The 144179-nt window shown below is 41.1% G+C and overlaps 4 protein-coding genes across 21 annotated transcripts in view; 1 reads left to right on the top strand and 3 right to left on the bottom strand.

Moving 5' to 3' along the window:
• The window catches only part of LOC131446656 (uncharacterized), a 37780-nt gene extending 21183 nt beyond the window's left edge, over positions 1-16597 (bottom strand). The window contains exons 1-8 of the mRNA XM_058618041.1: positions 16113-16597; positions 14008-14099; positions 11556-13397; positions 10601-10706; positions 9340-9431; positions 8573-8703; positions 8172-8200; positions 4402-4474 (exon numbers count right to left, since the gene is read on the bottom strand). Coding sequence (XP_058474024.1) covers positions 4402-4474; positions 8172-8200; positions 8573-8703; positions 9340-9431; positions 10601-10706; positions 11556-11972 — 848 coding nt within the window. The 5' untranslated portion in view covers positions 11973-13397; positions 14008-14099; positions 16113-16597. The remainder of the gene's footprint in view (positions 1-4401; positions 4475-8171; positions 8201-8572; positions 8704-9339; positions 9432-10600; positions 10707-11555; positions 13398-14007; positions 14100-16112) is intronic.
• Positions 16598-40215: 23618 nt separating this feature from the next.
• LOC131445807 (formin-binding protein 1) lies at positions 40216-96756 on the bottom strand. 17 transcript variants are annotated; one of them, XM_058616476.1, is made up of 19 exons: positions 78560-78693; positions 77317-77432; positions 72892-72948; positions 71881-72028; positions 65448-65510; positions 64251-64355; positions 60273-60401; positions 59019-59165; positions 56587-56778; positions 54847-55035; positions 49448-49462; positions 49088-49123; positions 46996-47105; positions 46763-46895; positions 46264-46385; positions 45998-46158; positions 44983-45141; positions 44102-44148; positions 40216-42847 (listed from the first exon to the last, which is right to left on the bottom strand). In XM_058616476.1, the coding sequence occupies exons 1-18, from the start codon at positions 78614-78616 to the stop codon at positions 44138-44140; spliced, it is 1950 nt and encodes a 649-aa protein (XP_058472459.1). In that variant the 5' UTR covers positions 78617-78693; the 3' UTR covers positions 40216-42847; positions 44102-44137. The 17 variants fall into 17 exon arrangements, with proteins under 17 accessions (XP_058472459.1, XP_058472460.1, XP_058472463.1 ...); XM_058616477.1 differs by lacking the exon at positions 44102-44148; XM_058616480.1 differs by lacking the exons at positions 40216-42847; positions 44102-44148; positions 78560-78693 and adding an exon at positions 96470-96756 and having other exon boundaries at positions 44155-45141.
• A 4176-nt stretch (positions 96757-100932) lies between these two features.
• Positions 100933-115189, top strand: agpat2 (1-acylglycerol-3-phosphate O-acyltransferase 2 (lysophosphatidic acid acyltransferase, beta)). The gene is made up of 6 exons (XM_058616455.1): positions 100933-101360; positions 106686-106819; positions 110082-110257; positions 110398-110493; positions 112836-112908; positions 113963-115189. Exons 1-6 carry the CDS (start codon positions 101185-101187, stop codon positions 114118-114120), a joined length of 813 nt encoding a protein of 270 aa, XP_058472438.1. The 5' UTR covers positions 100933-101184; the 3' UTR covers positions 114121-115189.
• A 2848-nt stretch (positions 115190-118037) lies between these two features.
• egfl7 (EGF-like-domain, multiple 7) lies at positions 118038-132802 on the bottom strand. Of its 2 annotated transcripts, none has more exons than XM_058617975.1 (9): positions 132611-132802; positions 127470-127694; positions 126551-126673; positions 125697-125809; positions 124594-124689; positions 123213-123440; positions 121255-121331; positions 119856-120018; positions 118038-118575 (listed from the first exon to the last, which is right to left on the bottom strand). In XM_058617975.1, exons 2-9 carry the CDS (start codon positions 127550-127552, stop codon positions 118556-118558), a joined length of 903 nt encoding a protein of 300 aa, XP_058473958.1. In that variant the 5' UTR covers positions 127553-127694; positions 132611-132802; the 3' UTR covers positions 118038-118555. The 2 variants fall into 2 exon arrangements, with proteins under 2 accessions (XP_058473958.1, XP_058473959.1); XM_058617976.1 differs by lacking the exon at positions 132611-132802 and adding an exon at positions 130919-131053.
• Positions 132803-144179: the final 11377 nt, after the last annotated feature.

The raw sequence follows: 144179 nt of genomic DNA, 5'->3' as shown, positions 1-144179 counted from the left end.
GGGCGCACACCCTGGACAGCTCGCCAGTCCATCACAGGGCCACATGTATGGAGACAAACAACCATCCACTTTCACACACGGGGAGAACATGCAACCTCCATGCAGAAACGCCCTTGTTCTGACCGGGTCTTCTTGCTGCAAAGGCAAAAGTGATAACCACTACACCAACCGTGTGACCCAGATCCAATCCAACTTTATCTGTAAAGCACTTTAAAGACAATGCAGTTGGCCAAAGTGCTGTACACAGACATGACAAACAATAAAAGACAGTAAAACAATGAAAATAGTAAAAGCCAACATCTCAAACTGAGATAAAAGCCAAAGAGGAAAGAATGTGTTTTAAGAGAGGACTTAAAAACAGGAAGTGAGTCAGCCTGCCTGATGTGCAAAGGCAACTCATTCCACAGTTTCGGAGCAGCAACTGGAAATGCGTGGTCACGTATTAGCTTCTTCTTTATCTTTGGGGTGACCAACAATGACTGATCGGCCAACCTGAGAGAACGTGAGGGAGCCTATGGCTGAAGCAAGTCAGAGAGATACTGTGGAGCGAGACCATGAAGACATTTTAAATAATTTAATATTTAATAAAATCAATCCGGAAACGAACGAGGAGCCAGTGAAGTGCTGATAAAACTGTCGCCGAGCAGTGACGTTTTGAACCAACTGTAGTCGAGCAAGTGACGCCCAACATAGAGTGCACTGCAGTAGTCGGGATAAAAGCATGGATTAAAATCTCAAAGTGATGCTGAGAAAGAAATGATGAAGGTGACTCTTCGAAAACAACACAATGGAGCTCAGTGACAATGTTACAGTCAGTACTATTTTGTATATTTTACTGCAGTCGCATTGTAAATCAATGGTTAAATTGATCCAATTGATGAAATAAAAGATATTGAGCACTGTTTGTAGTGGTTATAGAAGTAATAGTGGTGTGGCGCAAATGATGCTAGAATTTGCACCACTGCCACAAATGGAGCAGAAAAGGAATTAGCCTGTTCACTCAGACTTTCCATTCTCACTTATGCTGATTGGAGCCAAACTTGATAAACACCAGAACGCAGATTACACTCCACAGGTCAAAAGCACACTAAAACTCGGGATTAAATGTTATTTTGACCAGTGGGAATGGGGAATATGTGGAAGATGACCACATACTCCCCGTTTTATTAGAGTCATACATCACATTATGAAATAGCCTGCATTTTCTAGACATTACAAATGATTCCAGAGAGTTCACTTTGAAATGTCCACTTTTTGGATAAGGACACTGCTGCATTGTGTGGAATACAGAGGAAACGCTCATTGATTGTTGGAAATATGAGGAACTTTGGCAGCCCTAAGCGGTCATTATCTGAAGTTCAGGAGAAGTTTGTCATAAAAGAAACATCTCAAGTAAAGTCAACACGCTTGATAGTAATAAAAGTGGGGATGAAATAAGTGTTCAAAGACGAGATGGATTATAAGAATGGGACAGTTGTGAAAGACGGTCCCACAGGAGGATCGTTGGACTGAAAAGCCTTGTTTATAGAATCCATAGTCTGTTAAAGACATTAGAGCCATTTCCCCTCAGCTACCAGGACAACTACTCACAAACAAGGAAAATACACATTGGACAAATTATCTTTCACAAATATGACAGCATACGCAAACATACTATCACTGTAATTACAATAACTAAAATTACTGGATATGGATTGGAATGAATGAATCTTGCAGATTAGGAAAATCAGTGCAGACTGTAATTATAAAACCCTTGTGGGAGAGTGCTGACGTGGATCATGTTTTGCCTGAAAAGAGATGCTTTGCAGCTGAGTCATCCCAGGCAGAGGCAGCCATATCCTGGGCAGACGAGGCCCCACTGACCCCTCCTTGGTTCTCTCCTCCCCCCCTCCACTCCCAAGCGTCCTCCTCTGATTCACACTGTCCAAAGAGAGCTGATCTGCTGGATGCCACGCCTCCCTGAGAGGTCATCCCAAATCATGATGGCGAGTTAGCCCCCCCAGTAGGAAGTTGGCTCCATGTGGAACTTGAGAGAGTCTCCTCATGCGGAGAAGGAGGCCGACCAATGGCCCCTGCAGGAAACGGCAAGCAAGCAAGCAAGCAAGCAAACAGGTGTGGAGTCTGGTCCTCATAAACTGTCTCTGACAGGACCCGGGACCCCCAGTGGAGGCCTGACACCCGCACATGTGTGTGTAACTGAAGAGACACACACACACACACTCACACTCACAGACACCTAGGGCCGGCTGGGTGGGCCTGGTGTTTACTGAAACAACAGGATGCATCATGGCTGTCGACATTTCAGCATTCTGAATGTTTGTTACTTTTTGTTTGTGTGTTTTTTTGCTTCACTCTCTGTCTTTCTCTTTTCTCCATTTTGCCTTCAGAGTGCTGAAGCTAGACTCAGTTCCAGGAGATGGAAGACACCATTTCTGGAAACGCACACATTTTTTAATCATAGCTTTTCAATGATTTGAGCAGGACAAACTTTTCAATTTCCACTGACCTCCGTGCTACTTAAAAAACCTGGCAGGCAAAGATTTGTTCATCTCTAAGAGGAGGGCTTCCTCCAACCTGCACAATTTTTCATTTGGATGTTGCAATAAATCTACATTATTTCCTCCGCCAAGGAGGTTGTGTTTTTCAGTCATGTTTGTCTGTTTGTCTGCAAGCAGAGCAGCTCAAAAAGAAAAGGACGGATTTGGATTAAAATCTGGGGTGATGTAGGTTATGGTCTAAGGAAACAAGGATTAGATTTTGGTGATGATCCAGAGCTGGATTTATTTCTGTAAGAAAAACAATGTTGATCTTGCCAGATAGAAAGTGAACTACCGCTGTGGGAAACTACGCAGCCTTGGCAGAGTTTTGTGTGTTCTGAATGCTTTCTGACGTTGTTGTACATCATTTAGTCCTGAATACAATACAATTCAATCTAAATTATTGGTGTTTATGGATTTTTTACGGACAATCCTGAATTTTATTTTTCCTAATATGCCAGACATGAACTGGATTACATTATTTCCAACAGCACAGATGTCATGTAGTCAGCATGTGGGATACTGTGCAAATCACTGTAAAATGAATTTAAATCAAAAGAAACTAATGACAAAGTGATGTGTTTTAAAGAGATTTTAACTCTTAGAACAGAGCATTTAGACTGCTTTTTTTCCATTACTATGTTAACATATAAGAATGTGCGGTATAGAGTGTCTTATATACTTTTTCAGCACAACCTATAGGCAATCTTAGTCTGATCAGATTTTTTTCATTATCACCAACTATATAAACACACCTGAGCAAAATGTACAACATTTTAAAAATCGGATTAAAACTGTGAAGTTCACTTGGCTTGTTTTTTGGAACAAAAATTAAAGTATAAAATATTTTGTGACTTCTGCACAGTTATCACTACTCCTAGTTTTTAAAAACAAGCAATATAAAAGTAATCATAGCTTTGACTTAACAACACATAAGACGAAAAAATGCATTTTGTAAAGCCTGAAGAAGTGACCTATAAACACACACCCCCGGGATGTCCATATAAGGAGTTGTGTATCATTCCCACTGCGATTTACCAAGGGTGCACCTGCTGTGCACGACGTGTGTCATATCCAGCCAGTTTCTGAGCTGCAACTATGGAAATTCTGGTAACGCTGGTTATGATGGTGGTTGTTGAACTGATTAGACTGAAGAATGAAAAAGAACGGATCATGAGACTGTGAAAACTTGGTGGCAATAGGGAGATGGGGGTGGGGGGGTGCACATTACAGTAGAGCAGGAGAACTATGTTAGAAAGTTACAACATATTTTAAAAAGACGGCAACAACGTAATCGATTTTACGAGGCTGCCGTGTTGCAGTAACAGGACAGATAAGACCAGCTGATCACGGCACCGATGCCCAGGAAATGTCAGATAAGGATTGTAGTGTAGAGTGCATGCATGGTATAAAGGCATTTCGTAAACATGATCTGGTACAAAAACAGATTTCACTCTGTATGAGGGGCATATATCTCATACAGTTGATACAATCATGACCTCCTGGTTTGGTGCTATCATGTGTTTGATCCATGTAAACGTTATGTATTTCCATTTTCTTACTGCTGTTTCGATTCCAAAAAAGAATAATGACCAGATGCAGAAGAGGAGGAAAATTAGATGGATAGCAGACAGCGAGAGGATGAGCAGACATGTGCTGCTTAGTGGAATTGAAGCTTCTTCTTCTGCTTCTACTTCCAGAGACTTAGAGAAATCTGCAATTTCTGACTGAACACTGAACACTTGATGCACATGTAACTAGGGGTGGGTCAAAATATCGATTTGGTGATATATCGTCGTCTTTCCTCGTGCAATAAGATAATTGATACTTTAATTAAGAAATGAAGGCACACAGTTTTACTCACCGGTCGCCGTAACTTGACGTCTCCTCGCGGTGGCGCTGCTCAAATGAATGAGGGAAACTTGGGCGGAAGTAACCTGGATGAAGAAGAGGGAGTTTACAGCGGGACAATGGTGGAGAACTACTTTAAGAGACCCCCATCCACGTTCAATACATAAACTTTATGCATTATGTTGTGAATAAACAGAGAAAATGCACTCCTTTCCTTCAGTTAGACAGGTATCGTGATTGTCTTGCAAAATAATGATTATCACAGAATTGTGTTATCGTTATATTATTGGTATCATGGACCATGTATCGTATCGTGAGGTACCCTGTGATTCCCACCCCTAATGTGTACGCACATCAGAATCGGATCTTTCAATTTTGCATCCGTATAAATGATGGAATTTTATCTTTTCAGAATGAAGATATTTTACACATGTAAACATAGCTACTGTCAAGTCTTCATGACCTATCCTGTCTGCTAAAACTTCCTTACTTTTTTTATCGAATTTTTTTAAAGAATAAAGTTTGGTGGTAAAAGGCTAAATGATTATTCCTGTCAAACACCGTGAAAAATCCAGTCCAACACAAACCAAATTGAACCAGTATCTGGTTTTAATGTAGCAGAACCGTGTTAGTTTTACACCATTTGCAATAGTTTATTTTTCAGCTACGGTTAATTTTCTTTCCCAGACATTAAAACCATTTATGGTAACTAATGGCATGAAAAAAAAATGTTTTCATTCAATTTAACTAACTATTATGACCTAATTCCTTGAACTGATTCTTCCCTCAGACAGAAGCCTCTCCTGTATTAATTGATATTTTAATCCTCATCTTTTAAACTTTTCACTTTCTGCACACCAACCCTCTTCCTTCTCTCTCGGTCCATTTGTCATGTAATACAGTCTCCATTTCTCTACAGTTTGCATTTTCATTCCCCTCCTCCCGCATCCCCTTTACTCCTCCTCCTTTCTTCCTTCTCTCCATGCGCCGATGTCTAGTGAGAGGGGTTTAGGACGGTGGGAAAGCTACATGTAGGAAGCCCCCCCCCCCTCACACACACACACACACACCCTCTCTATGTTAATGTGTTCACCAGCTGGACAGCACATTCTTTCCACCTCCGTCGGCCTCACGGGTCAACCAGAACCATACCTCCTCTCCTCTCCTCTTCTGTCCCTTACCCTCCCTCTCTTTCTCCTTCTCTCTCCCCTGGTTAATGCACTGATCAGACTCTGCTAAGCTGCAGGAGTGGGTGCCTCAGATGTCGTGTGGTGGGGGTTTGGTGAAGGGGTGGACCGACATTTTCATTTGAATCACACTTTCCAGCAGTTTCCCCCCCCCTCCTATGTTTTTCAGGTGCTTTTAGCAAGAGATTTTTTTGCGTTTTTTTAAAAGGGGAAAAGACTTTAAACATAAACAGATGTGGCACAGCAGTAATGTGAGTGTTTCCATTCCAGACACCTGATTTATGTCTACTAGCTAAAACACAAGAGGCAGGATAGAGACGAGTGGGTGGACGAGATAGATACGGTCGTGGTAATGGAAAGATTGAGGATGCATTAGAAGGCGGTGATCGCTCATTACGATAAGGGACAGGTCTCCATCTATCCCCTCTTTCTTTTACTGTCACTTACAAAATGCACAAATAGTAAATCATGTAAAAACACATGCCAGTTACAGCTGAGCAACTGTTAAAACACAAGCTGGAGAGTGCGCTGACCATCCCTGCTCTCAGCATCTTTGAACATGTGCAGTGTCTGCTCAGCCTGTTTACTTTGTTTAGAAGTAGGATATCTCCATATCTGTCACGTCAGCACACATACACACACAAGTGGACAAATGTCAGAAGTAGAGCCATTATGAGACAGTGAGTCATCGTGTCCTTATGGAGACATTTCCCTCATCATGGGTTTAAACACTCCATCAACCTCCGACGTAATCACCAGTATGAACAGACACTGACTAATCCTCACAAAAGGCGATACAACAGCTGCTGCGTAGAAGAAAGCAGCAGAAACCTGAACCCGATGTGCTCTGGAAGAGCGGTGGTGGTGGAAAAAATAAAAAAGGCCTCTTGTTCTGCTGTCCATTCTGCCTTTTCCTGAAATGGTTCAAATTAAACTTTTGGACAAGACGAGCAGGTCGTGAATCTGTGATGTGGCAACACAGCTGTGACACAACATTTCAGGAATTGATACATCAACCTGGAGGAGTTTATCATCTCCAGAGCCATCTGTGCGGAACAAAACCTCACACGCACACACCAGTGAAGAACAAGACAATGTGAGTTGATCACTTTGAAAAGAGGAGAGGAAGATACCCCAGGAGGTGTCAAGGATGCTTCATTTTTGAGGGTCAAAGAGTTTGTTGATTTCAGTGTGCTTCACATTGCCTGAATGATATTTGATGAAACTCGAAACTTTCTTTACACAACACGAGAGAAGCAGTAAAGTGGGAAAAAAAAAAAAGAAAAAGAAAGAGGAGGTGAGCTCATTTGTTTTCCTTGAGGTCCTACATGGCAAAAGGTCAGGGGTTTGTTCTGTCAAGTGAAAGGAGATCACTGAGGGTAGAGGAGGGACAGGCTGAATAACATGCATTTACCAATCAGCGGGTAATGAGAAAGTACAGAGAGTCTTGCACTGGGCCTTTTATCTCAGTCACAAGACCGTGAGCCCGTCATTATTTCTCCATTCTCACCTCCTTTTATATCTGTTTAATCTGCACTCAGACATAAACCTGCACAAACAGACGCACGTTTCACCATTTGCTGTAATAACATACGAGTGTTGAAAACATGCATCTAACTACCAACCAGAGCTGTTTAAAGTTACACAAGCGACCTGTGATTGGAGAATGGTGGAAAAAAAAAAGTATAACAGTAGTTCGCCTTGAAGAGTAGTTAGAGTGTGCTTTTGTTTATTTTCAAAAGAAATCAAATCCGACAGAAAGGGCTCAACAAACGTGATCCTTGAAAGACCCAAAACATTGGCTCAGATGTCCCCAAGTTGAGAGGCACCACAGATTTGCAGAAAAGTATATAGAAAAGAAAACAAAAGTCATGGGAAACATAGGATGAGGGTTATTTTAAAAGACTGTGGCTGAGGTGCACTCTTACACAGTGGCACCAAGTCTGTTGGCATGAAACACAAAACTTCTTTTCAACAGCAAGTGTCTGAATAAAGCACAATATTTCTGCTGCTGTCACACCTACAGCGTAATGTATTCAACTTTTCGTTTGTTTAGAGCGCTTCCCTCTACACTGATCTGCTAAAATCAGTATCAAGCAAGAGCTCATGGTCAAAGCTGATATTAATGTTTTTGGTTTAAAACTGCAGGAGACAGGATTGATAGAAAAAGTCAATTGTGTTTCTGTCCTGAATCTTCTCATCACACGATCACAGACTGAGGCACTCGTTTTATGAACAACAGATAACTAAAAGCTAGAATTTATAACCTTTGCTGATTTGTGATTATTCTGCCTCTTTGGTTTAGTATCAACACAAGTGAAGTATATTTTTGTACGCTGAATGCTTCATCTGAAAATGGACTCTTATATGAGGTTGTCCCACTTTTTCTTCACTTAACACAAATTATTCATGCAGTTTAAAATTAAATGTGCAGATAAATGGAACTTATACTTTCTTGAAGTTGTAGTCAATAAATTATTTAAATTGCACCATATAAAAGTCAGACATTAAATAGATCAATATGCAAATGTCTTTATAACACTTTATTTGGTCCACATACCCATAACAAATACACATGTGAAATGTGTTCACTTACCAAGACACAAAACGCTTAAAGTGCAACATCTGCAAGAGAGAGACAGAAACAGACAAACAGATGTAAATTATTGATCCAAAAAACTGGGAAAAATAAGTGTTAAGCAGCACTTTACAACTCTTACATATAAGAATTAAATGTGAGATAAAAGCAAACTATACATGTGTGAAATAAAATATAAATAGGTTAGAGAAACAGACAGTGATACAAGAAAGTTAATATAAAAATGTTATAATATAATGTCAAGTGTAACAGGAAAACCAAACCAACAAGTATACAATTTGAGCAGAGTATAGATAGAATAATTGTTACGTGACAGACGCTGCAGGGTTTCTCTCTGTCAGAGAAAGCAGATGTGTTGAACAGTTTTATTGCGCGTGGCAAAAATTGATTTTCTGTACCGATCCTTGTGACTGTGGAGCTGTCGGAGTCTTTTTGAGAAGGTGCTCCTCTGTCTGTCCAGTGTGTGGTGGAGAGGTTGATCCAGGTTATCCATGATTAACAGCTTGTTCACTGGAAATGATCTTTCCCACTAATGACAGGACAGTTAGAAGAACACACAATGTAGCACAGTCTGCCAAGATCTAATTGTTCTATACACAATGTTCATATCCCGATTGTTTTATGTTTAGATTATGTTCCAAGCTCTTATAGGCTATAAACCAAGAGGGTAACACCTGTTTCACACTGGATGTTTGGGCTGTTGTGTGTAACAACAGCAGCTCTGATTTGCTGCTTCTCACACAGTTCTGTACGCAATGTGTATTATGTCAAGTAATGTTTTCTTCCAAAAATAGTTTCTGTTACAGTGTTTTACAAGTCAGGGGGATGTAATGAAATATTAATACTTCAACCTAAGATGTTTTGTCAGTGGGAGTCACATTATCCATAGGGTTTGAATTGCTGCTCTAAACAAACATACTGAGCGATGTTACATCGTTAAATAATGTGCAGGATCAGTTTTCAGATGGTGTATGCAACACCTGTACGTGTCATCAACTATAGACCTTGTATATCACCCTTTTGATCAACAAAAACTGTTCTGTGAGAATCAAATGTATGGAGGACGAGCCCATATCTGGTTTTCTGGGATGAGATACTCAATCATATCCAGTTACACAAAACAAAACTATTTAGCCATAGGTCTCATTCAATCATCCATAAATACCTCAATGCTGATCAAGATGCTGGTGGTATTCTCTTGAACAACCGCTCTCTTCCTCCTGGTGGTGTCCAACAGCTTTGGAGAGTGCTTGTCCACTGCAGAGAAAAATGTGATTTACAATCAAGCCTAATAAGTGACATACTATATTATTTACAATCACAAAAAACTGTATGATGCCATATCTATCATGTGAATTTTTAATAACCAAGCGACCAACAAACAGTAATATACATGTCACAGGAAGGCTCCATTATTAACAGAGGTTTACTACATTATGTGCCTGGCACAGTACCAAGGTGAACAATTTCACAGTATCACATAAAATGCAATGAACAACATAAACATAGGGGGTGGAGTGGTTAGTGGTTAAGACCAGTACCCTGTGTGCGAAAGACATCATGGTCGCAAGTTCAATTCCACCCCTGGCTTATTGTGCTCATACCCATTGTAAGTCGCTTTGGATAAAAGCGTCTACTAAATGACATGTAATGTAATGTAATGTAATAAACACAAATACACCTTGTGTAAGGTTACTTGTGGTAGTAAAGCTACCCAAGAAAAGTTACGGCCTGGGGGGGTATACCCCAAATGTATTTTGTTTTTATTTATATCTCATTTACCACACTGTAAGGCATTTGAACATTTTGAGATAAACAAAATATATATATAAACACTAAAACAGACACATACGTAATATGGAAACATGTACCATGCCTGTTTTGCACCATGGGTCTGAGAGGACTGCAATTTCATCTGTGCTGTATGTCGTTCATATAGTACATTTGACAAATAAAACTACTTGACATGTACAACAATATACAAAAAATTTATATAAACGTATATAAAAAAGGAAAGGAGAACCAAAATATACTTTAAGTGCTGTTTGTTAAGTCTTTGGCACAATTTGATTTAAATGTATTTTTTAAGGTTACTTATGGTAATCAAGCTACCCATGAAAATGTGCACTGTGGCCTGGGAGTGTGTACTCCACACACAAGGCAAACAAAATGTTTGACACCATTAACTGCCACCTAAACATGTTCTTATTTGGTCACTAGTTGGTCAACATATGTAACAATGACTTTTAATGACTACTTTTAATGTTGACGCAACGCTCTCGTTTGAATAAAACATGCTAACGTTAGCCTGTGTTCGCCGTTAGCATGCTCGCTAAAGCTAGCAAGCTAACGTCTGTTGCTAAAGTGTCGGACAATTTAAACTTATCCATGAAAGTTGTTTTTTAACTTTGTAACTGCCTCCTTACCGGAAACATTCACCTGCTGGCCGGTGACCAGACTTTCAACGTTGACGTCAACAAACATGCAGCTACGGTCAACGGTGACGTCAACATCCTGCGTGATCCTGTGTGACTGTGGGATTGCACACAGAGCAACTGCGGTTTGTCGATGAGGAGCTGAACAGCCAGCTTCAAGGCACATTACTGATACATTTAAGTTACAGTGTAAACTACAACGATCATCTCTAATGCAAATACATTATTTACAGAAATTGAATTGATCAAATTAACAATTCCAGTTGTATGTTGTTACTTTGTATTGTATTCAAATGAAATAATAGTATGCAGAGTAGCTGAAGTCAGTCAAGGTCAGCCCACTCTCTCTAAACCGTCCTGATTGTTCAAACTCCTCTTACTGCCCTGTGATTGTTTAAAACTCCAGTTACCATGTAACCTGCTGTGTATTAAAGGATCAAAGGACAGATTGGATCAACCCAATGTGAGGGGGAGTACAACCTTCCACAATTTGTAAAATATGCTTTATTTTGCACATTTAATTAAGAAATGAAATTGTGTAGACTTATATTCTTGTAGATGGATAAAGTAATGTTTGCAATGATATGGAGGAGGAAAACGCTCTTTTTTATCCATCACCACTGCAAAATCCCCCCGTGCTGCTGAACAACAATGGTATATAAGTGCACAGTCTTTGCCCGCCTTGGTCAGTTCTGCCTGGAGGTTCAGCTGTGTTGTCCACTGCTCTTTATTCTCAAGCTGTTTCCAAATGGAGTTTATTGGAGGAAGCTTTGGCACCTACAGACCCATCAGGGTGCTGTTTGAAACGCCCATTTATGAACGGGCTCTACAGACCTGCTGGCATTTGCCTGCATACAAGATCAAGGTCGGTCTGGTCGCTGAACTTTTAAAGCTTCAGCAAGAAAAGAGGATCCCGTCTGAGGTGACAGTTGAAGATATGACGCACCTGCTGATGGAGAAAAGCAAGGGAACGCTCCGAGTGCAGCTCTGGGAGTTTGAATTGGAGGGCTACGATGCTGAAGTCACAGCTCTTCTCAACCTGGTGTGGGAGGTGAACAACAGCATGCTGAACAGAGACGTTGTGTTTGAAGCCAGAAAACTGCTCAAGTCTCCTGATGAGTTCCCCGCTTCCTACAAAAATCACAAGTTTGTGAGCATGGCTCGTGAATATGGCGAGATCCTGACAGAGAAGCTGCAGGTGACCCCGGGCTCCAAACTGCTCGGGCCTCACGATGTGGTGATGGAGATCGTTCCCAAAGTCGTACAGGGACTCTGGTTGGCTCCTCCCACTGCCTTTCTCAACACGCCCTCCCAGCACCTCTGTAAAATGGCTGTTGGGGTCACAAAGGCTGTTTTGGATCATGTCACCACTGCTTTACCCAGTGTGATCCACCAGGTAACATTCTCCACCTCCATCAGAGATGATATCGTCCTGTCAATCCAGGAGACAGTCAAACGGATGAACCCTCACGCCCTCCTGAGGAGAAGAAAGCTGAACTGCTTTGATGCACAACTGCTGGACAAAATCACCAATGTTGCCACAACTGAGATCTGTGCGCTGTTTCAGTCGAACACTGTAATCCAGGACGATTCACCACAGAGTCAGGATTGTGTGACTGAATGACTTCCTCTGATCAGCTTGAACATGCTGTAGAAAGTGCAGCACAGGACAATCTGACAGACAGACAGACAGACAGAGGAGAAGACTCTTCTATTCATGTGCAGCTTTTGGACTTTAGATGCAAACTACTCATTTCTTTATTTCTTGTGCTCTTTGTCCAAACATGCTCACTAAATGTATTTCTTGTTGACATCATTGACATTTATACTGTATTTATTGTATATAATATATTATTTGTTGCATTGTAGTTCATTCTCAGTTTCCTTTCTTCCTGGTACCTGCACATACATGTAATCATATATCAATAATATTTACTGTTGCTTTTAAAATAGTTTTAATTTATGAATTTACAAAAACAAACAGATCACATTTATTGAGTTACTTCTCAAGTTCAATTAATCCTCTACTAAAATTAAGTTCAAAAACTAATACAAGACAGATATTAATGGAATATAAGAAAACAAATGATGGGTGATATTAAATTCATTATTTACATATAGAAAATATAAAAAAAATACAAACCACTTTAACTTAATGTAAAATTCTTCAAAATAAGTAATTTAGAATCTCAAAAAGAACCGTTTTGGTATTTAACACATGTTTATGATGTAACCAAGTATTATAAACTTGGATTAACCTGACTGTCACTAATGAGCTGTGGATCAACCACTGAAAGAAAACTTTCAAAATTGTTTAATGATAATGAAGAGGAACACAATTTGGTAACTCTATACATATAACATTACAGTACAGCAACAACATGGTATTATTAGTCATTTTTAACAGGGTTTAACCGTAAATTCTGGCTTAGGTTTAATGCAATATTTTGTGTGGTAGTAAAATATATTAATACAGTAAAACCATAATACAGTTATCAGCAATTGGTGGCCCATGGGCCAAAACTGGCCCGCCAGCATCAGTATCTGGCAGATAAATTATTTGCCTATCTTCACAAAAAATAAAATAATTCATATCAAGTTCAGAGCTTTTATTCAGGAAAAAAATATGAACTTATTCAAATAGATTTTGTAACCTAAACTAAATGTTTGGTTTGAATAATACAAATAAAAAGACTGCTGTGCTCCTCTGTCTGTCCAGTGTGTGGTGGAGAGGTTGATCCAGGTTATCCATGATTAACAGCTTGTTCACTGGAAATGATCTTTCCCACTAATGACAGGACAGTTAGAAGAACACACAATGTAGCACAGATGTCTGCCAAGAAGATGTTTAGATTATGTTCCAAGCTCTTATAGGCTATAAACCAAGAGGGTAACACCTGTTTCACACTGGATGTTTGTGCTGTTGTGTGTAACAGCAGCTCTGATTCGCTGCTTCTCACACATCCGTACGCAATGTGTATTATGTCAAGTAATGTTTTCTTCCAAAAATAGTTTCTGTTACAGTTAAGTGTTTTACAAGTCAGGGTGATGTAATGAAATATTAATACTTCAACCAAAGATGTTGCTCTGTGTACAGAGCATATTTTGTCAGTGGGAGTCACATTATCCATAGGGTTTGAATTGCTGCTCTAAACAAACCAAACATACTGAACGATGTTACATCGTTAAATAATGTGCAGGATCAGTTTTGAGATGGTGTATGCAACACCTGTACGTGTCATCAACTATAGACCTTGTATATCACCCTTTTGGTCAACAAAAACTTTTCTGTGAGAATCAAATGTATGGAGGATGAGCCCATATCTGGTTTTCTGGTTACACAGTTACACAAAACAAAACTATTTAGCCATAGGTCTCATTTATTCATCCATAAATACCTCAATGCTGCTCAAGATGCTGGTGGTATTCTCTTGAACAACCCCTCTCTTCCTCCTGGTGGTGTCCAACGGTTTTGGAGAGTGCCTGTCCACTGCAGAGAAAAATGTGATTTACAATCAAGCCTAATAAGTGACATATACTATATTATTTACAATCACAAAGAACTGTATGACGCCATATCTATCATGTGACTTTTTAATAACCAAGCAACCAACAAACAGTAATATACATGTCACAGGAAGGCTCCATTATTAACAGAGGTTTACTACGTTATGTGCCTGGCACAGTACCAAGGTGAAGAATATCATAGTATCACATAAAATGCAATCAACAGCATAAACATGGGGGGTTGGAGTGGTTAGTGGTTAAGACTAGTACCCTGTGTGCGAAAGACATCATGGTCGCAAGTTCAATTCCACCCCTGGCTCATTGTGCTCATACCAAAAGTGTATGCTAAACGACATGTAATGTAATGTAATGTAATAAACACAAATACACCTTGTGTAAGGTTACTTGTGGTAGTCAAGCTACCCAAGAAAAGGTACGCCCTGGGGGGGGGGGGGGGTATATTTTGTGTATTGTTTTTATTTATATTTCTCATTTACCACACTGTAAGGAATTTGAAAATTTTGAGATAAAGAATATAAACACTTAAACAGACACATACGTAGAACAAATATGGAAACATGTACAACAACATACAAAAAATGTATAAAAAAGGAAAAGGACATGCACATACATGTAATCATACTGTATATCAATAATATTTACTGTTGCTTTTAAAATAGATTTAATTTATGAATTTACAAAAACAAACAGATTACATTTATTGAGTTACTTCTCAAGTTCAATTAATCCTCTACTCTACTTTTACTAAATTAAGTTCAAAAACTAATACAAGACAGATATTAATGGAATAATAACAACATGGTATTATTAGTCATTTTTAACAGGGTTTAACCGTAAATTCTGGCTTAGGTTTCATGCAATATTTTGTGTGGTAGTAAAATATATTAATACAGTAAAACCATAATACAGTGATCAGCAATTGGTGGCCCATGGGCCAAAACTGGCCCGCCAGCATCAGTATCTGGCAGATAAATTATTTGCCTATCTTCATGTGACTTTTAAATAACCAAGCAACCAACAAACAGTAATATACATGTCACAGGAAGGCTCCATTATTAACAGAGGTTTACTACGTTATGTGCCTGGCACAGTACCAAGGTGAAGAATATCATAGTATCACATAAAATGCAATCAACAGCATAAACATGGGGGGTTGGAGTGGTTAGTGGTTAAGACTAGTACCCTGTGTGCGAAAGACATCATGGTCGCAAGTTCAATTCCACCCCTGGCTCATTGTGCTCATACCCATTGTAAGTCGCTTTGGATAAAAGTGTATGCTAAACGACATGTAATGTAATGTAATGTAATAAACACAAATACACCTTGTGTAAGGTTACTTGTGGTAGTCAAGCTACCCAAGAAAAGGTACGCCCTGGGGGGGGGGGGGGGTATATTTTGTGTATTGTTTTTATTTATATTTCTCATTTACCACACTGTAAGGAATTTGAAAATTTTGAGATAAAGAATATAAACACTTAAATAGACACATACGTAGAACAAATATGGAAACATGTACAACAACATACAAAAAATGGATATAAACTTATATAAAAAAGGAAAAGGAGAACCAAAAAATACTTTAAATGCTGTTTGTGAGGTCTTTGGCACAATTTGATTTAAATGTATTGTTTAAGGTTACTTATGGTAGTCAAGCTACCCATGAAAATGTGCACTGTGGCTTGGGAGTGTATACTCCACACACAACAAGGCTAAACAAAATGTTTGACACCATTAACTGCCACCTAAACATGTTCTAATTTGGTCACTAGTTGGTCAACATATGTAACAATGACTTTTAATGACTACTTTTAATGTTGAAGCAACGCTCTCGTTTTAATAAAACATGCTAACGTTAGCCTGTGTTCGCCGTTAGCATGTTCGCTAAAGCTAGCAAGCTAACGTCTGTTGCTAAAGTGTCGGACAATTTAAACTTATCCATGAAAGTTGTTTTTTAACTTTGTAACTGCCTCCTTACCGGAAACATTCACCTGCTGGCCGGTGACCAGACTCTCAACGTTGACGTCAACAAACATGCAGCTACGGTCAACGGTGACGTCAACATCCTGCGTGATCCTGTGTGACTGTGGGATTGCACACAGAGCAACTGCGGTTTGTCGATGAGGAGCTGAACAGCCAGCTTCAAGGCACATTACTGATACATTTGAGTTGCAGTGTAAACTACAACGATCATCTCTAATGCAAATACATTATTTACAGAAATTGAATTGATCAAATTAACAATTCCAGTTGTATGTTGTTACTTTGTATTGTATTCAAATGAAATAATAGTATGCAGAGTAGCTGAAGTCAGTCAAGGTCAGCCCACTCTCTCTAAACCGTCCTGATTGTTCAAACTCCTCTTACTGCCCTGTGATTGTTTAAAACTCCAGTTACCATGTAACCTGCTGTGTATTAAAGGATCAAAGGACAGATTGGATCAACCCAATGTGAGGGGGAGTACAATCTTTCACAATTTGTAAAATATGCTTTATTTTGCACATTTAATTAAAAAATGCAATTATGTAGACTTATGTCCTTGTAGATGGATATAGTAATGTTTGCAATGATATGGAGGAAGAAAATGTTCTTTTTTATCCATCACCACTGCAAAATCCCCCCCGTGCTGCTGAACAACAATGGTATATAAGTGCACAGTCTTTGCCCTCCTTGGTCAGTTCTGCCTGGAGGTTCAGCTGTGTTGTCCACTGCTCTTTACTCTCAAGCTGTTTCCAAATGGAGTTTATTGGAGGAAGCTTTGGCACCTACAGACCCATCAGGGTGCTGTTTGAAACGCCCATTTATGAACGGGCTCTACAGACCTGCTGGCATTTGCCTGCATACAAGATCAAGGTCGGTCTGATAGCTGAACTTTTAAAGCTTCAGCAAGAAAAGAGGATCCCGTCTGAGGTGACGGTTGAAGATATGACGCACCTGCTGATGGAGAAAAGCAAGGGAACGCTCCGAGTGCAGCTCTGGGAGTTTGAATTGGAGGGCTACGATGCTGAAGTCACAGCTCTTCTCAACCTGGTGTGGGAGGTGAACAACAGCATGCTGAACAGAGACGTTGTGTTTGAAGCCAGAAAACTGCTCAAGTCTCCTGATGAGTTCCCCGCTTCCTACAAAAATCACAAGTTTGTGAGCATGGCTCGTGAATATGGCGAGATCCTGACAGAGAAGCTGCAGGTGACCCCGGGCTCCAAACTGCTCGGGCCTCACGATGTGGTGATGGAGATCGTTCCCAAAGTCTTGCAGGGACTCTGGTTGCCTCCTCCCACTGCCTTTCTCAACACGCCCTCCCAGCACCTCAGTAAAATGGCTGTTGGGGTCACAAAGGCTGTTTTGGATCATGTCACCACTGCTTTACCCGGTGTGATCCACCAGGTAACATTCTCCACCTCCATCAGAGATGATATCGTCCTGTCAATCCAGGAGAAGGTCAAACGGATGAACCCTCACGCCCTCCTGAGGAGAAGAAAGCTGAACTGCTTTGATGCACAGCTGCTGGACAAAATCACCAATGTTGCCACAAGTGAGATCTGTGCGCTGTTTCAGTCGAACACTGCAATCCAGGACGATTCACCACAGAGTCAGGACTGTGTGACTGAATGACTTCCTCTGATCAGCTTGAACATGCTGTAGAAAGTGCAGCACAGGACAATCTGACTGACAGACAGACAGACAAGAAGACTCTTCTATTCATGTGCAGCTTTTGGACTTTAGATGCAAACTACTCATTTCTTTATTTCTTGTGCTCTTTGTCCAAACATGCTCACTAAATGTATTTCTTGTTGACATCATTGACATTTATACTGTATTTATTGTATATAATATATTATTTGTTGAATTGTAGTTCATTCTCAGTTTCCTTTCTTCCTGGTACCTGCACATACATTTAATCATATATCAATAATATTTACTGTTGCTTTTAAAATAGTTTTAATTTATGAATTAACAAAAACAAACAGATTATATTTATTTAGTTACTTCTCAAGTTCAATTAATCCTCTACTCTTACAAAATTAAGTTCAAAAACTAATACAAGACAGATATTAATGGAATATAAGAAAACAAATGATGGGTGATATTAAATTCATTATTTACATATAGAAAATATAAAAAAAATACAAACCACTTTAACTTAATGTAAAATTCTTCAAAATAAGTAATTTAGAATCTCAAAAAGAACCGTTTTGGTATTTAACACATGTTTATGATGTAACCAAGTATTATAAACTTGGATTAACCTGACTGTCACTAATGAGCTGTGGATCAACCACTGAAAGAAAACTTTCAAAATTGTTTAATGATAATGAAGAGGAACACAATTTGGTAACTCTATACATATAACATTACAGTACAGCAACAACATGGTATTATTAGTCATTTTTAACAGGGTTTAACCGTAAATTCTGGCTTAGGTTTAATGCAATATTTTGTGTGGTAGTAAAATATATTAATACAGTAAAACCATAATACAGTTATCAGCAATTGGTGGCCCATGGGCCAAAACTGGCCCGCCAGCATCAGTATCTGGCAGATAAATTATTTGCCTATCTTCACAAAAAAGAAAATAATTCATATCAAGTTCAGAGCTTTTATTCAGGAAAAAAATATGAACTTATTCAAATAGATTTTGTAACCTAAACTAAATGTTTGGTTTGAATAATACAAATAAAAAGACTGCTGTGCTCCTCTGTCTGTCCAGTGTGTGGTGGAGAGGTTGATCCAGGTTATCCATGATTAACAGCTTGTTCACTGGAAATGATCTTTCCCACTAATGACAGGACAGTTAGAACACACAATGTAGCACAGATGTCTGCCAAGAAGATGTTTAGATTATGTTCCAAGCTCTTATAGGCTATAAACCAAGAGGGTAACACCTGTTTCACACTGGATGTTTGTGCTGTTGTGTGTAACAGCAGCTCTGATTCGCTGCTTCTCACACATCCGTACGCAATGTGTATTATGTCAAGTAATGTTTTCTTCCAAAAATAGTTTCTGTTACAGTTAAGTGTTTTACAAGTCAGGGTGATGTAATGAAATATTAATACTTCAACCAAAGATGTTGCTCTGTGTACAGAGCATATTTTGTCAGTGGGAGTCACATTATCCATAGGGTTTGAATTGCTGCTCTAAACAAACCAAACATACTGAACGATGTTACATCGTTAAATAATGTGCAGGATCAGTTTTGAGATGGTGTATGCAACACCTGTACGTGTCATCAACTATAGACCTTGTATATCACCCTTTAAGAATTAAATGTATGGAGGATGAGCCCATATCTGGTTTTCTGGGATGCGATGCTCAATCATATCCAGTTACACAAAACAAAACAATTTAGCCATAGGTCTCATTTATTCATCCATAAATACCTCAATGCTGATCAAGATGCTGGTGGTATTCTCTTGAACAACCGCTCTCTTCCTCCTGCTGGTGTCCAACAGTTTTGGAGAGTGCCTGTCCACTGCAGAGAAAAATGTGATTTACAATCAAGCCTAATAAGTGACATATACTATATTATTTACAATCACAAAGAACTGTATGACGCCATATCTATCATGTGAATTTTTATTAACTAAGCAACCAACAAACAGTAATATACGTGTCACAGGAAGGCTCCATTATTAACAGAGGTTTACTACATTATGTGCCTGGCACAGTAACAAGGTGAACAATTTCACAGTATCACATAAAATGCAATGAACAGCATAGGGGGTGGAGTGGCTCAGTGGTTTAGACTAGTACCCTGTGTGCGAAAGACACATGGTCACAATGGTTGCAAGTTTGATTCCACCCCCTGGCTGATTGTGCTCATACCCATTGTAAGTCGCTTTGGATAAAAGTGTCTGCTAGATGACATGTAATGTAATGTAATGTAATGTAATGTAATGTAATAAACACCTTGTGTAAGGTTACTTGTGGTAGTCAAGCTACCCAAGAAAAGGTACGGCCTGGGGGGGGTATATTTTGTGTATTGTTTTTATTTATATTTCTCATTTACCACACTGTAAGGAATTTGAAAATTTTGAGATAAAGAATATAAACACTTAAACAGACACATACGTAGAACAAATATGGAAACATGTACAACAACATACAAAAAATGGATATAAACTTATATAAAAAAGGAAAAGGAGAACCAAAAAATACTTTAAGTGCTGTTTGTGAGGTCTTTGGCACAATTTGATTTAAATGTATTGTTTAAGGTTACTTAAGCTACCCATGAAAATGTGCACTGTGGCCTGAGAGTGTGTACTCCACACACAACAACAAGGCAAAACAAAATGTTTGACACTATTAACTGCCACCTAAACATGTTCTTATTTGGACACCAGTTGGTCAACATATGTAACAATGACTTTTAATGACTACTTTTAATGTTGACGCAACGCTCTCGTTTGAATAAAACATGCTAACGTTAGCCTGTGTTCGCCGTTAGCATGCTCGCTAAAGCTAGCAAGCTAACGTCTGTTGCTAAAGTGTCGGACAATTTAAACTTATCCATGAAAGTTGTTTTTTAACTTTGTAACTGCCTCCTTACCGGAAACATTCACCTGCTGGCCGGTGACCAGACTCTCAACGTTGACGTCAACAAACATGCAGCTACGGTCAACGGTGACGTCAACATCCTGCGTGATCCTGTGTGACTATGGGATTGCACACAGAGCAACTGCGGTTTGTCGATGAGGAGCTGAACAGCCAGCTTCAAGGCACATTACTGATACATTTAAGTTGCAGCGTAAACTACAACGATCATCTCTAATGCAAATACATTATTATTCACAGAAAATACAGAAATTGAATTGATCAAATTAACAATTCCAGTTGTATGTTGTTACTTTGTATTGTATTCAAATGAAATAATAGTATGCAGAGTAGCTGAAGTCAGTCAAGGTCAGCCCACTCTCTCTAAACCGTCCTGATTGTTCAAACTCCTCTTACTGCCCTGTGATTGTTTAAAACCCCAGTTACCATGTAACCTGCTGTGTATTAAAGGATCAAAGGACATTTTACTTCATTTTCAGTTTCTTTTTCTAGTCTTGTTTTCACATGTACCTGCACAGACATCTTATTTTAAATCAGTAATATTCACATATTTACATTTAAGCATTTAGCAGATGCTTTCATCCAAAGCGACTATTTCACACACACATTTGTCTTCATAAAAAGCAGCAGATTAAAGACAACGTCCACATTATTGTTAGCTGAAGGCAGCAGATGTGGGCTTTTTGTTTGTGACTGAAGACGTGTGAAGACACGATGTTTTGGCCCAAATATTATAGTAATATTCAAAATAAATTGGCCCACATTTGCTTGCAGATCCCTGCCATACTATATTGTTGCCGTGTTGTATTGTTAAAGTTCGTTAAGATAAGGTTGCTTTTGCTTCTTCTCTCTTGACAGAAATGTAACTCACCATTGCAATCTGATCTTGAAACTGTTAAAACAATGACACAGTCGCCTTGTAAAATGTCTTTGGTGTAATTCAAATATAATAGCCCACAGCATAAAGAAAGAAATCCACATTCATGATTTAGGGGGTTCTGTTATTGGCCCAAATAGCAGTAAATTATACCTTCACATGTGAGGGTCCCCTCTGCCAAACCAGGTTACATCATCTCTTGAGTCTCAGCAGACCCCTGCTCCCCGCTTGTCACTGTACTTGACCTTGAATGCGATGCAGCCTCTGCACACTTTCTCGCTCCATGAACAACAACATGCACTTTTTATAAGTCACATGTGAACACAGAAGTGTAAAAAGCAGATTGTGTTGTGTGATTAAGAACAGCTCCCTGGTCTTCATTACTGCTGACCAAGGACCGCAGCTGAGAATTAGTTTTTGTTTCCCAAGTCTTTGCTGATATTCTCACATGATTTATAAACCCGTGCACAGCTGTGTGTATAACTCGCTCGCCATTGGACATGTTTCATTTTGCGAAGGACAGAGGGTGAAAAGAAAAGAAGACAATTTCATGAATATTGCAAGGTGTTGCTATGGATGCCAGGCAGTTTCCATCAACAGCCGACGTTCCAGCCATATAACATGAAGAATCTTGCCCGGGTCTAGCACGATAAAGCAGTGTAATACCTCTCGGCAGGAGCCAAACTCTGATGCAAGTCTTTAATAACACGGACAGAAACAATAATGCAGCTGGAATGACATGGAAAATATGACACACACTCAAACAGGTAATAAAGCCCTAAGTGCCAGCGCCAAATCAAACAATATTCTTCTAAAACTAATTGGAATATTGCTCTGAATGCCCTGAGCAAAGATCGTATCGGTAGACTTGTTTGATTTGCGATAGGGAACAAAAGTTGAACATTGATGGTTGGCTGAGTGATGAATGAGGCTGTTTGACATAGATACAATGTCAAACAGAGCAGTTTTTTTTCATGTGATAATAATGCATTTTATTTATAAGCGCCTTTACAACGCTCAAGGACAGGTTTTGAGTCCGGATTTGAAGAGGGGAAGAGAGTCAGAGTTGTGGATGTCCGGTGGGAGGGAATTCCAGAGATGGAGTGGGTGCTGAGGCGAGTGGAGGGCACAGTGAGGTGGATGGAGGATGAGGATCTGAGGGAGCGGGAGGAGGTGGCGGCGATGTGGAAGCATACAGAAAGGATTTTGAATTGAATTCTGAGATTAACCCGGGAGCCAGTGGAGTTGTTGTAGGATGGGGGTGATGTGGTTTCTGGTGATGCTGCGGGGCAGCTGAATTCTGGACCAGTTGAATTTTATGGAAGGATTTGTGAGAGAGACCAGAGAGGAGAGAGATGCAGGATTGAAGTTGCATGACGGGGTAAGGGAACGGCAGAGTTGATTAATATTGCGTAGATGGAAATATGTAGACTGGGTAATATTATTGATGTGGGATTTGAATGATGACACCCAGACTCTTAACCTGAGGGGAGGGGGAACATGCATTTAAGAAAAAGTCATGAGAGGCTGTGAATTATTACAAGTTTTATAAATATTTATATTTGATCACTGCCTGAAGTAAGCTGTTGCCGTTATAAAATAAGATATAGATACAGAAATAAGCACTGCCGATTACACAGCAGCCACAGTTCATTCAGCAGTCACCCGACTCCACCCCACTCTACCTGCCAAGACACGCCTCCCCATCAAGCCAACACTACTCACCTGTGATCACAGCTGCTCCTCATCTCCTGCAATCAGCCCTCCCTATATACTCCAGCTCCTCTCACGCCAGATTGTTCTTAGCCCTCATGAGAGACTCTCCAGCGTTTATGTCCAGACTGACCTTTGAAACCTGGATGTTACCTCAGCCTTCTATCCCTGACCACGTTTCTTTTTGTTTGGTGCAACTCTCCGCATCTTACCTACCTGCCCTCCCCCAAAGGGAGACAAAGTACTTTTACAGAACACAAAAAAGCAAATATGGAAATGAAACAAGGAAAACAGGATAAAGCAATTAAATACGAGTCAAATGAGATGAAAGTCAAACATGTCAGAGTAAAAGCATTAACACTGGGATTTTACTGGATGACCTCGCACAATGGTCCAGTTACTTTTTAGACGAAACTGCGGAATGACAAGCAAGGTTTCAGGTTACAAGCAGGCACTTACATTGTCAGAACATATAAGATGTTGGCTTTGGTTGCAGCAGTCCAGGACATGTTTCAATGTCTTAAAACCAACTCTCATCCATCTGAAGCCAGTCAGATCATGACATTCTTGCAACTAGTAGTAAGGGTTTCCTTGGGGAATCCTTCAACATAGGAAAGGAATTTATCACCTTGTGAGTCAGAGCCTTTTCCACTCTTCCAGACTGGAAGGAGGAAGGAGAACCCTGCGGGGGTAGAGGCCTTGTTCTGACTGTTGGATGTGGGGGGGGAGTGAAGATTCATGTAACCAAGTGTGGTCGATGATGGCCATGGAAAGAAAGACTGTACGCCTCGGCCGCGGGAACATTGTAGACAAGTTTGTCATCATGGTCAGTGAATGCAGCGTGTACCCCGAACAAGACAGGAGGGGAAGGAAGGAGGAGATGAGGAAGAGGAGGGAGGAGGAGGAGGAGGAGGAGGAGGAGTGACGGACTTGATGGAAACGGTCATGTGGCAGTGCAGTGTCTGTGGCTCTGGTGGTAACACGTCCTAACTCAGCAGAGTTCAGGATCATGGTTGTGAATAACCTTGTGGTCCACTGTGCTCCACAGGCCCTGCTGGAGACAACTACTGAGCAGGAGCCTGCGGCTGGATTAGTAGGTCACACTGCACTCCTATCTGTTTCTTCTTTTCAGAGACACACAGAGAGAGAGAGAGAGTGAACCATATAGTGAAGTTACAGTACACATGGGCTGAAAATACTTTATATCCAACATGCCACCCCTTCCTCCCCCCTTTCTGCCTCTCATCTCTGACCTTCGATTTCATGTTTTCTTGTGTAATACACTTGGACGCGCTCATACAACTCCACGCTGCTCTCCCTCTTTTTTCACATCAACTGAACTTTCTCTCTTTCTTCTCTACTACTGATTATTTTGCCTTCGTCCTTGTCAGTCACTAAAGCCAGACAAGAGCAATGCAGGGTTATGACAAATAATGCATGGGGCAAAGATTCATTTATGAAATTTGGGATTTGACCCTCTTTTTCTTTTCTTTTTTTTTTAAAAAAAAAAGGGGTTTAAAGTTTATCAATAAATACTGAATGAGACCTTTGGGCTCAAATGCAGTTTTCCAGAACATGCTGCAGTGCTCCAACAAAACATCTGGCACACAGCATTCCCTTCTTCCGCTCCCCCCCCCCAACTACTAACTTCTCCATCTTCTTTCCCTCCCCCCCACACCAAGATTTCACATCTCTGCAGTTCTGTACGACTGAAGCGGAAGTTATTTGCACACGGGCTGTGTTGAGGGGCGTGATCCTACAAATGTACATATTCACGTACAGCATGACGACAACATGAACCGGGATGTGGCGTTAACGTTATCTTCCTTTCATCCTCCAACAGCCATAAAAGAGGCTCCACTTTCTCATGATATGACAGGACACCTCATTTGCACATCAGACTGGAATACACACAGCCAGGGGGAAATCCAGTGCTCGCCATCTAGTGGTGAGAATGAGTAACAAAATGCATGACAGCTCCAAACCCTATTTTCTCAGCCTGTCACACGCTTTGCAGAAGCAAAACATGTGACAGATAACAGCCAGATCTCCACCCCTCAACAAAACAACGCTAACTAAAAACAGGTCCATGAGTGTGTTGGTGTCACTCTTTAGTGACTTGATAGTCGAGTCGGTGTAAATCTTAAAAAAAAGAATTAGAACGCAGGAGATTGAAAATCCATTTGAGGACCGCAGTAAGTATTCACTGAGATACAGACGCCGTGCTTTCTCCTGCACGTTTCCTGATTTATCATTAGAGCTGTGGGAGAAAATGTGTTTACACGATTTGGTTATACACTTCAAACTTTGTCTATGTTCCCGATAACAAACAGTCCTTCTCTATTTCCTTTTTCTTTTGCTCTTCCCACTTTTTCGCTCTCCATACTGCTGATGTGTCACCAGCCCCCCATTCTTTTTGCCATTTCCCCCTCTCCCCCTCTCTTTCACACACACACACACACACATACAGAGAGACACACACACACACACACAAACCAGCTCTAGCATTTCCAGATGTGAGCAGGGATGATGTCATGGCAGACTGGAGGCACTGGACTCTGATCTCTTTCTTTTTTTTCCTCCAGAAAACACTCAGCACAGACTAGAAAGCAAAAGCTGAAGTGCTGATAAGTTCCCAGACAACACTGTGTGTGTGTGTGTGTGTGTGTGTGCGACGCTTAAAGCACTGCCATCCTCTGATTAGTCAAAGGGGTTTTCTGAGTCGCAGCCAGTTTTTCATTGAACGCCCACCGTGCTTGTTCACCCTCTGACCCAACACCACACATGGAAGTTCTCTCCCTCTCTCTCTCCCTCCCTCCCTCTTGCTACATTGCATTGTCTGTTTCTCATGAACGTCCCAAAACATGTGAACATGTGTGGGCAGCAGATGTGGCTTTTGTGTAAAAGGGTAAACTACCGATGACAGAGCGAGTAGAAGACGAGGAGGAGGAGGAGGAGGAGACGGTTATGAGGCTGGGGTGTTGTGGTGGTTGCTAGACAACTGCACTGTAAATAAGTAGCAGGAGAAAAAAAGACTGGCCGTGTAAACTCCGGTCCACAGCATGAGGCCTGTGTGCACTGTGTGGAGAGACTGGTGAAGGATTAAACATGGGCTGACCTCTACTTAGTCGCACAACCCAGCTGGTCAAAAGAGAGGCCAATAAATCACCTTCATCAGCTATGAGAGATCAGGGCAAATATTGTTTACCGAATCAAGTCGTGCTATGCTTTATTAACTTATATTTGATCCAATCTGGAAGTAACTAGCATGTGTGAAAATTTCACTTACGGTGCCAACATGCGTTCATTGTAACAGAGCATCATAAAAATATCAACACAACACAACAAACAGACAAAGGAGTTCAGGACATATAAACATTACGAGCATATGTGCCCATATAACGCCTGTAATTACTGAAACACAGCTAAACTGAAGCGTTATGCAAATCGTGCTGGGAAACTCCGTCCCCAAAATAAAAAAACAAACGCACAATAGTTTGTAATGTTGTTGCTTCAACTTTGCCAAAAAGGTCCAGTGTGTAGCATTTAGGGGGTTTACTGTTTGCAGAAATTGAACCCAGTGGACCATTAAATACCATCTATATATTGATTTTCAAAAAAATCAGTTCACCACTGCTTCTTTTGTATTATTCATTATTGATATGAAACTTCCAGGGCCACACGGTTGGTGTAGTGGTTAGCATTCTTGCCTTTGCCGCAAGAAGACCTGGGTTCGCAACTCGGTCGCAACAAGGGCCTTTCTGCATGGAGTTTGTGTGTGTGTGTGTGTGTGTGTGTGTGTGACACAATGCAATGCACAAAGGAAATGGACTGCTCACAGCTGCAGAACATTAAATAGTAATTGTGGAGGACGGTGACCCAGCTCCAGGAACACCTCAGAAAACAAATAACCATTATATTTGTGGGAAATAAAGAAATAAAGAGTACATGTTGCTTTTGTTTGACTGATATCTGGTGCACGTGTTATAATTTGCCCTTTTAAATCAAAATCTTAGCGTCCACAACCTCTGTTGGGACATGAGCACAAATAGGCCTTTCAGGGAAGATATTTGGCATCACTAATATTATTGTGGCTGTAATCCATGCACGATGACTCACTAATGGAACAGGGGGATCATTAGTGTCATTATTTCCACCTGGGCTTCTTCTACAAGTCAAACTCGGCCACTTTTACATTGTAACGTATCGCCGTGGCACATGCCTCTCTTCTCGTGTCCCAAAGGGTTTCAAAAACAGCTCTGAGTGGATCAATTTAGCGGCTAATCGCCGACTTTAAATCAGATTACTTCACTGCAGCCATCAAGATTACATGTCGGGCCCACCCACATGTCTTGCGTGCGTGTTGGAAATTGATCTTGTGAGGACACAAGACTGAAAGAGAACGATGAAACCAGCCAAGACAATTGCTTTTGATTCTCTGCTGTGATTAAAAATAATCTAAAATCCCCTTCTTGTTTGGCTCGGGTGGACGGTTTCACTACAAAAAGGCAGTGTGACGGATTTCCCCAGGCGAGTCTAATCTGCCCTGATTTAAGTGGCACCTTTGGATTTCCCCAGGCGAGTCTAATCTGCCCTGATTTAAGTGGCACCTTTGGGTGCCCCGATAATCTCAGCTGTAACTTCCCGATCGAGTGATGTAGTTGATTTTAGATGTAATCTGAATGCGTCTGACACCATGGCTGCTTTATTCTTTAAGATGTTAAATGACAATCTCACATCTGGCTTCACATAAGGGACTGGTGAAATGAAATACTAGTCACAATCCACCCTGAAACCTCACAGAGTTAATCTGAGAAAAATCCCTTACATTAGTGATCATATGGACCATGGGCGAGGGGAAAAAACAACATTGGGAGCATTCACAGCTTTTCTCTTAAGCAAACACAATCCCAACAGGCGTGTACTGTCAGTGACAGATTACGGCCGTTTGAAATCTTTTCATACGAGCTCAAGTAGCCAGGCTCGCTTCACCGAATAACACTTGCGTGTATTTTTAGAAGGAAGAAAAACTATTTGTAAAAAAGTAGGACATCAGCCATTTTGAGTTTCAACACTTAGGGCCAATATCAATAGTTCACATATGAACTTTTTCCAAAAGAGCTGAGACTTGCACTTCTCTATTAACTACAGTTGAATCACAAACATTTGTTTTACCCGCGTTGCACTCTACTCAGTATATTAATATTTCGACTGGAATCACATTCTCCACACACACACACACACACACAGTATAAAAATATAGCAAATATAGTGTTACAGCGTTCTCAGATGTTACACCTACACTGGAAATAATGTTTTACTTTTTTTAAGTGTAAGCGCAAGTAAATTACAGTACATTTTGTGGCAGTTTACAACTAATCTAAGACCCAGACGCAGTGAATGAGATGAAACATAAGCCTGGAAGAGTTGATGAGATTATTCCCCCTGCCTCACCTGTGTATGTGTGTGTGTAGTGTATTTTGTGGAGGTCCAAAAATAGACAAACCCATCTTAGTGAGGACATTTTATCTGGGCTCCACAACTTTAAAGAGCTTTTTTAGAGTTAAGACCTGGTTTTAGGGTTAGGTTTGGGCAAAGAAGAAAAAAAAAAAGGGGGAGTCCCTCCAATCACTAATATCACAAAAGGCCTGTAGTGTTTTCAAGTCTCTGGTCTGCAGTCCCCCAGTTTAGAGGAATTCATTGAGGCCACTAGGGATCCCTGTTTTCAGTTTGATGATCCTGAGCCTCTCGGCTCTTATTCTCTGGGCTGCGGACCAATGTGGCCCACATCCTAAGCCTGCAATAAGCAAATTGTTTGCCCCATGTGTACGGAAATTATCATATAATACAGACACCTCAGTCAATTCTCTGATGTGATACAGATGATGTTGCAGTCAGTACAATCATTTGTTTTGTGTTTGTCGAGCGTAGTCCAGCTGGACACTGTGCCAAACTGGAGCATCCAATCCTGAGAATGAGTCAGACTGACTCTCAGACCTGAGAGGGGTTCTGAGACACTTTGTTGATCCATTGTCCCTCCCCCAAAGCCGCTCTCCACTTCTGATTTTATATACCTCAGAAAAGTGCAACCATAACCTCTCTTCTTGAGAGCAGAAAAAAATGTTGTTGCTACCTTTTGGAACATCTTCATGCCGAGTTTACTGTGAAACCTTATAAGTTGGGATTTGACAATCCCCTTAACGGCGTGTTCTGGATGGAAGCTATTTTTGTGTAATAGGGCATGTGTGTCAGTGGGTTTTGAAAACACACTTGAGGAAATGAAGTTGTACTACATGTAAAATCTCATCAACAACAACAAGTGAGTGCTCTGTCCTAACATTTCACCAAACTCTTGGCTTCATCATAGGAAACGCGTCAGTAAGTGCACGCGTTACACATATTATAGTCAAAAATACCCGCCCCCCAAATCCCTGCCATCCAATCAGAGAAGAGTACACGCCTCCATAGCACCTGATCCTGATCTGCAATCAGTCCTCAGTGGCTGCTCAGGATTGTCAATCGTTTCCATCTGGTATAAAAGTCCTTGCAGTTTGTCTTCAGATGGTTTTGCTTTGTAAAGAAGCAACACACATGGCGCTGGTGGGCTGGGTTTGGGGAAAGAAGATGTTTTAGAAAGGGGGAATCCATTGAATTTTTCCAGTGTGTGGGCACATGTGGGGGGGTTTCTTCACCTTATTAAAGGAATTAGGGTTAGTTGTAAGGGGAATGCTTTATGTCTATGATGGTCCACAATCTTGCCCTTTCCTTCAGACTCACCTGAGCTGAATTCCGTCGTCAGGGAAACAACTTCCAGCTGTGTAAACGCACCAGACCAAAAAATACATTTCAAGACTCTACAAGATCCTCAGTAACATTGTTTGGTATTGGATTGCTCCGCTCACTCTTCGCAGCCAAGCACTGTGTTTTATTTTGCCTGTCTGACCTGCTCATACCTGTCTTGTCACCTGCTCACTCAGCTTCCCCCTCAGGCCTGTCTGGCATCCCCCGTCCTGCATCTGAAACCATTTCAGATTTTCTAAACTGGATCCCCTGTAACCCTCATCTTCACAGAACTTCACAGATTCTGGTTCCGCCTATAAAGAGTGATATGTTCCATCTGGTGTATCTACACTAGTGTTTTTCAGCTATTTTGAAAATAAATAATCTTGTTTTTGCAGATTATATAGTTGCGTGCTAGTACGTATGTGTCGTAACGCCGCAGCAAAATAACTTTCCCATGACTGCTGTATCCTTGATGATCAATGAAATGCATTAAAAACAACAAGAAATCACACAAGGCATTTTAATAAATAACAGTGAGCATAAAAATGACCTGTGGTGATGATAAAAATCTACAGAGCAACATTTATATCATTTCCTCACATTATTAAAAGCAAACAGATGCTTTTTTTTTTGTTTCTTTCAGCTCATTGAATCAGTGAAACACGCAAAAGGTGGAAATAAAGTTATACTCTTGTTAGCTAATTGGCTTTCTTGCTGAATGTACATGGATTAATCCGACGAGCGGTTGTCATCGGAGTTTTGTCCCTGAGAATCCTTGTTTATGATGGGATGTGTCACCCGAGCTGCTGTGAAGCCACCCGACAACAGAGCGAGGCTCGGTGAAGGAGATGACAGCAGGGATCCAGACAAAGGATTCTGTTTCCATGCGCGGTGGAAGATGAAGAGGGTGTTTGTTCTGACATTTTGTTCCCGAATCGTTGCGTAATATCTCAGTGTTATTAAGTTTTGACTCGATTTGACATTTTCTGACACAGAGGAAAGTCGAGCCAGAAACACAGAACTCCATCATCATGATGATGAGGAGGATGATGATGTGTTTCTAGGTCAGTGAAGAAGAAAAGAGCATGTTTTTGGATCTCGTCTTCACACGGCTGTCAGGCGAGAGACGTCGACGGAGGCTGCAAAAGCTCACCTGCATTAAAAGTGACAATATTCTTATTCTCAGTCACTGTTTTGTCCAAAATAAAGCAGCGTCGTCAAGAAAATGAACTTGAATTTACTGTAAATTTCAAGACGTCTCAGGAAGTTTTAAAACGGGGGACGTCTCTGTGGAGACGGCAGGAAGATCCCAGGTGCAACGAATTACATTAACGATGACTCTGCTCCATTTACACGGCCCAGAAAGCAATTACTGATGATTAACTACACCTGTGCTCTTCCTGTTAGGACAAGTTAATGTGTCTGCTGAGACAAATGCCTACTGACAGATGGGGGACACTGCAGTCCAACAACAGGTATCGGTGCTCTACTTTAAAACATAAAGCTGGACTGATTCTGTGTGAACTACATATAGTAATTCTGACACTTGTGGTATTAACCGTTAGAACACAGAGCATTTTAGCTGCTTTTTTCCATCACTATTTTTAAACATACAGTATATACAGAGGGTAGAAGAATGAGCAATATAGTCTTATATCCTTTTTTTTTCAGCACGAAAAAAAACTACATTTTCACCAACTATATAAACACACCTGAGCAAAACGTACTCAAAATGTTTAAAATCGGATTGAATTTGTGAAATTTGGAAATACGTCACAGTTCAAAGTTCACTCGCCTTGTTTTTATGAACAAAAAGAAAAGAAAAACAATTATAGCTAGTTTATCACTACTAAAAATGTGATATCAAATAAGACAAACCCCCCTGCATTTTTTTAAAGCCTGGATATGTGACCTATAAACACACACCCCCAGGATGTCCATATAAGGAGTTGTGTATTATTCCCACGGCAAATTACCATGGGTGTACCTGCGGCACAGATCCGAGCCCTAACTGATAGTTATAAACACCTTTAATGGCAATAAAGGTTTTATTTTTGTTGTGTTTGTATCAGGGACGGTGTACGAAATACATTAATCCCAGCAAGAGAAAAGATGCTTTGTACCACATTTGTAGTCCCCAGGTGAACACACACACACACACACATAAGATGTCAAATTTAAATAAATATACATATTATAGTTATACAAAGTGTGAAATGAATGCTGCTACAACTGATTACTTAAAATCCTTAGTTCTTCTCTTCTTGAGAGAAAGTATTCACAGTAATAGGGAGCTTATGCTGCCTTCACATGCTCTCAGAATTATGGTAAATAAGAGTTCCCGACGTGCAATATGCACATGAACGCCCCCTCACATAGTCATGTCCAGTGGGAAATTGGGAGATAATTGTGATACACGAGGTCCCGCGTGGAGATGACATTTGACATTATCAAGATTCGTCACAAATGCTAAATAATTACTTTATTGTTTTTGTACAATAAAGTTAATTGTTAATTAAGTGAATTAACAATTCAAAAATAGTTTTACACAAGAAACAGGTAAGGTTGAAGCGTGTGTCAGCCATTTTCCATTTGGTCCCAACAACAAAAGCACTTGAACGTAACACACTCGTAGTTCCCAGTATCGTGTTTCCGATGAGCACGTGAAGGCAGCATTGATCCACTCTTTCATGGACAACACTGCAGCCGTTTTTAAAAAGTGTTCTAGCAGGAAAAGCACAGGTGTTACCGATCACCTGAACAATAACTCTGTTCAGTTCATGTGACAGTGAAAGTTGCACGCACCCTGAAAACGGAGAAAGCTAAATGGAACCCGGCCAACATTCATTTGATTAATTACACCTGTGATTTCCCTACTGGGTCCTGTCAAAATGGCTGCTGTGCAGAGGGCCCATTATAGGGTAACGGAATACGCCGCCCTACTTTCCTCCACTATTCCATTGGCATTGATCGCTTCACAGACAGAGTTGAATATGAAACCACAAAAACAGTGTCTCACGATTGAGTTTTATGATAAAAACCATTTAGATGTAGCAGTGAAATCATGTATTTTCAAACAAATACAAATAATTACTTACAAAACATAAGATATTGTGCGTTCATGCATGTCTGCTAATCCACCTGTGGATGTTCCTTCATATGTTATCCTATCAATATAGGCAATAACTGCCATGATTAACGTCAAATGTCTGTTTAGAGCCTAAAGGTATAATTTTAATACAGCTGTTCTGTTTTATGTGTGATATGAATATTTTAAGCTGTGTGCTGTAGGCCGCAATGTGTTGTGTTTTAATGATTCTTCACAGTCAGTGAGCCAAATAATATTAAAAATGACTTTTTACACACTTTGTAAAATAAATTAATCTCAATATGTATTAAAAAGAGACACAATATTACAAAGAAACTAAAGAGCAAGAGCGCTTTTTCTCTACCCTTTTAAAACTGATTTAAATTCCCCCTAAAGTGATCAGATGTGAGTGTTTAAGCTTCATTTGTCAATTATTCCCACAAAACAATTATATTATATAAGTCCCAGTGGTATTGACAGAAAACTTTGATCACCAGAGGGAATGTAATGCACAGCCATGAATTTGCTAAGTAACTGCTCATATGAGACCTTTCAAAAGTTGTATCCCACTGGTCTACGCAGTATTTTAGGCTTTTTAAAGAACATTATCATCTGTATCAAGCTTGTGAACATAGGAGCACATTTAGCAGCCAGAGAGCCTGGTGTTTGCTCTGTAAAGGCCTGTTAAAGGGGCTGTTAAGTGGATGAGATACAACTTAAAATGCATGTGTGTGAGAATGTTGCTGATTTAGTTTCAGTTCAGGCTTGACCATCGTCAGAGGGTAGTGTTTGTGTTTGAGGATGAAGAGCAGCTCGTGGTTGAAGTCGGGCTCTTTGCCTCCAGAGAAGCAGAGCAACAAAAAAGGGCAGTAATCCCTTCACTTAATTGTTTGTACTAACATGGCTTCAGGCAGATTTTTCATTAGCGGAGCTTGGGGAGTCCTTCCCGTGATTGAGTGAGGAAAACACGCCTGCGGTGAAAGTCACCTCATGAATTAACTAGAAGAAATGAGATCTTTGTCCTACAGGCGCCCTGGGACTTCACTGGTTCAAGGTCTCTTCATTAAAGCTGGTTTTGCATTGACATCTCTCAGTAGAAGAAGAAGAAGACGACTCCCTCAGAAGCTGGACTGACATCCACTTTTAATATTTAATATTATAGGGAAGTTTAACTTCAAGCATTTTGCTTCTGTCTGTTAGTGTGTAGTTCAGTCACTAGTGAATGTATGTGACGCTTACTACTACTACTACTACTGTTACTACTACTAACATCGTCTCTGAAAGGAAAAGTTAATACAACTTGTAATTTACAAGGAGTGGACATCGGAACATAAACATTTATTGGACATTGATCCTGTTTGGACTTTTTGTTACTGTGCTTTCTTCACATTTTTAAGTTCCTAGTTTCCTGTTTTATTTTGTACTCGGGTGTGTACCTTGTTAAGTTTGACTTCCTGTTGATTGTCTGCCCCGCCCCAATGTGACTCACCTGTGTCTCCTTGTGTTGTTTTTTGACAAGAAGAGATTCGCCACTTTGAACACCTCCCTCTGAATGCAGCAGAAGTAGACAGTAACACAAGCTTGATAACAACACACTGAGGTGCACCATATTTGAAGAAGGGTTAATTGATTTATCTGAAATCAATGATATGGGAGAAGGAGAGGACAGTGGATAGTTTACAAGCCTCATCCATTCGGGGGTTTTTTTCCAGTCTGTGCATTTATCCATGTCCATGGTTTCAAAGAGTTGGGGAGGATCTGTGCTTTTAATTACCCTGCGCTCACTGCTGGCTCCGTATGAGAGCGGTCAGACCATCTCTGGTTTGCGAGATGGGTTTTCTGTGGTACGGCCGCTCGGAGTCAGAGGTGGTCGGATCGGTCTGGACATTGGCCACGGCTGCACACACCGGGTAGAAAAAGAGCCTCACGAAACTGTCCAAAGATTACAAAGTGCGGCTGGGGCAACAGACGTTCCTTTGTGCTGCGGCGAAGGCATTCCTTACACTCGTATGCTGCGGTATTCACTGGGAATAGGTCTGTTTCCAAATGTCATTTTCCATCATGTGTGTGTGTGTGTGTTGATGATTTACTGTGGGATCTGAAAGAGCATGATGACACTGAAAGCTTCATATGAACCACTGCAATCTGTCTGTGTGGAAAACAAATTACAACCCAAGGTGGAAAGGTCAGAGGAGGAATTCCATTGTCGCCCAGTCTTTTTCTCTTTTTTCTTTAAAAGTAGTGACAGTGAGCTCCATGTTCCTTCTCTCTCACAGGAACTCCCAAGCACACGTTTCCAAAACCGCACAAAGAGACGACTTTTCATCCTCGCAGCTATGAGCTAAGAATGGAAATGTGGAGGCCGTCAGGTTAATGCTTTTCTGAAAGCTACCAAAACCAGAGCGATGACGACATGTTGACACAGTCCCCGTCCTCCTCCTCCTCCTCCTCCTCCTCTTCATCGGCGTGATGTCTTTTGCTTCCAAAGAACACGCTCCTGCTAATTCGGTCCATTTAGAGGTAGATTTAAACTTTCTTATGAGCTTTAATGCAGCACTGCTCAGCTTACCCCGCTCTGGTCAGGAGCTTCTGCTGGCTCAACTTTTCCCCCCTCGCTCACTGGCAGCATATTTTCCACCCACCACTGTTCCCCAAAGAACAAATGGCGCTCCGTCCTCGCTTAGCCTGAGGACGACAAAGAAAAGCGAGTGGGCACGTGGAGCAAGATGGATCTCCTGGTGGACTGTGAGGTGTTTTATGGTCTTTGACCCACAGTGGTGCGTCTTTGTCTGTAATTAGCAGCAGTTAATTAAAGAGCAGAGTGCGGCCTGCAGCAGTCGTGGCTTGCTGTGGGGAAAGTGAGAAGAATCTGCTGACACGCCCCCAGGCCCAGTGTAAACTTATAGCACACATCAACGGCGCTCTAAACTCCCGCTGTTTCAGCTCGGAGAAAGTTACACGGCTGCTGAAATTGGTTACGTGCCCCGAATAGACTCGAGCGCAGTCACACAAAAAAACAACCCGCCGCCTGCCTCGCTGTCTGACCTCAGATTTGTCGTCTTCTCTGTGAAATGGATATTTGATGATCATAGGGGAGTGATCACCAGATGGCGACTCGAGTGTGCCGCGTTTACGTAATGAGCAGAAAACGAGTGAGAAGTGATGTGAAGCCACAGTTGCTGACAACAGCTCGACTCAAAATGGAGGAACCAGCTTCTGTCTGACCTTTTTTTTTTTTGTTACACTGGCAAAATGAAAATGTCTGTGGTTTCTTTTCTGGGGGGGGAATGCTACTGTGACTGCCACTGCGTTTGTCTCCACAATTAAAGTATGACCTATTAATGGCATGTCTGTGACTGAGACATGGGGGGGGGCAAGTGACGGTGTCTTTGGTTTCTGTCCTCTTCTACTTTTTTATTTTATTTTGGGGTTTTGACAAAATTCACTGAAGCTGAGTCAGACGACAGCGCAGCAGAGAGAGAGAGAGAGAGAGCGTGCCGCTGACCGCTGCTCAGCACTGAGAGCTGTTTACTCATTCCGGGCTTGATTTTGACATCGCCATTACAGAGAGCGTGAATAATGTTTGTCATTCCGCGCACCTGCACTGTGTCCATGCTGGGACTTGATTAGAAACACTGGGAGAGCGGTCCACGAGGCCCTCAGGCTCCTCTGGCTAACACTGCTGACAGGGCGGCCGTATTAATCCAAATCAGAAAACCGCTTCATTCAGGAAAAGTATATGTATATGTATATATATATATATATATATATATATATATATATATATATATATATAATGCTATTATACACATCAAAATGGGCTTAACAGTGTAAAAAAAAGCAGTACTTTTCATATTTAGTCTACAACAACAAAGGAAGTTGCATAATGTAGGTAATAAAACACACAGGGCATGAGGTGATGGTGTATATATGTGTTTCACAGACAGACAGCAACCAACCGGTCCTTAATGACGGGACAGACTGGGCCGGGCTCCAGAGGTTTGCTTTTCCCATCATCAGACGCCAGACAGGAACATAGCAGTAATGGAACAGACTGGAACCCACAGGTATAACACACCGCAGTGAGCAGGCGGCCAGAAAACCTATTATATACTCCAAACGCACCAGCTCACTCACTTACTCAATAAATACGCTGAATAAAATGGCAGATTTTAGGACTTTAGGAAGACAATTTGACCAAGTTTGACCCTTTAGCTCACATTTTCTTTTTCTATTATGTTTTAAGCTGTGAAAATGAAATGAAGACCGACATAGAGACTCCTTAAATTTGCCGCCGCGGGCTTCGGAACGTCTCTTAAATCTTTCACATCACACGGCCAGACTTTAAAAGGAAGTTGCCTCAAAGTGACAGTTGTGTCAAAGTGTTGGATTTTTGTGGATTTCTGAAGGAAATCTTCAAACGTGTAACTTAGTAACAGAGAAGTCCCGTTGGCAGCCGAGACAGACACAACGTAAGAATCCAAACCTTTTGTGAGACATGCTGTGTGTGTGTGTGTGTGTGTGTGTGTGTGTGTGTGTGTGTGTGTGTGTGTGTGTGTGTGTGTGTGTGTGCAAACAAGACTTAACCCTGACATTTACTGAAGTAAGTAGAGGATACATCGTCTTAGACGCAGGAATGTTTTTGCATCCAGTCACTGTTTATGAAGTCATACTGTATCATTTCTTTTTAACTGCTGTATCAGTATGTGGAAATATTCCTGTTTTCTGGTGTTGTTTTTTTTGTGTTGTATTTCAGACTCTGAACACTAGAGTTGACATTTAAATCGCTCCTCCGTCTACAACTCCTCTCACCATGCAGACACAGAAAATTAAGTGGTTAAGAGTGTTTTACTTAAAATAGACTCCTTTTGTGGGGGTGGGATTACAACATATATGTTGTCTAGCACCGGGGTTCTCAAACTGTGGTCGGTATGCGAGCTTCCTCTGGTGGTACTTGGAGGAAAATCAGAAATATGTAATGTTCTACTGTACGTAACCGTATCTCTCGCTCCATCTTAATCTAATTTACTAATTTGTGAGAAGTATACGTGAGGAAGAGTGAATTATGTTATTGGGAATAAATCTGCCTCCTGTGAAAACGCCGGTGTTACTTTGAGAGCTTAAAGGCCACTTTGCCCAAAAAAATCTCCATTTTTTTACTAATTTCCAGAGATAAAAATGTGTGTGGGATTGAAAAAAGTAAATAAAATTGACAAAAACAAAACAAATTTAATCCGGCTCTATAATAGAATGTAAATTAGCAAGCATCATAATGATTTTAAGTTTGTTCTTCCCTTTCCAAGTGGATGAGTGGTATAAGAGGTTTGAGAAACACTGGTCTAGTACATCAATTGTTGAATTATATTACAAGAATATTATATGTCACCACCAGATTATTACTAATCCTGCTCAAAACCATCAAGATCCTCACACATTTGTTCTGTGCTGCAGCTGAAAGAAGCGTCTCCTCAGTGCGACAGATGTTAACATTGCCCGAAGCCTTCTCGCTTCAAATTGATGCATTTTTCTATCTGAACTACTATCAGTCAAAGGTGACCAGGAGACGATCAGGCTCCAGTATGGATGAATCATTTCACAGAGGACTGTACTGTATGTAGTTTGCTGTCATGTGCTGCCAGAATCCCAGAATCCTGTTGGCAGAACATTGTTCCTTTGCCTCAAGTCACACTCATCAAACATGAGAATAATTAATACGTCTTGAACATTTCACTTCACGTCTATTTTTACGAAAAAAAAAATAGGAAGGAAGAAGAAAGCAAAGAAAACACCTTGAACAAAGATGTGATGATGATGACGATGCTCCGGCAGTGACTGTCTGGGTCACACATGCATCTGTGGATGTTTTTCTGATTTATTTGGGCCTAAGGACACATGGAAACGTTGTCTGTGGCTGGTTTGTTGGCAGCAGTGGCCTCCCTTCTTTATTTTATTTTTTTTGGAGGTTTGGTGTTGCTTTTGGGGGCCGATTTGCTCGTCTTGAACACAAGGAGCAGAAGTTACCAAACCACTCGGGGGGGGGCTAAAAGGACTAACGAGAGTCAGTTGTGTTATGTGACGCTGTGTAACCTTTGCTATTTTTACTTTCGCCCGCTTAAATTTAGTTTCCACGTCAAGAGTTTGTGTCACCTGATGTGTGCTTGTCTTCAAAAGCCCAAAACAATCTGCACTCTTGCTATTTGTAAATGATTTTCCTGCCACTTTAGAACTTCTGCTTGATGTCTGAAGAGGTAAAACTCACTAAAGCAGCTGTTCCTTTAGTCATTTCAAGCCACGGTAGACTGAACGTGTGTGTGTGTGTGTGTGTGTGTGTCTGTGGAGACGCGATCACAGACGACGTGTCCTCGGGCCACATCGATACATGTCAGTGCTGCAGGGTCTGCTGGTCACACGACAGCCGTGTAAGGAAATCCACTTTAAAGGCGTCATTAAATGAGTTCAAGTCAACTAAACTGCTTGCTGGGTTAAGTGCAAGTGTTTAAAGCGCCTGCATGACTCAACACAACACCTGTGGACGCTTTGTCACGTTCAAAAAATGTGGAGCGCTGTCACTGAAAATGATTTCATTAAAAATAAAAGAGAAAAAAAGGAGGAGGGAGGGAAATGAGAAAGGGAGATTGTTGGATACGCCTTGTGAGCAGCTTTTGGTGGAACACGACTGCCCTCTAGTGGTAAAACAGGGAAACGGGGAAAAAAGCCAGTGTCATCTGATGGATGAAGTCACTGCTGCAACTAATGTGCTTCTCCAGTTGATCCATGTTTATTTTCTTATGTTATTTAAGCTCTCTTGCCTGTTTGGAGAGCGTAGATTCAGACGTTTACATTTCTATGTGAGTATCAATCGAGTTATTAAGAGTAAAGGAGGAGCAATGACATCATGACCCTTTTTTGTGTGGCGCATAATCTCCGTTTAATTAAATTAACTAATTATAAATCCTAAAGCTTCTCCTTCTGATGTGCGTATTAACATCTGTTGTGTGTTTTCATAAATCAGCAATTAAGTGTGGATAATTAAAGTTGCCATCAAAGAAATCACAAGCCCTTTGTTAATTTCTTTCCAGGCATATTTAATTGGCACAGTAAACACAATACAGAGTATTCAGTGCTCCAAAACAACAAGCATGGGCTACCAAATGGACCAAAAACCAAGAAAAAAAAAAGAAACGAAAAGAAAAAAGTGCAAAAAACACACCATTTGGTAAAACCTCACAAAGGAAAGAAGAAGTCTTACTTTTGCAAAGCAGATAAAGTCAGGGTAAGACTCTGAATAGTTAAAATAGATGTTTTTCCTTTTTAAACTTTATATATTCATATATATTCTCTCTCTCTAATTCCACGGTGCCATTTTTCCACTGTACAGGCGGGTTATTCACGTTGTGTGTTGGGTTCATTGCAGAGCACAGGCAGAAACGAGTGGTGTCATGTATCACTCAGAAAACGTTAACACAAACAAAAACAAATGGCTTTGTTAGAAAATGTTGACATTTTGAGACAAACACTGTTGATTCAGCAGGGATTTGATCATTTCTTCCATTATCAAGAGTCCAATCAGTCGTGACGTGCATCACTTATCCACAACGAAAGTGTCTGACACTCTGCTTCAGACGATCTGTTCAGCAATGGCTTCATCCAAAACACAACCACTGTTACTGTTTGCACTGAAGAGATTTTAGTCCCGCTCAGGCTGAGATTAAAAAAAAAAAGAAGCTAATTTCCAGCTTAACATAGAAGCAGAAACTCAAATTAAAAATCAAATATAAAAACAAATCACATTATGTGCCATTAAGCAGGAGGGAGGGGAGGAGCACGTTGACTAAAACCAAAAACCTTTGGAGATCATCACATCTTATTCCTTTTTTTCTCCCAGTGATTGAACACAAACCTGGTGATTCTGTCACAAATTCACAGGAAAATGATGAATCACAGTATGTTTCCATGTACAGTAGACAGCCTTCGTAAATAAAAACATCAGGTTGGAACGGGATAACTTTGTTTTTTGGGAGAACTGCCGCTGCTGCTGCTGCTGCTGCTCGCTGATTCACTGTAAACTAAACAACAACTTGCGTCAAACACTCTGATCAAAACGTACAACACTAACCCCTTTCACACACACACACACACACACACACACACACACTGTAACTGTGAGTGTACAGCGACACAAACGCTCTGTTTCTCACTCGCTGCTGAAAACAAGGGGAAAAACATGCTTTTCTGAACCAACAACAGAAAAGAGATATTTAAAAAAAAAACAGGCACTGAACCTAAACAGTAGCATTCAGGTTAATTTGAACAGTTAATCCAGGCAATGAGGGTTAACTGAAGAGAGAGGCTGGAGGCAGAGAGCAAGGGGGAGGAGGGGGGGGGGGGGGAGGAGAGAGAGAGCGTTAAGCTGCTCGAAAACAAGCCCCCCGCCACCTCATCCGGGCTGCCGGCAGAGGGAGCGAGGAGGAAGACAGGGCAAGCATGCAGCACACCGCACAACGCAGAGCAGAGAGGCCCCGCCCCTGAGCTGTTGCAAAAAAAACCCCAAAAGGGTGGGGGACAAGAGGGGGGGGGGTGAGAGAGAAGGGGAGGGAGGGGACCTCAAAGCAGCCAAGGGAAAGCCTTAATAAAGCTGCTTGAGGATGGAGGCGGGGCCATGGAAGTGATGTGGTCAGAGAGAAGAACAGGCACCAGTGACAGGAGGGTGTGAGAGTGATTCGTGACGACACACGGAAACGTTTTAAAATAAGGATATAAAAACAAACAACAAACATCCACGCTCATCTGTTTTTAAGTGACAGTGGTTATTTTGTTTGACTCCCAGGTCACGTCCACACACGATCCAGCCCAGCGTTTAAGAAAAAAAACGTGAACTGTGAATGAAAAGCTGTGTTGACACCAAATATATTCACGTTTCTTACTTTTACTTTTCTCGTTTAGAAATGTCTCTCCGAAGCTCAACAAACGCACACGAGGGAATCAACTTCCCCGTTTTACGACGGCACGTGAGCGGTCGTGGGCGAGCTACGTCTCTGGGTGCTTTTTAAACCTCGTTGTGGTGGTATGACCCTGACACACACATGATTCACACCTTCACTTTCTAAAAACCTACAAATATGGAGCCGACTTCAGTAGAACGTGAGGTTTTCACAGCTTCATAGATGAACACGGAATCAGAATAGTCAATGAGCGAGTGAGGAATTCATGACACACAAACTGTGGATGACAGAGGCCATGATTTCTTCTTTGCTGGTCACCGTCCTCTCTCTCTGACCACACCCTCTTCAGTGTGTGTGTGTGTGTGTGTGCGTGTGTGTGTAGCAGGGGTAAAGGGAAAAGGAGAAGTGGCAACACGACTGCACGTTAGTTACAGTAGGAAGCGAAGCTTTACTCAACACAAAGAAGGGAAAACCCGCACTGAGGGCTGCTGCATGGGTGTTAAGAATGGGGAAAAGGTTAAAGAAGAACAACACAGCTGATACGTCGTTGTTTTGGTGTTTTTTTGTTGTTTTTTCTTGTTGTATTGTTTTTAAAAAAATTGAGATGCGTTATTAGCGGCCCTTTTAGACTCGTCATCGTTCACTTTCTCTCTCTCTCTCTCTCTCTGACTCTCTGAGCGTGTGAGGAGCGTGGTGGTTTCTCTCCGGTGCTGCTTGCCCTGCCATTCCTCAGCCAGCAGCCTCACACTTTTAGGAATCTGTAATTTAACAAAAAAAAAATACAAACAAACAAAAAAAAAACGACAGAAAGAAACATTAGATAGCTTTTAAGGGGAAATCATGTGAAAGATGTAGCAAGCCTGTGATTCAGACAGGAGGAACAAGGAAGTCAAGACTTGCACATACTGATCGTCTGATTTATCAAGAGACTTCAAGTTCATTTACTCCTTTTTAAAAGTCCAGTGTGTAAGAATTGGTGACATCTAATGGTGAGACTGCAGATTGTAATAAAGATTGTAATCATCTCTCCTTCTGGCTGTTTTATCTGTTAAAGCAAGGCCCTTGCCTAAAAAACATGTATAAAACAATTTTAAAGTGTTTATACATGGGTGCTGCAGCACCCCCTACTGACCAAGGGTGGAACACACAGAGTGTAAATAGTTTGGTTGATTTTTGTTCTTTCTTTTTTTTCATAAACAATCTGAAATTGAAAAATTGTCTCTTTTTTTTATAACCATGAATGATAATTTGCTTTTCCAATAATACATTAAGAAACGTTTACAGTATGTTGTATTATTACTTTCCATTATCTGCTGCGATGACCTCAGCACATTGAAAGAGGTCAAATTGTAAAGGTCAGCGCTGGTCAAAAACGTCAGCAAGGAATTCTGGATTTCTTTATTTCTAAAAGACCAAAAGCATAATATTGTTGAAATGACAACTTATTTTTCTCAAGAAAGTTCAGATTGTTCATAATATGTAATGTAAAACAAAGGGATTATCATATTATTATTTTCCTGGGCCGGCCCACTTGAGATCCAATATGTGGCCCCTGAACTAAAAAGAGTTTGACACCCCCCTGTTGCACCCCTTGGCAAAAATATGTCCCTGTGCTCATGGTCCTTATATTTCTCACCAATAAATCCTCCCAAAAGTTTCACACTGGACCTTGTCTTGGATGCATGTTAACCTGCACCTGACTGGTCACAACATGCTGAACTCACAACATCATGAAGACAACCTTCCACAGATACTGCAACATGCAGCAAACGCGCTCCAAAAATAAAAACCCACACAGCGCTGAAGTAAAACACCAACCTCATGCTGCGCCAATAACAAGTGATCAAAGCCGACTGAGCCACACAGAGATGATCTCTGGTGTAAATGTCACAGTCTGTCTTATTCACAGTCGCCACACACACGTCATGCTGTTACCACTGAGTCAGAGACTCGTGCAATTAAACCCAAACATCTTTAAATCTCCACGGCTCAGTCCAGGCTCCTGCGTATACCTTTTTATACAGTTACATTCTCACTCCTCCATTTCTTTACCACTGGCCTGGAAGAAAGGACCACAACAGCCTGACACTCTCATTATGAAAATGTGGATTCAAAAAGGAATAAAAACATCTTTAAGGGGACAATTAGTTAATAATTAATTCACAATTTTTTTATTTTTTTTATAAAATCACGACCAGAATGAGGAGTATTTGCTTTCCCAGATGTTTCGTGTTGTAACGGCGCTAGGATCGTTATTGGCCTACAAAAATATCTGTTTTCAAAATTTCCAGCAGATTTAAATAACACTTGCAACGACTGCACGTGGAGCGTGCTTTGTCACCTGTCGCGTGACGGTGAGCGTCACTGCAGACGGTACATTCACTCAGCGGAGTTTAAAGTGCGTCGTGGATACGACTAAAAGCATATTAATCTGAGTGGAACATGGTAATCTGATAATCTGATATTTTACAGAGTAACAAAAAGATACAAAAATCAAGAACAGTGTTCTGAAATGCACGTGCGATCGCTGTTAGAGAGTTTACACATCACGTCGTTCTGAGCTTTGACAAATGGTCTTGTATTTCTTTCTGCCACTTGGTGGCACTGCAGTGAATAAGAGAGGTGAGGAACTACAGTACGGAACCGGCTCCTTGTTAATACGTGTTTTGTTCAGGGCTTATTTACATTTATTGTACAGTGACACACACTCGCACCGTCCTCCACAACGGACTAATCTGATTGGTCCTTCCCTCTAGAGACAGGGAACAAATGTGTGTGTATGTGTGAGGTGTGTGTTTGCTTATCTGACCCTGCCACTAACAATCTTTCATCGCCGATTCACAGAAACATTAAAAGAAAAAAGACCCGTCGAGTTAAATGTATGTCATAGCACCTTTGGCATTTGTTTCCAAAAAGACCTCGACATAGGACGTGGGGACGTAGCCTTCCTCCTCCCCGTTCCGGCGCACTCGCGTCCAGCCGTCCCCTTTGTCTTCCTCTATGACGTACAACAGCTCGCCCTCGGCCACCGAGATTGTGCCCTCGTTATGACCTATGAAAATGGACAAATGGAGAGCGAGAGAGGGAGATTAGAGACGAAGGAAGTGATTTCATGATAAAAAAAACCCCACAAAGGTCAACTTTGTAAATGTTGTTACTATTTACAGAAAGATATAAGATAAAACACAGCACATGAGTGGACACTGATGCCACTGACAGCTGGTATTGTCCAGCTGTCTGCAGGTGATGCAAATTTAGCTCAACCTCAACATGGCACCAGACAAAGTGCAAATCTCGAGGTTTCAACACGGGAATTTAGATTCTTAAGAGTGACGTCACTACTGTTGGTCAGGTGCCTCCAAATGGGTCTAAAAATAAACAACACTTTATTCATTTAGCTTCTAAAAGACCCTTAAAATAGCTTAAAATAGGCCATATCTGATGCCTTAACTACTTAAGGATTTTTTATTTTTTTTAACGATAATTAGAGATGGTTGAAACTTTTATACGGGACAAGTAAATGTCCTCTTTGTTAGTGAGTCACTGTGCTGCCTTTTATTTCAATTGGATCATAATAATCTGTACCTGTAGTTTTTATTTGCAAGAAAGCAGGTCAGAGGCCGTTTAAGTGAGAAACTTAAGGGGTTTTGAATTTGGAAAAAGTGTGCTTGTACAGTGTGCTTGACAGTGTCCTTGTATTAAAGTCCTCAGTCTCCCTATAGAATTACAAAAGGTTCTTTTGTCCCAAATTCAGTAAAGTCATTGTGCTTATTCTTGTGGCCTATTATCGTTATTATAAAGCTGGCCACTAGAGGGCAGGTATGTGACATCCATCCAACCAGCAACACTTGAACTGAAGCTTCACTTAAGCAGATGAGTTAGGTTTGTGTGTGTGTGTGTAGAGTTACCTTCAAAGGGATACAAGGCCTTGCAGGTGCCGATGGTGGGCAGCGTCTCCTCGTCGTCAAACTCGTCGTCAAACTCGGGCGTGGAGGACGTGGGGACAGGATGGGTGTTGACTTTGACCTGAGTCTCTGAATTGGGCTCCTCTGTGTAGCTGCCGTCCGGGCTGCTCAAGGGCCAACACACACACACACAGTAAATAGACTGTGAAAACATAGTTTTCTTTTGCAAATATAAAGTTGAGTGTGTTTATTAACAGAGTATACCATACCTCTCTCTGTCCTGCGCACAGTTGTTGCTCACTGTCGTGTTGTTCTGGGTCTCGAAGATCCCGCTCCGCCGCTGCGTGTCACTCTTGGACGGCATTCTCTCCTCCACTTCTGCTAACCAACCCTGAAACACACGCGACAGTCATGTGTTATGTGTCGAAATCTTTACGACGCGTGTGAAAGAATTCCGTTCATCTGATGACTTTTATAGTTCAGCCAGAGTTCAAACACCTCTGGTTTCCCATTTATTTACAGAGATGATGCACAGAGAAGTCTCCTTGTCTAAAAAGGTGGAAAAATGCAGTGAGTCAGCGAGTGCAGCTGCATCACATCTTCTCCTAATATGGACAAGCAGCTGTCTTCCCTGGAACTCCACCAGCGTGGAGACGTGCGCTTAGAAACTCCTCATTATTTACCGTCTCCTGTAATCTAAATAAGACAACTTTGCCAACACTAACATTCACACAGAGACGAGAGCTTGGCCACTGGCACCGGACGAACCTCAAATTTCTGCACTTCTAACTGGAGCTTCTCGATGTTCTGGCCTATCTCTAATAACCGGGGGTCAACGCTGGCGGGGTCTCCCATCTGAGGGTTCTTCACATACACGTCTTTCATCTTCGTTAGAGCGTCCCTATGACGACAAATGACCACAGTCAGTGTTTGTTGCGTATTAAAGAGGTAAACACAAATATTGCTGATGGTGTATAAGGTATATAACTTTCTACTGATACCTCTGGTCCATGTCTTTCTGAATGTCTTTATTTAAGTCGTCGATCTTGCCCTGGAGCTTCTTCCTCCTCTGCTCTGGCGGCAGGTGGCTGAAATCTTCTGGTCCAGAACCCTGAGAGGGAAAATAAAAAACAGGGAGGGAGGGGAATCAAAATTGGAGAAAGGAGTGGAAAGAAACGGTGAGATAAAGAATTTGATGTTGTCGATTTGTTGTGTTGCTGTTTTGATCAGGGAAGGTGCAGCATCTCTGTCTGCTGTGAACCCTGTGAACCAAGACTCGGGGGGATAAGTGGATAACAGCTCCACAAACGGAGCCCTTGTTTTGTTCTTAAGCACATAATTCGACCTGAAGGAGATACTGCAGTCACTCTCTCTAACACACACACACACACACTCTCACTGAGAATTGGGGATAATTGTCTTGTCTATTGACTTTGAGGCCTTGCACCTTTTCAGCCGCCTCACTTTACCGACTGCTGTCTGCAAATGCATGGGGAAATGGAAGACACTGCACACTGGCTGCATCCTACTTGCCCATAACGTTTCAGTGTGAGTTGCCTAATGCATGTGAAGCTGTTGGCTCATATTTCCTGATGAGAAGGCTTCCAGGCTCCAGCAGTGAACTAGTGAGTCATTGCTGCTCGGTAACATATTCTGAGGCAAGAGTTGCAAAATAAATGACCACAAACATGCTTGAAATACCACACAGTATATAAATGAATTATTTTTTTTCAACTTATGCTGTATCTAAAAACTCTCTCTCTCTCTCTGGTGAAGTTCCTCGTCTGTGTTCTCTGGTTCATAAAGATGATCTGTCAAAAACAGCTGAAACACTTGTGACTTAACCATAGTGTCAAACTGATCTGACATACTGTTGGGCAGAGGTTTTTTGTTCAAACATGTTAACGTAACGCATGCATGTTTGTGGTTTAAAACCTGTTGTGTTACGTGTCTCAAATGCTCTCCCACGACTACTTTACTCGTTAAATGATTTGACAACCTGTCAAATCTGTGCCACACAACTTCATGTTCAAAAATCCCTAAACTATCCCTTTAAGTTTTATTTCAAGACACGTTAGTTTATTTCTAATTTTTTTTTTATAAATAATAATATAAAGCTTGCGCCTTCAAAATAAAAGCCTCAATAATGACCTGAACATGAACTCTAGTACTATTTTCAGCCTTGTACTTTTTCATACGTTCAAATTATTGCATTATGCATGCAATTTTGTATTGATTTATGTGAGGCTATGCATTCATTTGAATAATATTGATCCCAATAGGACCCTTGTCGCTATACTGTATATATTTTTTAATTTAATGCAAATAAAGAGGAAAATCTCTGTGTGGACTAAACAGATGAAGGCCTGTGACTGGCTCTCTTTGAGGCCGCTCACAGGTTATAACTGCTGGAGCTTCGGACTTGAGGTCAGGATTGACTGCACACACAGTAGCTAGGTTACCACGGCAACCTTACCCTTTTCTCCCTGTATCAGCACGCAACACTTTACCCGGCAACATCATGCAACATAATAACAAAGACGTGTCAGTCGTCATGCAGTGACATGCGGGTTTTCTCTATTCACAAGGTGACAGTACAGAAGAAGTGATGAAGTTAGTGTTTGTATAGTTTATGTAAAAAGAGGACTAATAATGAGTTCAGCTCTACATGATCAGAGTGACACTATGGACAGAAATCTGCTGTTTACAATGTGTATACTTGATAAATTCTGTATTAAATCAAGCATGGACTTAAAAAGAACATAAACATTAAATACCGTGTACCAGAATATTCAAAAATATTCACTTTCTGCTCACTGAACACTGGATTAATGAGCGTATGTGAAGTGTAGACTCAGATTTACCTTTTTTTCAAAATGTCAGCTCATTAAACACTTTGCATCTTTGTCAGAAAATAAACATCACAGCTTGTTCTACTGGACAAGTGACAACTGGCATGCATGTGTGAGCACATGAGTGAACAACGACGACTCCAATGGGATCAGATTAGTACTTGTTACACAAGAAAAGAGAGTAGGGACTACCAGACAGGCTACGGAGACGGACACGGTAACACAGAGTAAATGTGATCACCTCGAGGAGATTCCGGACGTGGGAATTGAGTGTGATCTGCACCACGGCAATCACAGACACAGTTTTGGGAGGAAACAGGACGACGATTCACAAACACAGAAACAAAATAACACGTAAGATGAGACAGTGACGTGAGTCTGGGGTCCAAACGTTTGAGTCGCAGCAACAATTACATTGTTATCTCAAATTGCAAAACAAAAAAGAAGAAAAAATTAGAAGAGAGAGAGAAAGTGCACACACTCACAGAAAAAAAAACCATAACGGTGTACACAACGTTATTAACAATGTGTTACTGGGAGGACGTGACATGCGTGCTATGGTCATGCCGCTATGGACGTGAGGTTATACGGTCATGCTTACCAGCTTGAGAGAAAGCTTCATGGGAGGAAGAGGAGATAGAAATGGCGGGGAGCAGAAGAGAGAGAGAAAGAAACAACAGACAAAAGTCAACAACAGGGGACTCTCATGAACCATTGCTTTCATTTTCCTTAAAACAGAATTCTAAACATGGATTTTCATGACATTTGCCAAACTTCATCGTTTAGCCGAAAGAGGGCGGTGCTGTGTGGTTCAAACGTTAGGCACAGAGTGCCCCCCCCCCCCCCGCTCTTTTGTTAACGTGATGAAGTTTGACATTTTCAAATACGCTGGATTAATGAGAAATGAGGAGTAAGTTGGCACAGAGGACCAACCTAATGCACAAGCGTGGAGTTACAGAGGATGAAAAGGATGAATGAGAGTAAATGTAGAGGGACGGTGGCGTGTGATGGGGATGGGCGGGCGGGCGGGTGTTCCCTTTACTTCTCGATTACCACTACAATGACACACAGGTGACAGCAGAGGGCGCCATAAGCATGTATCACATAAGCAGATCCATATGTTGACATGGAGGCAGATAATGTGCACAGACAAGCTGGAGAGGCACTTTAAAATCCCAAACTATGTCATTAAGAATAAAACTTAAGATGATACACTTGAGATAAAAGCTGCTGAATGAAAGTAGAAAACAAGAGCGACTTCACTGTCAAATATACTGGGGGGGGGGGGAGAAATTGTGATCATTTGCTGAGTAATTCCTCCTGAGTTTATGTTTTGAATAAAGAGGAACAGAGACGAGTGCAGGTTTGATGGTGGAGCTGGAGCAGATGATTTCTAATCCTGTTAGAGGCTCACAGGCTGGTGCACGGAGGAGCTCCACTCACTTTAGCCCCACTAATCGAATCGTCCACCTGGAAAGGCCTGGTGCGATCCTCACTATGACATGCTGTGAGTCTGCAACGCACCTCCCTTCTAATGCATCTCACATTTCCTGTGAGTGACTTCCTATAACTCATTTATAGGTTAAAAAAAAAAAAACAGTGTCAAACTAACTGCAAACTATAGCGGGTCAAATTTGGACTCTAAATACTGATTTATAAATATAACCTTTGGTGTAAAAACAGGAAAAGTAAAAGTTTTGAAAAAGAATGAACATTAATATGCAATAAATATAAAGAAGAGTGGGTTGGATTTATCATATTTTAACATCTGATATGATGTTTTGACATCTTTACTACAATTCCAGCATTTGTCCACTGTGTAAACAAGAATAAAGCTTGACGTTAACACTTAAATTGTCTCATATATAATTGTATTCGTTTCTGTATCGGACAATCATCCCTATACATATGTATTAAACAACATATTGTTAGATTCTTGCAAACTATCATCTAGGATTTCTACACAAATTGAGAATTAAAATCATATTTGTCATTGCTGAGTGAAAAGTACGTGTTTTTCTTTCAAAATAAGGGACATGAGGTTGTGTCTGATTGGCTATTCCTGCTTTAAATACACTGTATTTGTGATAGATCAGGCAGTCACATGACAGCTGTGCATAAGCATGAGTAAATCCCATGCTATTTTGTAGTCTAAATCAATCTTCTCTCCTTTGTTGTTGCTCTTCGATGGATAAAATCGACCTGAGCTCATTCCCAACCACCCAGACACACACACAGATATACAGGTATATCACAGGAAGTTACTCACAGACGAATAACACTGCTGCCCATGGGAGGAAGACCAGCACAGACAAAAAGCCCTGGAAGGGGTGAATTCTGGGTACTGTAGGCTGAGCCCAGACCCAAAGTGTGACCAACACCTCGGCTAATGTAAAACCACCTGACAGTGAGATTTAATTGGCGTGGCGGGATGACGGCCGAGAGAGGATGAATGACATCATCATCATCATCATCACTCCGCACATCCACAGGTGCTCGTGACACTTTGTGAATTGACCCCTTTGTCGATGCTCAGCGGCCCCGAAACAGCTGCGGGACACAGCGAGCGGCGGGGGCGGGGGGGGGGAAACCCTCAAGCTGATACATGTGATGCGGGGGATGAAGTCGTCGTCTCCTTTCTCCATCATTCGCTCCTGACTCCACACGCGTCACGGCCGTGTGATCAATAAGGAGCCAGGCACAGACACGGGGGACAGGTTTCCCCGTTTTATGGTGACAAACTTATGGTCTTCCTCACAAATACTGGATCACAAAACACACTTTTTAGGCTACTGTCCCGTGTTGTACATGGCTTTTACTAATCACACACACACACCATTCATACTTCCTGCTACACTCGCAGAAACACACACACACACACGAGTACTCACTGGCATCCATCTCACACACACACTTACAACATATTGCCTGGCTTCGAAAGCATATGTGGGCCGGCCCAGTGTCCTCTTCATTAGGTCTTTGTGACAAACGAGCGAGTGCGGGGATTGCTGCTGTGGTGGTCGTCGGAGAGAATACAGCTTTGTCAGTGAGAGTGCACACAAACAGCACTGACGCTCTTATACTCTACAACAGGACCCCACAGATTTGTTTTGTCTTCGCTAAAAAAAAAAAAATACACACGCACGTGCACACAAAGTGACTGCGGATGGATTACACAGCTTATATGACACACGCACACACACGCGCACGCACACAAAGGCTCTCCTGCAGAGGTAGATATAGTTCCACTGTACAGAGACATGATACCTCCAGGGGCAAATCTGCTCTAATCCCTGATGTGAGACTCTGTAACAGGTGGGAAACTGTTGTATTTTCTTAATTTTCCTGCAGCTGTAGCCACAGAATTTGATTGATTGATGATGATGGAAAATCTGTAGCCAAGGTATGAACTTACTTTGCAATAAACATGTTTATATCACCTCTTTACTACTTTCCTTCAATCTTTTGAGTTGTAATACAAGCACATATATGGCATAAACATACATATACTAATAAACATATATTAATATGAAAAATGAAAGTTTATGTTTTACTGGTGTTTATAACGCAAGCCTAATTCATTCTTTACCATCTGTGCTGCTGTGACGCAGCAGATTACACCATAGTGGGACTAATAAAGGATGATCCTTTATCTCTAATTTTTCTTTTTAATACACACAGACATTACTGTCTATGTATAAAGTGAATTTTAATTCAGACATTTACAAAGCGTGTAACACCAGCAGATACCAACACAAGGTACTGTAGTACTACAGGCAAACTGTTTGTGCCAATTAATTAGTAACCTCTACCACATTAGTTCAGAAGTATTAAAGCGTCTAAACTCTGTGTGAGGCAGCACAGCCAGTGCCCTTAAAGAACCTCTTCTCATTATACTGGATTAACCCGATCACCTTCTGTTCATTTACCCCTAATATACAGCATAATAAAGCTATACTGTGACATTTATATACATGGAAAAACAAACAGGAGACTGTGAATCATACAAAGGAGTACAAGTTTAAATGTATTGGTATGAATTATGGGAGTACTAACTGTGACCGCAGCCTTAAAAATGTCACTCAACCTTCCAGTTCTTACTGTGCTATGAAAAGTAACAGTAAACAGTAACAGTTAAGGTCAGACTTCAATCTTTTTCATCTCTGTTTCGGCTGAAAACAATGCATCTGAGGTAACTCTGAACGTTTACTCTTCTCGAGAGTTGTTGCAGCACTTCCGCTTTGAGAAATGGTCACTTCCTGCTTGATTTGTGCGGGACTGGAAGAAAATACACGCTTCCCCTTTTTCTGCTGACCTTCAATCATTTCCTCTACGATACATTGTTCTTAAGCCCCATTTTTTTTTAGACGTTAGCACCAATTCACGCCCGTTGTTTTTACTTTGGGCACCTGCTACCCTTTTAAAAATACCAGGGTAAAACAAAAACTATATTTGAGGGGCCCGGAAGGAACACGTGAGTCAACGCCCAATCCTGAGTTCAGGGAGAGCTGGAGGAGTGAGGCATGTAATGGGAAGACATGCTGTGACCTGCTCCAGTGACTGTTAGAACACGTACACTGGACTCCAGCGCCGGAACAGGTCATGACACCCGCCAGGACCCTGGGCTGGTGCTGACACAGCCACCCTCCAGGAAGCCTTCTAAAATTACTCTCCTGACTGCACACAGAGGAAAATCTGTCGTCCGACTGCCACATCTGAAACCCCTCGCATTAATTCACACTGGGATATTTAATCCTCCTCTTTCATTTGTTTCCCTTATACGCAAAAAAAAAAAGAAAAGAAAAAGAAGCAAAAAGAATCTGCCTCCAGCACGGACTGCAGAGACCTGCACGGGGGGAGCAACTGCCGCCTCCATGCTACTGCCATGACTGTCGGGGGGTTTCGCTCATTTGTGTCAAGAAGAGGGGGCGGGGGGTGGCGGAAGAGGGGAAGGTATGATGGGAGGTTTTTTTTTTTTTAGAGTTAATATGAAGAATGAAGGGACAAGATGGAGATGCCGCTGGTGAGTCAAACGAGCACGATGGATTCACAGTTACGCGTTACAAAAGCATGCTAGAGGAACAAAAAGCCTGAGCACTGTATGAGTGAAGGTCGGGTGGGCAGTTGCTTTAAGATGCTATTATTGTCGCTCTATGCAAGCATTGTATAGAGAAATTGGGGTTTCACACACTATATCAGTTTTTGGTGGTTTTAATTGCATCAAATTTGACGTGAATGGGTCAATGCAGGCGCTATTTTCTGACTGAGGTCATATTTAAAGCTGTAGTGCATAACTTTTAAATATCAACAATTGTCAAATGAGTTCACACGGTGCTGATAAAGCCTATAAGCTCCACACGACTCAGTGTTAGCAGTGTCTAGATCTGGTGTCGCCTGGCGACATTCGCATGCTGCACACAGGAAGTGATTTTTTTTTTTTTTTTTTTCTTTAACGGGAGCCGGCAACATCACTCTAGCAAAGCGAGAGTTTCAGCAGCGGCTGCTCAAGAGAAACGCTCCTTCAGTTAGATATTACTTTCCTGCTTCATGTCAAGCAAAACTACCAGACCTGATGGAGGGAGCAGCTGTGTGTATACACCTGCAGTGCAGCGTTGCATGGGTACAAGAAGGATTTAGCCCATCAGAAGCGCTGACTGAGCAGGTTTTCTGAAACTATTTGTGTGTTTCAGTTATACCACAACCTGTTTGCATCCGTCTCGCTTTACTAGCGCAGTGCTTCTGTTGCGTCTGTCCGTCTCAACGTAAAAGAGCAGCTCAATTGTTTGACTGCAGCGCATATTTGTTTACATTTAAAGGTTGCACACTACATTTTAAAATAGAAACGCTTCAATTTCTGGCTACAGACGTCCAATCACAAGCTGCGACTAGAAGTTGACCTCCTTACTTCACCCATACAGTGTAGCAGGTACACATCTCTGAGCTCATACAGGTGCACAGACACACATGCACAAAGCTTGCTGGACACACAAACACACTTACCCCTCGCCTCAGGCTCCGGAGGCAGTGCATTTTGGGTTTGGAGGCCATGAAGTCGTTGAGGCGGTGGGAGAGGGGCTCCTTGTGCTGATTGGGAGACTGGGGGTCGTTGGGAACAGCAGAGGGTGAGGGCGGGGATGAGGCTGGGGGGGCAGGTGGGGGCTGGTGGGGGGACGTTAACAGGGACATAAGCTACCAGTAAGATAGGGAGCCGTGACGGAGAAGAGGAGGAGGAAAAATGTGGTAAGAGAAGAAAAAAAGGGGGACGAGAAACCAACATAAAAACAGACAAAAGGAGGAAGAGGAGGAGGAAACACAAAACGAAATAAATAAGCCTACAAATATTTAAAAAAATAAACAAACACACAACATAAAACCCAAACAGAATGTAAAAGACAACTGAAGAAAACACCGAACCTAGTGTATCAGTAAAATGTCAAACACATAAAACATAAAAAAAAAGTTAAAAGATAGAAAAACAACCAGAAGTGAGTAGGCAGTGTAAAATGTATTAAAGCAAGCGACTGCAACAGAGCAAACAGCAAAAGAGAGTTTCAGTCAAAGCGCATGCAGCTCTCCTCACGTCAGAAAATCCTTCTCCCTTATTTTTTTTTCCTTTCCTGACTTTGTGACATGCCAGCAACGACAAGAAGAATTCACCACATTGCCAGAGAAAGAAAATCAGCCGCTGAATTTGAGGTCAGCATCATCACAAGAGGAATCAAACAGCTTCTTCTTCTCATAAAACATCAAACTGCATAATTCATGAACCGGTTTGGCAGTTGGGGAGTGAAGCGAGTGACGAGGCGCATGCAAGGCCAAGTGATTTAGAGACAACTGTTTACATCAACACCGCTGGAGGAACACCAATAGACCCTGCATCATTCAGGACAGTAATGGTGCTAAAACACGTAACGCTATATAAGTATAATATTAAGTCTTATTTGATCTGTATATGGCTGCTAATGTGTCACAAACTGTATCTATAAACTTTGCATACTATCCTGTAACTTAACGTATGTGACTTTAAGCTGTATTTTCTGTACATAGACAGTCAGCACACACCTGCTTTCATCCTTCCTCCTCCTCTACACACGCACGCAAACACACTTGCTCATGATTTAACCTAATCCAGTACCAACAGTACCACCAGCCCATGAGGGGGTCAATCAAAGACCGGCTTTGCTGTTCAGAAAGCAGGAAACCGAAGAAGTCGACTCGAGGCCGATCACCAGTCAGTGGGGAAAAAAACAGCAAAAGGCAGACTGTTACTTTAGACCTGGTTAATATCTGCCGGACGAGGCCGTCCACGGGTTGAAGGAAGAAATGCATTAGTGTGTGTTACAGAAGGGTGGCTCCATAATAATAATAATAGGCGAGGGTGATTGCCAGGGAGGAGGAAAAGGGTGGCAAATAATAATAATAATAATAACAACAACAAAAATGGCAATACTAACAAGAGACTTGGCAAAAAAAACTTCTTAAACTTAACAGAAGTCAACGAAAGTCAAAGAATAATAGAAATTTGACACAATGCTGAACACGCACATCTTTCTATAGCCACTGTGTTACAAGACATAACCAACATAAAGTAATGTAACATTAAATCTTCATCCCGTCCCCGTAAAAATGTCCCCCAAAGTGCAATGTACAGAGTGAAATCATCTACAATCGGTGAGGTGTTGCGGAACGTTCGTTGGGGTGCAAACGTAACTCTCTGTTGAGTGTGCATTTACGCGTTACCTTGTTCTTGTTCTTAATAAAAGGCCAGAGTTTGCCCTTGGTCTTGCTAACGGGCTTCTCTTTTCCCTCTTTGGAGTTGGTCAGGCTGGTGTCCGACGCCGTCCTCTTCATGGCCTGGCCGTAGTCCTCGAACTCCACCTCGCCCGGGGGCTCGAACCCAGACTTGTAGGACTCCACCACCTGCTTTGAGTCCTGGAAAAATCAGCAACATTGTTATTTACTATTTTTTTTTTTTCAAAGATAAAACTATAATTTTAGAACTTCTACTTTTAAATGTAAGCAATGTTAGATGTGGTATTTTTGTTAGTTGAGAGGATTGTCCTGCTAATCAGCAGGTTTGGAGATAAGACTCAACACAATGGTGGCCTGGTGGTCCTGTTGTTGAGCAGTTTCTGCCTGATAACAGTTCATGACTGTACCATGAAAGGACTGGGTCTGCCATTATTTAGTTAGTGGTGCCACAGAAGAAAGAGGAAAAGGCCAAAATCTGTCGGGGAGGAGTTATGACCGAACACCAGGGTCAGGGACACGAGCCGGCTCGTCAGACACAGGAAGACGCACATTAATCACGTGCGGCACATGGATGGATATATCTGCACTGATAAAGTCAGGGGGTCTGGTTAGAGTTAGCACCGGAGTTCAAAGTTCAGCTGCTGTACACTGTATACATAAAGAGGCCGAGAAGAAAGGAGCATGTGACATGTTATTCTGCTGCTGCTGTTTACTGCGGCAGACACACAGTCACAGGCTGGTGTCGTCTCCCTGGAGCCGGGCCACACACACACACACAAACACACACACACACACACACACACACACGACGTGATGCCTGGAGCTGATCTTGTTTTATGTCATACAGCACACATCCAACATGTGACATCTCAATATATCACACTGTCCATTTCTTTATTTTCTCATCATAAAGTCTTTTTTTTTTCTCCCTTAGGCAAACAATACAAACAAACCATGTGACAGAACTTAAGTGAAACAACTTCATATTAACTTCAAAGAAGGTTCATAATTGAAAACAGAGATACTCTTGGAGCTCGGATCAATAGGTTGAATCTATTGGCTTCCAGCTGTTAGCAGCCAGTGAAATGAAAACACAGTCAAAGAAATATACGCTTTTTATTGCTGTATCAGCAGATACCAGTCCCATATCTACTACAGTCAACGTTCTATTCTATTGCTTTAACTGCAAATAAAGCCTGAAAACAGCTGAAAAGAACTTGGCTCTGGCAGCGTGTCTCAACTAACACTTCATAACCCCGCGATGAATGACAAACTGTGGTTGTTACATTTGAGGTTTTCACAAATATGGTAGCACAGTGAGCCACTGAAGAAGAAACAGGAGACACACCATTTTCACTATAAAGCAACTGCATACAATTGTGTAGAGTGTCAGGATCCATAATGATCATTCAGCGCAATGTAAATCAATCAATCAAGACTTTTGAACTTCCTCTATTATCTGTAAAACAACCCCGAAGGTCCTGCTGACTGCGGCTTTATTGTTTTTATCCAATTCTCTCAATTGACATGGATTTCCCAAAAATACCAAACTCTGCCCTCAGGTTTAACGGACTGCAGTGAACCACAGCACACCGGCCTGCACGTCCGAGAGCAAAATGTTCTTAGTAAAAAGGGCCAATGCAGCCAATACAGTATGTGATGAACTGTGCAGCTCTCACATCAAGTAGGAAAAGCATCAGCAACTTCAGCATCATCCAAGGGTGAAAATTGCCTGTTGCTGCTATGAGCCTGTTGTCAAGCACCGAAGAGGAATCGGCCGCCGAGGGAGCTGGATATGTGTGAACTAAGTCATCAACTCATATGAGACTGCGTGTTATAATCCACCAGTTATAAATTCCACTTCAACGAGACATCGATTAAAAGACTGTCTTCTCGGGTCTCGCTATAATTTAGATAAAAGCTGTGTCCTTCACATCCCCATAATTCATCTCTTTTCGTGTCTAACCCTGATTACATCATTAATGTTTATTTTTAATGTTTTTCTCGGTCTCTGAGACATCATGCGACTGTTACCACCGGAGTAGTAAACAAGACGAGATAACTGAACTTCCTTTGTAAAAAAAAAAAAAAAAAAAAATTAGGAATTTCCCTTTGAGTGGGGATGACTATGATGTGTCCTGGTGTAGTTCATGGAAGAAATGCAGCATGTACTCGCTGCTCATCGATTTTCTCCCTATAAAGAGATTGTGTTTGACAATTCTCTCACTCCCACTGCACTTTGTTTTTTATTTTTCAAAAACGGCCCCAAGTATAAAGTAAAGACAAAACCCTGCCGCACACTTGCTGCTTAAGTGAAAGCCTAATCGGTCCTGAGTGGGTTGTGACTGACAGCCTTAGCTGAGTGAGTAATATGTCCCATATGGAAGTGTGTGCGTGTAAATCTTAGTGGGTTTACTCACATCCTTGGGCTCAATGCATTCGGCGGCCTTCGTCATGCCGTCTAAACATTTCCCCACGATGGGCAGCACTTGGCGGTCCACGTCTGCGAACGTCTTCATGCACACTCCTATCCTCTCAATTCTTTTCTCCTCCATGTCTTGAAGTTTCTACATTAAAAAAAGAAAACAACAACAACATTCAAACGTCAACCACATGTTTTATCAGCACGCGCTCGAGAATCAGATCAGCGTGGGCGCTGCTCGCTTTGAAACTGATACAGTGGGCTTGGAATAAAACCGCCTGAAACAGAGCTCTATTGATAATGAGAACTAAAGATCTAACATGCCATCTGGTAAAGCCCTTTCTGTCTTTTTTTTAGTTTTTACTTTATTTACTGGTTGATTTCACTTTGAAACGACAGCACGAAAACTCAAGAAAAACCTCCTTTTTGTGTCCTAAATTCACAATCTGTCCGACTGTGATGTGGCCTTACTCGTTATAATAACGGCTTGTTACCCTCGTGTTGAGAATTTATTTTTGGTCGTTGGCCCACAGGGGAGTGGAGGCAGGAGCCAGAAAACAGAACTGAATTCCCACGCTAACTAATGATTGCACATTAACTTTTTAAGCAACATTTGCACAGACTTTTGAAAGACAGAAATGTTAAAAAACAAAATGTGGAGGAGACTCTATTAACGTATGCAGGAGAATGAATTGTTTTCAAAATCGCAGTGTGAAATAAGGCAATTTACAAACTGCAAAATGTAAAATGTAATAATATATTAATGTTGCTGTCGTTGGCAATAGATTTTATGGAGTTGAACTCTGTTAAGGAACTTTCAAAACCAGGATTATAATGTTTAGGATATATTCTATGCAACATATCTGACCCAGGGTTTATACTTTAGTGTTAATGGTTTCAGTAATGTTATATTTTAAGGTTCTCATCCTTGCATTTAAAATAGAGTGGTTAGTATGTTGATGGTATCTTGTGGAAAAAGGAACAAACAAAAATGACTTCAACTGGTAACACAACTGAAGTGAGGTTCAATCAAACTAAAGTAAGTTCATGTCATCATTAATTTCAATGAATTAAATCATTTGTGTTACCTAGTGAAGTAATGTTTTAAGTCTGTTATCCCTATTACACCTTTTACCTCTATTAAACAGTGAATACTGAACTAAAAAGTAACTTCTATCACAAATCAAATCTCAATATCTGCCACAAATTTCACCAGCATGTCTTGTGTTGTGGTGGTTGTTGTTGTATTTACCTGGAATATGTTGGGGATAATTGTGTAGTAATGGTCATTCTGCTCCTGGTTGAACTTCTGAAGGTAGGAGGAGTAATCGCCCTTACTGTCAGAGGCCATCTGGTGTCTCATCTGAGCTTGCTGTCGTGCCTGGAGATAACGGCACACAAACAGAGCACGTCAAACACACATGCTTTCCTCAGTGTTTAACACAGTCATATGGGTTATACACACACACACACACACACACACAGAGAAATAGGGCATAAAAACGTACATTGGTTGACACACTTGTGCATTGGCGTGTTCATGCATGCTCGTGTACACGTATAAACACGGAGCTCATGGACACACACAAACACAGGTGCAAACCCTCGTCGGGCAGCAGTGACGACCATATGTCGGCCCGAAGCCGCACATAAAATGGCAGGTGACCGGCTGCAGAACGGAAGGATTTGGATTTGGATTGCCTGCTCAGTGTCTGCTGCTGATAACGTCGATTATTTTAAGCCAGTTTCGTCTAAGGAAATGAAGGCAGGCGGGCAGAAACGCAGCAGGAGCAGCCTATTACGGATCCACTGCAAGCAGATGGAGATGAGATTATCTCAGCTAGACAGTATGTGTTTGTGCAGGGTTTTGTGTGTGTGTGTGTGTATATGTGCTCATGCTGCTAATTATTCATATCTGGTTCCTCTTCTATTAGATCTGAGGCCTGTTCCCACATATAAAAAAAGTGGTTTCATTGGTTCATCAACAAAAAGTGACTTTAGGAACCTGTGATTGCAATCAGCACTTGGTCTGCTCACTGCAGATGTACAAATAAAGCAGAGCTAAATAACTGTGCAGGGGCAGTAGCGGGAACCAAACTCTGGGAAAACATTTAAAGGACTTCCACACATGTGCGGCAACAGTCTCTCACACTCACATATGGGTAAGTAATAGATGATATAGTAGATGAAAAGGAGGACATGAGGGCCAAGATTGTCTGACACAAAGGTACATTATGTCTGGCACATGAGGACTGACAGACAATACCTCTGTGGAAAATGATAGTCACAGCCTCCGACAATGGAAAAAAAAAAAAAAAGGAATCCAGAGAAAAGCTAAAAAGCACATGTAGAAAAAACCCCAGCTGTTTAAAATCTACGTGTGGTGCAGCCCTGTGAGCATGCACTTATGCACTTCTGTGCTGCACTGGTGTAGGCGCATGCAAAGTGAATGTGAGTCGAGAGCGTCGCTATGGTAACCTGTCGGATGCCGAAAACCACAAACTGTGCTGCTGTGCATCACGTCCTGCTGTCATTTCCTGGAAACTACCTGATTTACTTGGATTTATTCGCGTCTCTGTTTAAACAGTGTGTGCACGCATGCCCGTCTCTGTCTAGTTATTCTTGGGATTTCTGAAGAAAGTTGAGAATGAAGAACAAATAGATTAATAATAAGAATAACACTGCACGTTGACACCTTGTGCAACACCGTCCACGGTTTTTCTTAAACCACACATATAAACCTCACGGTGACACGGCAAGCCACTGGTCACGGGTAAGACAGGACAGGGCGTGTTAACAGTGATCTGGTCGCGGCTGTGTGGAGACAGAGTGCGATCCCACAGACAGGACAGACTCTCTGTCGGCTGGACCTACCTTGAGAGAACTTCGCTTCAAGGCATGGCATAAAATAAATATCAAAACACACGTACACACACACACACACACACAAACAAAAAAAAGTTTGTTAGCAGTTTCCATACAAACAAGAAGTTGCCATAGCAGCATTTCCTGGACCACCACGCATGTAATGTGACAAAAGAGGAAGCTGGTATCTTATGCCGTGTGTTCATTTTTCTTAGGGAAGTCTATCGTCAGATCGTTGTGGATATGTGGGCCGTGAATGCAAACCCCAAATTGAGGGGTATTGTTCGCCAGGCGAAAGGAGGGGAACAGTTAGAGGTTTGCTCCAGCGGTGGAGAAACCCGCAATACCTCAGCTCCACAAACAGCAGCTCCTCTGCATCAAGAGAGGAAGAGATGAGACGTTACAAGCGAAATCAACTGAGCTTGTCAAAGGATGTCAAATATTCACAGCTCCGTTCTTATTGCCAGAGACAAGTAAATTAGTCGAGGAACTTAAACGGTATAATTTCTTCATTAAAAACGCATTCAATTCTAACGTGGCCTTCATGCTGCACAGTACCACACACATCCACGTCCACTAACATGTACAAACCCTTAGTTTCTTTTTTTAAACCTCAAATCACACTTAATTACACCGCAAACTACAAACAACACCTTCGCTTGTCACATTTTATCTCTTTGCAGGAATCTGAGGTGCATAAATAGAAAGGATCTATTGTGTGTACATCCTCGCTATATAGTCTTTATTCTTTAAAGCAAAACTTCTGACAAGGGGCACTTGGAAAAGACGGGCACCAACACTGATAAAAACACAAATAAAACACAGCCACTCTGCACATTCACACAGTCAATGTAGACAAAACGAGGGAAAACACAATACCCATAAACCCCTGTCAGAAGAACACACGTAAGAGAGGAGTTGAAAGTGTTGGACAATAATCCATTGACTGGCATGTCCGCAGAAAATTCTTAATTTCTGAACAATGGAAACGTAAGAAGGCGGAAACAAGAGCTGAGCTCTGTCTAAACACCAACGAGAAAACTCATTTCAAAGACTGTTAACCTTTTTTGGGAAACTTAATTCAGATTTAACTGAACATTGTATGTGGAAAAAGTATCACATTCATGACTAACACTGGATTAAAAAAAAAAAATCTTCATTATGTCAACCATAGACTCAGTAGGAGTCAAAACAATTCAACCAACTCCATTATAGAACTAACATTTTCCAAAGAAACTGAAGTTTTACTGAAACCACTTAAAGTGCAAGTCAAGTCTCACCAACGTCACTACTAAAAAGTTATTGAAATAAATGTAACTATAAGTTGTCAGAGTGGTAACAATGATGGGGATAAGACCTGGGTGCAATGAAGCACAATGCAATTAATGCTCATTTTAGCTGGAACAAACCCAGTCCCGGTTCTATGGTTCTGTAGAGGTTAGTGATGCGTCTCGCATATTAACACGTTGATCAAATGAGAGTAAAGAAAATAATTCTTTGCATAATTCTTAGTAATGTACGAGTCTTTCATGCATCAATAAATGGAAGAACTGTAATCAGAAACAACACCACTCTTGTTTTTTTAGCTGCAGTGCTGAGTCCTTGCAGTTGAGTTCAGTGTTAGCCTAAGCCTGTTGTCGCTCTCTGGCTGTACGTCCAGAAGTGCAGAAAGGCCCTTTATTCCAGTCTGTATTTGCATAATAATCGGGTCTGGACTGTGTCGATTCCTGCGTCTAAGCTCTGCTCCGACAGCTGATGAAGCAGCAGGACCACGCGCTGCTGACCCATCATGCCTTGCGGGCGTGGGAGCTGTGTGGGTTAAGGGCTAAAGATTGTGAGGGCTCCTTTAAATTGGTTATGACAACGGGAAATGACATCAGCTACATCCCCTCGGGGACACGAAGCACTGGATGTTCGACCGCATGTGATGATTTATTGAGGGATGGTGTATCATTTAAAAAAAAAAAACACACACTTTGTATACGTATAATCACTACCCACATAAACACACACAAGCACCACACGCTCTTTTCCTCCTTGTTGCTAAGGCCCATACAGCACAGCAGAGGATAAATCAGGATGCGTAGCTGCCATCGGCTTCTTTTAGACAATGCCGGCTTTCACACACGGGAGCAGGCATCAAGCGCACGCTCACTCAGTCTTTGACTGTCTGTCAAGCTCAGGGGAGTGGGAGGCATGGAAGAGGGCAAATAAACTGGTTAGAGCTAAGTGGACAGCGCTACTTGGGGGGAGTGAGGAAAGGGGCAAATAAAAAGGTGAAGCTGTGTTTAATGCATGGACGGTATGAGGCTTGCTTGTGTGAGTGGCGGGTAGCTGCTGCACAGGGGGGTGAGATGACACATACCTTCTCCACATCAGCCTTGGTCACGTTAATGTCAGCGTCCATCTTCTCAAAGTATTGCTGTGCTCGGTCGGCCTCCTTGCAGTCTCTCTCGAACCGCCTTTTACACTAAATTAAAAAAAGGAGACACATGGCGTCAATAACTGACCTTTTAATCAGCACAGTTAATACACGTCATAACATATACACATGCGTCCCATACACTTCCAGGCCCGGCATTGTGTGTGTGACAGAGGTGGGTTTATGCCACTGACACAGACGCGGTGTCTGTCAGAGTCTGCAGCCTGCAGATTAAACAAATGTTCATAGTGGTCATTTGTGTAGAGAAAAACAAGCATTCATCCAACCCTCTTTCGACCCTTCCAACTGAACAATCAGTGTTTGTTGGGCCAGCGTGCACTCTGAACTCTGCCTATCTGCCTCGACAGCACAATGGAATCATTGAACGTGCAGAGAATTTTGCAGGACAAGGCGGTTATGCATCTCTTTTCACACTCTTTCTCTCCCGCTTGAAGGGGGGGCCGGGCAGAGATAAGAGGCTGGTGTTCTGTGCAATCTCTCACTAAAAAATGTATAAAAATCACGCTCTGCGACCTGCCCTTGCTTAGTTTTTCAACTTTCTCTTCATTCAGTCTCATCTTGGCAACAGATAACCTGCATGACGTCAAAAATATCACTTGAGAACTGTTTGTGGTTTAATACCAAGTCCCCCAGCGCTCTGCACAGTCCTCCACTTACCCGGTTCCTGTTTTTACATTCATTTACACACAGCTGAACCTCAGCTCGTGATGATAACACGCTTTATAGGGACACTGATGTTCCCTAAGCATTTGTAGCATGTGAGTTTGTATTACATGCTGCTGATGTTAAATGAATAATACACTATATTGAATGTCCTGACCACGATTGGGTCTTTAACAAAACGTTTTGTCTGCATCCTTCTTTCGTTATTGCCAAATATCAATGCAGAAAACATTCAGGGTAACATTAGAAAGCCTACAATGTGTCTGCTGCTTGCACTGACTAAGATATATCACATAAACATCAAATTAACATTTTTTTCTCCACGAAAATAGGGATCTATTCCAAAACGTAAACCTGCGATGAGAAATTCATCTTGACGCCGTGTCATCGGAGCTACTGCGACTGGAATAATGTAAAAATCAATACGGACTGCACACCGCAGGAAGACCCACTCACCGCTTCCAGCTGTTTCCACGAACTCTCGATGTGCTGCTGTGCCTTACGCCCATCATGGAAGTGCTGTAAGCAGAGATGGAGAAGAGAAAGAATTGATTATAAATATCATCAAGCGCTTCACAGGTGAACCTGACCTTGGCACAGCCAGAATAATAAATCAAAAGCAGGGGGAGAGAGAGAGTATGAATATTACAGACACTGGGACAGGAGAGCATTAATGTGAAATGAGAAAGTAGGGCATATTTAAATAGATACTACACTATGATGTCTGCACAACCCGCCAGGCTTAACGCCCAGAGATTTGCACCAGCAGATGGATATAAGTCCATTTAGTCTATCAAAGAGCAACCAGATTATATCCCACCAGTTAAACACCAGTGGACGAGCGCTGTGTTTTTAAACGGTGGCAAAACACATCCAAGTGACAATGGTCCAGTAAGAAAAGGGATGGGATTGCATGAAATCAGTTGCCTGACTGACCTCAAGAGTTACAATTATGTATTTAGATTTTAATTCAGTCCAAAAACCTTTATTTTTTTTGGCCATATAAACAAAAAACATTGGTGCGCTTCATTTATTGCTGTGATTAGCAAATGAAAACACTGTAAGACGCTAATCTGAGATGGATCGCATGCTTGAAATCAGCACGCTGATAGTTATGTCGGAGCATGTGACGACAGCTTCCCCATAAACACAGAATGTGTGCTTTGGCCCAGAGGGACAGACAAGACTGACGGTTACGACTGATAACTGAGAGAGTATGGAGAGGTAGAGTAGAAAACTAACGGAGCGGGTGGACATGAAACAAGACTCTTAAAGCAAACATGCCACCAGATAGAACATGGAAGTGTGTGAGGCACCAGATAATGTAATCTAGTGGGCGAAAAGACAGTAGTCTGTGGGTACATGGAAACTGTGGCGCGGTGGTCAAGGCTGGGCGGCAGCTGCTGATCTACAATCACACACACGCCTTTTTTTTTTTTTTTTTTCTTTGAAACAGACTCCTCTTGGTCTATCTCACTCTAAAAGAGAAAGAGGACTTGGCCTGGAGAGAGAGCACATCTCTCTGTGTGGACCACAGCCAGATGCCCAGGATGTTCAAACCACAGACTACTAATTCTAAACCTTTGTTGCTAAAAATCACGCCATGGCTGCTTAAAAATAGAAACAAATCCTCCATTAACTGCTAAAATGTCCAAAAGAAATCAAATGTAAAAAAAAAAGAAAAAAAGAAAATGAAATGGAATAAAGAACGACCTGGATATCAATTGGGTATCCCCTGGTTACACAGTCTGCTGAAGTAACAGTCAGTAGCTGAGCTGAATAACGATGCTGCCATTCAATAACAGACCCAGGACATTGTAAAAGAACAGAAAGCTGTTGCTTGTGCTTCTCTGGGATTGCAGCGCTTGGACAGCACAAGGAAGTGCAGTCAGTATTCTGTGCATTGACTCAAACACAAAGACAGTTGGAGGAGATGTGAAATAAAGACAGAACAATGGACACATGAGAGCAGTTAGTGAGGCTGGTTTACCTCAGGTAGTCGTGCTTCTCATTTCAAGGGAAATAAGGAAGTGATCCAGTGTTTCAGAGGAAGTATTTGAGCTCAAAGAGAAAACAGGACATTGTGGAGTTGATGACGTCCTGTCAAACCAAGGTATAGCATTTCTTTTTCTTTCTTTTTTTTTCCAAATGCTGTTAAGAGCCTGGCCTTCAAATTCCTGGTTGATAGCAGCAATCTTTTCAATGATGAACAACGTCTCACTAAAGTGGTGATAAGATGTAGTGAAGATGCCATAAAGCCTGTTCACCACACACATGCACCAGACGGGATAACATCATTGTTACTGTGAGGCATTCTTTCTACTAAATATTTGTCTCCATAACAACATTTTTTTTTGAAAAATTCTCAATGTCTCAGGCTGTCTGCATCAACAAACTTTCCATCAACGAACTACACACACGTGCTTCTACCCAAACACCTCCATTAGAGTCAGGAGATCCACTGTGACCATCGTTTTAGTTCTGTTTTCTTACTCCGACCAAACCAAACAAAGTCACTATGAGATCATTCAACAGATGAAGGTTCAGCTCGGTTTGATATTGTTTTCCATTACTATAGTACCTCCTCAATGTGGGCGGAGTCAACTGCCTTGACATTGTTTTATACGCGACACACCAACTGGTGACTAGTGACTTGTAAAGCAGTTGTGTTCGGTGTAACTGAATCATTAGACTCTGTTAATTAAAAAGATCTGTTCCTAGAATTGTTCAGTACTTCCTGCATGACGAGGGGGGCAGGCTCCGTCTGACACAGTCACTGAATTGAATTACGGCAGACGGGGTTGTAATTCACGATCGATTCCGGCCGTGCGGTCACTAAATACACCAGACTATTCAGTAAAATACTACAATTCATTATTAAATGAACTATGGCAAAACAAGTTTTCTTATTTCAGCATCTTAAATGTGAATATGCTATGGGTTTTTTTTTCTGCATTTCATGGCCGAAACATAGAATTGATTAATGTAGAAGACCATCAACAGATGAACTGATGATGGAAATTAACAATTAGATGCTTCTATTAATATACATAGTTGTACTACACCTTGGATGGCTCGTGTTAGTTTCACTTATCCCGGTCCATCTTGTCTAGTTTACTTCCTGTTTTACTTTGTAGTGTTTATTCCTTGTGGGTCTGTTGCGTAGTACTTCCTGTATCCTTCAGCGATCTCCCCTGATTACCCACATCTGTTCCTAATTGTTTTCACCTGCATCTCGTTATCTCGCCTCCCATCAGTGTGTGTGCTGTAGTCTGTGTGAAACGCGATCCAATTATTATCCATCTGAACTAATTTGATCGGAGAGACCAGATATTATATTTACTTCATCGTGACAGGCAGGTCTGCATCTTCACAAAACGGAACAGAATTCTTTTAAGTCAGCCTCTGCAGTTATACCACATGTAAAGAACGCATATTATCTGTCGTGGACAGTTGATTTAAGCTATAGTTGTAGCTTGACTTCATCATTTGATTGGATTACTGTCCCTTGTCCCAGTATATATTTTAAAAGTCGGGTTTTTCCTTGGACTGACACAATAAACGTCATGTTAACATACAGACATAAATGCTCTGGTTAGGCTGATAACAGAGGCGCAAACACGTTTACTCTTGTGTGAAAAGGTCTCACACACCAGCTCGGGCTAATCTGCTCATCATTCACTGACATGATTTGCTTCATAGGAATGTGCACCTGAAGTTTTCAACAGCTGTCAACAACACACAAAATCACCAGGTACAAGACATGGCCACAAGTCATAAGGAGGTGCAGAGACTAAAGAGATGACTGACTGAATCTCCCCAGAGCTTCACTGACATGTTTTCTCCTCGCGCTCACAGCATTCGGTGATGGTTCGAGCCGAGTGATATTACAGAAGTTCTTTTTTTGGATTCACATTTGCAAATGTGGGAGGCTCTAACCATCAAATCTCCCACTTGGCTTCTTTTTTTTGTCTTTCCACTCCTCACAAGAAGGCGTGCGAGGTCACTCCGGTGGAGACACATTGTTCTTAAACTGCGCTTCATCTTTCTTCTCAGCCTCTCAGCGATAAACGAGGACAGTAACCTCTGCCAAACCCACCTAAAGTAGTTTTACAGCACATTATGGTTTTCAGCTGAAAAAAATGTTCTTTTTCTTTTGGGCCCTTAGGGGAAGGGAAGCTGACCTGGTTCAAGCTTTGAACATGTTACATCAACAGATCTCATTAGGTTGTATCTGGGTGAAAGCATTAACGTGGACACCCGAAGATACAGTTATACTGTATAAACAGTGGCAAATTGCAAGTTTTGCACTTGCTACAGTGTTAAAGTCCACGTCTACACTACAATGTGTTCAAAATGTGTGTTTCAAGTGTAACAATCTCAACCAGACGACCATTTTCTTTCAATTAAAAACAATTTGAACACATTTATACAAAATTTACAACTAATTCAAATATCTAGTGTAAGTCACATTGGTGACCATCTATGTACACTGGATATGAGCGTGGCAGTGTAAAATACTATGGACATGCACTGATGAAAAGGACAGATATGATGTGTTTTCCAATTAAAACATAGTGTGGATGTGGCCCAATGGTCTTGGTCAGTCCACAATTGCACACCAATAAGACTTAGGCTCTGTGTCCCACATTCACCCTGTCTGCTCTTAATGCTTACCTATTAAACTATTAAGACCAGTCCATTGTAGTATGAAGTATCAAGTCGTCTCAAACCAGCTTCCACTTTTGTAAAAATCCTTTCAGACAACATTCCTGGCTTCACCTCCTGTGCCACCCCGAGCTAAGTTCAAGAAGAGGTTCACTCAGGGAAAGAGCAACTGAGGGAGGGGAGCGTTACAAAGCCCTGCATGAGAAACTAACGAGGTGGTATTGTTATTGTTGTTTTCCTCTTCTCCCTCTTGATTTGTAGTGTGTGGACCCTTACCTGTCCAATAAGCTCTCTATAAGCCCAGGCCCTCCTCTAATCCTACTGTCTGGCTTTGCCTGCATAGCTGTGTCTGACACGGGCACAAATCACACAGCACAGCCGCAACAGAAAAGTAACACTGAGTGGTGCTTAAAAATTCATGTGAATGAGAAGCAGAGAAAATGATGACAGGAAGCTTGGGAAGTCATAAGACCTCACTATCGCTAATTAGATCATCCCTTACTCACACGTTTATACTCTTATAGCACTATGAAGATAATGTAATGCATATCTGGTGTATAACGTTTGTGTAATATTTAGGTCTATTGTCCTATAGGATGCAGATACTTTGGAAATGCACAGGTTTTTTTTAATATGTATATATAATGCCCTTTCTGACTTTTTTGTGAATTCCAGTGAACTCACTTATCACATGACCTCATACGATGGCGAGTCCTTTAAGCTATATTTTTTTGATATTAACCCTGACCTATGTCTGATCGTCTCTCCACATCCACTGCTAATCTCAATATTGTGAATGTCCGATTTATCAGTTTGCTCAGTGCAATCTAATGAAAGACTCCTCTGTTCACACAGCATACTGTACATAATAAAGTTATTGTTATGAACTCCACCCCCTACACTGTCAAACTGAAGAAACTCTGTTGTGGGCTTTTTTTTAGTCAAGACATGTGACAAGCTATTCACATCGTCAGCCGCGACTAAAACGATGCCGCACACTTTGTGAAGGAGACACTATTGGGACATAGTGAGAGGGACAGATATACAGGATAAATGAAAAAGAGAAAAGGGAGGAAAAAGAGGGGGAAACGTGCAGGGAAACGAAGAGGAAGAGGGGTGTCAGAGTGACATCCTGCAGCCTCTGAGCACCAGTGGCCTGTCTGATGACCCTCTGTGACAGGAGCCAAATCTGGACAGTAGACAAAGAGTGCTGCTGCACAACCAAAGCCAAATAAGCAAAACACGCCTTGACAAAGTGGATGAGAACACTTCAGAAGTGTTGGGTGTAAATGCTGGTCAATAATCACCGGGTATGATAATGTCAGCAATGCGAAATGACTGCTGTTATGAGGACATACAGTTGTATGCATGTGCGTGTCTGTCTGTGCTGCCAGAGGAAATGTTAACCTACAGTGACTCTAAACATCCTGTAGCACTCAAAGCTAAACCATGTGACATGGAGGAGAGAGAGATAGAATAACCTGTTTTTTAATAATGTATCTTTTTAATATACTCACAAATAGTCACATTGACTGATCGACTTTCTAATCAAATCGTTGAACATTTATGCCAATCCCTATCTTAAAAAAACTGATCACAAAAATAACGTGACCCAATTAAGCTTTATAAGTAAGGAATACTCTCACCAGCTGTTTACATGAACATATATTCATGTATAGAAGAAAAATGAAAACATGAAACATGTGCCTCTGTGCCCTCTAGTTTTGGTTTTCCGCCCCAGTTCCCTCATCTGGCCCTCTGCTGACACCAGAGTCTATGACAGATTTTTCAGAAAGTGCTTTTTTTCCAGCTGGCTGGCTTTGTACTAATCTGCTCCTTCACTAACTCCTTCACTAAACTTCACGACATCACAAATCAGGTTATAATGACTTCACTGATTTTTTTTTTCAAGGAAGTACGGCTGTAATGATAGAGACGGCTCTATAAAAATGACTCACTCGTCACGCTCTGCACCGCTGGCAACCCTTTGGGTGCATCTATATTTACTCAGCGATGACCTCCATTCAGAGAGAATAGAGGGGAGTATAGGGAATGGGCTACTTAATCTCTCATATGCCAGTGTATCTTATTTCCTTTACGGACAGCTGTCTTCACTAAGCATCACATTTAAAGCGCTTGAAAGAGGACGATGACAAAAACCATGTAGACAAAACTCAAGACACTTTCTGTCGATGCATTGCAAAAAAAATAGACATCTCACCATTTTCCTCTCTGTTTTGATATCCTGCAGGTAGCGCGAAAGCTCAGTGATGATTTGCGACGTGAGGTTCTCGGCGATGACCTCATGCTGACCCGCGTAGTCATTTAACTCATTAAGTGTTGTCAGGAAGGCTCGACAGAAGGAATACCTGGCGAGACACGGGGGAAAAAAGCACGAGAGGTAAAGCAACAGGGGTAATAACAGCAGTAGCACGGTTTGTGCAAAAAGACAAAAAAGAAACTGTTATTATTTTAATAACTAGCTACTCTGGAGTAGAATGATATGGTCGATACAACAAATACACAGTTACCATATCTCCTCCCGGGATATGTGTTTATACCTGGTGTCTTCCCTGAAGTGAGCAAACGTTTCAAAAATGTTGTCATTGTTTTTGCTTTATTGGCTCTGTTTGCATTCACAAATGTCTATCACCTATTTTACATTTGAATTTGCTTTTAAATCACAACTAAAAACACATCTTTTTAAAATGGCCTTTCCTGATATATCATAAGTAATAACCCAGTGGTGTTATTGCTTTTACTGCTGTATTTGTTGTACTTTTTATTTATTTTTTATCTATTATTCTATCATTAGTTTATGTATTACCGGTTCTCGGCTTTGTGTTGAATGCTTATTCTATTAACTGTCCTTCAGTGTCTTGAAATACTGACTCTATCAGGACTAGACTGTCAAAATGCTAAATGCACACTGGCTCAATTTACATATTCTTTACGTCTAAATATTTTAATTGATGCTGTTTCTTTTGAATTTGCCCAAATTCGTTTATGTCAAGTGTTTGACATAAAAAACCCTGAGGCACAAATCCCCTCAGGCACGACCACTGTGATGAAGTAGTGACCTTTTTGTCATCAAACATCCGACAATTATTTCCATACATAGATGGGACATGCATGCCCTGGTTCTGTGTGCAGTGTAGATACAATGGTACTGTTCCTGTACAAACCTTATGATATTATGATAGACAAACAGATATGTGATTGTTTGACTCACTTGCTCTCCTCATCTTCTCGTGAGTTCTTCTTGGGTTGATACTTCTTTGATAAATTCCTGTGAGGACAGAGGACATTAAGCATCATCAGATATTTCTCCCCGTACAGTATCGTCGTTCCTGGGGAGCCCGGTCTGCTAATGGGTCGTGTGCACCATTACACCATTATCTTTCCCTGACACTGCCCCTTATGGACCTGCCAAAGGATCATCCAGTACACCGTTCAATCCAACAGAGTGCTTTCTGCTCATGCTACTACATCCTCTCTCCTCTCTTTTTCAGGTCATAAATCATCACCCTCTGGGATTCTGTATGCAGAAGCAATCACCAGAAACAGGTGTGCTTTATTTATGCTGCAATTGCCCTCGTTATGACACTCACTTCATGTCCGTAGCACAACATGAGTGCAGCACAAGGAGGAGGAGGAGGGAAAAGGACATGTGAGGGGATGTGTCCTGGAACTGAATGACAATAACAAGCCTTATTACGATCACAGCGGGCTGTCACTGCCTTCTCTCAGCTGGGCAACTGTTGTATTTGTGTGTTTGACAGGCTACGGTAACTCTGTCAGCAAACCATAATAATATACACAAAGCTGTGATGGATTTGGGTGCACGGTGTGTACTTAGGATGGTTTGTCTAATTAAAAAGCACCTTTGTCAAGGTAAGAATAAAACGTTGCGTATGAAACACACACTCACAAAAATATTACTCTGAATATATCAAGGCTTAAACCACAACCAAGAATAATATGTCATTTATCAGACGTATTCCATTCAATTCTGTCAAAAGAAAACAGACACTATTATAAAAGTCATAAAACTGTGAACAAATGGAAGTTAATCTTTAAAAAATAAACACGTCACTCCCGTCCCATTTTCATGTCAGCATGTAAATGATGATTGTGAATCAATTTTAATTACTTTAAACAAGCTGGTGGTAACAGTTGCCCTGAATGAAAGATTACAGCACTTTACTCCCAAATGGGACTCACTGTAAATGCCTCAGCATGTTAACAGACATGCTTAATTCCAGCTGAAATAAATAATGCACAGGTTTAAAAAAAAAAAAAAAAAAAACTCTTCATGTAATGTGTGTCTGCACTTCGTCGAGCTCTCTCTGCCCACGTCTCCCCCTCTCTCTCTCACACACACACACACACTTCTTCTCCCTGGTGGTGTTTGCACAGTTGCTAGGCAGATCTGTCTGTCTATCTCACTCCCTGTCCTTCTCAGCCCATCTCTAATTATAGTCCCACTACCCACTACCCACTCACCCTCTCACTCACTCACTCATCCACTCACAATCGGATGTGAAATGTCAGTTTTATCATTGTATTAAATATCATTGTTGCATTTGACTCCGTTTTAAAGGAGCGCTGTCGGTGTGTATTTGTGGAAGATGATCCACAGTCACTGACTTAATGGAAAGGTTAACACAGTTGATAATATATCAAAACACTCCTTTTTCCACCCTCACCCCATTTCTTTTGTTAGCAGTGACGTATTCCTACTGTGTTACAGCTTATGCTGGACTGGAATTTGGGGGAGGAGGTGGAGGAGGAGACATTAATGCATCGCCCTCCAATAACTACACTGAGGAATCCTGCATATTTACAAGAGAAGAGGATTATTGATGGATTAGTGCGGGATGTGAATGTTACGGTGATAGACATGGTAGAATTGTCAAATAAAAATGTCCAGAAAATGTCATAATTGATGCTGCTTTTTTTTGTCCAAAGTTATTTAATTGACTTTCACGTAAGACCATGCAAAGCAGCAAATACTAGTCAATTGCTTATGTAAAAGTGTCACCTAAGCAATTACTTCATTAACCACTTCACAACTCAGATCTACTTTAGGGCAGTAATTGTTTTATCCGCTCACTGAAAACACTTAACACTTAAAAACCTGTTAGAATTCAAAAATATGAATGTCTTCTAAATGAATAGGTTGTCTGGTAACTTTAGTAAAAACAAGATATTTGGAAAAAGTGACAGCTCTCATCTCATCAGGTCCTGGCAACAACAAACCTTGCACTATAGAAAAGTAACCAAACTTTAATAAAAAATCAATTGCACCTGAGTATTTCCACTGACTACAAAAAGACTTTTCTTACGATGAGGGAAGGAAAGAAAAGAGGGAACAATTCAAGATGACTACATCAAAAGACCAATGGCATTAGTCCATTCTGCCCTGCATTTCTGTAGGTTTGAGTGTGTCTTGTTGGATTCATCCTGATTCCATGAGCTAAGTTGATTACGAGGGATAATTAGTCCTGAGGCGCTGCGACGTTGCACAACAACAAAGAAGTGTAGTGTGGTAAAGACACAGGAAAACCTCATGACTCACTTTATCCCATCTGCACCTCCCAATTTCCTCATTTTCGCCTCTTCTGACATGTGTACTAATGTGTGTGTGTGTGTTTGTGTGTGTGAGTCAACCAGACAGTGCAGTGGCTGACCTGTGTGTGCAGAATGACTGAAAACATCCGCACCATCTGTGGGGCCTCAAGTTCAATAAAAGCCAACCTCTCATGACAAGATGATGATGTTCCTCTCCTTTTGTTAAACACAGTGTAAGCAGAATCTGACTAATTCAATCCTGTGTTCAAATACAAGAATCAAAACAACAAATGACGTTACTTTTAAGTAATGTAATCATGGCGGCATTGTCTTGGTGCTCAAACTGTGGTACGTGTACCACCAGTTGTACGCGAGCCTCCTCTGGTGACACTTAGAGGAAAAACTTGGAGAGACTGTTCTATTGTGTATATACCAGGGTATGGATTGGAGTGGAGCTGAGGAATTATGACCTATAATAATAATTAAGAGTCACTACATCTCTTGCTCCATCTTAATCTAATTCCGCTATCCCCGTGTCTGAAGTCTTTGTGAGGAAGAGGAGGATGATGAGACAGCAAATTGTCTTATTTGGGAATAAATCTGCCGCCGTAGCTGACTTTGTATTTTAAAGTTGTGTTACTTTGAGAGCTCAGTATTTGGTACACCACAGGTGGTACTTGGTATAACAAGTTTGAGAACCGCTGGGTATCAGACTTCCTCTGTATCAGCTAATACTGCAAATGTGTTGTCATTTGATATCAAGTTTTGCCACCTAAGAAGTTCATCTGTGTAAAAGAGCCAATCGGCATGCAGCATGGCGAAGAGGAAGCCAACACGTGAGCAAAATATCCCTTTTGAGACACCGCAATATTTTTTTTTTTCAAGCATATATCTTTTTGTTTAACTGATGTTACAAATAAACATTAAACTTTTTTGTGTATTACTATTAAAAAAAGGTAAAAAAATGATATTGTATCGTGGTGTCTCGATGGGCGATTCCCACCCCAATAGAGTAGGGCTACATGTATTTCTGGTTGATATACAGTATGGCTGCTAAATGCTTAAATGAAAAGGTTCGTGGATGCAGAGGTAGACGACTAATGGATGCATGTAAACAAGATGACTAGTCCTATTATCTCAAGCAGACTTAATTCTCAAAAAGAGGAGTGGGGGGCGCTATGAAACGGGGGGTTGGGGTCAATACTTAGAGCATTAGCCATATTGCAGTGGCCTCTTTACAGAAAAGGACTCTGGAATTTGTTGCTATATCCTGCTGTGTTAGGATGCAGAAGGCCTGAGGGAGTGGATCCTCTCTGTGCTCGACTGCTCCTGCTCACATCACTCCTCATAAGAAAAAAAAATAATAATCTGTGACTGCGTCAAAGCAGAGCATGTGCAAAGAGAACTGGAGGGGGTGGAGCCGACACTTGTGGTTGGAGGGAAAAAAGAAATCTGGGTCAGACCTGGGCTTGACAATGCTGATACCTTCTAGTCTCCATGGAAACACAAGCTCCACCCCCACAACCTGACTTCCTCTTGTCTGTGGCCAAATCCAGACAGCACACATGCACGAGAGAGGAAGACAGAAAGAAGGACGGAAGGGTTTCAGTCCTCTTCTTCCTCTTCTGCTTGTTTGTCTTCCTTCATCAAATCTATTTCTAGCGTTCATAATTCTACGGTCCAATTCAAGCACGCTGTTCTGTTACTTATCAATCACTCAGATGATCCCATTGATCCAACATTAATGCTGACGGCTATGCTAGTGGCTCTGAAAAATGTTCTTCACTCTAAAACACCAACAGAGCTCATACGATTTTTTCTTTTATAATACAAATCTCAACATACTACATCCCATGGGGGAATTTCCGCTCTGGTTTCCTCTCCAGAGGGAGGTCAGAGGTCGCAGTCAGCTACATAATGAGCTGGTGAGGATCCTCTCTCTCTTGTTTCAAGGACACTTGAGTAGGTCAAATCCTGCTGTTGAGCGTTTGGTGGGGGTTCTTTATCTACATCCAGATGGATGGGAAACAGACACCCTAATAACAGTAACGCAAACCCAGACATAATCACGGTGAGCACTTACCTAATTTGTTTTGCATAGCTGGTTTCGATCTCCGATCTCTCCTTGACAAATTTGGTGTACTTCTCCACAAATTCGATCCCCCACTGTGTATGCTTCTCCAAGTTGTCAAACTGATCCTGTACAGAAGAGAAAGACATAATGATTGAATCACTCAAGTACGAGGGAAACGGCAATCTATCATTTACATTCTATATCAATAGGTTAAATGCCGCGCCTCATTAGACGTGGAGATAATCAGCAGACGTAATCAGGCACAGAGACATGTATGTCGTTGTGTTTATTCACGGTCACTGATCAAACAAAAGGCTTCTGACCCACTCTCTTGGCGGAACCTCAGACATTAACATTGAACTCCGTCAAAGATGGCGAGCCTGACAACACGAGGTGTTGTCATAATCACAGCCTTGGGGAATTATCTGTCACATTTCTACCGATTTATCTCTCTCGCAAAGTCTTAAAAATGGCTCTGACTTTGATATGCAAGCGTTTGATAAACAAAGATTAAAGACACGGGGGGGGGGCGGGGCATTTAGGTCACATTTCTACCGATATCTCTCGATGAGAAATGCACTGGTGCTCTTTAATAATTCACCTGCCAAGTTTAAAGCCTGTCAGGCGAACTGTTGGACAATTATGTGACTAAAGGACAAACAAACATTACTTTGATTAAAAGAGAGATAGTGTGTTATGTCTCCTCAGTAATACTGGTATTATGATATATATTATCGAATTATTGCCAAGCCAAACATTTCCTTAACATGTTTTAAAGCTGAGAGGATGCCCTATTTCATGACCTACTGCAACATTCAACACATATTATGTTATATACGGTAAGACACAGAAAGAGAAAGTAGTATTATCTGGTATTATGTTAGAAATACGCCCCCATTTGCCCCACACATCAGTACAAGTAGAATCTCAACAGTGAGGAAACAGTGAGGGGCCTACACAGCCTACATCTCTGATAACCAAACACAGCTGTTGAAGCTGAACTCGTTATTTATGATTTCTTCATGACATGTGAGGAAAAAGTGAGCCACTAGTCGGCTGAGGTCATGTTTTGAATTTCATCACTTCAGACAAAAAAACAACTTCACCTGGAATATCGCTTACTCGAAACGCACACACACACACACACACACACACACGTGCTAAGATTTACTGACAATCATGTCGTTACTTCTACACAAACTCACAGCAGGTATCATTTTTTTTTAACATGAACCATAAAGTTAAAAATGACCTTGGTGGCGCTCCAACACTTCCCCATCGTCTCTTCTACCATGTCAGGGTTCTTCATGAGCAAATAGATCCTTTGATAAGACACTTAGCTTGTGAAACAACTGACTGCAAAGTGTCTATGCAAACTTTGCACTGTATGCCTGTCTTTGTCATCAAAGGCAACGTCATATCAAAGTCACAGGAAGTGGTTGAGGCGATGAAAGGTTCACCTACAGCCTAACAGTTTTTTTTTTTTCTGTAAAAATAAGGTCAAGCTAAAATGAAACAAACTATACCTTTGTCTAGTGGACACTCAGAGAGGAAGAGCCCTTGATACTGCGTTTACAAATGAAACAACTCCCGATTGAAGCACTCAAGAAAAACAATAGAGAGTGCCTTGAGTGGGGAGGGGGCTTCCAGTCTGCATTGTTTGTCAGTTTCAATGAGCAATCACTCATCAACAAGCAACTCAACAGAAGAATGACGAGATAATACTTAACACTTCAGACATTTTACTGAAACAACAAGGCGCCTCCTTAGTCTCGTCACATTTATCTGTCTCTGCCGTTTCTTTGTTTTTCCAACAAGCTTCCTCTCAGACCCACGTGGAAATTAAAGTCATCCAACAGAATTTACGTCATAATCAATAGAGTGTGGCCGCTCTGAGAAGAAAACGCACAACAATAGGCACACGGCACTGCGGCCACATCACACACATGAACCCCTCCCCTCTCCTCCACACACACACACATAACTCAGATTACCCTTTTATGCAGGGGCACCATCTTATCCAGTGTGCAACGCCAATAAATGTCCATATAATCCGTGCCGTCCAAGGCCACACACTGGCTGTGGTTAGGTCAAAGCAAGCGTCGTCCACGGGACCATTTCCCAGGTGTCCAAAGTGCAGCAAGTGCAGTTTAGTGAGAGAGGACAATGATCCGCTGATCCCACTCCCACACGCTGACAAAGAAACTGTACAGTTGTAGGAAGCAATTCCCAAATGTCTGGACGAAGTTAGAATTCCAGAGAGCAGGGGAGGAACCGATGCAGCGCTGGTGCACAAACACACCACTCTGAATCTGAGGCCACCGCTGCCCACAGCTTAATGCTCCATCAGGCGTAAGGTGGAATAAGTGGGATGGGTGGATAGTGAGAGAGAGGGGGAGTGGAAAAACAGAGAGAGGGGGGCTTGAAAGGACTAGAAATGAGAGGCGGGATTACATGGGAGGAGGTGGGGGCCTAGCATGTGCTGCAGGGGTTTCCTAAAACTCAGCTTCACTCTACCATATTCTAAATGTGATAAATGTATAGAAAATACAACGTAAGCGTAAAGGCTACGACCAGAAATGTGACGAGTCACTGAGTCTATGAATATTTGCGAATGTCAGACAGGACAGAGGACGCAGCTGCTCGAGTGAAATGGAAAATTCATGGCATTTCCCCAGCAACAAGAAAGAAAGAGCGCAGATTAATAAATTATAAAGCAGAGGGAGGGAGATACCAAAGAAAACAAGACATTATCTCGAAAGTGTGTCAGACACTCCTGTCGTCTGAGCCGATCCAGCCTGTACATGTATATGTAAATGTTTATATTATATACACTGTTTATTATTATTCTTTTAAGTTGTTTTTTTTAAATGACATGTAATGTTATCTTTTATATATTGTAAGATATTTTAAAGCATTTCATTCAAATGCAATGATGCAGTTCTTCAACATTTCTACTAGCAATTGTGCCAACAAAAACAACACATTTCTCATTTTACTGCTTTTTTGTCCGTTGTTCCTCCAGTGGAATCTATAAAGCAGCAGGATGTCAAGGGCAGATGTCATTTTCATCCACTCATCCATGACCGAAACCACTTGTCCTTAAGGGGTCATTGGAGGAGCTGCAACCAATCCCAGCTGACGTTAAACAAGAGGGAGGGTACGCCTGGGACAAGCCACTAGTCCATCCCAGGGTCAACAACATACAGAGACAAAACAACTAGTCTTAAACAGTCATTTTCTATTCTAAAATTAATCTAACACCAATCTGCACATCTTTGATCTGTGACAGGAACGAAGACAAAACAAAGAGCGAACATGCCCAAGTCAAACCAGGACTTGAACCACTAACCTTGCGTTTGAGGTACCAGTTCGAGAGTTTTCAGTGCCATGAGATTGATTTAAAAAAAACTATTACACATGTTATCATGTGTGCCCTGCATGTAAATGATACAGTATCAGTTATCTAGACTGAAAAGTTGCAACATTTTAAGTGAAATCTGCTCATGATTTATCATAAAAACCTCTTCCTCTTGTACAAAAAAAAAAAAGAGTAATAATTCCTGCTCCTGCTCTGACTTCCATTCTGTCATCTGGGGCCTCTGACACTTGACCTTGTTCCTGCAGGAGGGGATGAGTGGAAGATGAACCCGCCCCACTCTGCTTGTTATTTCAGGACACAGCCCCACTCACTGTAACATGTGTACTGCTGTGGAAACACATGTAGAAAAATAAATACGTCCACTCGGCTAAATATTTTTTATTATCCGGGAAACGGGAAACACTGAGACCAAAGGAGATGCCAAACGGTTACTGAGCATGTTCATGTGCAGTACAACAACAAATACACGCTTGTTTGAGGCTCAGCCTCCTGACCTTCGACCCTTCCGAACTGCTGATGGGGATTATGGTACACTTTAATGTGTTCCACTGCCAGTTAATCTGAACAAATGCACATTATTTAGCTACCACTCCAGATTGTACACATACTATACAGCCCAGTAACCTGCATCCTACAGCACAGACAGGTTTTTTTTCTCTAACACAGAGAGACCAATGCCCTGGTCTTACTTTCAGGTTGCAACAGTGAATTATGGCTTTTCCTGAACCTAAACAAACAGATCATCCACTTCTATTTAATTAAGCACATTCCTGATCCTCAAATATTGAAAACTGGCCAAAAGAAAGCTTCACAGAACAACAATTTAACTATAATAAGCACAAGGCAACATGAGATCACAGCTTTAATCCTGTTCATTTTCATTATATCCAATCATACACAAAAAGAAGCTCTTAATTGGCAGAGATGGGGTCTGCCATCCCCAGATGGATTCAGATTTCCTTCCAAAACATGAGAGAATCATAGGAAAAGTGTGCAGCATGTAATCCAGTGTAATCCAAATTTCCCGTTTATCCTATTTTCCAACATAATGAAGCTTCATTACATTCAACTCTTATTGCATGTTTACTTCCTCATATGTGGACAATAATGGGGACAAAAACAACACCCCCTTAAAAATAATTTATGTGTCAACATACAGCATCAACAGTTAAAGCAGGTCAATTGTTTTCTGGCTTGCTGTTCTCCTTTCTACCACAGGGAGCAGTAGAGAGCAACAACACGCCTTCGATCTCAACAGGAGCTGCTGCAGTAAGGAAATGATTACGGAGAATGATCTTTCAGCAAATACCTAAGGATGATGAAATTGATTTAGAGAGGGTGTCTTGAGTAGCTCTATAGTACTTTAGTAAATCAACCTCAGAAAGTGTTGATTTGTGATGAAGGAAGGCAGAGAGCAAAAAATGAAGCACTCATTTAAAGCTATAAAGCAAGATAATAATACTGAAAAAAGTTGTTTTAGACCCTCAAAACAAATATTCCAGGGGATGTTTAATGTTTATTACAGCTTCACTTCCTCTGCTGTGATGGTCCCAGGCAAAAATCAATACGTCATTTAAAACAGATGAGATAGAAGTGAGCTGTTTCTTTGGTTGACCACAGAGGAAACAGCAAAGGAAAGTACTGACTTATGTGTGTTTAAAATGAGATGTAAATGCAGATGTGAGTTAGGCATCACATGGAACCACCTGTATGCACATACACATCGGATTAGAAGTGTATGTATAAAATCTGGGGATTGTTATATAAAGAAGAATAAAGGTATATACTGAAAGCATATCACTTGTATAGATGTATACATAATCTGATTAATGTATCTGTTAATAAACAAGCATTTAAATACAAAAAAATCTGCTTGTCCAAAGTTTTACTGCTTTTCAAACTTTCATATTGCATCAGTGGTGATTGACTATTTGAAATCTTGCTCCTGACAGGAAACCTGCTGAGATAAATAAAAGAGGGTGTCACGCTACAGTTGGGGTTAATCCACAGAGGCGTTGGGGACAGATGTTCTGTAGGAGGGAGGACAATGAGGCAACAGGACTAAAGATGTCCTTGTTTTTTGTCCTCTTCAATATGTTGAGCAAGAGGCAAAGACACTTGGCTCTGTTGGGAGAGGGGTATATGTGCTTTTTCTGAAAACATCTGAAAACATCTAAACCCTGGCAAACAGCTCAGTAGAAGAGCACACTCTGTTTCCATGACTTGGTTTTCAGAGCACAGAAACACCACATGGAGCACGTATCTGATTGTTTGAGATAAGAGAGTGTTGAGATGAGACTAAGACTATTATTTTCGAATGTGGGGTGTAAAGTTGAGCTGCAATGACCTGTTCGGAAATGCATGCTGCAGTCTCAAAGACCATAATAAAGTAGAACCCCTTAGGATCCAGCAGAGGGAAGGTTTCCTACATCATATGATACTGAATGCAAAAGAGGGACCTGTACAAACTGAGTGACTTTGGCAAAGGCAGTCGCAGCAGCGTCAGCATCTTGGAGATGCAAGCATGAGGGAGTCTCCTCTTTGCAGATAGAGAGACATGGAGCAGCATCCACTGACCGCAATTCTCTGTAAGCTGGCTCAGAAAATGTCTGTGTGCCCAGGGATAACTGTGTGCTCTGAGTGCATGTTCTCACCTGCGGGTAATTTTGTAAATAAAGAAATCCTGATCAGGTTGACAGATTGAGTTAAAAGCTGTAGGAGCTTCCTCCTGTTGTCAGTGATTTCCCATTTAGGGAGTGATTATTCCATCCTACTCTACTGAGTGATGTACAGTATGTTATGAATCTCTAATGCTAGCAACACTTTAGATACTACAAAATATCTCGCTCAACATTTGATGTAAACTGTCTAATGTTCAGGAGTTGCCCTCTCAGCACGTTAAGTTATCTGAGGCTTTAAACTCTGTGTTCAGTAAAGCAGAACTACTGTCGTGCTTGAGTTGATCAAGGCACTGCTTCACTGTATCTCGCAACAGTGGGTGTTAGGCAGCAAGAACAAATATTTGGGGGAGATGCCAAGCCCTCTCTCAGACACACCACGGGCTTTGTCCAAGAAGACAGGGGCGGAAAACAAGGGCGCCATAGCCTGGTGTAACCTCTGTGTCAGAGGCGAGTCCCAGGAAAAGAGAAAGTGGACTCACACACATTAAAACACGTGTGCACACACATAAACAAAGACTGATGATGATGATGATGATGATGATGCGCTCATGAGCTGCCCACACATTTTGTAGTTCAGGTTATTCAAGGTCAAGTAGACCAAATCTTATATTGGCTTATCACAGATAAATTGATGTTGAAATTGATGTGAAAAATAAACATAAGTAATTTAAGTGAACTCCAGTCGTGTTATTTATTAGCACACACACACACACACACACACACACACACACACGTGTTTCTAATGAACAGACTCACTAACACACTCTGCAGAATATGAACAGCTGTGTGGGACACTGTGTGACCTTAGGTGTAGGAGCTCTTGTCTGCATGCCATATAGATATTTATAGAAACAAGGCCTCTGCTCTGCCTGTGACATTTAAGATTGTGTGTTGTGTGTTGTGTACGCGTGTATTGCACTCATGTCTTCTTTTAACGTTTCTTCTCCGTGTGTGTTAGCCCCCTGGTCGCTATGCAACCCTTCCTGCTCCGTCCATGGCACTTGAAAGAGTTGTGAGGAGTGACTGTGTTAGTCACCAGTAAAAACCCTCCTCATGGCAGTTAAGCAACCGGAAATTGCCGCCTCTCAGTTGTGAGTCACAATAACTGGAAAAGTGATTGATTTACATCAAACACTCTTTTTTTACTCTAGACTCCGAATGAATGAATTCGGAGTGAGCTGAGTATGTAACGAGTTCATCATTTACACAGCGGGAACTCTCTACATGTCTCATTTGTAGCCTCCACACGGCACATGTTGTGTGCACGCAGCCTTTGTTGTTTCACTAATGATAGTTTATGCAAAACCAAATAACCTTATGAATTACTGTTGTTCTTTGTTCACTTACATCACTGGTCATTTTCATCTGCAGTAGTAGCTGCAGATACTCTTCACAGGGGCTCAGCGGCTTCTCTTTTTGCTCATCCTTTTCTGTTTTCACAGAACAAACGCTGTCCAGGAAAACAAAAAACTCACTTTTTCTGCGCAACATGGTCACGTTATTCAAAGCAGGGGGTGGGAAAAAAAAACCTTAAATGACGTTAATCCATCTCAGAAGGAAATCGTATAGTGGCAGAACAAGTCCTTCATATATCCTGGTTATGCCAAATCCAAGAACACGTTCATCATTTGAAGCACACTGAATCCAGGAAACCACAAGGTGTAATAAAAGAGAACAGAAATATTTTGACCATCACAGGGCCTATTTAAATGACGCTGTTAATAATCTGATTACTAAACCACCCCTGTAGCTGCCTTAGCCACCCAATAGGCTGTTGTGTGGATTAATCCTGCTAGGCCAGCAAACACACATCCGCCATTGTTCCCATTGAGCTGTTTTTGTTCTTTTAGAAGGATAAGGCTTTAATTCTTATGTAACACTTTCCCTTAAATTAAGGAAAACATTTCCCAATGAGAAACACCTACAATTTCTGTACTACAACTATCTACTATCTAATATCTGAATGTCATCAAGGATTCATTCAGTAAACCACTTTACGCAATCCGGATTTACCTGTGATAACTAAGCCAGTTCTGAGCCCCCAAGGTTGATACCTATATACAAAGTAAGTGGGACACTGGTGGAGAAGTGAATCCTAGAGGCTGGCATGGCAAGTGTAATTAAACTTAAAATATCTTTGGTCTCCAGTTTACCAACCCCAACCCATACAAGTGATGAAGTTTCCCTGCCAACCCCCCGAATCAAATTTCCAGAAAATGTCAATTTGAGCCCATGTGATAAGACGGTAATCTCTGTGAAATTCACAGCAAGCGGGTGGGTCAGAGTCTTGCCCCTGGCACACTCAACCCAGGCGCTGCTGTGAAAGCATGTGACCCAGATAATCTCATTCTGCCTATCCAAACATCTAGACATTTCCAGACTTCATGTATGAAAAGTACTGCAAAGCACAAGATTGTCTCTTAATTTGAGTTTTTCCCACCAATGAGACACAGTCATGAGATCAGATTAAACTGAAGAATCAGTTGTCGTAACCTGTTCCCAGTTTCAGTCAGGCAAAAAAAATGTCTTTCAATAAACACTAAAACTTGGCATGATATGTGTTGAGGGGCAAAAGGTGAGTTACCATTGACTAGAGTGTTACTGTAAATGACACCTCTGCTCAGCTGCCTACTATAAAAGTTTCCAGTGACTCTCTTGCAAAGGCACTCCTGCTATGTGCTGCCATATTATGTGTCTCATGTACACATTTCCCACTAAACACCATAGTAAGTACATGTTCCTCTGTAGTTGGTCAAGATGGTACGTTTATAATTACTATACTTCCTTGCCAATAGGTGTCAGTCATCAAACGTAATCATAGCTGACTTGGATCTACTGGAATTCCCAAAAAAATATTCACACAGCACAGTTTATAATTAAGTGCGTTGGCACACATGATGGTTTTAAATGAGAGACTAGATATTTGTGTTTTGCACTAGCACCAAGCTGTATGACTTGCTTACAGTTTCAGTTCATAAATAGATCCGTCTGAGGACCTTTTCGTCACTGTCATGTAAGCCAACTCTTCCTGCAATGGTTCTTTACTCACTACGGGTATAGTGTAATAACTTGGCTTCAAATTACATCAGTCCATCAATCCCTTGAAGATCAAGTAAGACCACTGCAGGGTTCATCTGGCTATGTGCCTACCGTTGCATATTCCATTTCTTTTTTGAGTTTCAGACTACATATTCAGCTTGCTGTAGTCCATGTTTGTCTGCCTGTTGCATTCATACACCCAATTTAGCTCAATTAGTTTGCCCAGATACTGCTGAAACATGTCAAATGACGGTTATGAAAGTCAAGAAAGTACAGGGTTACTGTTTTAACCGTGGGATCGAATTTTGCCTTCTTCTAATTTGGTGTTTTAGAAAAGCTGGCATCTGAAATGTTGTATTGCTGCCTTCTGTGGGAGATGAAATTGTAAATATGTACTTGCTATTGTGTTTGACGGCACAAATGGTGGTCAGAATTGCTTCATGGGCAAATTCATAGTAAAGTAAACCTTCTCTGAATCACACCAACTGCTTACATGTCTACTTTTTGATAACCTTTGTCTAACTTCTTAACGGAAGCAAACGTGTTCATAAGTCACCTCATGAACACGTTTGCTGATGGGGGTTTCATTAACCACCACGCAGCCTAACTGCACCTTCATCGTGTTGAGAAGTATTAGTATGTTTCTTATAGATTTAATGTCAAACCACTGAGAATGAGAGACCCACATCACTGACCAAACACTGACTCATCAGCTGTCCTAATATAGAGTCATGAAACACTCATTTTCACTCTGGTTTTTCCACTAACAGCAGCTCTAACTCTAAACAAAAGATTTTGTATAATAAAAAAAACATGTTTAATTCCTGGGAATAAGGCTCTAGAGATTATGGATATTATGTCAGATCTCTTACGCCACACATAGTTTGCTATTTCAGTTTCTTGGCTGCTTTTTGTTGGGGGTTTTTTACTGGGTGAAACGCTAACATTTTAACAGCTCTCTGAGGACTTGAGACCATGGATCTACTCTCTATATACAAACAACAAATGGTTTTATGATGATGGTAGAATATTTACAATATTTTCTTTTTTTAGGCGAAGTGAGTCGCAGTCAGTGAAGTTTGACTACACAAGTACTGTATACTCACTTCTATTCTACTCATCAAAATTGGCTCAAATCTGGGTGGTCATGCCAGCTTGTGAGTTGTGTCATTTCAAAAATATGAGTAAAGATGGCAGATTTTATCAGTTTGTACCTTTTTTTTGTACAAGAAAAAATAACAAAATATCCCCACACTGTTGACTTTATGGTTTGCATTGCCATTGTAATTGTTATAATCCGTCTGGAGCTAATTCAACTGGCCTAACTTTTACCATGGACCAGTCATATGACACACAAGGTTAGATAAAGGCATAGATGGTCTGATACTTACAAAATCTTACTGTTGAGAGAATAATAATTTCATAAATCAACTCCTTTTATAGTGTTAATTGTGTTACATTAATAAAGTAATGGCAAAACAACAGGCTGCAGAAGTAGCAGCTGGTTGGTTGGTAACATTCCATCATCGTATATCACAATATAAGTCTGTGGGCTTTTGTTTGTTGATTCTATCAGTGGCACTGACTCAGAGAAGACATGAAAACATATTAAATTTGCAGCCAGGCCTCACTAAACGGAGTTGTGGATCATTATTTACTGCCAAGACTATTTTCCCATACTATCACCCTCCACCCTTTCTGTCTAGCATGAATTAACACTTGTTTCACATTTAGCAGCCATTGAGAAACAGCTAATGGCTCTTTTCCACTATACAGCTGTGGCACGGCATGACTCGGCTCGACTCTACTTTACTTGGTTTGGTATCAGGCACGTGGTTTTCCATTACTTCATAGTCCCTCTTCAATGTGGCTGGGGTCGTCATAGCACAGCTGCACGTTTTATACGTGACACAAACGCACAAACTAGTGACAAGCCAAGCAGTTCTTTACGATGAACTGAATCATTAGAATCAGTGTTTGAATTAGAATTTGTTCACTACTTCCTGCATGACCGGAGCACAGACTCCATCTGACATAGTCACTGAAATACAGTACGGTTAAACGGGTAGTGATCCGGCATTCGGCGGTGCTATCGCTAAATACACCAGACTCCTGTTAAATATTGAGAATTTAGAAAATTCCTTGCTAAATGTCGGGGGTTAACACATGTTTTCAGAAGTCTTTGTAACTGATCTACAGCTCAGTATTGTTAGATTTGATTCCTGTGTCGGACGTCACATTTTAGTATCTTGGAACCTCACCAGAGCTGGTACTAAAAAAGTACCAGGTACTAAAAAAGTACCAGGTACTAACCCTAAAAAAAGGAAAAAAAATAAATAAATACTACAACTGTATCATGGGAAAGCACCATAGATGTCCTAACACAGTACTGCCCATGTCTATCTACATCTGGTATATTTTAGGGAGCTAAAGTAACAGACCACTGCTGTCACAAAGACAGCAAACCCACTGAATCCACCCCCTCTCTTTATGATCCCAAAAGATGCCAGATGGGGAAGTGAAATAAAAGAGACAATAACATTTACGCTAGCATCTTTAGCACTTTGACACACACACATAGGGTGTATGTGTTTGCTAACTAGCCACAGTAGACAATTGTGCTGTCCTTCCATCCTTTTACTCTTTGGGGCACAGAGAAAGCAAAACTCTTGTGGAGGATTACATCACTGATACTAATATCACAACCATATATTGAAACCATGTAAACTTGTATTATAACTTTGTATCAGAATGATATTTGTACTTCTAGCCTTTATAACACATTTCTATCTATTAACACCTAGCCACCTAGCCATGACCAGCCATTTTAAAAACACATGGCTAACAAATCCTGTATTTTCATCACGGTATGGTTTGGTTTGGTACAGTACGGTGCAGTTTGTCTCGGGTCAGGCTTGTGTTTTGACTAAGAACAATACCTTTACTTGGTTGGCGAGTGTGAGCTGTGCCTGACGGCCGCGTAGTAATGAACGTCGACATTGAACGTGACACAAAGGACAACAATGGAGGACATCCAGCAGCAAGTTAATGAAGAAAAAATCAATAGCCCACATATACCGATACCGAATATCATTTCAGCTAAGCCCTAAAATACATTTCTAATGCCACTTCCTTGCTTTTAGCTAATACTTGTGCAAAATGTATACATCATGCTGTGCACATGTAGCTACTTACTGACAATCATCGACACAGTTCTGCGCAGAATGAGGAACACAGCAGGAGTAGTTTCAAAAATATCTTCCACTTTGATAAACCAACCGATAAAAGCGGTCATGTCTACTTCCATACTGGTGTTATAGATTAGGGAAACAAACGACAGCAGAGCATATGACACAACAGTATGTAGTTCACTGTTGGAGTAATGAGGTGAGCGTGGAGGGCTGTGAGGTCTTAGGTGACACTATGTCAGAGCTCATGTGACTGAGGCCCATCAGTGATATCATTTCCACTGTCAGCACTGATTAGAGGCTGAATTAACAAATAACAGAAGAAGCGATGGCTATAGCAAAAATTAGGGACTGCAGCAGTTTGTGCTTGGAAGGACTGAGTCAACTTTACACGGATAAAAAATAGTGTGAATAGTGTTAAATTCATACAGCCTTTGACATTGAGGAGGGTTTATTATCAGAAAGTGAAAACACCACCCATCAGTATGTTGGCATACATATAACAGATTTAAAATAAAAATCATTTGGTATGAATCTGCATATCTAACACATGTATATGCAAATTTTTTCTACTTGAATCACTTCACCTCTTTCCCGCTTCCTTCTTTCTTACTCCCCAGGGTGTAGTCGGGGACTATTCATCTCTATTTATCATCACAAGGGGGCCCAAGAAAGAGGTAAAGTGAAAGTGGGCGTTTGGGTGCTTTGAGTCAGCAGGTGGGTGTTGGTGAGTAAAGGAGGGTTCAGTCAGTGTCTTAGCACTCCACTGACCCAGACAAAATGAAACAAAGTGGCTCAGGTTTCAGCCCTGGAAGTGGCCTTAATGTCAAGTGAGCAGCAGAGGATGAGGCCAAACCCTGGGGGAGTCTGAGTCAAGATGAGACACACAACAACAACAACAGAAGAAAAAGGGGGGGAACCCCAGTCAAACACCGGGATCAAACGTAAAATATCACTACCAGGAGATCAGTGCAACCAAACATCCACACAAATACGAGCACAAGATTTTGACTAAACCTTTCTGTCTGAGCCCCCCCTGGCAAAGTCTAGACTGGCACCACATAAACACATGAGACAAAACAAGTGATGTTTATCAAGGCGTCTCCAGACAACATCACTTTCCCTTCTCAATTACATCAGGGTCCATGGGCACCAGAGTGACATGTGTCAACAAGAATGCCTCGAAAAGTTGTCCCCGGTGACCTAACAGATACTTACGCCTCAGCGGACACTGAATAAACAAAGTAACGCGCCGTCAAACAAGCGGACCACCCATGTCATGACCACTCTGCGGTTCATCTCACCTTCAGCAGCTGCATTTTGAGAAGAGTGTCGGCCTTATCCATGCTGCCTCACCGATAACGTGTGGAAGAGAAAACGACAGTTTTACATTGTACTTCATATGAAGAGTTTAGGTGAACTCGTTTGCGTCCACTTCCCAAATCTTTCGCACAAATGAAGTGAAACTTTCAAGGTGTGTCACAGTGCAAAGGTGTGGGAGTCACAGTGTTTAAAGTAACACCAGATGCTGGAATTTAACTGTTCTTTTCAGTTCTATCTGTGATAGATTGGCGAAATTTAATCCATGAGTGTGTCTGTGTTTGAGTCAGAGGCAGCTTAGCTGCTTACATTGCCAGCTATAGCTCTGACATGTGAGGCCTGAAAGGAAATACCTCTGAGATCGTGCAGTCCATCATTCTTCACACTTCAGACTATTCAACATGACTGAGAATGATTATTCTGAATGAAATGCCTCTATGGTTAATGGCACAAACACAAACACTCATTTAAAATTTCATTTTTTTGTTTCTTTCAACCTCTGTTCCGCAGAGGAACAGTCACATGTTTCCCCACAATCGACTTCCTCCCTCCTGGTTGCATCTGTGCAAAATGTCTCTTTCGTTAGTGGTGTGCCAGTTTGTCTTCTGCTTGCATAGAAAAATTAAAACAAATCTCTCTCAGATATTTTGGTGCTCTGCAAACACAATGTTTTCTAAGACTTCTGTTGTTGTTGGTCAAGTCACAAGGATGAGACAGTGATTGTCATCATTTTCATGGTAGCAAACATCCCCGGGGTCTTTCTTTAGGAACACAGTGAGCACTGTAATCAGTGCTATGATGTTGCACCAAAGGCATTCAACATTTTGGAGTCTACTCAACAGAATGTGGCCTTTTTACTCACAATGACTCACAAAGCCTGAACAACAGAGGTCCACCACACTCATTTCTGATTATTTATTTACTCTGTTAGTTTGTCTGAATATGAACTATCTTTTCCATTCATAGCCTTCGCCCTTATTCATCCAATCAAACGAGCCTCAATCAGTACGATTCGGAGCTCAGCTCAAACTCATCAACCTCGTCTTTGCACTGACTCACCACAGCCATTGTGTGTGTGTGTGTGTGTGTGTGGTTGAGAAACACCGGTCAAATGTATCTTGAAGTAACATCATTTACTTTCCTGTTGGCAACAGGAAGAACAACAGGAAGTGCATGATGAATGTGTAGTGTTTGCTGTCTCATTCTTAATCTGTCATGATATACACGATAAAGAGTGATCTTAAACACTGGACAAAGTTAATAAAAAAAAAAGGATCTTACCGCTAAAGGTCACATAAGAGGAATCCAGAACAGTTTTGAATTTTCATCATTTAAAAAGATTTAAACTCGTCAGTGGTACGTGTTTGCTACTTATTTGTGCTTTATAAAACTAACCAGCAAAAACATGCATCTGGAGACATTATTAACTTTGTCTTTGTATTATGAAGGTTTGGGTAGATTAATTATTAATAGGGGTGTGTATCACAATGTAACACATGGTCCATGATACCAATAATATCATGATACAACAATACGGGATAATCAATATATTGCAAGACAATCATATCACATTATCTGTCTAACTGAAGAAAAAACAAAACGTTAAAAGTGCAGATTTCTACTCATTCACAACACAGGGACCACAGTGCAAACAATCTATGTATTCAATATGGATGGAGCATCTCGGCATGTAAACTCCCTCTTCTGCCCATTGATTGATTAGACATCAAGTCGTGACAGCCAGCTAATGAAACTGACAAGGACTGACTGTTGTACTTTAGAACGAATATTGATATTTGCCCTGGCGTTTTGTACGAGGAAGGGCAACAATATATCACCAAATCAATATTTTGAACCCCCCCTAATTATTAATGCAAATTGTTATTTGTTGCGTCCCTAAAAACCTCTTTCCACTGATTTTTATACAATAGACATTCAAACGTGGGTCAATGACTAATGGACTCACATTTTCATCAGCTCCTGGCTCTGATCAGCAGTGATGATAACATGAGGCCCAGGTGAATGCTTTACTTTCTTCTACTGCTACTCAATTTTGGCAGTCTTGACACTGATGCTGCACCTTTTTTTTTGGCACAACGTTATCGAAAGCTGACTTCGAAAGTGGGTACTAAAGAGGAAGATATACTAAATGTGTAACCAACATGACATTGTCACTGGTCTCCATGGTGCTTTCTTCTGTTGTTCTTTGTGTTGTTGCGCTTCATGACGTCAAGTGCGACTAATCAGAAAAAAAACAAAAGAACTGAGAGACTTTGGCGGTACAAGAGGTAAACAGCCGTGCCTAAAAAACATCCTGCTCTTTCTCTGAATTTCAGTGCTACTAACAGTGCTGGTGTTAATGTATGACTCTCTATTTGATCTGGGTTATGGCAGCAAGAAAAAAAGCACTAGCAGTAGCAACAGCCACCTGTAGTGTCGTGCAGCTGAGCAGCTCCGTCTGCCTAGAGAGGGGACTCAGATTAAAGAAACAAGTGCCTGGATTCCATTCAAGGGGGGGGAGAAAGAGAGAAAGCCAGCATCTGGTTGTAATACAAGATTCCCTGCAAAAGCTCAGGATCTGTTTAAAAAACTTGCAAACGTTTTCCAGACCTAAAGTATACATGAAAGCCTGTAAAGTACCTTGAGGCTACGTTCGCTTTGCATGACTACCTGGGCAGCAGTGTTTCCCAGTCGAGCATTGCCGTAGTAAAGTAAAACTACTCTGGCAACACGGGGGAAAATGCAAAGAATGTGGTGTTTTTTTTCTTTTTCTGTGAACTTTGGAGCAGGTAAATTAGTGGAGAATTCAGGGCAGAGCCTCCCCCTCCTGTTCTTTCTCAGAAAGGAAAACACATCACTGATTCAACTATCTCCAGGCCCCTCTTAGAGGAGAAACAAATGTAACTCATAATATTGACTTTGCAGCGGAGCAATATCAGAGAGAGAGAAAGGTGCTCTTGTGATCAGGGGTTTGTGCAGAGTCTGTTTCATACAGATTTGAACCCATGTAAAAAAAAAAATGTATTCCTTGTAGGGCTGGGCGATAAAACACAGTCCATTTTAATTATTTGTGTGCTATCATGTCAGATGGAAGGTTGAATTTTACTCCAGAGGGAAATAAGTTCATTGTTGTTCTAAACAGACAACAAAACAACAAACAAATTTGAGGCAAAACCTCCATAGCAACTGTGTTTGGTGTCTTGTTTGGACAGTGCATAAACATTAAATCGATAAATACTGTAGAGGATTTTAATGTGGTATATATTGTTATTGAATTATTGCCCAGCCCGGGTAGCTTGCTGTATACAAGTGTAATGAAATAGGTGCAACACAAGCTTAAGTAAATAAAACGTGTCTCTTCCTGCAGAGTCAAATGCCAACTCCATGTCATTTAACTCACACACACACTCAAACAAATACTGTATGTTTCTATTGTTATAAATCGTGCGGTGAATCCTGCCTCAACACGAGCGTCTCTGCTGCCCGTGTGTCCATCGTCTGTCTCTCATCACACAGACAGCTGAGTGAAGGTTTTCCCAGTCCATCATTTCCACAGTAAAATGACAACACGAGCCACTGAAACAAAACCCTGACAGCAGGAATTCCACTTACCCCCCCCCCCCCCCCCCCCCCCCCCCGAACTGCTTATTATCAAGCTGTAAAAATAGTTTGACACACTCCCGTGATCTTCATCTTCACCAAACATGTAAGTTTGGATAATTAAATGGGTGAATATGGAGGAAATAACCACTGTTACAGTGGAGTTACTACAAGTTCAGGTTCACTTCAAAGTTACTGTAAGGGGGATTAAAACCAAGTGATATCATGGCACAGGAATTTGCTGCAGTAAGGTCACTGGGCTCCTGCTTTGTGTTGCACACAGAGTAATAACGTCTGGTGAATTCAACATAATGAAACATGCGGTATTTAATATTTTCGGACATTTGTAGAGGACCATATTTAAGATGCAAGTAGATCCATGATTTGCAGGGGTACGACATTCATTTAAAGGAATATATGTACAAGATAACTGTAATAAAACTTTTGTAATAATAGTTTTGCAAATCTATTCATGAAATTGTCAACACAGTTATTTTCAACTACAAAGCCACTTACCCCTCATCTAATTTTAAAGACATCGTTTTCCAACTGTGTCACAAATATTCTTCTCCCATGGAGAAGAAATAATCAGCCCACAACATGACTCAGCTAAAATGCTGCTGCTGATTTTTATTTACCTTTTTGTACAGTCTGTGTACAGTGAAGCATGTGATGTATAGAATTTTTGGACTGTATCGAATTTTTACATTTTTATCTTTCTGATATCCAATCCAGGAAGTTTGGCCAGTACAGGACCGATACCGATACCAGATATATCAGCTCATCCTTAATTTTGAAACTGAAGATGAAAGTTCTTAAAAAATCATATCCCTAATTTCTCTCATTGTGATGTTTAACAGGCCTAGTGTTGATCTGAAGTTAAATTAGTGAGCTGTTTGTTTATTGGTCAAGTGTTTATGTGTTTTTTGTTTGTTTATTTGTTTGTTTGTTTTTACATCAAGAGTCACTTCAGCATTCACTGTGCAACAGAATGAAATATGATGGAGAATTACTACATGACAATATTATCGACTGAACTATATTCTAACAATACAAGAACGTTAAGATTAACTTTATGTGTCATAATATTAATTGGCATAGTCACTAAAAGAACAATTAAGTTGCAGCCACTTCAATCTGTAATGTTGAATGACTGTTCATACGTAATCTTGCATAGTTAAACATAACGTTATTTGAGAGATAATCGTGTTACTTGGTATAAAAAGTTTGAGAACAACTGGATTAATCTTTTACTCATCGATAACTAAATTAATCGTCAACTATATTTATAATGGCTTATTTGGTTCGAGTTTTCTGATGTTTCAGCCTCTTAAAATGTAAATATTCTCTCGTTTCTTTGCTGAATTATGACAAAGCAATTCTGAAAACATCATACTTTCCATGTTAGGGAAACACCGATCAACCTTTTTCAACATTTTTTGGACCAAACAAGTACTTATAATCGACATTAAACAAAAACTACCTGGTAAATGTACCAGATAGTTTATTATCAGGTGTTTACAAAGACAAACGTCAGAGCAACGTGAATGTATAACACTGACTGCACCAACACAGCGGCAGCAGCAGCTACGTTAGAATATACTGAGGGGGTGTGTGTGTGTGTGTGTACTGTATGTATGTTTATGTGCAAAGCGTGGTTTGCAGTGTAAACTAAAATTGCGTAGCTATATTCAGAGACACCCCCAATTTACGCTAAAACACCGTATTACACTGATAATACGGTGGAATTAAGTCAACACACGTAAAGACAGATTCATAATACATTAAACGGTGGCGATAACCGCTGCAAATTAGCCCTCTGTTGGCTAACGTCGACATTAACGTCATATTAGCGGCAAAATAAAAACCCCACTGCGCCGCTTGGCTCGTGCTCTGTGTCCGAACAACAACACCGCCGCGGACAGACGGTTACAAGTGCACGGGGGACTCACCCATAGCTCTGACCCCCAGCTCATGGTTCCAGTACGATGTCCCCGGAATAATCCACAACTCGCACGAGGTGTTTTCAGCGCCCACGGACGTGATTGTTGGTGATCCTGTGGTGTTGTCGCTCGCCTGGTGTCGGCGATGGAAGTGACGAGATAGAAAGCACAAGCACCCCCCGCTTCGGAGCTCGTCGGTTGGTTCTCTTCAGAGTCTCATCCTGCTGCCTGATAACAAGATGGCCAGGAGCTGCTGCAGCGTAATCTTCACTCAGGAGGAGAGAGAGCGCGAGGGAGAGAGAGAGAGAGAGAGAGCGCGAGAGAGAGAGAGAGAGAGAGAGAGAGCTGCGCGCGGGCACCCGCCTCAACTCAGTGACAGCTGCAAATGCGCGTTCACGGGCAGAAAAATCAAAAGAAGGGTCGTTGGTGTTTGAATTCTACTCAACTTTATTCTACTCTAGAATATCTGCTCACTCACGTTGTCAGTGTGGTTTAACTGCTGGATGAACAGAGTGCAGTGGTGGTGGTGAAGGAGGAGGAGGAGGAGGAGGGTGGTGGTTCATAAAGGTCACCACCCATGGCAGATGTTTCATTGAACAGCCCCACAGGCTTTGACTCCAACAACCTCCAATCCTACTTTCTCTTTCAAATCCGTTCAAATAAGCTGGTGAAACAGCAGCAGAGATAAGTATGACAGGATATGGGCTGTGACCACAGGTTGACTGCAACTCTTTATGCAAAAGCTGAGTTCTCAGAAACTTGATCAGTGCTGCACTAAGTGCACCAACCCCACTTTATATTCTCCTATTCTGTTCCATTTTGTTTTTAATAGCAGTTATTACAGCAGCATCGTGGAGCTCAGCTCATGTATACTGTTGTCATGAACTCCATGCAGAGTTCCAAACAAATACACTTTTTTTGGCAAAAAGTGGGTTGGTGTCTAAATATAGCACTAGTGTAAATAATAAAATCAACTTTGCTATACAAGTCGTCATAGTGACACATGGTTCAAACAGCACCTCTGTAGGTGAAGTTCTTGTTAAGTGTTTTAGTGTATTTCACCATAGTTGCCTTGAATCACTGTTACCACCATGTTTTATTGTGATAAAATACACTACAGTCCATGGGCAATGCTGCGGTCAGTACTGGTGAGACAACACTGCCATCTAGTGGTTAAACATTTACACAACAGAGAGGGAGAGAGAGTGAGAGAGAGGGGGAGAGAAATAAAATCAATCTTGAGAGATAAAAGCTCAAATTCAGTGCAAGAAACATTAATATTAGGATGTAGCTGATGTAAAGGTGTCATTCAAAGGGAAAACATTTGTACAGGAGAGTCAGCAATGCTCATTACCAAAATGTTAAAAACATATTTTCCTAATGTATTGTCTTACAAGTATATGTTAATTATATAATACCCAATAATAAGTCACAAATAAAACCAATCATAGTTGACAGTGTTGAAATGACTGCTTGGTTTGTGTCTACAAAGACAAGACGCATCAGATCATTGTAAAATAAGTCTAGATTCACCAACAGAGGGTGCACAAGGTCATGTCATCATCAGCGCCTGGATCAAGATCATAATGTTACACCAGAGGTGTCAAACTCAAATGACCTGGAAAAAGAAAACTGGAAAAAAAAAAACAACTGTGGGCAACATGAGCTCGAAATGATCACACAATATTCCATCATGATATTGCAATAAAGATATTCATGATGATATTTTCACAGAAGTGTTTGTTTGATATGCAACCATCAGAATAATAACACATTTATAATGCAAAATGAGTCTATTAACATCAAAAACAGAGAAATAAATCTAAAATGTACCTCTATTGAGATTTTTACACTCTCCAGATGGAGATTTTTTTACCATACACTCTACTCCCTCAGTTTCACCTGGGGCTTCAGACGTTTTAGTTGAATCAGTGTTGGGATGAAGGGATGTGTCTGTTCTGCTGCCTTAACTCAAGTCGCTTATTTGAAGAAGGCTGATCGATGTGTTATACTTTCTGTATTCAGTGTAACAAAGTACAGATACTTCTCGTATCTGTACTTAACTTCGTTATTTATATTTCTAGGAACTTTTACTTTTACTCCACTACATTTACTCTAACTATCTTTGTTACTCGTTACTACCAAATAAAATCAGGAATAAAAGAGTTGGACAAATCTTGATGAGCTGCTTTACACTTCAGTTAAACTACTCGCCCTACAACTGAGCTTCCATGGCTCAATCATTACTCCTCACTTTTTTAATACTTTTACTTCTAAAACTTAAGTACATTCTATATCAGAAAATTACTTTTGATACTACAGTAAATGTCATATACTTAAGGACTTTACTGAAGTAAGACTATGAAAGGTCACTTTAAGTCATTTTCTGGTAACATACTTTCACCAGCTGAGCTGCACGTTTACACTTTATTAAACAGCACTCAAGGGTGAAGGCTTTATTCGAGCCGCCCTGCAGAAGTGCTGATGTCATAAATATCACAAATGACACAAATGTAACGTTAACAGTTACGTTTGATATCTCTCCTTACTGTCGTCAGGAGGATCACTCTGTGGCTTGTTTTCTTCAAGCAAGCTTTCGATCTTTGTGGGTAGTTTGTTTTTGCTAAATAAGAGGAAGTGAAAATGGTGCCACAGTGGATTCCATTTGTGTTGACACACCCAAGAGATTTTGACATTTTTAGACACTATATTTTCAGCAAAATATCTGTTTTTGTTACATCTGTCCTCACCATCACATCTCATTGGTAACTTTTATTAATGGAAAACGTTTTGTTTGACAATAGCAGTAGTTAAGTAAAGGTGTATTACAATTGCACACTTGAATACACTGGATTTCCAGGTGTGCATGAGTTTGAAATCTTTTACTTTGTGTTTGGAAATGTAACAAGACAAGAACATCACCAAATGTGGCTGAACACTGCAGCCTGTCGGGGTCTACTGAATCACAATACAATAAGATTACACATTTGTGTCACTATCTTCATACATCTTTACATACATCTCTACTGCTTCTGCTCAAATGGAAACACACAGACCCATGAGTGTGTGAGTTTGACTCATTGTAATCACTTAACAGTTTGAGATGAGCCGCTTCGATATTCTGTATTGTATTGGACCAATAATGAATCAAATATGGAAAAAGATGAAAGTAAAATGTGATTTAATCTGTAAATTATAATATCACATATGTTATGTCATATACGATATGCACACATTGTGGGGTGACATATGCTGCGCGAGAGCTGCACATCTGCCACACTGTCGGAGCGTTATGTTTTTGAAATGGCCGTTTATAGCTATAGGTGGTAAATACATGAGCATAAATGTCTAATTAATTAACAGCAGTTGTTTAGAGGAGATAGATCAGGAGATAATTAAGCTTGTGTTATATTGGCATCGGACATAAAAGTGGGAACCCTATTACTACTGAACGTGGACATAAGGTGACATAAATCAAATGCCTACTTCCCATTAATATGCCAACATACACCAACATCAAAATGATTTTGTTTTCTTTCAAGATCAGCCAATGATTAAGGCACCCACAGGATTAATGACCAAACGATCCAAATCTCAAGGAATAATGTCAAGTAGAGCTCATTAACATGGCTGTGACAAAGTCAAGAAGTGTCACATTACAGCCAAGGATTGGATTATCACAGCTAATCCAATTATGTGTGTGTGTGTGGTCGGCTGCAAACCTGGTCAGAATCATCCTTGGGTGAAAGTGAATTCACATTGGCTCATTAATAAAACGCAACAATGGGGATATTTGGCCATGGCAGTATTGACATGAGACTCAGTGGATAGAAATGACTTGTCTTAAAAAGATTTGTCAAATAAAACAAATTAAAATTTTAGTTTTTACAAGTGTTCTGGGTTCAAGTGCCTTTGGTGGGGCAATGTTGCTCAAATGCCCAAAGGTTCCCCCCTAGGTTGTCCTGTGGTTGATATGAAAAGTTTTCCTAATGTTCCCCTAACATTAGTTTTTTTATTTTGTTTCCCAGAATGTTACTTGTTACCACTTTTGTCATAACCCTCGAGAACATTCTCTAAAGTTCCCAGGACGTTCCTGAAACCACTTTGGTCACAACCTTCATACAATAACATGACAACATTCATCATAAGTATAATATTATTTTAAACTGTGCACATTAGTAGAGGAAAAAAACCAAAACAAAACAGTTTTGTGGCAGTAACGTACAATGTGAAGTTGTTGTATTAATGCTATATGATTTAGGAACCTTTCTTAGATCCTAATACAGCACAATAAGTGCTTAAATGTTGGCCCTCCGGTGAATAAAGTTTTGGAACATTTGGCTTTATGTAACAAAATGTCATTCAAACACACATGGGCTGTAAGTTCATAGTACAGTGGTCCATCAACCGGAAATAGAAAAAAATACAACCGATGACGACGAGACTCCTCCTCGTGATGCCATTTAGCAACAGATGAGCTGCATTTCATGAGCACCTCAGGCAGCAGGAGACAAGCGTTCCCCTCGCTAGAGTAGTTTTCTGTAAGGATCACTTATTCACTGTGTGATGTTCGTCGGGGTGCCAACAAACTGACAGCAGTGTTCGTCCCCTTCTCTGTCGCACGGTCGCCAGGCAGCCAGCGTTTTAGCGGCTTCCCCATCCACCCAAAAACCCAGCGTGTGTCACCGCTGTCACGGCTCGGGTCCTGTGGCAGAGCTACAGATATGGATGTGCAATGGATGGTACTGCTGCTGCTGATCCCGCTGCTGTTGTGGACCAGCAGCACGTTTGTTTTTTATTTCAAAAAGTGCTTTTACGTCGCCTGGATGATGTTGCTGGCCGTGGTCGGCATTCCTCTTTGTATCCTGAAAAGCGGAGGCAGAGACGTTGAAAACATGAGGTGAGTTTGTTTTGCATAACAAATGTCGCTCGCGTGCACAGCGCCGTCCACCAGCTAGCAAACATTAGCCTGATAGCCAGCTAGCTGACTGGCTAGCAGCAGCAGCGGTTGATGTTAAACAGTCCCAAAATAAATCTAGACTCGCTGCTCTACCCTTTTCTTTGTTTCTCCTTTTCATAACATATAACATCACCACGTCCACGGGGAACTTCTAGTCTAAATGTTTTTCCTAATATTGGAACATAAGTCACAATGAAACTGACATATTACCTGATGCTTTTTGATATCACACACTTGCTAACATGAGCTCCATTGATTCTTTGGCAGTAGGGACTTGTTAGCAGAACACAAGATAGCCAACATTAACATGTTTATGTTCATAAAAACCTATTTTATTCAAAACACGAGTTCTTAACACTGTTGGCATTGGTTTACGCTACATATGACTTCATATAGTATTTCCACTAAGAATGTCTTCCTGCTACTTTCCTTCCAGTAAAATGTCATGCAGCGTTGGCCGAGTTACGACATGAGGACTTAATCAGCTTTATTAGAACACTGGCCATCACCTCTGACTTGTCAGCTGCTTTTCTGAACGAAGGGGTAGAAATCACATGACACAAATAACTTCGACAACTCTGATAATACAGCAGATAATGAGTAGCTATAGGTGCAGTGCAAGGTACACATCATGCAACACAGTATACCATCCATGCTGTGGATACTGTGTTTGATGTGTGAGTTCAGGAAAAAAAATCTCAGGGTCATTGTGTACTGTTCTTTCCCTGAGGACAGAAGTAATGTCCATGTGTGCTGCTTTCTTTGTGTATGGGTTTGCCATAGCAGATTGTATTTACCATGCCTGAGGCAGAAAACAGAACATGTTAAGTAATGTCACTTTTTTAACATAATGATATGTTGGATGAACCTCTGCAATCTTAATTTTTGGTGCCTTATAAACCCTTGATGTTTGGGCACTTAGTTTGCGTGACCCATAATGGATAAATTCAATTCAAGAAGAATGTGACACAGTAAACACTGCTGTGCACTAACATCATTAAAAACACACACACACACACACACACACACAAATGGCCTTCAGTCCTCTCTTTTTCGTTAAGAACTCACATGTCACATTGTGTTTTTGTCCCATTCTCGTCCTTTTTCAACTTGTGACAATTTTAAGTCAACCAATCAATGTTGCAGTGTTTCTTGCTCCTCCCTGTAGGTGCAAACCACTGTGCTAGGTAACCCAATAGAAGGGCACCAAAAGTGCCTTACCCCTGGCACCACTGACAGATATGTGTAATTTTGGACTTGACACACACTGAATTAGTCAACTGATACCTGTTGGGTTTGAAATGTAGTAGTTTAGATTTAGTGTCCACTTTGTTGCTGGGGAGGTTTTTTGTTGTTGTGGTTAAACCAAGATGGCGAGGATAGATTTCTAAACACAAATGACTGTATTTCAGTAATTACCTTGAGGAAACGGATGCCAGAGAGCCAGTTCCCCTGATTAGAGATGGGTTAATGGATAGTTATGATGATATCCATCCTTAATGCTGCCTCATTTGGGCTTGATTTGCTGACAAAAGCCCTGTCAGCAGAGCAGGCCTTTGCTGCCTCGCTGCTCTTTGAATAACTGTTTCACAGTGACAACATTGTGGTGTCATGTTGCACCACTGTGCCATTCTGACAGCTCAAAGGTTATCAGGACCTGTTGAATGGGGCTAAAGTAACCAAAGTGAGGTCAGACCCTGTACAAGAAGTGAATAGAGTTTTGGTTGTACATGCTTCACACTAGCCAGCTCTGGCATAAAGAGCTTATTTGCTTCATTTTGGACAGGGCAGTTTGTCACAGACATTTGCTGAAAACAGAAAGGCATGCATTCTGGGGTTGGCTACTTGCTTCACAGGGCTTAATTGTGGCCAAGTAACAAGCATTTACATACCCAGTTAACCAAAGGCATGCAACATTTATCAGGTAGGATCTCATGACAACAGATAAAGGACAGAGGCTTAAGTTGTCCCTCATTCAATTGTTTGAGCTCAGATTCCATACTGTGTAATGGCTCCTAACATCAGCAGGAAACTGTCAGGAAACAGTTTATAAAGGGAGTCGTGTTGTCATGTTGGATGTGTGACCTTTAAAACCTAGATTGTAAAAACTACTCATCTCCCACCATTATTCCTTGCTTTCTGAGTGAATTTATCCTCTGCTTTGTCATTCTGATCCTGTGAACTGCCCCCCTTGTCCTGAACAGCTATCTACCATTAATCACTTGATTTAGCACTGGCACTGGTATTTTTATATGTCAGTATAATATTATTGTGCATAATGGGTCCGATCTGCCCTTTTATCTGTGAGCAGTCAGGTTGCTTGGGACCTGTGCAGGTATCAGATGAACCTAAATGTCGCTATGGTCTGAAGGTTTAATAGGGACTTATTTAGAGACTGATAATGAAATGAAGTGGGATGAAAAGCTTAGTGGATTGGCCATAAAACAAATCCTGCCGAGGCCATTTAATTCCCCTTGGACAATCTTAGAATTGCTGCAACACTGAGATCTTGCATAACCAGTGGCTTTTGCACTGGAGTGAGTGTGCTATCACAGCCTGAACCTATGAAGTCAAAGATAACCCAGTGACGATTCTGGTTTAAAGGTTAAGTTATTTTACGCTATTACCAGGCAGTAGTGTGTGTATATACAGTATATGTAAGTATATACAGTAAAATTAGTTTTTATTTGCATACACACCAATTAGTGACAATGAATTTGACCTCTGCATTTTATCCATCCTTTTTACACACCAGTAATGAACACAAATTGTGCATAGGAACAGTAGCTAGCACTCCGGGAGCAATGGGGTGGCTGGATGCCTTGCTTGAGTGCACCCCAGCCCTGGACCTGTCCTGGTTTTGAATCAGTGACCCTTCGGTTACAAACCCAATTCATTTCCACGTGGGCCTGAGCTGCCAGTGACTGAGTCACACGTAACAAACTGGGGACAAGTTAATATGTTTTGCATGACTTTGATAACAGCTTTTTTTACTGGCATCACTTGTTAACTGTTATCTCAACTCAACACAAATTTATTTATAGAGCTTATTTAAAAACAACCAAGGTTGACCAAAGTGGTTTACAGAACGTATAAAAAGTATAGAAATAACTTATAGAAAGTATAAAACATAAAAACGGTACAGAGCATAGTCAAAGCTCAACCTGAGTTAAACATCATAGAGAAAGAGTAGGTTTTTAAAGAAGATTTAAAGGGCTCAACAGTCTGGGCACATCTGATGTGCCAGGGCAGGGCTTTCCAAAGCCGAGGAGCTGCCACTGTGAAGGCTCTGTCACCTCTGGTCTTTAGGTTTGTTTTTGGGATTTCCAAAAGCATCTGGTTAGCCGACATAAAAAAAAGACACAAACAGATTTATTGAGTATCAAAATAGTTGGCAGTGCATTTAATAATCGATTAATAATCAATAAATCATTGCAGCCATACATCCTTTTTTTTAATCCTTGAGTTATTGTGAGAAAAGCCACACAGACCTCCACAACCTTTTGTCTTTCACTTTTGTGTCATTTGGATCAGGATATTGGAAATGTGTGGACATTGTAAAGGGATAGCAGCATGCATTGTAGACTGAACTTGGAAAGAATGTTTCAAGAATGTCCACATCCTGGATCTAAGACAATAAACATCTTTATGTTTATTAGCAAAAATACTGGTGGGAAAGTATTGGGGGGAAAGGGTGCGTTGGTAGAAGGCATGTTTAAAACTAGGGCATGTCAGGACAACAAGAGGAGGAAAAGGTCTGAGAGGGAATATGACTCATGGATGAGGAAGAGACGGTAATTATTTTTATAATAATGATTTTTCTGACAGAGACAGAACATGGGGAGTGACTCTGATGGAAGGTCATTCAAATGGATGGTGTAATAGAAGCCACCTTAGGTGTGTTGCACAGGAAAAGCAGCTGGTTTGTTATACAAAATGTGTGTGGTTCAGTTTTGGATAGGGAACTTTGTTGCTCTGCCAGCTTGACCTAGTAACACAGGTCAGTGTCGTATGGTGATCTTTATTCAGTTGATGATTATCATTATCTTTGTTCAGTGACTGCACAGTTCTTGCGTTTATCAGAACTATTCAGGGCTCCCAGTACCTCACTTGAGAACATCATAATGTCCAGGTTTGAGAAACACTTATCAACATTTTCTGACATTTTAGGGACCAAATGATTAATCGAGACAATAATTCACACATTAGTCGATTATGGAAATAATCATCAATTTAGAATTAATATGTGTGTACCTTAGGAAAGCATCTCTACACATGCAGACTGGGTAATGTCTGTGAAATGTTTCATTTGCTTCGGCCCTATGACATTTAGATATTGATTATGTGCGGTTTGAAAACATAAATTGAATACAAAGTATTGCTCAGACTAAATTTAGTGGTAGCACAGTTTAGAAGAAAGCTAACATTTGTTGCTGCCTTCACAACTGCCTTTGGCTTCGAGAAAGACGAGTGAAACCACAATCAAGTGATGATCAGATAGTGGCCAGAGAGTTAAGTAGCTGATTGATTGCTGTGCGCTGAAAAGCAACGCGTGTGTCTTAGAGCTTGGTGTTCACAATGAAACTTTAATTACCATGAAAGTTTCCCAAGTCTGAGCAAAGGTCACTTTGTATAGTATTTCCTAACAGAACTCTGAGATGTTATCTGTGTCTCTACAAAGGTTGAGTGCTACAAGTCCTGTGAGATTAACCATGGACAGATGTTATAAACAGGAAAAGGTTCTACTGATACAGTGAACGTTTACTTTTCAATCTTTAACAGAGGAACTGTGGAAAAAAACAGCTTTCAGCAGCAGCAGCACTTAGTTGTCATTAAGCTGCTAAAGGCATATTTTTTTATTGCTCTGTGGCTAAGGTTAGTTGGTCAAAGTCACACATTGTGTGATAACACTGGTCTAAAATGTTCTTCATTTTGCTTCATTTATTTCTTATCGTCTGTGGCAGACACTCTTTCTCAAAGCATTGAATTTACTACTTCAACCCATTTATTTGCCCAGCCTATCAACGGAGAAACAAACCAAGCTGAACACAGTTGTGATTATACTTTGTGACTGAGGTCAACTTTATAATATCTGAGCGTTCCCTCGTGATATAATGCAAGGTAAAACATGGTTTTTCTATTGCCCTGTTACCGTTAACCTTTCCATCAAGGGTTTTGGTTAATAAAGTGTGGCCTACTGCACTCAGATGGCTGTTAACAGTAACCTATATTTATTCAGGACTGTAATTATCCTCTCCCCCCCAGGATTATCCGCTCCCTGGTCCGTCATGTGAAATATTTCCTGGGTCTTCGGTTTGAAGTGAGCGGCTGGGAGCATCTGCAGACAGAGGGCCCCTATGTCATCATCTCCAACCATCAGAGCTCCCTGGATGTTCTGGGTGGGTACTGTGTAAAGTAGAGCGAAACAGTCGATAGTAGTTCATGGTCGTTAATGTTTTAATAGTGTTGTGTGGTAATGCTTTACCGTCTGCTTTAAATCAAATCCTAATATCTGTCAGAAAATCTCAGATCACACAGCCTTAGTATGAACCCTTTTTTGGGTACGTTGGGTCCGTGTCTGCAAAGGTGTCAATGTTTGGGTCATGTGAAAGTCCAGACAGCGCTGTGTCTCTTACATCCATGCAGCCCTGTGCAGCTGAAAGTCAACACTGTAGACGTAGACCTGCTAACACCACTTTGTTGAAAACACCACTTGTTATCGTGTCAAGCTGAGGTTGGGAAATGCAGCCTGTCTCATCTATTTTTCAACACTGGCTTGAAATATTTTGTCGTCTGACGACGAGTGATGCAAGCTGGTAGCACAGATGGCAGCTTTTCCTCTGCGGTTGTTTTTATTTATTTATTTTTTATAAAATTGTGTTTATAACTCCTATTCAGGGACTGAAGTGGAAAAAAAGTGAGTTGTAGTTAAACCCCTGCGGCTCAGTAATTTGACACCAGATTTGACAGACTGAGAGTTTGCTGCACATGTAAGAAGATGCTGGAAGATGCATGGAGCAAATGTTCAATAGTTCCGGCAAAGCTCCAAATGTGTGGATTTGTGAATATGCTCCCATGTAGACACGTACTAAATCTCCACTCCATGGTCAATAAAACGGACAAGCTGCTCCTGCTCCTTGTTATTAACCGGGATTATTCACACCTCGCTGCTCCAGGCTTCATGGAAACCTGATTAGGTGAATCTGCACTGGACAGTTTTGACCTGTCAAAGAAGAGGGAAAAACGAAGATCTGTGTGTGGATTTTGCCATGACCGTTCTGTGCCGACATCCTTCCTCACGCCTGTGTGACTTGGACGCAGACAACAATAACCTGCACTCCCTTGTGAGACAGTGCAGACAAAAATAAACAAATGACAAATGTGGCAAAGCCAGAATGACAGGGCTTGGTCCATAAAATGTCAGAAAAATGGAAAACATCAGTTGGTGTTTTGCCAAACGTTAACATCAAATATTTAGTTTTGTCCATGAAACCAAAGATATTCAGTTTATAGCAAAGAGGGGCAAGGGAATATTTTTGCGTTTGAAAGGCTGAAATGAAAGAATGTGTTTGTTTTTATAAAAATCCACTCCATAATCCATAATTAATAAAACAATAATAATCATTGTTTCAGCACAAATTTATCATCTAACTAGATGAGATTGTTAAGGATTTTTTCAATATCTGATGCTGATTTGTTTTGGCCAATGTGTCTGATTTTAATCTGTCCCCATCTGATGCAGTTTAATTATACCAAATGCTGTGTGGAATTTCTGCGTTTTGTGTCTGCACTGTAAAAATAATCTATAAACTATATTTTGAAGACATGAAGCGGGTAAAAACTTTGTCAAAAAACATTTTAGACCAAAAATTGTTTAAAAAAAACAACCCAGCCCAACCTAATCATCAGTCTACAACTACACCAAAAACAGTCAATTTGGGTCTATCAAGACTACTGAAGAGATCACTGCTTTCCTGATTAAGTGAGTGCAGGTCATCACAGAACATTCACACTGGATTTAAGATGAATATCAAAAGTCTTTGAAGTACCAGCTTACTTTGATTTAAATCAGATTGCGTCCATCGATTGCTAAGAGTTTCTAAAAATGCTCCTTCTGCTGATATTTCTGCAGAAATGACTCTCGCAGTCCTATTTAGTATTTTGGAACTGGCACAGAAGCTCATTGTACGCACTTGATTCAATTCATATGCCACTAAAAGATGAATGCATCTCTGGCCTCTCAGGACCCAGTCTAATAAAGGATGCTAATATAGTTACTGGATATCGTTTAACATCAGTCTCGATTGAGTTAAGAGCAGCGCTGAAGCTCGCTTCATCCCGCGCTCGTCTCTGCTTTCTTTCAACATGGCGTCCTCCTTCTCGGTGTTGAATCTCATTGTTGAGGACAATAAGTCAGTGGAGGAGTGTTTTCTCTCCATCAGTGCCTGCTGGGCCCGGGTGAGAGAGAGAGAGAGAGAGAGAGAAAGTGTGTTTTCAGAGGCAGTGAGTGATGAGGCCCGGCTTGAGGCCAAAGTGGTGACAGCGGGGCGAGAGAAAGAGGCATCTAATTAGTGCCGGGGAAACTCGGCATGAGTCGGATTCGGCGTCCAAGTTGCCATGCCAACAGCTACGTTAATAGATGGGATGAGAGTGGAGCTAAAATCCCTCACACCTCGTTTTCGAATGTCCTTGACAGGTTAAACGATTGCTTTAAAATGGTCACAAATCAAATGTGAGAGTGTAGATTATAGTGTTTCCTTTTTTAATTGTTGCACTGGGAGGTGTTTCTCCTATTTTACCCTTATTGATATTAATGAGTGGGATATAATGTAAGCATTAGTGTGTAATAAAACACCAAACACCTCCAGGACGGAGCAACATAATATAATAACAGCCCCACAAACTGCAGCCTCCAAAATAAGCAAACCGTTGAATCAGCATCTCTTTCTGAAATAGGCCCAAGCACGACTAAACTATCAATGTAGTTGAAGTTGTGCATTGCACCACGGCCGGTACGCTGAGCAGCGAGTGGTGAAAGGTTAAAGGACAACCATCTGCAGTTATTATTATTTGTAACGTGAAACGTGTCGTAATTTGTCATGATTAGAAAAAGGAAGATTATTTGAATCCCTTTCTTTGAATGAAAGAATGTGACGAAATCCTAGGACATGAGTTTCACCTGAATGTTATCATTCTTTGCATCACTAATGCGACTAAAACGAAAGTGTGGAGTCATAGGCTGAGGAATAATGATGCCACTGAGGTTTTTCCCTTTAAAATTGCTTTTGAAATTCAATCAAATACCATATTTGTATAATACAATTATGTCTGTACTTGTAGAAAAGATGAACCAGACATATTTAGTCTATAAAATATAATAACCTTTTTAATCCTGTTGAGTTGTAGTACGTCATCGTATACATGTACTGTACGTATCTGTAAATTAAATTTTCTAGTGTATATTTTTGAATGGGGTTCCATTTATTTGTGTTCTTATTTGTGTGCCTTGTTGTCACAAACTGCATTCACTTAAACACGAGTGACTTAATTTCATAATTTTTTTTAACATGTACACAATTGGACATGCATTATATCAGAGCCACTGACGGTAGTGCTTCTCATTTCTGGCACTTAAAAACGTCATTTTCCTTTTCTGCTCAGGCCTGATGGAGATCTTACCCGACCGGTGCACCATGATCGCCAAGAAGGAGCTGGTCTACGCTGGTACAGTCGGCCTCATTTGCTGGCTGGGTGGCATCGTCTTCATCAACCGCAAGAAGACGAGTGACGCCAAACACGTCATGGCTGACGCCGCGCAGACCATGTTGGACGACCAGGTAATCTGCCTCTTGTCAAAAACAAGATTATGATACATTAAAGTCAGACTCGTCAAAAACGCTTACTTTCCTCTAGAGATGATGTATACTGAATAAACCTATGTTTTTTTTTGTTTTGTTTTTTTTTTACCCTGTCACAGATTCGTCTGTGGGTGTTCCCAGAAGGCACACGGAACCAGAAAGGTGACCTGTTGCCCTTTAAAAAAGGTGCTTTCCACCTGGCAGTGCAGGCACAAGTGAGTGTTGTTGTGAGTTATTTATGTAGAGTGACTGAAAATGGATGCGTTGTGTGTAATCTGTCCCGTCTAAATCCCAAGGCGCACGTGTATTAAGTGTACACATCCATTTTACGTGACCCTACTGGGTGAATGTCTGTGAGGAGATCATCTGTAATCCAGCATCTGTCATTTTTTTTCTCCTTAAGGAGTTGGAAGTTGCAATGCCAGCAATGTGCAGCTGTTAGACACATGGGGGTGCTAGTAACCTCCTATAACAGAAGGCAATAGCAACAGTGAGATTTCACCATAGTTGTCATAATAGTTTTGTTTAAGAATTGTTTCTCTGTAATCCTTAAGTAATCGTCAACTATTTTAATCAATTGATTGGTTTGTTTTCAATAAATAAAAACCATTCCTTTGAGTTTTCACCTTCTTAAATGAGAATATTTTTCCGGTTTGTTTGCTCCATATGACAAACAAATCATTAAAAGGGAATAATTTGGGTTTTTGGACAAAACAAGACATCATTATTTCAACATTTTATTGACCAAACTATTACTTGATTAATCTAATCTATTATGTTTTTTGGTTGCCACACTATTTCTGTTCATAAACAATTTAAAAAGCACAATTAACTGGTTTCCTCAATGTTTGCTTAAGAGCAAAAAAAAAACATAATTATCTGACCTTTATCATTATAATTATAAAGATGGCTGATTTGCAACTTATCGTGGTAATGTTTTCGGCCATTATGTCCCAGACTTATTTAGACGTAGAGCAGATGAAGCTCCTTTCACAGAGAAACTAAGACACTAAGGATGGGTAATATATCTATATTATATCTGTATCATAATTAGACAGGATATCGTCTTAGATTTTGCATATTGTCATACTGTGATATGTTTTAAACTCTGTTGCATTGACAATTTTCATATTAATTATATTGAGAACAGTTGTCTAATACACTAAATATTGATGGTTATATTTAAAAAAAAAAAAAAGTCATGTGACATTTCTTTAATTTTGTTACAGCAAAATTCGACCCTATTTATTAGCAATTTCTTTGTATTTAACACACTTAAATATCCTTCATTTAACTTTAAAAAGCCAAATAAATAAACAAAACAAAATCAAAGGTAATAACTGTATTTTAAGCTTGTCATGCTGATCATAAACAGCCACTATTTTATTTTTCTCTCCTTTGAGAAGCACAAACATCTCATGAGCCCAGAGAAACATCTTGTGCGCTGATTCACATCCAGATGTAGTCTGAAAATGTTGCCATATCAAATGATATGTCGAATCATATAAAAAAAGTATATTGTGATAGGAGTTTTTTTCTCGTATCACTCAGCCCTATGAGAAACTCCAGATTAGAGCATAAACAACAACTTGTTAAAGTGTGTTTATTTGAACACATGTGGCCATTAATTTGGAATTTGCTGCTAAAGATAAACATCATTCTGGTTCAGACGTGCACAGACTACAAAAATAAATCTCTGCTGCTCCTCGTTAGTAAACTCTTGATGGCTTGTTCGGACCTGGCGTTAAAATCCATCTTTGATTATCTAATCGCACGTCAGCAGCAGCAGCAGCTTTGAAAGCACCCATGATGCACAGAGTTGTCTCTGTGACACAGGTGACCACATTCTTTTTAGCTGTGTGACTTCTTAGTAAGCTGGAAATATCTTTGCACTTTCCAGTATTTCCCATACAAGAGTTCCTTTTAGTTATTCAAAGCAGTTCAATCTAATTTGGGTGAAGAGCTGATAGACTGATTTGCCAAGCCCCCCCCCCCCCCCCCGTTCCCCTCCTCTCTCTCCATCTCTCAACGTTATTTTAGATCTGGAGAAATTGATCTCTGTTTTTTTCCTCTCCCCCCCTTTGACTTTGTTTTACATTCAAGACTCTTTCTATGTCAACATCGACTATTTTAATGTCGGTGTTTGCTTTTGCTGAGTTATTGTGGATCCTTTGCCATTTGTATTTGTATGTCAGCCTGATTGAGTGGAAGCAGGACAAGCCCCTGGGGGGGGGGAAGCCACGTTTGGCTCAGCCAGTCCCAGTGAAGGGCCACTCTGGGTCCCCAGAGAGCAACTCGGCCTCTCTTAGTAGCTTTGGACGAGATGGAGATGTCGTGCTGATCTGTGTGTGTGTGTGTGTGAGAGATGTTGGCTCAGTGACTCCTCTCTGTCTGTTTCTCATCTTGTTGAGTTGCTACAGTGGTCAAATGTTAAGTACAGGACTGTGATTCATTTAATTCTTTTTTTTTTTTCTATTTTTAACTCGGACAAATGGAGGTGATGCTGCATATTTTGGGACAGTGTGTTCAAGCCAACTCTTTTGTTCTTGTTTTCCAGGTGCCCATCATACCCATTGTTTTCTCCTCCTACAGCAACTTCTACCTGAGAAAAGAAAAGCAGTTCAAATCAGGTAACAACACTTGCTTGTCCTCGAGTTAACCCTCCCCACACAATATTTTGGCTCCAATCGAATATTTTACAACCTATGGGTTTCAGTGGACCCTGGCTCCGATGGCCGCCAATATCTCTGTCACATGGAGACCCAGATCACTGCTCTGCTTTGAGGCTCCACAGCCGTGGTTGCTACTAGCTATTTGCTGGACTAGCACAAATGATGGGTCTTTTTTAATTTTGTTTTTATCTACTTTATTAATCCCCTTAGAGAAAATTCTTTCCCTTTATTTAAACCATCTTCTACTTAGAAACCTTCTTAACCCTTTAACACCTAAGCCTCAAAATGTCTGTCTTATTTTAACCATATAAGGGCCAGAAAATGGCATTTAAACGAGAGATGTTTAAAGATGACACAGACACATGAGTGTCAGTGTGAGGAATGGGTATGCTGCGCTTTGAAATGCATTAAACGAACCTCGTAAATGTTATTACTTACTGCAAACACACAGGCAGTGTATTCACCAAATGCTCATTTCTGATGTGATCAGGGAACCCTGTGTATTCCGTCACATCTGCAGTTGCTGCTGCCACCTTGTGGTAATAGATGCCCAGATAAATAAGTGAAGATGAACTATGCATAAATGGTTCTCAGAAATACTGTTCTACTGTATATACCGAGGTATCTGATCAGAGTGGAGCTGCAGAATGTGTAGAATGTGAAATCACCACATCTCGAGCTCCATTATCTTAATCTAATTTCACTATACCAGTGTGTGAAGTGTATGTGAGGAAGAGGAGGATGATGAGAGTGCAAATTGTCTTATTGGGAATAAATCTGCCTCCTGTGAAAAGATTGAAAAAGCGATAATGGTGTTACTTCGAGTGCTCAATACTTTCTCAGGTGTGTACTTGGTATAAAATATTTAAGAACAACTACTTTAACCAATATATAATTTGGTAAACATTGAATTTTCTTGAAATATCGTGACATTGATTGTGATGTTTTTCCTTGGTGAATGGGGAACCAGCTGTTGACTACTGGCTAACAGCAGAGCTCTGTGCCTCCACAGGGACCATCAGATTGAACATCCTTCCAAAGATCGAGACGAGGGGGATGACGACCGACGACGTGGCCGACCTCACCGACAAGTCCTTCAACGTGATGCGCTCTGCCTTCCTGGGCATCTCACACTCCGTAACCCAGAGCAACGGGCCCGTGAGGCACTGAACACGTATCATACTCCAGCCTCTTGTTCTCCTGTGCTCCTGTATGAGACCCACTCCTTCCACCAGACCTTCCAGCCCACCGACCCCTCTCCCCCGCCCCCCCCCCCCAGGTTGTTCCATTACCTGGCCAGGAAACAACATGACACAGGTCTCTTGTCATGAAATATTTCCTTGTCTAGTTGACACCTGGTCCAGTCCATATCTGGCCTGAGCATACAGCACAGTCAGTCCTGACCCTCACTGTGTCTGCAGCAGCACCAGCAGCAGTGCTGCTCTGCACGTCTGTGAGCGGAGTGACGGACAGCAAAGCCGGACAGTATAGATGTGCGTCGATCTTCATGCATGCCTTTTTTTGGATGGCTCTGTCCACCTCCTACGTTGCTTTTGTTTCTCTGGCTTCGGAAGCCAGTTTTTTTTTGTTGTTTTTTTCTTTACTTTACTGCCTTACCTTTTTTTTTGCTTTTTTTTCCGCAGAGCAGAAAAACCTTTTGAGTTTCTGTCGTTTCTTTATTCATGTGGGTGGGTAAATTTTGAAGTTTCTCTCATCGCCATCTTTGGACACGCACACATTGAACGTATTCCATTTCCTTCCTTCCCTCCTTTCTGTTAAGTGTGTGCCCTCCCCCCCCTTTGTTGCATTCCACTTTCTTGCCTAAAGACAAAAGGAGCGGGGTCTCCACGAGCGGCGGAGTGCGCAGAGGTGAGAGGGTCGACGCCAGTTGACCGTGGACATCTTTAGTTCTGTCGCTATAAATTAAACTCCTTATCCATGTTGGCTCTTCAGCTCGCACCGCCAATAGCTCCATGACAAACCTAATGATGTCAGAAAGCAAGGAATTCAAGGTTAAAAGACACAGTGTAACAATAGCACCCATCTGTGCTGGATTAACGGACCGATCGGCTTTCAGTGTTGTGCGTTGTCAATGTACCATCGTGCTTTCTTTCAGTCCATCTCTGCTGCAGATAAGAAATAGCCCGCGCGCCGTGTCCGAGCGTCTTCTCGCCGACTCCTGTAGTTTTGTTTCTCTATTTATTTCCACGATGAATAAAGTGGGGAACTCATGAGTGAACCTGTAAGATGTGTCAAAAAAAAAAAAAGGTGATTTCAAAAAGTGCAATGTCCAACATGCCTGTTTCCAAAGTGCAAGCCACCTGCTGTGCCATGATGACAAAGTAATTTGTGGGAGGTTTCCAGTGTTAGCCCGTTGATTGATTAACTGATGATAACCTCATTTACCGGTTATATTTACTTTTACAATGATATATACATATTATTATTATTATATATATATTATATATATATATATATAATATAATATAATATAATATATATATATATATATATATATATATATATATATATATATATATATATATATACACACACACGGTGGTTCTTGCTGTGAGTAAGAAATAAATAATATGTCCTTATTTTTGATCCACAATCATTTCTCTTAGTCTACGTTTGTTGTGATTAACTTGAAGATTAACGAAATTAACATCCTGGATTTACTTCTACATCTCGGAAGAGTGTAAACGTGGAAATGTGAACGTTTTTTTGTTTTTTTTTAATTAATATTCTCCTTAATAGAAAGATAAATAACATGGTATTAGTTGTGAGCTTCTGAATCAGTTGTTACTTAACCTCATAGAGAATATTTAGATTATTTTTGTGAAAAATTTTGGCCTTAATTTTGTTTTGTTTTGTTGCACTTTGGATTGTTCATTTGCTTATAATCTGTTTTTGTTTGTGATCCGTTATTAACAAGGAGAGTCGATGGACACAGGACACGACTCACTGCCTTTACTTTCCCTCGTTTTGCTGCGTTTGGTCCATCAAACACCGCGTGAGAATGTATCTCAGCGTTCTGGATGTTTTATGTGCTTACACCATCTGCCACCTTTTTTATTTTAAATGTTTTTATTTGAAAGAGGGATTCTGTCCTTCACACAGTTGACGACGAGTCCGGGAAATGTATTTATTTGGGCGTTAGAATGGTAAATTCTGACTGATCTTGTGAATGGGTTTGGTTCAAAGCCTGTACACTGCTGTTCATTTAGATGACGCTTCAATTACATGTACCCCCCCCCCCCCCCACTAATTAATGATAAATCAAATTAGTTATTTTTTCTTGTTTTGAATATATTTATTGACTGTTTAAAAAGTACCAAATTTCTTCCAAAAAAGGATCTATACATTTATGCTAATGCAGTGTTTTATCCATTAATTTTATTTTATTGTTAATTTCTTGTTTATTTTGTGTAAAAAAACAAACAAATATGAGCTTTCTATTGTGGGCGTGAACCAAACTGGTGGCTAACAGGCTGTGCAAAAACCCGGCTGCCACCCCCCCATTTACACACAAATATGTAAACTATAGAGGGGGGGAAACAATTCAAAGCATTCTGAACTTTAATAAAGCACTTTTCATCCTGAGTTTGGGTTGAAATATACAAAAAAACAGTCAACAAGTCTCCTAATTTTCTCAAACTTTCACCAAAGCTATTAAAGTGTAATTGGTGGTAGCTTTAGATGGATTCAGGAAACAGAGCTGACATCCTGCAGAGCCTTGATTGTGTGTGTGGTCCCCTACTGTACATGTGCATTAACACACACACACACACAAGCATGGTATAGACGCCCATTATAGTATCGGGTTAATTTTTGTGTTCTTGATTTCAGCTCTTGTGGGTCGACGTGAATGCCTTTTCTCATGGTTTGATGATTTATACTGGAATCCAGAGAAAAACCGTGAACTTAAAGGTCCAGTATGTAACATTTGAGGAGGGTTACGGGGCAAAACATGAAATATACTACTCATAAGTATGTTTGTATAAATGTATAATCTCTTAAAAATAAAAAGTATTTCTTTTTTAAAGCCTTTAGAATAAGCCTTTTATATGTGTGTGTATATATACATTTGCCTACAGCTGCCCAGAATGGACAAAGCAGTCTTTCTCATTTTAGGGATTAAGGATTGTTTTCGTAATCGATTAATCTGTCGATTGTTTTCACGATTGATCGAGTAATCGTTTGGTCCATAACCTGGAAATGGTCGTTTGTCAAACCTGGAAATGATGATGTTCTCGAATGTCTTGTTTTGTCCACAAACCAAAATGATTCACTTTTAATGATTTCTTTGTTTATATGGAGCTAAGAAATTAAGCATATGTTCACATTGAAGAAGCTGAAACAATCAGAAATCCTGTTTTAATCATTGTTTCAGCAAATTTATGTGATTGCCTGTTTGTAAAGAAGTATTTTTGCACAAAATAACTTGCTAACAATGCACGCCTTGATATTACTAAACCATTTTTCTTAACATTAATTCTTTCAAATTTGCTTTTTGTTTCACCAGGAGCTAGAAAAAAAAATGTACATATATATGTATATAAATATATGTATGTGTATATATATACATGTGTATATATATATATATATATATATATATATATATAGTAATGTGCTTTGAATGCAAGACTCATACTGTACATGTACTGAAGTCATTTCATGCTGCAGTGTTGACTTCTTTACTGAAGAGTCCAGTGTTTAACAATTAGTGACATCTGGTGGTGAGAAGGCAGATGGCAACAAATAAACATGCTTATTGCCAAACATGTCAGAGAGCTACGGTGGCCTGAGCAAACCAGAAAGGATATCTTTCTTCATTGCTTTAAAACCCGAAAAACACATGCTCTGCTGCTGGTTTACAATACATATTCTAAGGCTGCGAACATTAATAAGTGTTATTTTAAAGTAATTATACTCTGAGAATGTTAAATTTGACCAATAACCCCTTGTAAATGTTACCCTTTTGACCTTTAAGTGAAGAATTTGCAGGCTCTAGCCGCCACTGTGGGAGTGGATGAAGTGTAGGAGTGGAGTGTAACCTCATATCAGTGTTGCGGACACACATGTTTCAATTAAAGCTTTTTATTACAAAACGTTACAAAACTAGGTATAAAAAAACAAGAAAGTGTGTAATGGAGCACTGAGAAATAACAGAAAGTTATCATAATTTAAATAGATAAATACCGATACAGTCCACATCTTCCCCAGCACAGTGTGGGGCTCAGACTGAGGGGCACAGCTGCACTGATAAGAAAAAAGAAAAAACAAACAAACACAGAAACAAAGTGGCCAGTTTAACCTTTGACCCCTGTGCCGTTTGATCTTGATGTTACGGCGATGACGTAAGGGTGAGAGCGACTCTGGTTACGGATTTGACGATGATTCGACGAGAGAGGTGAATTAACCTTTTTTTGGGGGGGATGAGCAAAATGAAATGGCAGATGATTTATGTCACGGTTGCATCACAGTGTTAACACAGAGCGAGTGCCATCCCGCACGCTCTGGTGCTCGTAACCAAGTTTGTATCATGTTTTCTGGGGGGGATGATGATGATGATGATGATGATGATGGTCGTGTCCTGTGGTTAATTCTCCTGACAAGAACCTGCAGGGGAGGAGAGCGAGAGTGAAAAGTTACTGCGATGCATCACCCCGAATGAAAAGATTACATCCCGATTCATTTCGACTTTATTACAAAAGGCACAAAGGGGGTTTTCATCGCGACTGAAAGGAAACACAAGATGTACGATGTTGAATCCACTCAAATTCATCATCAATTCAAAGAAGTCTGTCTGTGGTGTTTCCTGAGCCAGGGTGAGTTATAGTCTGAAACTCTTCCTCGGCCCAGTTAAAGCCTCTATGACGCTGTTCTCTGAGATCACATGTCAGTTAAGACGTGCAGCAACATCAGAGGAACAGGAAAGCATCCTCTGTGGGAACCTGAGGCAGAGAGCGAGCCGGACTTTCCCTGTATCTGCATCGAACAACAACAGCGCTGTCACCGTTTCAATTATGGAGAAGAGAAGAACCAGGGTATTTCATTTCACTGCATGTTATTGCGCAAGTGAAACAGTCTTGTATAAAGTACCTAAAAGGAGATACTTGAGTAAAAGTACAAGTATCTTACCAGAAAATGACCTTTTATATTATTATTACTTAAGTAAAAGTCCTTAAGTATATGACATTAAGTGTCCTTAAGTATCTAAAGTCATTTTCTGATATAAAATGTACTTACGGTTTAGAACTAAAAGTATTTAAAGAGTAAGGAGTAAGGATTGAGTCATGGTGGCTCAGTGGTAGGGCATGTTGTCTTTCAACTGGAAGGTTACGGGTTAAATTCCTGGCTCCTTGTGTCCTTGAGCAAGACACTTAACCCCACGTTGAAGCATGTGAATGCATGAACGGGTGAAAACTGTCGTTTAAAGTAGCTCATCAAGACTAGAAAAGCGCTTTATAAATACAGACCAAAATACCAACTCTTCTTCTTCTTCTGGTTTTATTTGGTAGTAACGAGTAAAAACGATAGTTAGGGGAAATGTAGTGGCGTAAAAGTGAAAGTTACTAGAACTATAAATAACAAAGTAAAGTACAGATATGTGGCGTTAAACGTAACATATTCTTTTAGGTTGATTAATATCGATAATGGTCTTCTTCAGGAAGACAAAAATCATTCAATTAAATCAGTTTAATAATAATTTCCCTCCATTAACTAATCACAGTACAGACACAGGACGTCATTAAGTCACTGAAAGAATTGGAGTTGCTTAATGTGGGCCTTTACTAGCTTTTCATTCATTCATTTTTTTAAACAAGAAAGTTGGACTCCCCGTTTTCACAAGGCTTCAAATATAGAATGTGTAATGCGGTCATGTCACGGTCACTCACATGTGCCAAGGCGCTCCTCGAGGAAGCCGATCTGCTCGCTGAGGGAGTCGATGCGGTCCAGTTGCTGGAAGGAGTGCGAGAGTAAGGTGGTTTTCTCCGACATGCCCTCGTCCAGCGACAGCGGGAAGACACTGGTGAACGGGGCCAGGACCAACTGCAACTTCTGGAGAGGGGGAGCAAGAAACCAGCCTCGTAAACAGGAACAATGCCGTACGCTCCCAAACACTAGGATTTTAATAAAGCCTCATAAAAGGTTTTAAAAAGGACATGTCTGGCATTTCAAAAGGAATTAAAAATAAGGGGTTTTACATGATAGGAGGAGCAGGCTGGGAGGTATCAGGGTAGGTGGCTTTGTGAGTGTGTGTGTTCTTGTATGGGTATCTTTGGGAACTAAGGGAGTGAGGACATTTTTGCTTGGCCTCACATTCCGTCAACACTTAAAAGGGCTTTTTGAGGGTTAGGACAATAAAATACAACACGCTCAACGTCCTCCAGACATTTTTTACGCTCACAAAAGAAGAAAGAGGACACATCTTTGATTTTGTTCAGGGTGGATATAAGGACACAGGGGCCAAACACGCGGTTCACAGACCAAATGCGGTCCGCGACTTAATATCATGTTATTATGAAAACACGACCGAGGCACAGCTGCCACAAAGATGATCAAATATAAAACTAAACATGTTTGTGAGCCATATTTTTATAATCAATGTCTTACATTCAGCATTTAATTATGTATATTTAACATATACACATATATATATATATATATATATATATATATGTAAGCTTGTTTAGTGTTTCACAGTTTCCCACATGTTATTATTGACCTAATTTTAGATTGTCTTTTCTACTTCCTCTTGGTTATTTTGTAAAAAACAAATGTGATCTATGAGCTTTCTGTTGTGGGCGTGAACCGAACTGGCGGCGAACAGGCTCCGCAGAAACCCTGCTGCTGTTTTTACACACAAATATGTAAACTATGGCATTCGGAACTTTATTAAAGCACTTTTCTTTCCGAGTCAATCATTTCATTTTCACCAAAGCTATTAAAGTGTAATTGGTGGTAGCTTTGGATGGAATCAAGAAACAGAGCCGACATCCTGTTTTTTTGTTGTTGACATTAATAGATTTGTTTTGAATCGTACGTGTGTTTTTATTGTGAAGTTCACGTCGTTCCATGTCGAAACAAACACTTTTACTTTGAAATTCTGTGAAATGTCCTCACGAATGTCTTTTATTTAACCAGACTGGATTCTCATTGGGCTCCACATTATGTGAGTTTGACACCTCTGTGTTAGGGTAAGGGTTAGGCATTAAGTTGTGATGGTTGAGGTAAGGGTAAGGGTAATGGTAAGTCCTCACTACGTATGCTGTGCAAACATGTGTGTGTTCATACCTTCTCCAGAAGCTCCACTCTGCTCCTCAGGCTCTGCACCTCCTCTGTCACATTCTCCACCAGGTTTAATTGTCCACCTGCAGAAACAATACAGAGTACACGTCACAGGATGTTGACTGCTGTGTTTATGGTGTGGCTGTAGATCTGAAAGAAAGAAAACTGATGTATGTTCAATCCTCTTTTCTACATCCAAGGTCTAAATCTTGGAAGATTTCTTGGGATTTCATGGAGTTCTTCCATCATTCCTTTCTTCTTCTAAAGATTCATGGCCACTGTAACGTCCCGAAACTACAAACCAGGAAGAGGAGGTGTCGAGGGAATTTTGGGGGGCACGTGGGGGTAAATCATTGATATGGGAACAGCTAAAGTCGCGGATACCCAAGCTGAAGGAGATGCCACTAGAAATAGACGGGCAGTCTTTCATTCCTCAGTTATGCAGAGGTGTCTGCTCGCCTCTGGTCATGGGGAATGTCGTGGGGAATGTCCCCGGGGGGCAAGCGGGACACAGATTGCAACGCAGGATTCAGAAACCAACCCCTGCGTCCTGGCTGCACTTCGGTACACAGGCCGATAACGGCTCAATCTCTCCCAGATGTTGTCCATTAATGAGACAGGAGGGAGTTGAGAAACAGGGTGAGGAGGAGAGGAGAGGAGAGGAGAGGGAGGGAGGGAGGGAGGGGTGGCAATGACCCCCCCAGCAGACAGGGTTGATGGAGCTGGAATGAGAACACAAGTGTGGGCCAAGAGTGAAGAGAAGGAGACGATGATGGTGGAGGAAGCGGGGGAGAGAAAGATGAAGATGAAGAGTCCAAGACTCCTCCACAGCAGCAGCTTGGCAGGGGTGAGAGGAGCGACGGTGCACCTTTAAAAGCCCGCGTTTACGTCGGTGATCTCCTGACACGGCCTGCCATGTGAAATGAGATAAAAAGAATGCACGGCCCGGAGCAAAAACAGTTCTCATTTACAAGGAAAAAAAAAACCTCCCTGCATTTTTTACACGTGAGAGCCGAGCGTTGAAACTGAACACACACTCCCACAAATAAGCTCTATCGCTTTCACCAAGTAGAAAGATCCATCATATTCTCTTTTTTTTCTTCTTCTTCCTCCTCCTCCCCCTAACTCTTTCACTCTTTCCGTGTGCTTTTCATGACTCGGCAGTATTGTGAGGACTCAAATCAATCCGTATCATGTCGAGTGACGACAACCTCCTCTTCATGTGTGAATCAAGTCTTGTGAATATTTGTGTGAACGCTGAAAGACAGGACGGCGTTTGGAGCGGGGCCCGAGACACTTTGGCCGAGTCTGACATTAATACGGAGATTCATTTTCTTTTTGGAATGCTTGACAGTGTATAGCCTTGGTATTATTTACAGTACAGTAAAAAAAAAAAAATTTGGGAAAAATCAAGAGAAGTCATCTTTAAAGGTTCATGCTGCATAAATCCCCCAAAAGAGCAATAAAGCAGAACCCGGACTGGGATTTATCCTGGGGTCAACGAGCACGTCTGTAGACAGAAGTTATATTATGCTGTTGCTAAGATACGGGGTCAGAGACAACATTGCAACATTTTTTTTTTTTTTTTCAGGGAAACTAATGGAGTGTGTTTGGGGGATAGAAATATTTCTATATCAGCATGGGGGTCTCTATTAAAGTCAGATGTCTGCTTTACTCACAGGACTCACAGGAGTCAACTGAGTCATTATCAAAGTCCAAATGGTTCCAGTCCCACCGCATGGGGGCCAAACCGCAGCACATCTGTCTGAAGTCGGCACCAGTCGCAGTGCATTATTACTCACGGTACGAGTTGAGAGCGGCATAGCGCGTACCAAAAGTAATAATGGACCGCGAGGCTGGCTATGATCCTTTCCTTCTCCACTCTGCTGCTGCTGATGCTGCTGCTGATGCTGCTGCAGGACATAAAGTTTCACGACGTGAAGTCAACGCACACACTCATTTACCTGCGTCCGTGTGACCACCCACTGTTCCCTGACTGGTTTGAGTGGGAGAGGAAGGTGCAGCAGCAGCAGGAGGAGGAGGAGGAGGAGGATGTGGAGAGGGAGGAAGGCTTTGACAGGAGCGGCCGTCTGAGGCGAGCCTGAAGCCGTCTCTGCACGCGCACCGATAGCTGCCAGCTGTGTTCACGCACTCCTGCGCGCACGGCCTCTGTTCACTGCACTCATCCATATCTGACAGAGAGGAGAGACGGGGGGAGGGGGGGGAGGGGTGTGTGAGTGTTGGGAAGAAATGCGATACTAATACTAATGTGTTACTTTAATATTATCACTTTAGTCATCATTTTATAATCATGAAGCAAAGTAATGATAAGTTACTGCATGCTTTTGTGAACATGTTTCTTCACTGAAACCAACCTGGAAATAACAATATACTGAATAGCCACCAGGGGGCAAAAAAAAAACAAGCCATTTGAATGGAAGTCTATGGGAAAGTGAGACTACAGTACGCCTCACTTGATTTACAATGTTTTCCTGAGGACTTGAGTCGTCTCAACCTCCCGTTTCTGGTCTTTTTCAATCCCACATGATGCCAGTTTTATTGATTTTTGGGACATAAAGTGAAGTACACCGGTCTGGTTGACAGCTGTTATGAGAACATTGGTCTGCAATAAAAATGCAAGTTTTCGAGGTTTTAAAACAAGAGCTTAGATTAATCTGGGTGTTAAGTCACAATCAGTTGCAACGCTAACGTTGGGAGAGAATAATATTTGAGAGGCTTTGAGAGGCTGCCTGTAACGTAGTTACACTAACACTCTTACTTTTGCGTTTCTTTTTAATTTAATCTTTTTAATGTCCATGTCTTGTCACTAATTCTCCTGTCATTTCAGATCCCACCCTTTCCTCCATGCCATGCAATCAACTCATTTCCCTCACCTGGTTTTCCCCACCCATCTCCTCACCTGCAGTCCATATGCTCATTAGCCCCTCTGTGTATATATATATACTAGTCCATTTTCATTCGACCCCTGCCAGCTTGTCTTGTGTGTTAGTTTTTTTCTGCCAAGCGTTCCAGCGTTTACTAGATTGCCTTTTGTTCTGACCATGTTTGCCTGTCTTGGACTTCAGATTACTGCTTGTTTGCCTGTTTTTGGACTGATTTCCTGTTTCCTGCCTTTTCCTCCACATACTTGACTGTAATTCTGTAGTTTTACTGATCATTTGTGTGGCTTCAGTTCCAATAGAAGAAGAACATTTTAAGATATTTACAAAAGTAATATAAAGAGTAAAGTAATGTATTACCTTTTTAAAGGAATAATATGTAATTCAGTTACTCACTTCCTGAGTAACTTGGTGTGTGTGTGTGTGTGTGTGTGTGTGTGTTTACCTGATTGACACTGTTGGCCCGTCCAGCCCAGCGGACAAGCACACTGGTTGGGTTTAAAGCAGGTGCCTCCATTTATACAGGACTGTGGACACACAGCTGTAAGACACATTGAAAGGTAGGGGGTTTAGTTGCTTGGTACTTATATTGGGAACCGTTGCATGTGCTTGATTATTCCTAGGATGGATGCACATTTGAATGCTTCAAATATGACGCTACAGCCCCTTGAGCTTGGGACAAATGACAGATGTAGCTCTTCTTCTTTAGCTTATAGCCTCCAGATGGCCATCAAAGTTGTAAGGGACAAACAAAATACAGTGTAAACAGGCTGGAGAAGACATTGTCTCTGTTCAAGCTCCATCCTCGGAATATGAGCAGGAGTGAAAAGTATTTAAGACACCAATTACAAACTGGAGATTTAAGTTAAATAATAAAAATGTCAAACTGTGGTTCTTTCAGGTTAGAAGCTGAAATATTTCTTGATTATTTTTTTTTTCATGAGTTGCCTGTTTGTATCTGGCTAAGAAATTACCCAGCTCATCGTCCACCATTAAAATCGCACCTTGTCGTAAAGTTTACTGTAGGATGGAGCTGTTTCCCTCTGCTTATGCTCTCTGTGCTGAACCAGGCTGCCTTAAAAGTCCACTGTGCAACATTTACAAGAGTTTATTGGCAGAATAATGGCTTCAGAATAAAATAAAATAAAAGTTGTTGGGTTTTCATAGCCTTAGAATTAAGGATACACACATATATATATATAGAGGTAGGGTTAGGGTGACTCAACTTTAAAACATCTGTAACTATGGAAACCTCATCAACTGATGGACCGATCCACATGCCTTTGGGAAAGAGGGGTGTGAGCTCCATTCAGTCTCACCACTAGATGTCACTAATGCTCACACGCTGAACCTTTAACTTATTTTGTTTAAATCTCGACTAAGAACACAGTGTATCCAAGTCCAAGGCAGCACATATGCAGTATATATACATATGTATATATACAGTATGTAGTATACTATATATATATATATGTAGTCTACTTGTTTTGGTCTTGTCCTGCCTTTAACATTTTAAAAAGCATCTCCACTGATCTAGTTTCACGTTACCTTGGTTGCAGTTGTGAGAGTGAAACCTCCTCCAGCCCGGGCAGCATTCTGGGTAGAAATGTGAAGGAGACGTCACTCTGCTCACCTGTCGGTACGCCACAGAGTACACAGTCCTGCGGAGACAAAACACAGACGCCCACATGGCAGTTAGAGGTTTCTGGGTATTCATGTTGTCATCGCCTTCATGTGTGCAGTGGAACTCGTCCAGTTTTATTTTCTTTTTTTGTTATTTTTTTTTTTTAATCTCTCCAGGTTCTGTCAGACTGCTGCTGCTGCTGCTGAAAAAAAAGTCAAAGTGACCCTAAAAAAAATGGAAAAGGGTCAAATCGTTTCATCAAAGTGACGAGAGAGAGAGAGAGATATGCACAGAAATACAGTTGTGAAACGGCACTGTGGTTTGTAAAAGAGAGAGGAGAGAATGTTAAAGTGTGTGTGTGTGTATGTGTGTGTGAGTGGGGCGGGGGGGGGAGAGTGTGTAAGTTATGGAGGGAGACACGGTCCAAAACAAACATCCCCGCCATCTCTGCAGGCCAGCGGTTCATTTCCCGTAGTTACACAAAGTACTCGATATTTAGAGTTGGACCAAATATGTGCCATCACGACCCACTTGTGTGCAAAACACATATTTGTGTGTGTGTGTGTGTGTGTGTGTGTGTGTGTGTGAGATCCATGTACGACTGCAGCTCTCATTCATCCCCTTCCCAAACATGCCCAACACTGTTTACCCCCTACATTAAACAGCGCTTGAATGTGTGTCTCCGGTCGTCGTGAGTGTCGTGTTTTTGTTGTTGTGAGCGGTGTGTTGTTGTTGTTGTTACGTTTGTAAAGAGAAAGAGAGAGAGAGAGAGACTCACTTGTATGTGCTGCAGAGGCGATGCCCCTGACACAGGGTGATGTAGGGCTTGTGCACCGGTTGTACGTAGGACTCCGTTGCCATGACAACGCTGTGCCGGAGCTCTCGGCCACACACCCTTCTCCTGCGAATAGGTAGACATGAGATCACATTAGAGACCGTATATATATATATATATATATATATATATATATATATATATATATATACGTGTGTATATATATAGAGAGAAAGAGGTGTAAGTAACACAGTACGTGTACTTTTAAAGTAGTTATTTTAAAGTTTTACTTTAAGTGTGGTTTTTTTTGGAAGTACTGTACTGTGCTACATTTAAATCACATCCGTTACTGAGTGAGGTGAATAATTGATTTATTACATTTTCCTGAGGAATTAATGGTTGTAATGAATGTTTCAGGTCTTCTTCAACAGTGCATGGTGTCAATTTTGTAAATAAGGTTTTCCGTTGTGATTGACAGCTGATATTGTCCAATAGGAGCCTGGTTGCAGGTAACAAAATAAAATAAAAACTGACTTTCAGCTAGAAAAAAGCTCTTAATTGAAAAGCTTGAAAACGGCCACTTTTCGGTGAGTCTCAGTGTCATTAAAAGTCGCAGGCTAATTACTCGTGACAGATCCTCGTAATCACTGTGTCATGTTTAAAAGCTGACCTCTGACCTCTTGGGCTCCACTTGACCTGTCATGTAGCTGCTATGGCTGCGTGTCTGTCTAATAATGCTCCAGAGGACAGAGGAGGGCCAGAGCTTTGGTCCCTGAGAGAGTGCAACTCTCTCAGGGTCACATGTCATCTGACCGCTCTGTGTATATATACACACACAAACATTTCTGAATGACAGCTGAAGTGGACTCACTAAATGACAGGCCATAATAAACACAGGACGGGGTACGGAGTGAGCTGTTACCCGTGGTGATGAGCGAGGAAGTGGGGAGTGGCCATCACGTGCAGGATGAAGAGGGAGGAGGAGAGAAGCAGCGTTTGGTACATCGTCTCCCAGTTTCCCACGTTCCCTCGTTCAGGCTCTCACACTCTTCTCTGTGCCAGTTGGAGGCAGGATGATGATGATGATGATGAAGAGGAGGAGGAGGAGGGTCCTAACGTCTCCTCCAGGGAGGATCGCTCCAGCTACCTGTGAGCAGAGGAGGAAATGTGAGATGATGATTATTATTATTATTTTGGTGAGAGCGGGAAAAAAAAAACTCCTTGGCACCGTTTGCCGTCAGGAATCTGCCCGAGCAGAGAAGTGGAGTGAAACGTGGACACGGTCCAAGAGTTTCAACAGAGGAGGACGGAGTCAAGTTCATTCCTCTGTAGCCACAGTTCAGAATCTGTCTCCCTTTGAAGAGGCAGACCACGAGAGGGACACACACACACACACACACACACACTGAGGGTTAGGGTTTGGTGCAGCTATTCTTCTTAGGACACTTTTGACTTCCAGCCTAAACAAAGTGTTATCACCAACCTTAACCAGAACCACATTCAAATCTCATCCCTACATTTTTTTTAATTGCTTCATTAGAACCAGGTTTTGGTCTCCATGAGAAACACTGACTGACACTGACAGACCCGGTCATGTAAATGTGAACGAATGTTGACCACCACTCATCTGCGTGAGAAACCACAGGCTTGTTACTCTTGAACCCTGAAACGAAAGCACGGAGCCGGAAGTCGCCACGTCACAGCCAAACGAAAAAGTGGCTGAACGTGCTCGACACTCGTGAGCCAGGGATGAATTTGAGCCGAGCAATAATGTCTCATTAGTCCATAACAGAGAGCTGCTGTTGTGTAACGGCTGGTTAGGGACACACTACTGATGTTTTCTTTTATTAGAAAATATCCAAAACAGTAGTGCTGAGTAACGTATTAACTGTACGGCCAGGATGGGAATCGTTTCTTAACAATTGTACATTTTGATTTGAAAACCACTAATTGCTTGAACATTTCCTGCTTTGGTTTGCTCATGTGTTGTGACCCTTCTTTCCAACCACTACACCTTTTTCCAATCTTTCTCAGTTTGAGTGTTTTCCCCCCTCTGCGTGTGATTTTGAAGGCCGTAAAATATGAGTGCATATTTGTAGATGCACTACATCCTCGAGTCTACAGAGTTTTTATGAGCGGCAGTAAATATATCGGACCTGTACGTCCAATATCTGACCTGTGTTTTAAAAGTCCGGCGTGTGACACTGAGGCGCGTTTATGGGCAGATATTAAATATACTACCAACACGTGTGTATGTATCAGTATATAATGTTTAAAATAAAAACGTCTTTGGTTTTCACGGCCTTACGTTGAGCCTTTTACGTGTACTTTAGGGGCACTTTAAGGGCCTTGTTTTACAGAGATGTAGGTTTCTACAGAAGCCCGAGTGGACAAACCAGTAGCTGGATAATTTGCTTTACACTTCAAGTTTATATTCCTGTGTACAGTTTTATTCTATTTTTCTTATTTTATTCTTCTACCTCACTATTTTATTTACCTTTATTTAAATTTTAATTGTCATTTTTATCTTGTTTTTAGGACAATAGGGGCGCGTCGCAATTTTAATTCCACCGAAAATGTACCTGTGACGATTAAACAACTCTTGAATCTTGAATCAGAAAGAATCATTTACGTCTTTCTGGGTGTGTAAAGTTGCTCGGCGACTCGTTTGGATGCGTCCTCATTCCGGACAAATATCACAACAGTTCAGAGTAGCTGCACCTGCACAGACTCTGAGGCTAAAGGGACTAAAGACAAGTTCATAAGACAAGAAAACAAAAGGAAAACACTGATTTCTTCACACCACGTTAAGTCATTAAGGGAGAGTGAGCTCACAGTGTGTTTGACAGTCAGTTTGGAGCTGCTCCATGTTTACTGCAGGCAGCAGACACTAAACCCTGGGGGGAAAGTGTGTTAACTGCAGCTGGGTGTGATTGCAGGTCATGGTGACTGTGGCCTCACTTGTCCTGGATGCTAAAAGCATCCGAGGACATGAGTTGACATGTAACCAGGATCTTTATAGTGGTAAAGGACGCCCACATCATTCACCAGTCACTGCAGCACTGAGTGTGTGTGTGTGAGAGAGAGAGAGACTCTGAGGAGTGGGCGGGGCCTTTTTGAAGACAACATGTGTTTTAAAAGACATACTATTCAGGTGTGGTAACAGGTTGAAGTATTGCGATTCTGATTTGATTTGATTTGCAGTATTGTGGCTTTTAGTCAGTGCTAGTTTAAAATTCACTGTGTAATCATTTCAAAATGTGATGGAGCAATACTTCAAGTTTTTATAATATTACTTAAGTAAAAATCTTAAAGTATATGACATTTACTGTACTTGAGTATCAAAAGTAATTCTCTGACATAAAGGAAGTTGTGGGTTTAATTCCTGGCTCTGCCAGTCAATATGAGTCCTTGAGCAATACACTTAACCCCATGTTGCAGTACATGAATGGGTGAAAACTATAGTGTAAAGCATCAAGACTAGAAAAGCTCTATATAAACACAGACCATAATACCAGCTCTTCTTCTTCTGGGTTTATTTGGTAGTAACGAGTAACAAGATAGTTAGAGGAAATGTAGTGGAGTAAAAGTAAAAGTTGCCAGAAATATAAATAACAAAGTATTTGTACTTGGTTACATTATTTACCACACTGAAAACTACACACCACACAACCAAAACCTCTTAGCACCCGTGTGTGGGATTTAGTGACATCTAGGGGCTAAACGCCATATTGCAACCAACTTTATCCCAGTATTCATGGCAGCAGGAACTATCATGTGACCTGGTGCAGGTGCACATTAAGTGTCTCTGCTGCTGGTTTAATGAAGGGCGTGGCGTCTAATACGTCACCAGGATGTAATGGATGGCAAATGGCTGTGACTGGATAATAGTTTTCTTATTATGATGTTATGGAAGTCTTAAATATCAGTCATGGGAATTAATTTATAAAAGTTATGTTACAAGCATAATTATTTTTATTTATATCTATATTCATATATATATATATATATATATATAGATCGATAAGTTGTATATATATATGTTATATGAGTCTTAAAAACCCATCCTGTTCTGCAGGGCATGCCTCATACTCGCCACGAGAGGGCGCTGTTTCCCAGCACAGCTTCAGTGCTTTAGAGAAGAGCAACATGCTTCACTCACGTACGCGCACACAAAGTTACACACATGAAGTGAACATGTCCACATTCATGTAAAGGGAGAAGAAGAATAAAATAAACACACACATTTCCCTACAATGAAACTAAGGAGATGATCATGTGATGGACGCACGCGCGCGCGCGCGCACACACACCACAGCGTGCCAGTACCAAGGAAAGGACGCATGCATGGATACAGGATTAGTCACAAACCGTGCAAATGGATCAATCAGCCTCCACAGACAGATCACACACACTCGGACAGTGTGGAGGAGCAGCAGGAGGAGGAGCAGGAGGAGGAAGAGGAGGAGGAGAAACGTCCGCGCGCTGCAGGAGTTAAACCAGTGATGAAAGAAAGGCAGAAACAAAGTCCGCTTCTACAGTCAGGTTTCTCCTGGAACTCACAGTATCAGAGAACATGGGGGGTGATGGAGAGAAGCACCTCCTCCTCCTCCTCCTGCTCCTCCAGCTGGGTGTCCTGCACCTCACACTGACGGGGGGTGGGAGAACCCGTCTGTGACGTCATCGCCTCGCTTTAAATTCTTCAATTTTTTTTATTTCCTATTTTATTTTAGTACACATTACTTTGCATACTCCATCCTATTATTGTTGGGTTTTATTTATTTATTTTCATTTTAGTTACTTTTATAGTTTAATATTATGATAAAAGTCTGTTTGTTCTACAGGTTTTTTTTATAAAATAAAGACAAAAAAACAAGTGTAATTCCATTTCTTTATGTGGGTTTATGCTGTGGCTGGTCTGTGGCTGGTGTGATTTAAGGATAGTTTCATGTGTTTAAATGACTCACATAAGCTGTGACACAGACTGAGTGCATTGTTATCACTGCTCTTCCCTCCCAACATGTTTCCATTATGTCAGTTATATCAAGTCCATATCTTCCTTTTCTTCTGCCGGTCGTTCTTGCTGGAGGGGGCCGTAAACAAAACAACTGCCGCTGACTAAGCTAACTGTAAATAAACGCTTTTTTTTTTGAACGGCATAATAATTGTGGATTTGCTCAAAGCTCCTAAACAGATCAAACAGATCAAAGGCACTGTTGAGGCTCACATGTGCACCAGATCGTTGGTTTTAAGACGGACTCGAACAGAAAATTGTGGACTTCTCCTTTAACTCGCTAACCAAATATAAGTGGGAACTGTGCAAAGGCGGCACATGACCAAGAGGAAAGGAATTGGACTTGTAGCTGGAAGGTTGCCAGTTCAATCCTGGGATGAGTCAGGAGCTGCGGTTGATGGGTTAAATGCAGAGGTCAAATGGGTGTGTGTGCCAAATTAACTCATTCTAAGTTTAATTCTAAACTAAATGCTGATTTAGGTCCAGTTTAGTGGTAAAAAGTGTCAAATTTTAATCTGACATTAGAGCATTTAAGGCTTTTTTTGTATGGTGCATCACTAATTTATGCTCAAGACCAATTATTTTGAATTAAATTGATTTGACCTGAGATGCTTTGGTTCACAAGTGCAAGCTGTTACTTACTAATGTCCTTTAGTCACATTAGTGACTCATTATTCTTCACAGAGGCTGCATTTAGAGTCCATTTACACACTCTGAGAGACACAGAAATGTCAAATAAAGTCAACCTGACATGAGTTTTACTGTAAAAATGAAAGGTACGGGAGTTAATGTACTGCTCTATATGTGAGGGTTCAGCAAAAGGATCCCCTCATTGTCTTACATGAATCTATATTATACATATACTCTTTTGCACAACCTGTAACACTTTGACTTTGTTAAGATTATTAAGATTATTTGATTTTTTTTTTAAAAGAAAAACCCAAGTTTCCGCTTTCATGAAGATTTTTTTTTTTTAAAAAGGCCTTCAAAAAGGTGAAAATTAAATAATTGATTCATTAAAAGTAAAAAAAAGAACTCAAATCTCTTACCCTCGCAGTATGAGGTCATCAGGTGCATGAGCGTGCACAGGCTGAGCGGCCGCCAGAGGCACCAGCGGCCGCACCGGTGGATAAGAGGATTCTTCCATGGTGCCCATTTCTTTTAAAGCTCGAGCCGCTGGTTTGAAATGAAAACCCCTCATGGTTGATCCGCGTTGCTCCCCGAGAGTCGACTGGCGACAAATGAAATGTCTTTGGGCGTTTTTCAGTTGCTTTTTATGCAGCGCTTCCTGTGGAACGCAGGAATTGGATGGACAATCCCAAACAGGACTTCCTGTGAGTGTTCGCCGCTGATAAAACCCCTCTCCTGCACAAACACTCTCCATCCTGCTCAAACCGCTTGACGAATCTGATTTTGAAGCATTTTTCTGCCCTCATTGTGGCGCAGCCTTCTCACCTCTGGGCCTTCTGCTCTGCACGTGTGAACCCACACCACGGCAAGGTTCCATGTATTCACTGAGCGTTAAACTCATCCTCATGCAACGCCACCCGTCCTGGAGGTTGGTGGCACCATGGCTGCTCGTATAGGCTCATGTTTACAGTGGTTGAGATCGAAATCTGTGAAATTGCCGCTTGTTAAAGCCAAACTGTTGCAGATAAGGAATGAGATTTTCTCCAGTGCTTCTCTTTTCTGTTGCAGCTCCAACTCTTTCTCTGTCTCTCAGCCGCACGGAGGCAACTTTTGTGTTTGAGGCCGGTTCATCATGTTCTGAGAATAACAACCGTAAATACACAATAAGTCAGCTTTTGACAGTTTGTGAAACGAAATGTTCATATATCAATAGCGGACACTCTCAGTGACGTGGTGTTTAGTGGTAGTTTCAGCTGCTGAAAGAACCGTGTGCTGCGTTTGTTTTCTCTGCTGAACTCACTGAATTCTTTGGCACCGTATAGACGTTAGAGACGTTCAACAGTTTAGTGATTTAACCACAAAAATATCCTGCACACTCATGATTTCAACTTTATTTATGATGCTTTTGTCAGACCCTTGTTTTGGGTCTTTTTCAGTGAGTCTCAAGGTGACTTCTCTGAGTGCAGAGTTTCTTATTTCTTTCTTTCTTTCTTTCTTTCTTTCTTTCTTTCTTTCTTTCTTTCCGCCTCAGTTTCGTTGACAGTTGTGTAGTTTGCCGTGATGAGGTCATGCCACCGGGTTGCTAATGTGAGCCTAAAGAGCTTTCAGTAGTGGCTGATGTGTATCAAAGTCAGACAGGCTGCTCCTCCTCTGCCTTGAAGTCAAGCTTGACTGAGATTAGTCTGACAACCAGGACTCATTTGTCATTCTAAGTGTGTGCAGAACCAACGCAGACACACACACACACACACACACACACGGTGTTAAATGCCCGCACAAGCGTGCACACATAACTCACAGAAAGTTTTTGTGTGTGTGTGTTAGTGTGTGGTCATGGCTCAGTGGTTGGGAATCGGAGAGCAAGAACCAAGATATGGACTTCACTTCAAAGATTCTTGACAATTTAAATGTGTATGTTTTGGTCTTCTTAACAAAACTTATTTATGTATTTGTATGCTGTGTGTCCTCCATCTGAAAATGGGTATTACTAGTATTACTATAATGCCGCTTTTCCACGACTTTGACACGGTTTGGTTGGTTTTCCATTGGAACCTTGCACGATCAGGTACTAAAAAAGTACTAGATACTAAGGAAAGCAATGGAAAAGCACCGTAAGACCTGACTAAGGGAGCATTTGTGTTTATACAGCAGCAGCGCAGGGGCGGGCAGGCGGGGACAAGAATTGTTTATCCCGTCCACATTTTTTGGAGCAGCAGAACTAACGTCAGAAACTTTTCATGGCTGTTTCTTTCCGTGTTTTCAGTCATACGCATACAACATTGCTGCCGCCTCCATCTGTCGTGACGTTTAACAAATCACTTCCTGTTTGCAGCACGGGTTCGTTGCCAGAGAGAAACACAGAGAGGGTCAAAATGCATGCACTAGAGTTTAAAATCTAAGTTAAACCAAAGAAACCACTTGTAGAATGTTGTTTTATTTACCTTTATTTTGTACTAGACAGTCACACTGGGATAAAAAAAAAAAAAAAATCTGTTGCATCATACAGTACATGCAACAGGACGGACGTATTAATAACAAATATGTTATTTGCTGTTGAAGAATAGAATAGATGATGAACAAAGCACAAGGCAGCACTAATCAGGCATCTATGTGTCCGTTATTTAAAGCAGCTGGAGCTACTTCCTTGTATGTTTTAAGTTTGAGTTTATTACTGTGTGTTGTGTGTCGATAGAAAAATGTGGTATTTTTAATATCCTCCTTTTTAACAATCCAACCCTTCCTGCATATCTAGGAGAGATATTGTATGAGCCACTACGTGCTGAGGAACCATGGGAACACTCTCCTCAGGATGCAGGTGAATACAAGGCCACACACACACACACACACACACACACACACACACCTTCTAGGCCCATTTCTCTAGAGGCTCCAATAGACCATAGGATGCAAAATCAGTGTTTGCATGTTTGTGAACACATTTGTCCGTGTGTGTGTGTGTGTGTGTGTGTGTGTGTTCGTCTTTTTATTCTTTGAAATCAAGACTTGGCTGACACAAGCAAAGATTTGCAGTCGTTGTTCCAGATTTGTCCCAGTGAAGATGTGGGAGGAGGACGGGGGGTTGTGGGGGGGGGGGGATACTGTGGCACAGCAGCACTTCCTCTCCGGGAGGAAACGGGAAAAGGCTGGGGGAATGAGATTGTGGAGCGTGCACCCTTGGAACAATAAAAATCTCACTTTGGCAGGAAGCGGATCTGCGTCAAAGAGGGCCTGACAGATTTTGCTAAAGGGCAGTAGCAGTGACCCTGGACGGGGCATGAACAAGAGGGCAGCTGCACACAACAATAAAGCTGGAAAAGTAAAACACTTAAAGATCATACAATCATTTTTTTTTTTGTTTTGTTTTTTATCACATAGATTTCAGTCAGGGCTGTGCATATATAGGTGTGTGAAGGATGCACCTGTGTAACTAAAGGAAGCCTGAAAGAAAACACTACGTTTTATGACAAGACGAATACTATCTGTGGAGATAATGGACATTCTTGAAAAGTAAAGGGTAAAAACAGCACAATTAAAGTTGTTTCTCTTCAGTTCCAATCTATTATGTCAATATTATCTGCATTCTCAGTACTAATAGGAGTGTTTGACAGACTTTTGTGTTCATTTTTTACGTGTGTGTGTTTCTGACTTTCTTAATTTGGCGACGGTCGTGGAGAGCACGGTCTGATTTGATATTCAAACCAGGCACAGAGATCCAGGGATGATGGAAAACCACAGGAGGGAGGAGGCATTTGCATGTTGCTTTACATGTTTTCCCTCTCAAGTATTTTCATTGGTCAGGGTTTTTAAAAGACACGTACGTCGGTCTTTCTACACGTTAGTTCTCTCGACGAGGGTTTCACGGAAAAAGAGATGACTCCACGTCCAAAACAAATGAAAAGTAAAGCCTTTATCAGATGCAGCAAAACCATCTACTCTATGTCCTTACCAGCATCTTACGGCTGCTGCTTTTTACAACTGCAATCAAACAGGAAGTGCTCGGGACACAAACGCTGTCTGTTTCCTCTTTAAATATATCACTCCAGACAAAAACGACGGCAGTCTTTTTGTTATTCCTACAGAAATAATAGCACAATCACCAACAGCTGCACTCTTTTACTATATCGACTGACAGTGTCAGTGAAATGTGATAGGTGCAACATCTGTGTGGAGAAAGAATAAAAGTTTAATCCATCGATATAATCCATCGACACACAGGCAGTTAACCAGCGCCGCCATTGATTCGTCCCATCTGTAATTTCAGACACACACACACACACACACACACAGTGTCTGTGAGACAGCTCGTGTCAGCGATACACGCGGCCTCATCCTCATGTGTAATGCACAGTGGTCACAGCGTGTGAGAGGTGCTGACGGCTCTGCAGGTGCAACGATAATACGAAACAAAGCTGCTCTCAGTGAAAAATCGATAACGTTTGGAGTGCAATGCTAACGAGGATCCATCATCCCTGAGCCGAACGGCCCAAAATGTTGCCAGAACAACTGCTCGCGTCGCTACGTTGAAGGAACAAATGAAATAATGATTTTCTTTGCCGCGGTTGTTGGCAACACATCGACTTAAGCTGTCACGCTGTTCCATCGATGTTTTAAAACAGTTTGAAGGATTTCTTTTGAAAAATGGAGACAATGGCCACAGAGGGCTTAATTGTGCTTGATATAACTGCAGCTTTTAGAGGTTTAATACTTATAACATGCATTACTTGGAGGCCGTGCTTCCACCGTGTGGAGCGGTTCGGTACGGTACGTAATTTTTCGGTACCTTTCCATTAGGGTACGTGAGTAAAATGGTACGGTCCAAGCTTGACGTCTTGTTGACGTCACACGAACTGTACTGATATGTGATTGTGTTTGTTGTTCACCATAACACTCCTTCCTTTCCTCACACTTTTAAACAGTCTTGTATAAAGTACCTAAAATGTCACGCCCCGCCTTGCCTCCTCCTTGGACTCCTCCTCCTTTCCTCCTCCAGCATGCAATCAGCAATAAGCTCACCTGCGGCGGGAGCACACCTGCTCCCAATTCACTCATCAACTCAGCCTACATGAGTTACCTGGTCCTGCAGTCACTCATGACCAGATGATAACAGATGATAACAGATCTGGCTGCTCATTGGTAATGTCAAACTTTTGTTTTACTCTGTATTACTTGTTGTTTTTGCCTTTTCTTTTGCTAATCCCTGTGTGTGCGTCAGCTACTTCCCTCACATTTGTTAAACTCTTAAAATTGCCACGTCTCCTCTCCGGCCTGCTCTTGGGTTCTAAACTGAATTGTAACATAAAAAGGAATTTAAAAAAAAAAAAAGTTTAAAGTCTTAAAGTATATGACATTCACTGTACTTAAGTATCAAAAGTAGATTTCTGATATAAAATGTGTATTAAAACAGTGAGCAGCAATGATTGAGCGATGGTTCCTCAGTGATAGGGCTGTGGGTTCAAATCATATACATACATACATACATACATACATACATACATAAAGAGCATTACCAACTCTTCTTCAGTAACAAAGATAGTGGAGTAAAAGTTGATAGTAATAGAAATAAAGTAAAGGACACGTACGTGAATGTTGTACTTAGGTACAGTAACATAGTATTTGTACTTTGTCACATTACAACACTGCTTTTAAACCACGTTGAATGAAGGAGGGGAGATTTTGATGCAGTTACATATTGGCACGTGTAAAACCGCCGTCACGTCAGATTTCAGCAGCTTTGGGACCGAGACGAGCGGCGTGCAGTCATTTGTGTCTTCTCTGCTCTGTTGGATTTCCATGCTGAGCGGCCAAACAGGACATCCTGTTGTCCAAGGCCTGCCATCGTGCCGTCACCCTCGCCCGCGTTAGACAAAGCTGAGCCACGCACTGCACTTTAGCGTCGGTGGCCTCAGCACTTCCTCTGCTTTACTTCAGCAGCCAGTTGTGCTTTTAAAATACATCATTCAAAAACTAATGTATTATTCTCAGGTCTCATGTGCACATTTTCTTTGCAAATCCATGTTGTAATGCCCCTTTAATGGCCCCCAGTATTTCCTGCTCTCCTGCTGCCAGCGCTGCTTGTCAGTCTGTCATCAACCGTGCGGAGAGATTACGGCATAAAACACATTCCATCAGTGTGTGTGTGTGTGTGTGTGTGTGTCTGATTTAGCACAGTAATTAAACTCTCCCGCTCTGAGGCTCGTGGTTGAAATAGTGGCCGTGTCGTCTGTGGTTCTCCGTCTCCCAAGATTTCCTCTTTGAGGCGGCGAGAGTGTTAAAGTGTGGACACTGTCAAAACTCTGCCACAATTACCCAGAAATATACTCTCCAGTCGCTTCCAGAATAATCAAATGTTCTTTTAGCACTTTTTTTTCTCTTTTTTTTAATAAAAAAAATAAGCGGGACGCGTCGTTATAAGACGAAATATAATATTTCTAGGCTGTAAATTTGCCAAACTTTTATTATGGCTTGTCAGCGGCACTACCAAGCATTCTACCCTACTCTCACATGTTGTTTCCACGATGATTTCCTCGGTGGATAATTATCCATCGTTTGCAGAGGTGTAGACTAAACAGGAAAGTGATACCGGTCAGAAAACATTAATAATTCCGAGCAAGGTTAGAGAGACGTGGAACGTGTATGTTTTAATAAATTCTGTCTGTGGAGATCTAATTAAATATGTTTGAAATAAAAGAGCTGCGCTCATAAATGTTTCTGTAAGGCTTCAATCTGAGGAGACATCAGAGGGATCATTGTAAAGTCATCATACATCATCTCCAAACCATGAATGCTGAGTCCTCGTGCCAATTTACAGTATATTGTCGATCAGTGGATAATATTTAAAGCTGTGGTCAGTGAAACACTTAAAGTTAAATTACATTTAGGAGAGAAATCGGTGACCGAGGAGAAACTTTTGGAGTCTCTCACAAGCTTGAGTACGAGTTCTACCTTCTAGTAAGTTCATTTAAATTCTCATGCTGTGTATACTTACACATATAGCGTTCCACACATGCATACTTCGTTTCATATTTATTTTAATTTGTGGCAAATTCTCACCTGAAATACACCCTTCAGTTTTATTTACATGCTGAGGTGAATATATATGGGTACCAGCAGTCTTCCCTTTATAATCATAAGCAAGTTTCCTTGGTTACCATCTTCTTTGTTGGCTCTTTTGTGCCGCTTTTACCTATTATGTTGTCTTTTTCTTACAATGACATAAGAACAGAATGAAACTGAAGGTGTGCTTGTAAAAAACTGACATGGTGCCTGTTCACTTCATGAATCCTGAGACTTTGTTTTGTTCTTTTTTTTATATACAGTATATCTACAGTCTATGGTTGCTCCAGGAATCATCAAGGAAGTATACATTTATCAGGGTTCTTTCCTTGGAAACAATGAGTGCACAATGTTAAAGCGTTCCCAGTGTTTTTTTTATTTATTTATATATTTTTTTCTAATCTTCCTGCTGGCATAGTTTCGTGTTGATTTCCTAGGCTAATTGCAGTTGTTCTGTGCTGTAGGTTAGAAAAAGCACATTGTGTTTTGTTATTGTTTCCATAAAAGAGTCCAGAACCTCTAAGAAACACACAGTACATTCAGCCGTTTATCAGTTTAAAGTTTTTTTTATCAGGAAGTAAATCTGCCCGGCAACTGTGATCTGCCTGCTTAATGTTTGTTCTTCCTAAAAACAAGGTCAACATATAGGCATCATTCATGTTTAATCACTCATTAATAATAACATGCCCTCGATCCTGTTTTTGTTTTCTTTTGCTCATATTTGTCAGTACATGAACCGTAAACAAGCTCTTCACTGAACATACTGTAGATGCCTGTATGCAGAGGCAGTCCTAGACTCTTGTGGGGGCCCCAGACAAAGGGGCCCTTCAGTATCCCTCCACAACCTCATCACCTGTGCACTGTGAGCCCTCTGAAAAATACAATCAGTGCTTATGAGACATTTATTTTGTGTAACATGTGTAACTCATGTGTAACTAAACAATTTCCCCTTGGGGATGAATAAAGTATTTCTATTCTATTCTATTCTTTTCTATAACTTAAAACTTTACACACCTACTGTATGTATACACATCAGATAATACAATATTCTCTATAGCACACCCTTTTATGAGTAGTATTTGCCTGGTAGTGACTGAAAGAACAAGAACATCGATACAAGCGGCCGAAATGGGTTTTCCCTGTCTGGGCTCTCCCTCAGAGAAAGGGTGAGAAAGTCTGTCATCTGGGAGAGACTCAGATTAGAGCCACTACTCCTCCTCCTCATCGTGAGTAGCCAGATGAGGTGGCTCAGGCATCTGGTTAGGATGTCTCCCAAACGCCTCCCTGGTGAGGTGTTCTGGGCTCGTCCCACTTGGGAGGAGGCCTCGGTGAAGACCCAGGACTATGTCTCTCGGCTGGCCTTGGAACATCTCGGGATGAAGTCTGTGCTTCTCTGTTAAAACTGCCACCTCCGCGGTAGAAGATGGATGGATGGATGCTTCTTTGCCTGTAGTACTGTATGGCCTTTTCAACCATGGATCATCAGCTCTTGGTTTAATTCCTCCATCGGTGAAACAAACAACTGATAAATTGTAAATTCACTTTAGTTGCAAGGCTCAACAGAAGGGACTCTCTACCTGCTCACTCCATTTCCTGGATTGTTGAGGTATGCCAGTCTGCAGCAGCTGTGATGACAGTCCCAAATATCACGTCCACACACACACACTACATCAAAGCAGGCTGAGTGACACCAGGGTGGAGCAGAGCGCCGTAAGGTTTCTGTGGAGCCGGGACGCCATCTGTTTCTAAACCGTCCTCGGGGACTGAGAGAGAGAGAAAGTACTGGTTCATTAAGACCAAGACCACCCAATGCAGATCTATAGCAGCCAAATGCATCTTCTCTACAGCTACATCCATACTACTACTACGTTTTTATTTGAAAAGATAAAAATGTCGTGTTCCAGCTCAGTTTCAGAAATAATCCGTATTATTCCACGTGCCAATGCAAACAGGAAGTTGATTCCCTCCTTGGATTAGTGTTTAGAGAGTTTTACGAGTGAGAAACAGCCATGGAGATTTAGACCGACAATGAGGTGAAACTGAAACTGATATTTTTTTCGATATGAAAATGAAACCCCAGAACAAACAAAAATGGGGCCAAACAAGAATCTCTAAATCGCTGGAGTATAGTGTGGGAGAGCAGAATTTACGCATTTGTAAACCTAAACCGAGTAGTAAATGTTCACTCCCTGGTCACCCCCAACACGTTGATAAAGAAATATTTACTCTAGCAGATTTATTATTTGTTTGCATACATACAAACTTAAATACACACATTTGTCTTCATAATACAGATATCAGTTATATATATATATATATATATATATATATATATATATATGCAGGTGGTGGACAACAGCCAAAGACGACCTCCCACTGTATAAATAAACAAGTTGTTGTGATCTTTATTGGGGGCAGCAGTGGATTATTGATTAGACCTACAGGGCACAGGCCCAGCAGCCTTAAGAGGTCAGGAGGTCAGGAGGCCAGAGCCTGACTCTTTAGTCATCGGGCTCAGTTAAAAGACTTAGAATTAAATGAGAAGACAGGGATGAAAGGTTGGATGGAAGGTGTCAGTAATGCAAAAATACAGATGCTGATTGCTGTTGAACAGCAGAGAAGAACGATTAGGGTTAGGGTTAATGATAAAAAACATCTTAAAACATGACCTTTAATATCCTCATGGTGCAGCTTTTGTATTGATATGTTGTTCTAGTTAAAACAGCAGTTTTGAGGGCTTTGAAAAGCAGCTCTTCTGATATTGTTCAGTTGTAAACCAGATGACATTTCAAGCAACATATATGTGAGTAAAATGTTGCTTTTGATGTGATGGAGAGTTGAGGGAAAGACACAATGAGATGCAATTTGACCATAAACACAAAATGACACCAAAAAGACACAAAGCAACGTCTGGGCGACTCTATTGGTCCATGAACCCGATATCTTCTAATCGTGGGTGCTGATTTTGTGTTGAAATCCCTTTTATAATAGTTTTCTTATTGGGTTTTAGCAAAGTTTTTTTATATCCATGGAAAGAAAATTCAAAAATGATCAAAGGCCTCTGAAAAAAACAACTTCTAAATCATTTAAAGATATAATATGCAACATTTTTGCATTAAAATATCTCAGAAAAATTGTGAATCTAATGACTTATGATAGCCAAAGTGTTTTCCAACACTCTTTAAATCCACATAAATGTGAGTCTCTGACTTTTGACTATTGTGGTTATTTGTCACTGATTGATCCCGACTACTCTTTGCTAAATGTCTTTCATAATTGAGAGACCAGTAGTGGCAGATCCTGTGTGTGTGTGTGTGTTTAATTATCACAACAAACAACAAAATACTTTTAATTTAATTCCCAAAAGAGGCTTAAGATGCTCTGTCTCTTTGGCTTCACCAGACAGCAGCTGTTTCTCCATTTCCTCCAAGACAAGCGGTTAATGCAGGAAGGCCAGTGTTATAAGTAACATTTGATGGATGATGTAGAAGTGTAGGTTTGGAGTGAAATGACTCCCCACTCTGATGCGATGTTTACGAGAATCCTTCTCCGCTCGTTCGGTCAGGTTATAACTTGAGTCTCATTGATGTGGAGTGTGGAGTAGCAGAGCTTGTGTGGGAATCCCACTCCTGAAAGGCAGCTCTGTAATGAAGTACAGTTCTGTTTGAGTTGTTGTATATAGGAGAACCATAAGTGGACCACAGAGAAGGAATACCAGCCCAAAGCCGTCACTTTCCCCTAACATTGTAATGATGGGTTCATTAAAAACGTATCTAGCTCACTAACTAGGCGCAGATGGCCGAGAGGCAGTTATGGTATATCAGACAGACTCTGGAGGCGACCGCGGCTGAACCTCAGCAACAGTGCAGCGGCCTCAATGTTACGGTTATTTGATCTCCTGTCTGTCTCCAGTCGTACAGGAGATCCAAAGGTTCACTGTCCTTGACGTCCATTTAGTGTAAATGTGATTATTCACTATTGCAATGGGAGCAGATCAGGGCAAAACGACGGTGACAGTTTGTGCAGTGTTTTTGTCAAAGCGCCTCGTGAAACTGAGAGGTAACGCAACGCACGGGGCATCAGATCCTGGGGAAACAATCAAAACAACACCGGCACATGGGGTTTTTGCCTTGCTTTTAATTGTATCAATCAATTTAGAGAACAGAAATATACATATATATATATATATATATATATATATATATATATATATAATGTATATAAAAAACACACAGGCTTAATGAGGCAAGGCGCCCTCATAACTGCGTCAAATACATTAGCAATGGGGCCCTAACGTGCACACAGAGTGTGAGCGGCGTTGCCCCATCGTCAAAATGTCTCTGCGTGTAAGTCGTAAAGGAGACGGCATGGAGGGAAAAGTAAGAAGGACATGGTGTAAAGAAATAAATATGGACAAAGGAAAGGGATAAAACAGGGGAAGGGAGGCTGAGCTCACATTCTAGATAAACGTGCCGTCAGCAAAACAATTGTTAGGTGTTTTTTTTTTTCTTCCACTGTAATAAAAAAACATCTCAGCAAAAACACTGAATGTAGATAACGATGCCAGACAGTGAGGTGATCCACAGGCCTGGGTTTATCATTTCTATTAAAGGAGCAGGAAACATAAATATATGTTTTATTTTAAACTGAGGGTTATAAAAGAGGGTTCAGTCTGCCTGTTAATCATGTCTGTATGATAATGTGTTCATCTAATCCAGGGTTAAAAGAAAACATTTATTACCCCCCCCCCTCCTTGTGATGTGATTTGTTTAGTTTTGGGGGCTTAGCACCAACATTTGTAAATGAATTTTGTCTTTGTAGTTATTATTAGGGCTATTTTAATTCTTCCCTTTTTCTTCTTTTTTGAGGGACTAAACGTTGGTGAAAATGCACTACGTAAAAGTGGCGCAAAATGGCTCAGTAGCGCCCCCAAAG

This window comes from Solea solea, chromosome 19, assembly GCF_958295425.1.
Source record: "Solea solea chromosome 19, fSolSol10.1, whole genome shotgun sequence".
Classification (NCBI taxonomy): domain Eukaryota; kingdom Metazoa; phylum Chordata; class Actinopteri; order Pleuronectiformes; family Soleidae; genus Solea; species Solea solea.
Note: the sequence above shows the minus strand (reverse complement) of the source record. Positions and strands in the feature narration are given on the sequence as shown.

Excerpts from the sequence above, each read along its gene's own strand:
- LOC131445807 (XM_058616474.1), bottom strand. The coding sequence starts at position 78,616 with ATGAAGAACCCTGACATGGTAGAAGAGACGATGGGGAAGTGTTGGAGC. Across the intron at positions 65,511-71,880 it reads TCAAAACAGAGAGGAAAATG|CACTTCCATGATGGGCGTAA; the intron begins GTGAGATGTCTA and ends CTCTGCTTACAG. Across the intron at positions 46,896-46,995 it reads CAGAAAGACATGGACCAGAG|GGACGCTCTAACGAAGATGA; the intron begins GTATCAGTAGAA and ends TTGTCGTCATAG.
- agpat2 (XM_058616455.1), top strand. The coding sequence starts at position 101,185 with ATGGATGTGCAATGGATGGTACTGCTGCTGCTGATCCCGCTGCTGTTG. Across the intron at positions 110,494-112,835 it reads ACCTGGCAGTGCAGGCACAA|GTGCCCATCATACCCATTGT; the intron begins GTGAGTGTTGTT and ends CTTGTTTTCCAG. Across the intron at positions 112,909-113,962 it reads AGAAAAGCAGTTCAAATCAG|GGACCATCAGATTGAACATC; the intron begins GTAACAACACTT and ends GTGCCTCCACAG.
- egfl7 (XM_058617975.1), bottom strand. The coding sequence starts at position 127,552 with ATGTACCAAACGCTGCTTCTCTCCTCCTCCCTCTTCATCCTGCACGTG. Across the intron at positions 125,810-126,550 it reads CGCCTCTGCAGCACATACAA|GACTGTGTACTCTGTGGCGT; the intron begins GTGAGTCTCTCT and ends TTGTCTCCGCAG. Across the intron at positions 118,576-119,855 it reads CGAGGAGCGCCTTGGCACAT|GTTCTTGTCAGGAGAATTAA; the intron begins GTGAGTGACCGT and ends CCTCCCCTGCAG.